The sequence below is a fragment of the Nannobrachium achirus genome (assembly GCF_963921795.1).
Source record: "Nannobrachium achirus genome assembly, chromosome: 15".
In the NCBI taxonomy this organism is placed as follows: Eukaryota; Metazoa; Chordata; class Actinopteri; order Myctophiformes; family Myctophidae; genus Nannobrachium; species Nannobrachium achirus.
The window spans coordinates 41,457,449-41,601,627 of record NC_137822.1 but is presented as its reverse complement, the minus strand read 5'-3'; the positions used below and the strand labels follow the sequence as shown (position 1 = coordinate 41,601,627).

The 144,179-nt window shown below is 43.0% G+C and overlaps 4 protein-coding genes and 1 long non-coding RNA gene across 5 annotated transcripts; 3 read left to right on the top strand and 2 right to left on the bottom strand.

Moving 5' to 3' along the window:
• Window positions 1–39,128: 39,128 nt before the first annotated feature.
• On the top strand, window positions 39,129–50,739 carry LOC308298787 (torsin-4A-like; the record flags this gene model as incomplete). Its single annotated transcript, XM_080742462.1, has 5 exons — window positions 39,129–39,259; window positions 43,178–43,400; window positions 44,550–44,803; window positions 48,972–49,319; window positions 50,233–50,739. Exons 1-5 carry the CDS (start codon window positions 39,200–39,202, stop codon window positions 50,737–50,739), a joined length of 1,392 nt encoding a protein of 463 aa, XP_080598588.1. The 5' UTR covers window positions 39,129–39,199.
• Window positions 50,740–59,891: 9,152 nt separating this feature from the next.
• Window positions 59,892–61,574, top strand: LOC308299351 (DNA topoisomerase 1-like; the record flags this gene model as incomplete). The annotated part of the gene is made up of 1 exon (XM_080743125.1): window positions 59,892–61,574. The coding sequence occupies exon 1, from the start codon at window positions 59,994–59,996 to the stop codon at window positions 61,572–61,574; it is 1,581 nt and encodes a 526-aa protein (XP_080599251.1). The 5' UTR covers window positions 59,892–59,993.
• A 2,855-nt stretch (window positions 61,575–64,429) lies between these two features.
• LOC308299860 (pantothenate kinase 3-like) lies at window positions 64,430–65,809 on the top strand (the record flags this gene model as incomplete). Its single annotated transcript, XM_080743643.1, has 1 exon — window positions 64,430–65,809. One exon carries the CDS (start codon window positions 64,430–64,432, stop codon window positions 65,807–65,809), a length of 1,380 nt encoding a protein of 459 aa, XP_080599769.1.
• Window positions 65,810–70,305: 4,496 nt separating this feature from the next.
• Window positions 70,306–94,974, bottom strand: LOC308299200 (non-selective voltage-gated ion channel VDAC2). The gene is made up of 9 exons (XM_080742925.1): window positions 94,901–94,974; window positions 92,751–92,821; window positions 91,823–91,872; window positions 81,420–81,572; window positions 80,090–80,142; window positions 77,129–77,350; window positions 75,397–75,547; window positions 74,229–74,286; window positions 70,306–72,948 (listed from the first exon to the last, which is right to left on the bottom strand). Exons 2-9 carry the CDS (start codon window positions 92,815–92,817, stop codon window positions 72,857–72,859), a joined length of 846 nt encoding a protein of 281 aa, XP_080599051.1. The 5' UTR covers window positions 92,818–92,821; window positions 94,901–94,974; the 3' UTR covers window positions 70,306–72,856.
• A 3,515-nt stretch (window positions 94,975–98,489) lies between these two features.
• LOC308299303 lies at window positions 98,490–99,733 on the bottom strand. The gene is made up of 3 exons (XR_013962758.1): window positions 99,633–99,733; window positions 99,260–99,355; window positions 98,490–98,610 (listed from the first exon to the last, which is right to left on the bottom strand). It is a non-coding gene; the product is annotated as an uncharacterized lncRNA (long non-coding RNA).
• Between the last annotated feature and the right edge of the window lie 44,446 nt (window positions 99,734–144,179).

The window sequence follows — 144,179 nt, the reverse complement described above, 5'->3', positions numbered from 1 at the left end:
AAGTCACAGCTTAAATGCAGCAGCCTTTGCCTACAATGGGGAGCTGTACGTAATTGGTATCGGCGAAGGTCACCTGTGGAGGTTCAACCATGAGACCCTTTGGTGGACGAAGGTTGAGTGCAAGGGGAAAGGACCTATGATGTCTAGTATGTGCTGTTGCATGGTGGGAGATCGCATCATCCTCTTTGAGGGACATCGGAATTATCACTCACCCAATGACCTGCACATCCTTGACTTGAGTCCTAGTCTGAAGACGTTATGCAAGCTAGCAGTTATTCAGTACGGTCTGGAGCAGTCAGAACTCCCACACAACATCAGGTGGGAATTGAGCCTATTGACACCAGACAACGCAAAGGTTATTGTTATAAATGACTCAAAATGAGTGAACCGGAAAGATTCAATGATTGAACGACCTGATGTGAGGTAGGACCCATGTGTCCCAACCCAAAGGACTACACACAAGGTACATACTGTTTATAGCAAGTTAGACTGGAGTGTGCATCCAAATGATCTTTTCAGGAGTTTCAGGAGTTATTTCATTTGTATTTAAGTTTATTTTTATTTAACTTTTTTGAGTTATAAGTTGGGATGAGTGCTGGTGTTTTTAACTAGCTAGCCAAAGACAGGACCAACTGCTTCCGACCACCTAACCCTAACCCTGTTCACTGTAGTGATGGCCCATGCACTGAGATTCACAATCAAATGCATTGAGGAGACACTGGGGTTCACTCTGGTCCCGGGGAAGCACAAGCGTAATTTGATAGGGTTTTTGGGTTTTAAAAACCCAAGGCCCCCCCCCTAGTGGCGAAAATAAATGTTGTTTTTAATAGGCCTAAATAAAAATATACGCACAATGCGCCCATATCTACATAGATTCATACTAGGATATTATATGTATTTTGTAATTTCCAATATATTAGGGGTAATCATTGTAGTTTGTGCTTAAATCGCGCAAAGACAACAGACCCGGGCCCCTTTAATCAGGGTGATAGATATGATTTTAAGCATGATGGTATTTTGTTTAATATTAATATGCACTCTCCTAAAATCTGTGTAAGTTCCACCGATAATTTGTTCGAGCAGATAACTCCATTCTAAATTGGCTGCTCCTGATACACTAGGGGTTTCACCAGCTGTGAATAAAGGTGTTAATGTCTGTCTGAGCTCTGTTGATTGTAAGTCAATGGCCCTTTTGCTTACTGTCAAGTCAAATGAATGTCCTGTTCCTTGGTGTCAAATCTCTCACTTTGGTCTTCCTGATCTGAAGAGCTGTCTGTCTAGGCCCCTGTGATGTGTGTATTCGACATTGTATGTAAAGCCATGTATTCTTGTAGTTAAGAAACAGTTACCTGCCTGTCGCACCGTGGAAGGGGTCAGTGCGCTGCTCACGGACTCTCCGTGCTGTGACTCTCTGTACTGACTTTCGCTATGATGGACGCTGTTCTTGGATTAATCTGTTACTGCTTTTTAAAATAAACGTTTTGACATCTACACATCACCGTTCTGGAACCATATTCTTTTAGTTATATTTAGTTATATTTAGAGATTCAGAGTGAATTTCTTACTTAACAAATGGTGCATTGGCCGGGAAACGAATATATCGGATAGAGCTGTCTAGAGTGACACTGCCGATTGACGTTTTCCAGCGAACCGGAGAAAAAGAATATGGACAATTGAGAGGTGATGTAATGGTTGTTTTTGCTGCTATAGTTTGGAGGAGAACGAGGACTTCCAAGCATGGCTCCTAATTGCCAAAGACTGTTGCAGAGAATCGCTGTACTTGAAGCCGAAATATTCCAGTTAAAACTATACAAAGGACTGGATCAGAAAAGTTTGAGAGGACGTTTAACAGGACGTACAACTCGCCCTGTTATCACTGATTGTGACTTGCCGGCCTTTTCAAAGAACCAGGCTACGAAGACGGAAGCCCAGCATAATGCTTCCAAGAATGACATGGGCCGCCGCTTGCCCACCGAGGAGCGTCAGCGCCGCCGAGAACACAGACTGTGTTTTTATTGTGGTGCGTTTACGCACACTGTGCACGTCTGCCCCAAACTTCAATCAAAACTGACTTTCCGTCACCGACGTCAAGGGCGACTTTCCCGTCAATCACCAGAGATAGCTGTGATCAGCTGTGTTTCAACGCTACCAAGAGATCCTGCCCCAGCGGTTCCACGTCCCGCCGAGGAGAACGCATCCACCGACAGAGAGGCTGTCATCATGGACGCAATCACAGCGGTGGAAGCAGATGCTGTCATCATCAGCATTGAGAACGCGCACGCTGAGGAGGACTCCGCAAAGCAAGTCAAGGCAACGGTGATACATCCCGCGAAGGAGGCGATTGTAGCAGCAGCACCCATCACCATGACCGAGCCAACAAGGAGAGAGGATCTAGCTAAATCTGTTCCAGAAACGACCATCGCCGCCGCTGCTATCACCACCAATGCCAATCATTCCAAAACGGACAAAGTCATAGAAATGGAAAGTGATACTCCTTCCATTTCTCCTATTATCTATTTTCCCTTCCATATTCTATATTCTCTTCTAATCCTGCGCACATTAGGCCCAGACCCAATGCTACGAAAAGCTGCAAGCAAATTGACATTTCTAAATACATTATGCACACATCCACAAAAAGACGAGCTCCACAACCACCAAACTTTTCCAGAACTCAGATTGCGTGTTGATTATGCCTGCAAATTAAAATAACAAAATACAACATACTTAAAAAATGAGGGAACTGATAGATATGATTTTAAGCATGATGGTATTTTGTTTAATATTAATATGCACTCTCCTAAAATCTGTGTAAGTTCCACCGATAATTTGTTCGAAATTGGCTGCTCCTGATACACTATAGGGGTTTCACCAGCTGTGAATAAAGGTGTTAATGTCTGTCTGAGCTCTGTTGATTGTAAGTCAATGGCCCTTTTGCTTACTGTCAAGTCAAATGAATGTCCTGTTCCTTTGTTGTCAAATCTCTCACTTTGGTCTTCCTGATCTGAAGAGCTGTCTGTCTAGGCCCCTGTGATGTGTGTATTCGACATTGTATGTAAAGCCATGTATTCTTGTAGTTAAGAAACAGTTACCTGCCTGTCGCACCGTGGAAGGGGTCAGTGCGCTGCTCACGGACTCTCCGTGCTGTGACTCTCTGTACTGACTTTCGCTATAGAGCATCGCAGTTGAAGCCCCACCCCGTCCTCACTCTGGTGTCGGAAGCGTTTTCTCCATTCATTTCTTGCATAGACATTTCATAAAGTATTTATTTAAACGTTTTTAAGCCTTGGACAAAGCCACCTCGGCTGGAGAGGAATCATGACAATATTCACATTTTTTTGAATGCAAAGATTAATTCGAAAGCTGAAAAAAGGGCAGGGTACAAGACTGTGTACATGATTATTTTTAAAATTGCGGAAACTACACTCCCAGAATGCCTTGCGAATGCCAGTCTTGTTTCCTGAAATACAGCCCTTAAATCACACTCAGTTTAGTTATCCAGGCCAGCATATGGCCTGAAATGTAGTGATTGTCATCTCTGTGGACTCTCTTATCGTCATCTTTAACACAGTGCATCATATTTGTAAAAGAACGTATTCGCTCACGGAGTTTGTTGACGTGCAATAATCTGCCGGGCAGACAGGGGGCAGTAAGCTACTTCCGCGGTAACCGCAAGATATGTGAAAGAAGAAGAAGCTAGACCAATCACAGACGTCGTTTTTACGTTTAGCAGTATGGGAAATGCAGTTCTTCTCCGTGCGAGCTTGATTAAAACGTGTTTTTACTAAAACGAGTGATTGCATACATACTCAGGGGTTCTACAGGAGCATATAGAACCATTTTACAACCACCAGCCTAGCGGTAAGTGTACATTGAATTGCTACGACTTTGTGGCTGATAATGAAACACCCTATGGTAAATATGAATGGCCAGCTTGCTTCCGACACCTCACTGCGATGCTCTATGATGGACGCTGTTCTTGGATTAATCTGTTACTGCTTTTTAAAATAAACGCTTGGACATCTACACATCACCGTTCTGGAACCATATTCTTTTAGTTATATTTAGTTATATTTAGAGATTCAGAGTGAATTTCTTACTTAACACAGGGCCCCCTTGATCCGAAAACCCATGGGGAATAAGATCTAATTTCGCCACTGCAGGGAAGTCAAGGCGAGTAGCCTGCACCCCACCGTGATTACTTACAAAAAATGGATCTGCCACATCATGGTGTTCACTGGGGCACGCGTTTGAATACTTTTATTCGTATTTGTTGTGTTTTATTTTTATTTTTGTTTTTTATAGTTTTTTGTTTCGTGAGCTTGATAGTGTAACTATCAAGCTCATCGATATTTACAACTGTTCACAACTCCTTGCAGCTTTGATCAACTTTGTGGATTGGCCAAGCTTTGCGTGACATTTGTGGCACTGAAGCAATATAAGCGATAAACGCACACATTAGGACACCAGTGTTGTTCAGAACCAGATATATATAGATCCAAACTGGTTTTTACAGTGTGAGAAATGTTCTGCTGGATGGTACATGTGAATGGAGGACCTAAAGATTCCTGTTCTGCTGCTGCAGTGCAGCACGAAGTATACGTCTTTGAACGGTTTAGTCTTGACAACATGCGTTTGACTGCCTACGTTTTCAACATAGAGTGTTTGCGCTGGAGGAAGTTGACCTCTGTGACAACTGGAACAATTGACAGACATGGTCGATGGGGTAACTACAGGAGCTATGAGGGCCACACAGCTGTGCCGATAGAACACGTTGCATACATCTGGGGAGGTTGGCGTCCTCACAGCAATGTGCTTCATGCATTTGACGTGGACACCCACAGCTGGTCCAAACCCAGGGTGTCCGGGACGGTTCCAGAGGGGAGGCAGTACCACTCGGCCTGTGTCTTGAGGAAGGTCATGTATATTCATGGAGGATATCTCATGCGGCTTCCTGGACTCACTAATGACACCTATATGCTGGACACCAACACAATGGTCTGGTCTTTAATTAACACCAGAGGCACCACACCGCCTGCTTCAGCGCAGCACTCTGCCACCATCATCGGGACAAAGATGTTTGTATTTGGGGGTGGAGGGGGCGGCAACCACTACAACGTCAGAGTGTTTGACACAGAGACCAACTTCTGGCTGGACACACCTTCTGCAGAGCTTTGTCCGGGAAGTCGCAGGTTTCATTCAGCAGACTTTGCCTACAATGGAGAGCTGTACGCTATTGGCATCAACAAAAGTGACCTGTGGAAGTTCAACCCTGAGACCTTTTCCTGGAGGAAGGTTGAAGCCAAGGGAGAAGGTTCTCTGACACCTAGTTCTTTGTGCTGTTGCATGGTGGGAGATCGCATCATCCTCTTTGAGACAAATCGGGGTGATGACTCATCCAAATACCTGCACATCCTTGACTTGAGTCCTAGTCTGAAGACGTTATGTAAGCTAGCAGTTATTCAGTACGGTCTGGAGCACTCCCCAGAACTCCCACATGACATCAGGTGGGAACTGAGCCTATTGACTACCAAAAGCAACGGAACACTCCCTGGAATGCTTTTTTGAGGTCACAAAACGAGATTCAGTCTACATGGACTGCTAGCTGCAAAGTGTGTATCAAACTGAATTTAACGACACCAGAAGATGAAAAGTTGTTATGTTATTGTTATGAATGAGTGAACTGGAAAGATTCAATGATTGAACGACCTGATGTGAGGTAGGACCCATGTGTCTAATATGGGCACGTGTTTTGAATACCTTTATTTGTATTTGCTGTGTTTTTCTTTTCTTTTTTTTTTCTGGGCTTTTCTGCCCTAAGACAGGAAACAAACAAGGAAGAAAGTATGGTCTCTGTAAATCGAACCCTGTCAAAAGACGATCAAAGCCTGTGTGGTGCGTGGCGGCCGACGCGCCTCAACCCGCTCGGCCAGCGTCGCTCCCGGGCTCCCTATGTCTGAAGGCTGTGGTAGGTGGCGTGGTGAGGCCAGCCCTGGAGGCCGTGTGGATCAGGAGCGTGTGCAGAGCTCATGTCCTGAGCGTCCTGAGTGGTGCTCCCTGAGTCTCGGTGCACGTGGATGCTTCTTCCGAACAACTGCGTCCCGTCCAGCAGCGCCACAGCGTATGGCGCTGATGCCTCGTCTCTGTAGACCACAAAGCCGAAGGCTCTCCGCTGCTTCCCCTCACTGGCGTCTCTGGGGATCGTGGTTTTGACGAGAGGTCCCGCCTGCAAGAACAGCTCAAACAGAAGCTCCTCCGTCACTCTCGGGTCGAGGTTTCCAACGAAGAGAGTGCGATTGGCCTTGTCTTCGGTCCCCATTTTGTGCCGATTCGTATGGTTCCACTCTTCGCGGAGAGAACAGGTGGACATACAGTGCTCCTCTTGTCGAGGGTGAAAGAAAGTGGATTATTGGTCTGGGACCCGCCGCGGTGGTGAAGTCCAGTCACAGCTGAACCTGATTTGTCTGACCCTGTGTGGCAGTAGAGGAATCTGCAGTACAAGTCTGGATGATCCTGGTTGGTAGCCTACTGATAGACAGGGCACTGTTTTAAACCCTGTGAGATACGCAGATGCAGAACTCAGGTTGGACACTGAGCTGTGGAGGTCTCAGTACCATAGAGAGAGTAGCTGGAATGTGGCTTCCTGATAGATGTAGACTGCTTTCATACTGTGTGTACTGGGTGATGTCACAATGAGTCATCCGTAACCAAATATGGAGTTGTGCTGTCAGCAGCGGTGGTAACCATAACAACCAGGACTCACTCAAACATAGTGAGTAACCATGACGACCCACTGTAAACAAACCTGATTGACGCAGAAGACTTGATATGAGCGTATGAGTGACGATATCCATATATGGACATATGAGTTGCCATGCAGTGTCCTTATATGGGCATTTCAGTGACTTTTCAACTGTAAACACGCGAGGGGCTTTGTCAGAGTACCCTTTGTACCTGTCTGTCTGTCTGTGTCCCTTATGTGCCCATATATGGAGATCTCTGTATCTGTCTGTCTGCCTGTGTCCTGACCCTTTTATGCACACAATATGGGTGCACAAATAGCTGATCTACACGCCCACAGCGCGTTGCAGCACGACAGGTTGAGATCTTGTAGATCTGCTCCCCTCCAAGTCCACGTGATACCTTTGCTCCGCCCCCCAGCCTGCAGTGGTGGAAACAGTACTCAAATTATTTACTTAAAGGGGCACTCCACCACTTTTCAACCTATATGTTCATATAATTGGTCCTCACTCAAAAATAGCTATTTTCTTTTTTTATTTCTTTTTTCAGAGGAGGGCTGTGGGCAGGTCAGAAACCCATCGTCTTGTGACATCATCGATTGCCAATCCAGCTTATAGACACTGCAGGCTTTCTATTCCTGAAAAGTTGCAATTTTAAAGTGGAAGCCATTGTTCTCACGATAATAAAAATCGAAATATTTTTTTCAAAAATATTGATTACCTTTTTATTTTTTTGGAAAATGATGATGTCACAAGACGATGGATTCTGAACTTCACACAGCTCTCCTAGGAGACTTGGACTGAGTAGAAAAAAATTGTGATATTTTATCATGAACATTAGTGAGGACCTATTATATGAAGACAGGTTGAAAAGTGGTGAACTACTCCTTCAAGTAAAAGTATCAATACTGCAATGTAGAAATACTCTGTTAGGGTGCCCTCACACCAAAATACCTATGAGAGTGGAATCCGCGTTCCGCCAATGCATTTCAATGAGAGTGAAGCGGATTCATGCCAGCAGAGGATTTATGCAAAAAACGCTCCCTTCTCATTGAAATGCATTGGCGGAACACGGATTCCACTCTCATAGGTATTTTGGTGTGAGGGCACCCTACAAGTAAAATTCTGGAATTCAAAATGTATTGGTTTCAAAATGTACTTAAAGTACAAAAGTATAAAGTACTCATGATGCAGAATGTCCCATTTCACAAGTTTTAGAATGTATAAAAATATTTGAAAATAGCCGATCTACAAGCTTGTAGATGGAAATACTCAAGTAAAGTACAAATATCTCAAAATTGTTCTTAAGTACAGTACTTAAGTAAATGTACTTAGTTACTTTACACCACTGCCCCTCTGTTCCATTCATTCCACGCTCACAGCAGTTACCATCGTATAGTGTCGACAGTTCTGTTATTGGACCGTCTCTTCGAGCTATGGGATCGAAACCATGACTACTACACTGTCTGGGAGATGGTTAATACAAGTAAAACGCCTAAGGGTGAAAAGCGACCGCACCATGTCTTGGCCATCTGGCCAAAGGGATTTGGTTCCCCTGGCATCACAGGGATCTCCATATATGGCAAAAAAGGGGATTTGGTTCCCCTGACATCACTGATCACAGTGATGATGTATTGGCATTCACAGATATGGGCTATATATATAATATTGATGACATCAGGGATCTTCATATGGGCATAAAAGGGATTTGGTTCCCCTGGCATCACAGGGATCTCCATATCTCCATATATGGGCATATAAGGGATTTGGTTCCCCTGGCATCACAGGGATCTCCATATATGGCAATAAAAAGGATTTGGTTTCCATGACATCACAGTGATGTCAGAGAGTGATGTCAGAGCATGAGAGTCAATCAACAAAAAAGACAAGCGTTACCCATATGGAGAGATGTGATGTTCTGATAGTAAACTGCGACCTATACGGTTGCAATAAATGGTTATGTCCGAGTCATAGTCCTGCCTATATATGGGCATATCGGGTATTTTATGGTCATGTCTGAGTCAGAGTGATGTGGCCGTGGTCGGCCAACCACGGGGCAAACGTCTTTCTTGTTGGTTAATCGAATAAAACATGGGAGAGCATTTATCATGTGTGGACATTCCCTTAGTTTTACATAAATGGTACACATATTACAGACACATGGGTAGATCAGGTACAACATACTGTAGAGTGGCACCAGAGGGCATGCGTTCCCAACTGGTGTCGACCATGTTATATAAAATGTTGAGCATGACAGACCCTCTAGTAGATGGCTCGCCTACAGAGTTATGCTGGAAAATGTATTCAGACATTCTGAATTCACCACATATAAAACACTTGAGTTTCGGACATCACACCGCCAATCTGACTAATATGGAGATCTCTGTATCTGTCAGTCCTTGTTTCTTTTATGCCCATAACTGGAGAACTCTGTGTCTGTGAGTCCAGGTCTCATTTATGCCCATATATGGAGATCCCTGATGTCATAAGAACATGCCCAGGCCATATATAGACATGCCCCCTTTTGAGCCCATATATGGAGACGACTTATTTGTTTGTGCCTGATGCCATGATGACACATTGAGGTTAAGACAACACACTCCATATCTGTGCATAGCTGCATTGGGAACTCCTAATATGGTTATGGCTGAGTCGTGGTGACATGAGAGTGACATCAGAGGCCTGTACCTCCCGTAAGCTAATTTTAATCTTTAGTGTGCAAATCAGCCCCGGGGCCAGGAGACAAGAGGCTTCATTAATTTCTGCCGCCAATGTTTAATTTGTCATTTTAGATGTATTAAAAAGTCCTTAAATTGACAGTTTAGAAATGTGCAGATACCTCTACACTTAAACTGTATGTTGGGTTGTTTACTGTTGAGTGAAAAAAAAAAAAACTATCTTTCACATTAAGTTAATTAATCATCTGGGGACCCCCCTGGGGGTCCAGACCCACAGGTTGAGAACCACTGCTGACTAAGAAACAAAAAAAGAGGTCGCCCTCCAGGGCGTTTGGCGGTGCCTCCCTCCCCCCTGTACCTGCCAACATTTTCTGCTATATTTCTGTCACCACGAGAAAGATACGAAGGGAGAGAAAGAGAGAAGGGGGGGGGGGGGGGGGGTGAGGGTGGGACGGTGGCTGACATACAGCAAAGAGCCTGGGGTCGGGTTCGAACCCGGCCCCCCACCCGCATGCCCCAGGGAGGCGTGACTGTAACTCTATAAGCTTGTTTCCATGGCCGGACATGCTTTTACTTGTTTTTGCACCGTTACTTGAAACTGGTTTCATTCTTCCTGTGAAGTGTAGTGGAATTCTATGAGCTGAAAGACCCCCAACCCACTCTGTCAGGCAGGGACGTGCTGGCCATTGGGAAAAGCGGGACAACTCCCGAACGGCCGGTTCATTCCCGGCCGGGCCAGGTCGGCCATTAGGGGGGAAAAAATGAATTAATGTCGGGCTTCGTTCCATTTTGGGGGCTGGGGCGGCCAACAAAGTAAATCGTCACTGTCGGGCAGAAACCTCGCATCTCCAAGTTTCAAATTTGTAATTTTTTTCGCAAAGCAAAGCCCTGCTTCATCATACAAGGCACAAAAGTAGTGAAAACAGCACAAAAGTAGTGAAAACAGCACATCTACAAGCACACAACGCCTCGCGGTGCGGGGCGTTGTGTGCTTGTAGATCGGCTGTTTTCACTAGTTTAAATCATTTTTAAAATGATAAATACAAAACAAACTGTTTTGGACATACAAGGTTTCCACCCGACAACAACGAAATATAACTCATGTTATAGGCCCACTGGCTCATCAATTGTCATGATCTGAAATGGCAAACCTTTGAGTAGCAGCAGCGCTATAGAGAGAGATCTCTCTCTATAGCGCGCAATGAGGGCCTCTACAACTCTTTTTCCCGGGCTGAATCAGGGGCCCAGCACGTCCCTGCTTTCAGGCTTGCAAAGTAAAGCTCTCCCACCAAGCACGCTCAGGACCTGGACCAATCAGTGACGTCTCGATTGGGGCCAGATCTAGTCAAAGCATGACTAGTCAGATCTGACCTAGAATATCGCCTGACTTCAACCAGCATAAATCCTGCCCATGAAAACGCACGCCCTGGATTAATCAGAGAGGGTCCGATCGAGGCCAGATAAATATCATAACTTGTCAGATGTGTCCCAGAATATAACCGTATTTCAGGAGACGATCACTTGGGTTAAGATATACTTTATTGACCAGAATGAAGCAGAAAGCAAGCATCACACAGCATGGCATATTGAGCACCCTACTATAGAGACAGCATAGAATCTAAGCCTATATCTAAGCGCATAGTATTGGCAGCCTACCTTAGCTCTACTATAAGACAGCATAGAATCTATAGCCTAAGTTAGCATGGTTTGGCATGGGGTTCTGCCTCGGGCCATGGCTCGCTGAACCCACGATCCTCATGTTACCATGAGCATCGAGGGCATAATCTAATTACAGCGAGCCCTGGCCCGATACCCCCCGAGGGGGATCTAAGGCAGAACCTGAAGGTGGCGCTGGGGTGGTGGCGGGGCAGTGCTATGCAACAAGACTGAGTCCCACCATCTGACTTCCCTAAGAACTATGGGTAAGGGGGGGGGCAGGACCTAGTGACCCACCCCCCTCCGCGCGCGCGCTCCCTTGGGACCGCCCCCTGAACTCGCTTTGATCCTTACGAATCGTCGCACTATTTCAGGAGACGATCACTTGGGTTAAGATATACTTTATTGACCAGAATGAAGCAGAAAGCAAGCATCACACAGCATGGCATATTGAGCACCCTACTATAGAGACAGCATAGAATCTAAGCCTATATCTAAGCGCATAGTATTGGCAGCCTACCTTAGCTCTACTATAAGACAGCATAGAATCTATAGCCTAAGTTAGCATGGTTTGGCATGGGGTTCTGCCTCGGGCCATGGCTCGCTGAACCCACGATCCTCATGTTACCATGAGCATCGAGGGCATAATCTAATTACAGCGAGCCCTGGCCCGATACCCCCCAAAACTACAAACCCCCAAAGCACGCCAAAATCTCAGAATCCCATGCCAGTGCTAGCCAACTGCGAGGAAGGCAGCTCTGCTGTGACTCTAGCGATTAAGTTATCATTACTGCGGGGCAAACTATGAACTGCCTTTCCTGCTAACGCAAAAATAATAATTAAGCATATTAGCATCTGGCAGAGCGAATATTACTAAGGCAAAATACTAAGCAATGATATTGGCAGCTTGCCAAAAACGCTATAAGTACTGCTAAAGCAATTTAATAATTAAGAATGTTAGCAGCTGGCAGACCGAACCAACGGTGAGGAAGGTGGTACTGCTGACTATAACGATATACTGCAATCTGACTGAAGCCATACTAAAACACCCTAGAGAAAAGCGGGAGCAGCAACATGGACGTATATATATATAGACAGCAGAACCAGAAGCAGCGATGAAACCTTTAATTCATATAACTACAGCGCCATACAGCTTCACATCCTACCTAACTAACACCCCAGCAACCACCTAGCTTTTGCATGATAGAAATATTGGAGCGTGCAGCGATGCAATTAACCTAGAACGAGCAAACCTATCAGCAACACAGTGGCCTAATATAGTGCGGCAGCACTGACATATCTAACTTGCAGCAATACTGAAACTATCTAACTTGCAGTACTGCTAAACGGCCCAAGTGAATAACGGGAGCAGCATCACTGAAAACTATATAACTGACAGCAGAACCAGAAGCAGTGGTGAGCACCGTTTATTCAGAATAATAATCTTATGCCAGTGCTAGCCAACGGCGAAGGAGGCAGCTTGGCTGTACTCTAAGCAAATACCTTTTAACCTTACTGCGGAGCGGGGGGCAACTAAACTATGTACCGCCTAACCTAATGCTTCAGAGCGCTATGGAATACTAAAGGCAACAGCGAATGGATGTGCGATTACTGCTGAGCCGGAGATTGAAATATTAAAGCGTAAAATTTATCGTGGCCCGCAACCTATCAGGGGCGCGAGCCCCGAGTAACGCAACAGAAGCAGCAAAGAAAACATGCAACCTATCAGGGGCGCGTGCCCCGAGTAACGCAACAGAAGCAGCAAAGAAAACATGCAACCTATCAGGGGCGCGTGCCCCGAGTAACGCAGCAGAAGCAGCAAAGTGAAACCCTATGGAACAACCCTGCTAATAGTGCCTGCAGCACTATTAGCATCAGCAGCAGAAGCGTTAACTGAAGCGCGTCCAACTCCAGCTTGGAACCATCACGCTTTGGTCAGTCCTGTGTTATGTGTGCTTGATAGCTGGGCGTGCAGGATCTTGAGTTAGCTGAGGGCACCAGAAGTGCTGGTGGTGTGGCTGCACCGATCCGGAGAGAATGCAGAGTGAAGAGGGGCGGGCCACCAATCTAGCAGCTCTCTCCGGGGTCGTGTGACGAGGACGTCGGGCAGACAGCCCGGTGTTCAGCATGGACATGAAAGGACAGAAGGGAGAGTTAGTTCTGCGACTGACACTGGTGTACCTTCCCTGGTTTAACTGCGAGCTGCAATCTTCAGAGGCCATGTGCTAGTCACATCTTAAGCCTGGCCTTGGTGACCGCATGTGCTTGCTGCAGAAATACAATCTTAGCTTTAGCTGACCATAGCAATGAAACCACGCCTAGGGTCGCTGATTTTTTAGGATCACCGAGAAATTTTTTGCAGCCCACAGAGCGCTCTGCTGCCGAGTCTGCTGCTGCACATATAAGAATCTCCACGAGATACCCGTCTTGACCTTTAAAGGCAAGCTATGCAAGCCTAGAGAGCGGCTAAAGCCCAACATTCAGTACAAGTAAGTCGCTGCTATGTAACTATGGTTGCCTATTATTAGCAGCTTAGAGAGCGGCTGAACGCTCACAGAATCGAACAAGCAAATGCGTTGCTATTTACCTGCTAGAGTGTGGCTCCTCAGTGCATCTGGGAAAGCTGCAGCTGGCGAGAGGAATGGAGTTCCCACCGCTGGTGCTGAAACTGCAGCTTCCCATGTTCCCTTGCGACCTGGCGGTGGCGACGACGGTCACAGCCTGACAGCGCCCCCGGAAGATGGGCCGGCACCCCAGGCTTCCAGCACGACGCAGCGCTGGTTCATGCTCATGGTAGCAGCGGTAATAGCATCAACTGATGCTGTAGCGGGTGGGCGGGCAGCCGGACGGGAGGGCGGGCGGGCAGGAGGGCAGGCAGTGCAGGCGGGCGGGCAGGCGGGAGGGCGGGTGGGCAGGCTGGCAGCCCATGGCAGCGGCAGAAGCAGCGGAAGCTGTAGTAGCGACGCCCTTTCCAGTGCCAACCGACTCCTGACTGGTCTCATGGAACTATACAGTAGTGGACGAAACTATAAGAATAAACATGTTAGCAGAAAACACTCAGCCGCTGCAGCGCGACGCTGCAACGATGGCATGCTGTAGCAGCCGCTATGCAGCGGCTCCAACAAGAAGCCGAAAGGACAGACGTTTTCAGCAGCAACATGTAGCAGCCGTGGCCCGAAGCTACAAAGAAAAACGCGATTTAGTGGAACATGTAGCAGCTTTAGCACAAAGCCGCAATGCTAACCTGATGCCGTGGCAGGGGCATGCTGCAGCTCCGGCCTGGAGCTGAAATGACAAATCTGTTAGCAGAAACCTCAGCAGCTGCAGCGCCATGCTGCTATGGCGACCTGCTGCTGTAGCCGCTATGCAGCAGCTCCAGCACGAGCTGAAAGTATAGAAATCATGTTAGCAGTTAGACATGTAGCAGCCGCAGCAAGAAGCTATAAAGTAAAACACGATTAGTGGAACATGTAGCCGCTTTAGCATAAAGCTGCCATGATAACCTGATGCTGTAGTAGCGGGCCTGCCGCGGCTCCGGCATGGATCTGTAGTGATAAAGTAATGTTAGCAACAGACATGTAGCACTTTAGCCTGAAGCTGAAAAGAAAGCATGGCGTTAGCAGCCTTTATCCTGGAGCTGCAATGGTGAACGTGATAGCAACAGTCCTGTAGCCGCTTTAACATGGTTTGTAACGATAAACAACTCGTCATTTTTCACTAGCAGTAGCCCTAGCTGTAATTATTAGCTTGAGTGCCGCAGCTACGGAAACGCCACGGGGACATGTTATGTTAGCGTTTTCACCAAGCGTAGCATCGGCAGCCCTCATCAGCTGCTATGCCAGCAGGCAGCCGCAGCTTGGGCAAAGCTAGCATTGACCGAGACCAGGCAAATCCTCATGAACAGCAAACAAAGCCTGTATGCTAAGCTTGAACAGTGGGCACAAGCGAAGCATAGACATTGATAATACATGCGCATCCCTGCCCTATTGAACTGCGCGTGCACATAAAATAATATAATAACGAAAAAGAATCGTAACGGACCAGGTGACAAGGAGGTTGAATGCTAGAGAGCCACATTACCCATGCGCTCAGTATGCGCAGAACGTGCGCCACCCTTCGCTTCGTGACGCTACCCTCTGCTAGCCTGTATGCTAGGTAGCTGCTGACCACGGACACACGCAACCCCCATGGAATATGCAGCTTGAAGAGTCATTACGGAACATTAGCAAACCTCTTTAGCTACATGAGTTCTGAGTTGCTAGCTCAGAAGCTAGGTGAACGCTGCCGTTTACAGACACCTGCAACCTACAAACATACACATAACCCGAGGCGAGGCAGAAGCAATATAGGCCCCATACTAACTAGATTAAGCATGCTGCGAGCGAAGCTTGAATCGAAAGTAATTCGACTCTTGCTACTAGCACGACGCCGAGGCTTGGCATGATAGAGAACTACATTTCCCACACGCAGCGCTTAGTAATCGCTGCCGAACGTCATGCCGTAAATCACCGCTTGACGTGACTCGGCTAGCTCAGAGCTAGGTGAACGCTGCCGTTTACAGCCACCTGCAACCTACAAACTGAATCCTCCTAGCGTGATTCATTACTTGCTACGGGACCATGTTTTCACGCGGGCCGCCGCTCTACCGAAATAGCCGGCTAGCAATAGCCACCAGCTAGCTCCAAGCTGACTGTACATTAAACCTGTTGTTCCGCGCTAGCCGATACGGCCCGCGCCGTTGCAAAGTACTGACATTGTTATCGACAAACCCAACAACTGAGATTACTTTAACTCATGGTAGCCCAGTAAAGGCCCACCAGGGCACGAAATAAGTTAGCATTTAGCCCATAGCCACAGCCAACTTCTATGATACTGAGTTTACCTTTAGCAACTTTAGCAAGCCTGTAGCACCTTTGAAATAGCTTTAGCAACAAACAACTGAAAGTACAGAAATCAGCTAGGCACCAGCAACGATAGCAAGAAATCTGAACCTTGAAACAGCAGTTTAGAATTCAGCGATTACCAGAATAACAATCTCAAACTTCCCATACAACCTGGCCAAGAACACAGCTTCTTAGTTTGGCAGCTAAGAACATGAATTGAGCGATAGTAAAATAGCAGAAACAGCCAGAAATACTCAGCCAAGTTAGGCACCCTCTCCAAGCGGTGGGCAACAGCACAGCTACCTGCAAGCCACAAGTGTGGCACTTGTGTGTGTACTGCAGCGTGGTAGCAGCAGCAGTGCTATGCAACAAGACTGAGTCCCACCATCTGACTTCCCTAAGAACTATGGGTAAGGGGGGGGGGCAGGACCTAGTGACCCACCCCCCTCCGCGCGCGCGCTCCCTTGGGACCGCCCCCTGAACTCGCTTTGATCCTTACGAATCGTCGCACTATATGCTCATTATTAGAAGTAACATTACAAACGATAACAATAATCCTATAGTCCATATGACGTCCTGGTAATGACGTCAAGATCATCCCCATATGGGCTGTGATCTGGCCTAGTTCTGAACGTCACCGGAGTCACCGGAGGACGTTATCATAACGTCATCATGACGTTGCAGGGCTGCTTAATCATACAAGACTGTCGCACGAGACTAGTGAAAATAGCAGATCTACAAGCACACAGCACTGCGAGGCGTTGTGTGTTTGTAGATCAGCTATTTTCACTCGTTTAAATCCTTTTTCAAAAGATGAATACGAAACAAACGGTTTTAGACATACAAGGTTTCCACCCGACAACGACGCTATACTGTACATTACATTGTCTGAATGAAGCCTAACAAAACTAGGTTTTGCTGTACGTGCAAACATGTACACAAGATGAAAGAGTAGCGCACAACAACCTTGAGTCTGGATCACAAAAGTTGTCTGCAGGGTTTGAAAAGGGTATAACAACAACACAGCTGAAACCTACAGTATACCGGTATGTACACATCCTGTGTGCCATGAAGAGTTCAACTGAGTTAACTAACTACTACAAGAATACCAGTAGTCCAGGCGTTTCGGGCAGGAATAGGGTTTTTCTTGCAAAATAAATGCTTGCATTGGATTCAGAATCCCGGAAAACACCTAGTTTGACCGCTCACATGCTACTTAAAGCATATTTCTTAATCTGCGATGGCCCTATAGCCAAAAATGTTCCATATGGCATGTTCTAACTGTGTGCCAAATGTCATGCTTCTATCATAAAGTGCACGATTTTTGCCTGAAACGCTCTGACTTCAGATGAGTCGCCGGAAAGAAACTCGCCTAGGCTGATGGTTTATGCCTTTACCTCAGTAAAACAGTGCCAAAACCTAACCCTATTCCTAATCTTAAAGGAGCTATAGTAAACTTTTTCTTGAAAAAAACGGATGCTAAAATAAAAATAATGTTTCAAAAATGTGTTAAATAAGCTTCATATATGTTTCCATTCAAAAATGACCACAAAAAGCGTGAAATAATGATAAAATAATCATTTTGGCCATTGTACGACTTTACATCCCTTATCAATCCATAGAAGAGGAATGTAAACAAAGTCAGTCTGACATGGCCAAAATGATTATTTTATCATTATTTTACGCTTTTTGTGGTCATTTTTGAACAGAAACACATATATGAAGCTTAATCTTTTTTCTAAAATATTTTCGAAACATTTTTATTTTAGCGTCCGTTCAAGAAAAGGTTGACTCTAGCTCCTCTAACCTCAGAAAGATCTGCGTAATCCTAAAGTTATTTCTAACCTTATTCTCCGCAAAACAAATACAAGAATAAAAACCCTACGACAGTAGTAATGTAGTACACAAGAATGTGATTCAACAGGATCAGTAAAGAAATCTATATGCAGCCACATATATCGGCTGTCACAACAGATATCTGTTCAGCCACTTTGTATAGAGGAAGTAGATATATTTTTTTAAATCTTCAGGCAAATATAACACATAACATGCACATATTTGCCATGCCATGCCACAGTTTTCTCCGTACTGTAAGTTCAAATACCCGCGTACCCATACATCCATAGAATATTCAAACATATCATTGTTGTCAGGTTTTTGTGTTTCTTTTTTTTTTTTTTTTTTTAATGTAGTATTATCAAGTACAGGGACGTGCAGAGAGAGTTAGAGAGGCAGGGGCTGATATTCTCTGAAAGGGCACTTTTGGCAAAACAAATGTGAAAATAGCAGATCTACAAGCTCACAACGCGTCGCAGCTATTTCCAGGGTGCAACTCCGCACTCTTTAGCTATACTGAAGATGTGGTGGCGTACGACATGGATTTATGCACAGAGGACAAATTCTTTCAACACTAAATGCAACGTTCAAGTTCAGGAGAGTTTGGGAATGTTGCCCTAGGTATGACATGGAAAGGAAAGGAGGAAAAGGAGGAAAGGACCAACTGGTCCGGGCGCATACCACATAGGCTTAGTGTAGCCTGCAGCGGGTTAGGGTTAGGGGTCCAACCACCAGATTTTCTGTGTGTCACTCCCCATCTCTCTCCCCATTTCCTGTCAGTCTACGGCAGGGTTCCCCAATTAGTTTTCCCCAAGGGCCGAATTATGTCTAGGATACCAAGCTGAGGGCCACAACATTGCAGGGGGCGACAGTGGCGTTCCTGGCCGCTACTCCAGCGACAGTTCAGATATCGTCGTTGACGGGTGAAAATCTTGTATGTCCAAAACCGTTCATTTTGCATTTGTCATTTTAAAAATGATTTAAACTAGTGAAAACAGCCGATCTCTGCTTGTAGATCTGCTGTTTTCACTACTTTTGTGCGATGGCCTTATGATTGGCAAAAGAACATACAAATTTGGAGATAAAAGCTTTCCACCCGACAAAGACGCTTATACTAGTCTAGTGTTGTTGCTGCTCTTATACCACCATTATTACTGGGGTTGGTGTGGGCCAGACAGTAGTCCCCCGCGGGCCGCCTATTGGGGAACCCTACGGTCCTGTCAAATAAAAAGGCAAAAAAAAAAAAAACATTTAGTAAATGCTGCATTCATAGTCTGGAGAGGGCAGTTGTTCTTTATAGACGGTTAAAAGGGCAGGGGCTCAAGCTCCCTTTGATGTCTATGTGTGCTCTTACTTGCCAAGTAGTACTTGATCATAGTGCAGCGTCACACCAAAGTATGAAAAGTAGCAGATCTACAAGTTCGAAACACGCTTTGAGCTTGTATATCTGCTACTTTTGCCATTTTTGAATTTGAACAGTTTTGTAACAGCACGTTACAACTATACCTTAACTTTAGTTAGTTAAAAAGTGTCTGTTATAAGTTATGCACAATAAACATTTATAACAAGTGTAAAAGCATTATAAGTGCATTATAAATGTGGTTATAACGCATTATAGACCCGACCTTAATATAAAGTCTTACATTTAATTAGTTTTTTTATGAAGTTTCTGGCAGCAGATATACAGTAGTGGGCTGTGTGTATGTTTCCGTTTACAAATGTGTACTGAGACTATTAACAATCCATGACACACACAAACTCACTGGAATCAATGAATTGTAAACGTAAACATTCATTCCTATTCAGGGCTATACCAAATGCATGCTTTAGTTTTAAAATATGCCTCATTTCAACTTTGAAATGGCCACCGTATTATTTATATGTGGTGTAAACCAAAAAAAGAAATAAAAGACTTCTCGAGAAAAGTTTTATTTTTAAAGAATAAAAATGCCTCATTTCAACTTTGAAATGGCCACTATTACAAAGCAAGTGTGGCGTTAAAAAAAAGAGATTTCATAATTTTGACCCAGAAGAGGTATGATGATGTGTATACGGTGCATGCAGCAGGCCATGGTGTCTCTCTTTATATGTAGTCTATGCAAATGTGGGGTATGGGGATGGGGATAAGGAACCTTGTCCCTTTAAGTAGGAACCCATTATAACATATCTATATATATATATATATTGTATGTCAAATCAAAAATGTTCCTACTCTGTTTTAAAGAGCACCCCAAGAAAAGTTGTATTTCAAAAAAAAAAAAAAAAGAAGAGAGAAAAAAGAGGAAGGAGGAGGAGCCTAGCAGATGAGTGGGGAGGTGAAGATAGAGTGATAGGAGGAAGAAGACAAGTTCTTCCTGACTGACTGAGTTCACAGTTAAACCCTCACATAGTCTTGTAGCTCATACTGTAGCCTGTGTACAGTACAATATAGTGCTTCCTCCTCCCCCTTCCTTCCTTCACTACAGAACCATGAAGGAGCTGACAGTCTGAGAACAGAGACAGAGAGCGCAGTCTGACAACAACCTGATCTCCATTGAAGGTAAGCAGAACGCAGAGAGCTACTACTATACATGCATGCTTCTTGTCCCATTGTTGACTTACAAAACCACTTGTGTGACTTCCCTCTCCCATGCTTTGCATAGACACACACACACACACACACACACACACACACACACACACACACACACACACACACACACACACACACACACACACACACACACACACACACACACACACACACACACACACACACACACACACACACACACACACACACACACACACACACACACACACACACACAGGCAGAGGTATGTGCAGCTGGCTGCTGGGCTCTCGAGCAATGTTGCCATGTCCTGCTTATTGCAAGCGACTTACTTTGTGGGCTTGATTTTTCGGTAAAGTCACAGCATGGTTGCAGGGTTGTTTTCTGTGTGCGTGCGTGCGTGCGTGCGTGCGTGCGTGCGTGCGTGCGTGCGTGCGTGCGTGCGTGCGCGTGCGTGCGTGCGTGGGTGCGTGTGTTTGTGGATACTGGTCAGGTGGGCACCAAGGACATCTGGGCACCTTGACACCTTGGCTATTTAGTCCAAAATGTTTAAAATAAAGTATACATGATCATTACGCTTAAACATTCTGTAATTATGGTCCAATAATATATATACTGTAAAGGCTTAAAGGGCTGCATGTGGCCTAAAATTGACGCTTACTTTGGTCTTGTTTTGCATAAATGGTAAATGGTGCATTTGTATAGCGCCTTTATCCAAGGCGCTTTACAGAGATTGTGCATTACATTCACCCATTCACACACACATTCATACACCGATGGTGGAGGAAACCATGCAAGGCACCAACCTGCTCATCAGGAGCAACTAGGGGGTTCAGAGTCTTGCTCAAGGACTCTTCGACACTAACTCTCCGGGAGCCCGGATTCGAACTGGTAACCCTTCGGGAACCCTCCGTGTTCTAATGACGGTTTCTCTACCCCTGAGCCAATGCCGCCGCCCCTGGCATAGACCGGGTTGCTCGTTACCCTCACTAAACCTGGCAACTCTGAACTGGAGCCAGGTTCACTTCACTTTGCTGTCTTCTTTCATTCCTTGTGAAGAGAAGAAATACTTTTTTAATGGAGCACTATAATGCAATGGACAATTCACTCACTTTGTGTGTGTGTGTGTGTGTGTGCGAATGTGTGTCTGTGTGTGTGTTTACCATGAGTAAATGCACATGTGGGGCAAACTGAATGAATGTAAAGTAAGCTGGGGTCCTGAAAGCCTTACTAGAATGTGGTGTGAGGTTTTGAAAATGTTTGGAATGTGTGTCTGTCTGTCTGTCTGTCTCTCTCTCTCTCTCTCTCTCTCTCTCTCTCTCTCTGTCAGCCAAACTGCTGTGTGAAAAGGAGTGACCAGCAGGCATACTGTATAGCCTACAGTAGTTGGGACTGGGAGATAGATCGCTATCAACATTGCTCGAAGGGGCCTTTTTGTTTTGTTGAACTTTTTCTCTTTTTGTTATGCGGGAAACAGGCAACACGGACAGTTAGCCTCTAGAGATTACAACACTGATTCTCAGCAGCATAGTTACGACATGGTCGTTTTGGTCCAGAAAAAGGGTGGGAAAAGTACTCGCATTTTGTAAAGGTTTCTTATACCACCATGTAGAAACACTCCGTTACAAGTATACAAGTCCAGGAGGTATTACAAAATCTACTTGAGTTAAAAGTACAGAAGTATTGGCATCAAAATGTACTTAAAAGTACCAAAAGTAAAATGTACTCATTGTGCAGAAGGTTTCAAATATATAAAATGTACCAAAATCTTTTGAAAATAGCAGACCTACAAGCTTATAGATCGGCTATTTGCAAATTACGTTTTACGTTGACACATGGATCTTTTAGTTGTTGTAGTGTCTATTGTTCCTCGTATAGCTGCCCTCAAAAGGTAAACTAACAATGTATTCATGAGGTGCTCTGTCACAACAAAGGGTTACAAGGTGCTGTGTGATGAAAGGTTGGTCTTGTCAGCAGCAGTGTGGCTTAGTAGGGAACTAATTACTAACCTCTTTGAAAATGACAACAAGCCCAAAATATATGCTGTTGAAAGGACCGCATCTTGCTGGGAATACAAGACCGCTCACCGCAAAACCAATCTCAACCAGGTAGTGCTTGACCTCAGTGAAAATATGCCTAAGCCTAAAACTTAACCTCAGTAAAACTATGTCTAAACCTACAGTAATAACCTTATTCCTAAACTTGACCTCAGTAAAACTATGCCCTAAACCTAATAACCTCATTCCTATAGGCCTAACCTCAGTAAGACTATGCCCTAAACCTAAACCTAATAACCTCATTCCTATAGGCCTAACCTCAGTAAAACTATGCCCTAAACCTAACCTCATTCCTAAAGTTAACCTCAGTAAGACTATTCCTAAACCTTACCTTTATTCCTAAGGAAAAGGCAAGAAGCGCACCACCTACGTAGATGCACTGCGACGCGACAGCCTAGCCAACAACACTGTAGAGCTCAAGACCCTGATGTTAGATAGGAGAGTGTGGAGGGTTTAGAGCTCAAGACCCTGATGTTAGATATGAGAGTGTGGAGGGAAGCGATCCAAGAGTCGGTGTTGGCTGCTAGACCACACTCTCACATCGCATCACATTCCTAAACTCACTGATTCACTGATGTCACTTGGATTCCATAGAAGTCAGCGTGTCTTCTGGGGAAGCCAATCTACAAGCTAATCTACAAGCTAAATCTACAATCTAAAATCCAATCCACAAGCTCACAATGCAACGCATTGTCTGCGACACATTGAGACGCATCAATGCTGTTATTTTAAGATTACGAAGATCATTTCAAGTGTTCAAACTGGCAACATGTTCAGAAGCATCTTCCATAAAACCCTAAGGTCTGGGATATTTCTTATGAAAGTGTAGCATGGTTAATGCACACAGTGCATGTCATCTAGTGTTTTAGTTTGGCACATTACTCATTATCTTGAAGTTGTCCACACATTAGTTCTTACCTGCCCGTGGGCATAGGGGGACAGGTATTCCTACCTGCCCGTGTGCATCGGGCAGGGGTTTCTCAAAGTGGGTGACGGGGCACCCTGGGGTGCCGTGACGGCAGTCCAGGGGTGCCGCGAGATCATTTGATAATATTTGGAATTTATTTGGACACTTGAAAAGAAAATTTAGTATCATTTTAAACTTGAAGTACAAAGTTATTTTCAGTCAGTTTTTTTTCAACGATTTCCTCGCAACATAATCGCTAAAATATCGTCACTGTCGGGCAGAAAACTTGTATCTCCAAGTTTCAAATGTGTACGTCTTTTGCCCTGCTTCATCATACAAGACCGTCGCACAAAACTAGTGAAAACAGCCGATCTACAAGTACACAACGCCAATAATATGCTATAAATATAAGGTGCTGGGAGTGAAAGTTATAATGTATGATTAAAAAAATATTTATGGGGTGCCCTGAGACAAAAAAGTTTGGGAACCCCTGGCATAGGGGGACAGGTATCGTATAGGTGGGACTCTGTCTAGTTTTGTTCTGAAAACACATACTTGAACCGAATAAATGTGATTATTGTTCAAATAATTGTAGCCCGCTCATTCCCACCAACCCAGAAGGACTGAAGAACGCTACGCATTTGATACAAAATAAGGATTACAAAAGCAAAGTTAAAGCATATGAACATGATCGGCACTTGGCAGTATGTAGAATAGCATATTGCGTTGACGGTTTAGGAAACAGCAGCACTAGTGTGGAGCGCTCCTTTCATTAAAAAATAAATAAATACTATTACTGCATCAAAAGTAATCAACAAACGATAGGCTATAAAAACTGGTCAAACATTGGACAAATTGTCAGATAATATAAGAAAGAGGCAACAAGTTGTACTGCTGTTGTGAGGTGTTGTGAGCGGCTATTTTCACAATATGTATATCTGTGTCAAACTAAATCTAATGCCTCAACTCCTACAATTCAAAGTGCTTGTTAGGGTGGGGGGTCCCCAGTTCAAATATTATTTGGGGAGGAAGGGTCCCCACTTCAAATATGATTATTTGGGGTGTCTCCAGACTCCAGTTCAAATATGATTATTCAGGGGGGGGGGGGGGGGGGGGGGGGGTTGCTGCCTGAAAAGGCTGTGAACTCCTTGCTCTACACCAAAATCCTTTTAGCCAAAAAAAATCACACCCGTGTGAACTGAACGGTGGTTCTGGTGGTTCTCTCCCCCCCCCCCCCCCCGTGTGTGTGTGTGTGTGTGTGTGTGTGTGTGTGTGTGTGTGTGGCCTGGACAACAGCGCCCCTCCCTTAACATGTGTGGTCAGAAAAGGTACTACACAGGCTTGAGGCTACATACAGACCCACCCACCCACATACAAACAAACTAACTAACAAACAAACATACCTACACACACGGCCACGCTATGGAGACGGTGTGACCACCGCTCAAAAACAAACAGACGATCTACAAACACACTTATTGGTTGCTGAATGCTTGCCCCATGCAGAATAGAGTTCATGTGGTCGATAGTATCCTTGATCATCTTATCATCAAAGCAGCAGCAACGGGCAGTCAGAAAGTGATGAGTCATACTTGCGATGATGACACTGTGAATCACGACTGCCTGACCTTTCAATAAGCCCCACCCATCATGACACCACAAACACCACAAATGTAAATAACGCCTGCAGAGTCGCATAGCAGTATCATTATTCATTAAACGTATTTTCTGGAAGAACAGGACCCTTATGATAGCGTTATTGACTAATAGAAATGCACCTTTTAGCCTGGCGGTCCGGACACCTAGGGCTCATTGTAGCCTGACAGCGCGGGTTCGAGTCCCGATCCTGACGACCTGTACTGCGTGTCTCTCCCCGTCTCTCTGTCCCTCTTTCTTGTCGGTCTTCACTGAAAACTATCATTGAAGGCAGAAAAAAAAGAAGGAAATCTTTATGAAATATAAAAATATAATAATATAAATATAATCATCCACAGGTTGATGTCCCTGATGGGGGTCCATCCTATGTTCCCCAGGTTCTATGTTCCCCTCTCTATGTTCCCCACCTAACATCATTAGTTTTAGTGAGGTTAGGGTTAGGGTTAAGGGCAGGGACGTGCTGGGCCCCTGATTCAGCCCGGGAAAAAGAGTTGGAGAGGCCCTCATTTTTTTTTTATATGTTTCGTTGTTGTCAGGTGGAAACCTTATATGTCCAAAACCGTTTGTTTTGTATTTATCATTTTAAAAATGATTTAAATTAGTGAAAACAGACGATCTACAAGCACACAAGTTGTGTGCTTGTAGATCTGCTGTTTTCACTACTTTTGTGCAACAGCCTTGTATGATGAAGCAGGGCTTTGCTTTGCGAAAAAATGTATACATTTGAAACTTGGAGATACGAGGTTTCTGCCCGACAGTGACGATTTACTTTGATGGCCACAAAGCCCCCAAAATGGAACGAAGGCCGACATTTTATTTTGTATTTTTTTCCTAATGGCCGGCCTGGACCGGCCGGGAATGAACCGGCCGTTCGGGAGTTGTCCCGCTTTTCCCAATGGCCAGCACGTCCCTGGTTAAGGGTAGGTTTAGGTGGTAAGAAAGTGGGGAACATAGAACCTGGGGAACATAGGTATGGTCCCACTTGATGGACCCCTTACAGGTCCATTTGGTTTCATTTTATGCTCTCGAGAGTATATTATTGTTAAACATCTGCATTACTTGATTTACCAGAAGTCTACACAATTACAGAATGTAGAAGAATTGTTATTTTGATCAACGTCTGTCTGTTTTATCTCCTATGGCATGGGTCTTCAACGGGGGGTCCGGGACCCCTAGGGGGTCCTCAGAGTTACTACAGGGGGTCCTCCAAATCTAATCTAATCTAATCTTCTAATCCTTTTTATATTAACCTAAACCCTAGTGTCCATATTCTGAGAACTATAGCAGGCTGCGAGGCGTTGTGAGCTTGTAGATCGGCTATTTTCGGCAAAGAGGTTTGGTGTAGAGGGGGAAAAAGAGCAGACTAAGTACAGAGTGGAAGGTCAAGTTTATTAAATATTGACGGCTCATGTAGTTAAATATCTGAAAACACAAATTGACATGAATCCAAAATACACTAACGATTGTGCTGTCAACTATATGGAATTTATGAACAGGTTCTGGGGGTCCCTGCTTCATCTCTCTCTTATCTAAGGGGTCCTTGGCCTGAAAACATTGAAGACCCCTGTCCTATGGTACCAGATCAACACAGCATGGAATTGTGGACAAACTCTTATCCAACGACAATAAAATATGCTAGGTTTTGGGTCTGAGAGGCTAAATCTCATTGAATGGTGTTCACGTGGCTCAAATGCAGAATAAATAATGGACAGGGTTGAAATCCACTGAACTAGACAGTTCATGTTCTGGATGTTAAAAAAGTAAAAAAAGGTAACAGTAAAAGCAGGGCAGATCCTTTTGTTACAACCATGTTATAGTAGTGTGATGCAGTAGCCTGATACAGTTGTAAGACCTGTTGTGTTTGTAATGTGTGTTATACTGTAGGTATAACTGTGCCAAATGCATAGTTTTCTATGCTTTTCGTGCAGGGGTGTCAATTGGGTATGGCAGGGGTATGCAGCTGCCATGCCCTGGGTCCAGGGGGGAAAATAAAAGTTACCTTTAAATATAAATCCATGAATGTCTCTTTGTCTATCTGTATTATGTTGTTAAATTACAGTATAAACTAACTACAAAATGTAACAAAATGGTTACTTTAACAAGGTATTATGGCACATTTACTAACATGCCAAGTTTAGCTGCACTTGAACAACCATTCCAGGCTGCCATATCCAGCCCAAGAAACCGTAGAAACGGGGGGAAATAGAATGTACTTCTTAAGGTATGGCAACATGACTGGTGCGCGCGTGCAAGACACCAGTCATGTTGCCATACCTTAGCTTTTTCTGAACTGACGCCACTGATTTCGTGGGTTTGCAGGGTTTGAGTCCCTATTTGTTTTTTGTTTTTTTACTATGCTGTGCGTGTATTGTGCTCAAAATAATACAGCTGATCAAGTATATAGTCTGGTTGCCCATCACTAAGGACACGAAACACAATACTTTTCATCAGCTAATTCATAAATTGCATGAGACTCCTGAAATTATGTGGTTTATTGGATAATGACACTGCTTGTAGGAAATACCCAAAGCAACCTGGTGCTTCATTTCATGTGGTTTATGGCTGTGGATCACAGAGATTAAGTCTGGTGTTCACTTCAAACCAGATGTTTATGGCCGGAGGGGATGAGGTGTTATCCCTGCTTCAGTTCAGACTTCAGACTGAATGAAATACATGCACTTCCTTTTGGGAATGATATGATATGTTTGATGAATATCACAATTAGGCCTAGAATTATTGAATGCTTTAACCAGTGAAAAATAGCAGATATCCAAGCTCACAGCGCGGCACCGAGTGCCGCGCTGCAAGCTTGTAGATCTGCTATTTTTGAAAAAGTCGTGAAAATGTGTGCAAATCTTTGAATATATGTATTTTCAAAGCGAACGTTTGTAACTCAAATTTTGCTTCTGGGTGGTCCCTGGAACTAAATATTTTGAGATGGGGGTCCATGGGGGGCCAAATACATATCATTTTGGGGGTCCTTCACATGAAAAAGTTTGAGAACCACTGACATAGTAGTCTTTCAAGAACAGGCTAACTGAGCTCCAGTTAAGTGAAAAGGACCTTTTCTTTGACGATGGCTGACATAGAAACATAGGGTTTTTTTTAAAAAACCTTAGAAGGATTCAAAAGACACTTATAGAATCGGGTCAAAATTCAAATTTTCACGATTTTTCAAAAATAGCAGATCTACAAGCTCGCAGCGTGGCACTCGGTGCCGCGCTGTGAGGTTGTATTTCAGCTATTTTTCAATAGTTAAAGCATAAAATAATGATACACAATATAGTGTACCCGTTCTAAATGGGTTAACAAATTAATAACCCTGGCAATTTAAAATCTTTCTACACTTTTCTTGTAATAGACCGTTTGTCAGCCTTCTGATTGGTCCCTGAGACTCCCTGACTGGCCAACCAGAAAAAAACATTCACTTTTTGCTATCGGGGGTGGAGTTTGTGCAGTGGAGAATGTTAAATGTGGCTTTCAAAACTGTCCGCAGTGCGCGACACGGCGATCGCCCGGTACGGCCGCGATCTCGGCCGTGATCTCGCTCATCATAATGAATAAGCTTCAACAAACTAGTTCACATGGACCATATCAATGGTCTAAGAGTCACGATTGGGTACATATATTTTAAATGGGCAGAATTACGAAAAGCCAGCCTATTATGTGAGGTTAGGATTATAGTTCTGTCCTCTTCCTACCCAGGATGCAATGCGCGGTCTATTCTCTTTCTGATCCAGAGGATTAAACTAATTAAAACATTTATTTTCGGGGGGAAAACTACTGTTTTGCTATGTAATTACTGTACCTTTTTCTTCCCTTTTTATTAATATCACGTAGATGTGTTTTTTGTGGTACTTTATATAGCTGTAATGAGGCTATGAAGGGAAAAAAAATCCCATCCACTACCACTATAAAAGAATCTGCAAAGAGGATTCTGTCCCACTGGGATTAAACAAATTAAAACATATATTTTCGGGTAAACCCCCTGTTTTGCAATGTAACTACTGTACCTTTGTCTTCCCTTTTTATTAATATCACCTAGATGTTTTTCCTTTGGTACTTTATATAGCTGTAATGAGGCTATGAAGGGAAAAAAAATCCCATTCACTGCCACTATAAAAACAATCTGCCCAGGGTCAAATGTCCTATCATAGTAACAGGGCAGAATGGGGCGGGATTTGCAAAAGGGCTTATTGCAAAACAACATCTACACAAGCTGACAGGACATTGCAATGTCAAGCGCTCACTGAGATTGTCTTTTTTGCGCAATGTGTTGTATGTTGTTGTAACAATAAGGCCCACAATTCAAGTGGTGAGTAATCGACAGAGAAAAAAAAGTAATTTGTGGGTGTACTATCCCTTCAATGTGCATCACTGTTTTCTCACTCAACAGTAAACAAACCAACATACAGTTCAAGTTTATGTCACTTTGTGACGTCTTGTACACTGATCTACCATTTACACAAAAGAAAATCAACATAATTTAGCAACATTTGTTTTTTGTCAATAATTTGCCATTATCTCATATAATTGCGATTAGTCAGTTATGTAGGCTAATAATTGTGACTGACTGGCCTAATAATGAGCAGACATTGATTGGCAACAACAGGTTGAGTACTGAGTTGCGGCATTACATTTTCTATAACACGGTTATAGAAAATGAGTTGTGGCATTACATTTTCTATAACACGGTTCTATTGTGAAAATAGCCAATCTACATGCGTACAGCGACTTGCAGTGCGAGGCGTTGTGAGCATGTAGATCGGCTATTTTCTGCCTCTAATATTTTACAATTTGGCCAACATTTAATTTGTCATTTTAGAGGCATTAAAAAGTCCTTAAAATGTCACTTTAGAAATGTGCAGATACCCTCACTTTACACTTAAACCTAAATGGTAAATGGTGAATTTATATAGCGCTTTTATCCAAAGCACTTTACATAGATTGTGCATTACATTCACCCATTCACACACACATTCATACACCGGTGGCAGAGGAAACCATGCAAGGCACCAACCTGCTCACCGGGAGCAATTAGGGGTTCAGATTCTTGCTCAAGGACTCTTCGACATTAACTCAGGGGGAGCCTGGATTCGAACTGGGAACCCTTCGGGAACCCTTCGTGCTCTAATAACGGTTTCTCTACCCCTGAGCTATGCCGCCCCTACACTTAAACTTTATGTTGGTTTGTTTACTGTTGAGTGAGAAAACAATGTTGCACATTAAGTTAATCCTGTGGGGGGACCACCCAAAATCACTTGGGGACCCCCCCGGGGGGTCCACGCCCCACAGGTTGAGAACCACTGTACTGGAGGTACTGTATGGCTGGCTGACCTGGTGATGCACTGTGGGAGGAAGGGAGCGGCGCGGCCGTCTGTGGCCTGGGGAGGATTGGTGGTTGGTGGAGCTGGGGATGGTTTGGGCGTCGCCGAGGTGTGAAGCAGCCATTGACGGTAAATCAGCAGGGGGTGTCAGCAGAATGCCTTGGTTAACCTCTGGTGGTGTTGGTGCTTGTTGCACGTTGGCGTGCCAGCCTGGGTGCTGGACTGACTGGCACAGTAGCACGCCCAGGGGCGTCACAAGGGGTAGGAAAGTGGGACTGAGTTACTAGGGCCCAAGTTGTAACTTTAGCTATTAGATCTGCTATTTCTGCTAAGTCGTGAAAATGTGTGCAAATCTTTGAATATATGTATTTTTTAAGCAAACATTTGTAACTCAAACTTTGCTTCTGGGGTGTCCCTGTAACTAAATATTTTGAGATTGCGGTCCGTGGCTAAATACATATAATTTTGGGGGTCCTTCATATGAAAAAGTTTGAGCGTCACTGACATGGAAACATAGGTTTCTTGCACACATTTTCAAATTTTTTCAAAAATAGCAGATCTACAAGCTCGCAGCGCGGCACTCGGTGCCGCGCTGTGAGCTTGTATATCTGCTATTTTTCAATAGTTAACATTCATGGGGGGCCCACAGTGAATCCTTGTACCCAGGGCCCAGAATTTGGTGTGACGCCCATGAGCACGCCCATGCTTGATGGACGGGTTGGCATTTCCTTCCTCTATGATGGGGATGATGCCCGTCCTGCCATGTCTTTGTGCTTTTGTGGTTCTTGACCTGGGAGGGGGGGTGAGCGGGGGGGCACAAGGACAGGGGCGTCACAAGGTGGGGGAGAAAATGGGACTGAGTTACTAGGGCCCAAGTTGGAGGGGCCTTATTTATTTTATACTTTAGCTATTGAAAAATAGCAGATATACAGTACAAGCTCACAGCGGGCGCTGCAAGCTTGTAGATCTGCTATTTTTGAAAAGTCGTGAAAATGTGTGCAAATCTTTGAATATATATAAGCGACTATTTTGTAACTCAAATTTTGCTTCTGGGGGGTCCCTGGACGTAAATATTTTAAGATGGGGGTCCGTGGCCAAATATATATCATTTTGGGGGTCCTTCACATGAACAAGTTTGAGCACCACTGACATAGAAACATAGGTTTTTCAAAAAACTTTCAAAGACTATATTCAAAGACTTGCACAAATGTTCAAGATTTTTCAAAAATAGCAGATCTACAAGCTTCGAGCTTGTATATCTGCTATTTTTCAATAGGGGGGCCCGTAGTGAATTCTTGTACCCAGGGCCCAGAATTTGGTGCGACTCCCCTGCTCAAGGAAGCTGCATAAAGGTGACGTCACGAAGACGTGGCTAAATGTTACTGTTAAAAAAAAAGGATACTCTACTTTCTCCATAGAAAAATGGGGAAATGCAAAAACAGCAACCACAATTTCCCAGAATAGCAAGTGTTTTCCGATAATAGAATTGCAGAAGTCAATTTCCAAATGTGACTCATGATGTCAGGGCAACCACAGTTACTGTACTATACAGCTTTTATCTTTCTAGTTATTATTACAGGAGCTATAGTCAACTTTTTCTTGAAAAACGGACACTAATATAAAAAAAGGTCCTTTTCACTTAACTGGAGCTCAGTTAGTCTGTTTTTGAGAGACTGTCAGTGGTTCTCAAACCTTTTCATGTGAAGGACCCCCAAAATGATATTTATTTGGCCACGGACCCGCATCTCAAAATATTTAGTTCCAGGGACCACCCCCAGAAGCAAAATTTGAGTTACAAACGTTCGCTTTGAAAATACATATATTCAAAGATTTGCACACATTTTCACAATTTTTTCAAAAATAGCAGATCTACAAGCTTGCAGCGTGGCACACTGTGAGCTTGTATATCTGCTATTTTTCACTGGTTAAAGCATTCAATAATTCTAGGCCCTAAACGGGTTAATCTGCTGCAGCATTGAGTTGAGTTGCCTGCAGAGCATAGCATAACATGATGGCATCCTGCTGTTGCACAAGGGGAAAGGGTGTGTGTGTGTGTGTGTGTGTGTGTGTGTGTGTGTGTGTGTGTGTGTGTGTGTGTGTGTGTGTGTGTGTGTGTGTGTGTGAGAGAGAGAGAGAGTTTGTGGGGTGTGCACTGCTGATATGACAACTAGAAGAATATGTTTTTGAACCATGATATAAAATGATGGTGGGAGGGGAAAATGGGGGAAAGAGAGAGAGAGAGAGAGAGATTTCCACTTTTGCTTTGGCAATGGCCTAGAATTATTGACTGCATTAACTGTTGAAAAATAGCAGATCTACAAGCTCACAGCGCGGCACCGAGTGCCACGCTGCGAGCTTGTAGATCTGCTATTTTTGAAAAAGTTGTGAAAATGTGTGCAAATCTTTGAATATATGTATTTTTAGAGCGAACATTTGTAACTCAAGATTTTGCTTCTGGGTGGTCCTTGGAACTATAATATTTTGAGATATGAATATTTCTTTACAGGGGTCTTTCACATGAAAAGTTTGAGAACCACTGACACAGTAGTCTCTCAAGAATTCAATTCAATTTCAATTCAATTTTATTAAAGTGTCAAATCATAACAAGTTATCTCAAGACACTTTACAAAGGCTAAAGAGCCATGAGAGAGAGAGAGGAGAGAGGGAGAAACAAGGGAGAGACAAGGGAAAGACAACAAGGGGCACACGCACACACATACACAGGTCCCGCATGCGTATGTACAAGAACGAACGAACGAACGCACACACACACACACAGGCGCTGCATGCGCACGCGTGTGTAGGGGGAGGGGAAGGGGAGGGGAGGGGGAGGTAAGGGTAGGGGGGGTGGGGGGAGGAGAGAGAGAACCCGAGCAGAACCTGTACCTGTGAGGTACCCCCCCGAGAGAACTCGAGTGGATACCTCACAGGCCCGGGGCCCCCACCCTGAGCAAGCAATTTGCTACAATGGTAACGAAAAACCCCCTCTTAAGGAGGAGGAAACGTCAGGCAGATCCTGACTCTGGGGTGAACAGCCGTGCTGCCTCGACCGAGTCGGGGGGACAGTAAGGAACAAAGAGAGAACAAGAGATAGACACAGAGAGATCCAGGCAGGTCCACAGGTGTGCTTCATGGAGGCCTGGTCCGGGGTCGCACTCTTGGTCTGCAGCTGAGTAGTCGGGTTTTAGTAGCAATCCCAGCAGCTGAGTTGTCGAGTTTTAGGTATTTAGGTTGTCGAGTTTCCAGGAACTGGAACTGTCGAGTTTCCAGGAACTGGAACTGTGGAGTGGGAGACAGAAAAGAAACTCCGGGGATGATCCCCGGAGTTCGAATTAGTGGCAGGCCTTATAATGGCAGGCACAGTGCTAGTTACAATTGCAATGATGTGACACAAACCCACACAACCAAAAGGGGGAAGAGAGGGAGGAGGGTTCCCCCTCCCCTCTGACCCATTATTCAGCCCAACCCAGTGACTTTGTAGGCTGGGATTAGGAGTGACTGTACGCTGTCTCACAGAGCCACGGCCTTTTGTCAGCCCGGCCACTGGTCCCAACATGCACCCGGACAGCCTGAGGGAGGTAATTTAGTCAGCAACGAACGAACGAACAAACGAAGCAACGAGCGAAGCAACGAACGAACAAGCGAACGAAGCACCGAGCGAAGCAACGAATGAACGAACGAACGAAGCAACGAACGAACGAACGAAGCAACGAACGAACGAACGAACGAAGCAGCGAACGAACGAAGCAACGAGCAAGCGAAGCAACGAACGAACGAACGAACGAACGAAGCAACGAACGAACGAACGAAGCAACGGTCTGTACTTAAGGGGACGAAGGCTCCGGAGAGCCTGCGACGCCCCAGCCGCGGAGGAGCGAGTCCTCCGAATTGATCGACACAAAGCAACGAACGAACGAACGAAGCAGCGAACGAACAAGCGACGAACGAACGCACGAACGAACGAACGAACGAACGAACGAACCTAATTATAGGCTTTATCATAGAGAAACGTTTTTAATCTAGTCTTAAAAACACAAAGTGTGTCTGCCACACGGACAGAGACTGGGAGGAGGTTCCACAACTGAGGTGCCTGATACTTAAAAGCTCTGGCTCCTGTTCTGGCCTTAGGTATTTTTTTGGGAATGACAAGCATGTTTTCATATTGTGGACGCACCGGTCTAGCAGTACTGCGAGGCTCAATGAGCTCTTCGAGGTACTGCGGTGCCAGACCGTGATATGCTTTGTATGTGAGGAGGAGAATTTTAAATTCAATTCTGTATTTAACCGGGAGCCAGTGTAGAGATGCCAGGGAAGGAGTGATATGATCACTTCTTCTGGCTCCTGTCAATACACGAGCGGCAGCATTCTGGACTAGCTGTAGGCTGTTCAGAGACTTACTTGGGCAGCCTGATAGTACTGAGTTGCAGTAGTCCAGCCTAGAGGTAACAAATGCATGGACTAGTTTTTCTGCATCACTTTGAGACAGGATGCGCCTCACTTTAGCAATGTTACGCAGATGGAAGAAGGCAATCTTTGAGGTTTGCTTGATGTGAGAATGAAAAGACATATCTTGATCAAACATAACCCCCAGATTCTTCACAGCGGCCTTAGAGGCCACGGTAATGCCATCCAGAGCAAAGTTCCTATCTGCCAGTTTGTCCCTTAGGTGCTTAGGGCCCAGGACGATAACTTCTGTTTTGTCAGAGTTGAGGAGTAGGTAGTTACTGGTCATCCAACTCTTTATGTCTTTGAGACATGCTTGCAGATTAGCCAGTTGATCCGTTTCATCTGGCTTCATTGACAGATATAATTGAGTGTCATCTGCATAGCAATGGAAGTGTATAGAATGTTTTCTAATGATTTCACCCAGAGGAAGCATATATAGGGTGAATAGTATTGGTCCAAGCACAGAGCCTTGTGGGACTCCGTATCTGACCTTTTCACGTAATGAGGATGTATCATTAACGTTTACAAACTGAGATCTGTCCGACAGATAGGACTCGAACCATCCCAGTGCGGTACCCCTAATACCAACCAGGTGCTCTAGTCGTTGTAACAGAATATGGTGGTCGATAGTGTCAAAAGCGGCACTAAGATCCAGCAAAACTAACACGGAGAGGAGTCCGTTATCCAGCGCGATCAGGATATCATTTGTTACTTTCACAAGTGCTGTCTCAGTGCTATGGTGTGCTCTGAAACCTGACTGGAAAGTCTCAAATAAATTGTTGTGTTGTAAAAAGTCACACAACTGCTTGGCAACTGCCTTCTCAAGGACCTTAGAGAGGAACGGGAGATTCGATATAGGTCTATAGTTAGCTAAAAGACATGGATCGAGAGTAGGCTTTTTGAGAAGAGGTTTGATTACTGCTACCTTAAAGGACTGTGGCACATAGCCTGTCACAAGAGAGATATTTATCATATTGAGTAAGGAAGGACCGATCTGGGTCAGGACCTCCTTAAGTAATCTAGTGGGGACTGGATCGAGGAGACAGGTCGTTGACTTGGAGGAAGTGATAATCGAGGTGAATTCAGAGAGCTCGATTTGGGAGAGACTGTCCAAGTACACACTAGGCTGCAAAGCCACTCCCGAGGCCACATGTGGACCAGTAGGAGACAAAAGCAGTAGATCATCGATTTGATCTCTGATTTTCTTGATTTTATCATTAAAAAATCCCATGAAGTCATTACTACTGAGAGTTAGCGGAATACGCTGTTTCACAGAGTCACGGCCTTTTGTCAGCCCGGCTATGGTGTCAAAAAGGAACTTGGGATTGTTTTTATTTTCCTCTATTAGGGATGAATAGTAGGCAGTTCGGGCATTGCAAAGGGCCCTTCTATATAGCTTAAGGCTATTCTGCCATGCTATACAGGATTCGTCCCGTTTGGCTGAACGCCATATTTTTTCCAGTTTGCGCGAGGCTCGCTTAAGGCTTCTGGTTTCATTGTTATACCAGGGGGCTAACCTCTGTTGCTTTATTACCTTCTTTTTAAGAGGAGTAACAGAATCAAGTGTCGTAAGAAGCGAGCTTGTGACACTGTCAACAAGGTGATCAGTCTGAGAGGGACTATAAGTATACATATCTTCAACTTGGTTGGAGCATATTGGACTAATGGCTAATGGCAATTTTTCCTTGAATTTATTTATAGCTTTATCGGATAGACTTCTACCAAGGACATGTGTGTCCAATGGTGGGTAGTCCAATAGTGTGAACTCAAAAGTGATCAAATAGTGATCGGAGAGTTCCTTATCATGTGGGAAGACCATGAGATGTTCGATTTCAATGCCATACACCAAAACAAGGTCAAGGGTATGGTTGGCAATGTGTGTAGGTTTATCTACACACTGGGAGAAACCGATAGAGTCGATTAATGAACTGAATGCCTTACCAAGGCTATCAGTTTCTACATCAATGTGTACGTTCAGATCCCCATTTACAATAATCTTATTAGAGGCGAGGACCAGACTTGACAGGAATTCTGAGAATTCAGATAAAAATAGAGTGTAGGCGCCAGGTGGGCGGTACACTGTGACAAATAATAGTGGCTGTGATGATTTCCAGCTTGGATGTGAAAGATTAAGAACTAGGCTTTCAAATGACTTGTAAGTAGGTTTGGCTCCTGGACTAATAGCCAAACTGGAGCTGAAAATGGCTGCAACTCCACCTCCTGTCCGTCCTGTGTCACGAGGAATATGTGTATTAGTGTGACTTGGCGGGGTGGCTGTATTGAGACTGACATAATCGAGCTCACTCAGCCATGTCTCCGTAAGACAGCAAACATCAAGGTGATTGTCCGATATGATTTCATTTACTGTTACACCTTTTTTGCTTAAAGATCTAATGTTCAGGAGCCCACACTTAATATTTATATTTACTGGCATTACTGCGTTGGTTTTGATCTGTACTAGGTTTGTTTGCACAGATCTTTGTCCAGCTGGTATATTACGCCTAACTGGTCGAACAGTTATAATTGTTTTAATTTGGGTAGGTGGCTGCTCTGGTGGAAGCACAGAGAAGTGTGTAAGACTGCAACTCTGCTTTCTGGTCCCCAAAGAACAGACTAACTGAGCTACAGTTAAGTGAAAAGGACCTTTTCTTTGACGATGGCTGGCCAGATCGCTGACATAGAAACATACATTTTTAAAAAAACCTTAGAAGGATTCAAAAGACAGGTCAAAATTCAAATTTTCAAGATTTTTCAAAAATAGCAGATCTACAAGCTCGCAGCGTGGCACTCGGTGCTTGTATATCTGCTATTTTTCAATAGTTAAAGCAGTCAATAATCCTAGGCCTAAATGGGTTAACATATGTTTTCTCATGCCGATAAAGCCCTTTAAATAATCGAATGGTTGAATTGAATAAAGTGAGTGATTAAGTTGTTATGGCGATATTGGACTGATTGGTGGTTTATCATTCATGATTGTATGGGTGCTATTATATCATCATTCCTTTCTATCTGTAATCACTTAGAATGTGTTAGTTTCCTTTGTTAAAAGACCAGGAAAGCATCGTTGTCATTTTAGATCTGTTATCTAAAAAGCATGATTTTATACTTTGGCTATTAAAAAAATAGCAGTTATATGCAGTTATATGAACTCAAAAATATTTTAAACTCAAATCTTTGCATCTATGGGGGTCCCTGGAACAACATATTTGCAGATGGGGGTCCACGGCCAAATATATAATTTTGGGGGTCCTTGACATGAAAAAGTTTCAGCACCATCGATATAGAAACATGTTTTTTTCTCTTTTTTTCCTCCAGAAAACAGTTAGGATTTAGAAGTCATGGAATCGGCCTCAGGTCTCAATGGTTGTTTGTGGCCAGTGGGATCACAAACACCTTGCCCCGAAGGCCTGCATCATGCAGGACGTGCACACACAGACATCAAAGGGAGCTTGAGCCATGTACTGCCTTTTTACCCGTCTGTAAAAAGTGCCCTCTCCAGAACCATGAATGCAGTTTAACTTTTCACTATGGTGAAAGAAATGCAAATGCCCTCTTCCCATGCCACACCTGAAGGCAGCATTCAAGAGAATTGCCTTCTCCAAACTCTCCTGAACTTGAATGCCTTATTACGTTGAAAGAATTGCACTCTCCGTGTAGAAATCCATGCCGTTACGCCACATCTCCAGTATTCACTTGATTATGCTTAGTTTAGTGTGGTAAGTGCCAAAAATAGCCGACCTCCAAGCTCACAACGCGTGCAAGCGTGATGCGTTGTGAGCTTGGAGGTCGGCTATTTTCAATACTTTCACCAAATGGCCCTTTTAGAAATGTCAGCCCCTTTCTCTCTGACATTCTCTGCACGTCCCTGGCATCATACCGTTGACTGAGTCAACCCTTTGATCAAGCCGTATGTAAAAATCAAACCTCGGTTCGAAGTGAAGCAGTGCATTTTTATTCTATGTGTTCTAGAGCTGTGAAATCTGTGTTCTAGATCTATACATTTTGTGTTCTAGATATATACTTTCTATGTGTTTTAGTTCATTCATTGAATGAATGAATGATTTTGTCTGGAGGGCCAAATTGTCATGTGAAGCCTGACCAATCCTCAATATTGCATGCACGGGACATGACACGGACACGGGACTCCTTGGAAGCCTATGGGACAGACTGTACGGGACAGACAAAGCCACTCCTTGGAAGCGGCTTTCACCGCTTCAAAAAGGCCATTAATGTCACATCTACAGTATTGTTTGTCCGTCACAGCACCCCAATGGAAACAAGTAGTAGCTTTAGTGCTTTCTTGTTTTTAATCCCTTCCCCTTTTGTATTGACAGGGCTGCTGCTGCAACCCATTTTGGTGCCCGAAGCACAACTGGCTGTTGGGTGCCCCCCGACCCCCCACCCCCCGCGACAACGACTAACGAATATCAGTCAGTCAGAGCTGGGCAGGGATAAGTTAATTCAGATGAGGTGGAAAGAGGTTTTTGAATGTATCAGATCAGATCAGTCTATGGATCTCCACTGGGTGAGTGTCTCTGTGTCTTACCCTTACCCTAACCCTAACCTCCGTGGGGTGAGTCGCTAACCCTCCCGACGCTCCTTTGTCGAAATGATGGTCGTTCGAAAGGGCGAGATTTCCCCGTCTACCTAATAAACTCCTTGATGCGGAGCAGTTTTGCTTTTGAAAAAAATCGTTTGGTATATGCATCTTTTAGTCCAACTCGTAGCGACTGGCAACACTAGTTGCTACTCGAGCATTTTAATAGGGATTGGGGAAACAAACGGGGGGAACCAAATCAAAGCGACGCCGCTTTTATAGTGGTTTCCGCGTTGGGCGGAAACCAAACGGCCTGTTGTGAACGAAACACCAGGCTTTCCCCCAGAAAGCCTGGTAGGCGAGGTTAGTCTGTCTGTGAGTGAGTGCAGCCTGCGCTGCAGATCAAATGGATGAAACCATTGAGCAGTCTTTTTCTTCTTTTTGGTGTCCTTTGGCAGCGTGCCCGACGCACAGTGCGTTGTGCGCGTCATGTGTTGAGCAGTGGCACTGTGTATTGAAGTGTGTTACTTCAAAGCGTTAATAAAGTACTCAATCAATCAATGATGAATCAATCAATGTCATGGGACCCCTAGCTCAGGGGTTCCCAAACTCTTTTGGCTCGGGGCACCCCTATAAATATTCTTTTCATCTGAGGCACCCCTACATTATTATGTTCCTAATTTTCACTCCCAGCACTTTATATTTATAGCATGTTTTAGCGATTATGTTGCGAGGAAAGCGAGATAATAGCCATTTTGGTTAGAACTGACTGAAAATAACTTTGATACTAAATATGATACTAAATATATTTTTTTATGTCCCAAAAAATTTCAAATATTATCAAATTATCTCGCAGCACCCCTGGACTGCTGTCCCACCCACTTTGAAAACCCCTGCCCTAGCTGGGCCTGGCTTGAGAGAGAGAGAGAGAGGTATAAAAACACTGAGAAAAGATATAAGAGGGACTTCTGTTACACAGTGAGTGGAGCTCAGGGTGCAGGCACTCTGGGGCAGTGCTACCATGTCCACTTAGGGATGGTTTTCCTGTAAAGGTGCTTGCAAATATTGGTAGCTGCGGGTTGCTGTTTTTTCGGGGCTTGTTTCTAAAGTCTAGTTGTTGCTCACGTGGGCTTGTTTCTAAAGTCTAGTTGCTTATTTGGGCTTGTTACTAAAATGTTGTTTATTCTGGCTTGTTTCTAAAGTCAAGTTGCTTATTTGGGCTTTCTTCCAAAAGTGTTTTAATTATTATTCTAACCAGTGTTTCTCAAATATATTCATGTCATGGACCCACAAATTAATATGTATATTCATTCCTAACCCCCATCTGAAAATGTTTTGTGCCAGGGAGCCCTGTAACAGATTTGGGATATTATTTATTTATTTATGTGTTTTCTTTTGAAAGCTCACAACATGTCGCAACACTTATACATAGGCTATTTCCAATGGATACAGTATATAGGTTTTTTTTTTTTTTAGATTTGTTTTTGGGCTTTTTGCCTTTATTGGATAGGACAGTAGACTGACAGGAAATGGGGGAGACACAGGGAGTGACATGCGGCAAAGGTCGGCCGCATCGGGAATCGAAACGGCGACGCCGACAGGCATTGATGCCGAAATGGCAATGCCTATATGGTATGCGCCTGGTCCACTAGGCCACCAGGCGCCCCGATACAATATATAGGTTTAAGTTCCTTATACTTCTTTTGGGCTTGTTTTCCTAGACCTGCTGGTTGCTTGTTTCTCTCGAAAAATATCTGGCAACACTGCTCTAGGGCTTGCAGTTCTTGCCCTGATGACGACAGTGAGGTCAAAACATGTCGGTTTTATAAAATAAACTTTGTTTTAACTTTAAAGGACCAGGTCACCTCTGGGACAACCAGATCTTATTTTATTGTTGTGTGGGACACGATCAACACAATCCTGAATTATTTTTTGTGTTCAATTTTTTCTGTGTTTTTAGATATGTTAGTATTTCAGCATGCTACAACTGGTCATATGATGCATTTTGCATCATATGACCAGTTGTAGCATGCTGAAATCGGCTGAAATACTAAAATATCTAAAAACACAGATTGAACACAAAAAATAACTCAGGATTGTGTTGATGGTGTCCCACACAACAATAAAATAAGATCTGGTTGTCCCAGAGGTGACCTGGTCCTTTAAGCTCCTCTCCTCCTTATTGTGAGTGCTCGGATCCCCTCGTCCTTTTTTAACTGCTCTTGGGCTTTTGGGTCAGGACAGACAGGACATTCAGGAGAAAAACATGCTTGTTTTTGATGCTGGTGTTGGATTCCACCAGGGGTCATTGCCTGGCTTGTGGTGCACATTTTTGTCAAAATTCCATTTTTGCTATGAACATACAAAACGAGTGGACAATATTACAAAAACACAGCCTAGAGATAGACCTGAATGGCCATTACAGGTCTGTAACTCAGAGTGTACAAATGGAACCGAGGTTGCCATGCAATATGAAAATGGAAAAATTGCCATGGATAAGACCAAGTCTTTGCCATGCACAGACAGACACATTTGTCCTTGTACGCAGGGACGTGCAGAGAATGTTAGAGAGGCAGTGGGCTGGAATTTCTAAAAGGGCCTTTGGTGAAAATATAGAAAATAGCCCGACCTCCATGGCCGGCTGTTTTCGATGCTTGATTTCTACACATGTCTTGATTTCAACATAAGATGTTGCATTCAAGTTCAGGAGAGTTTGGACAAGGCAATTCTCTTGCATGCTGCCTTCAGATATGGCATGCATGGAAAGAGGGCGTTTGCATTTCTTTCCACCATAGTGAAAACCGCATTCATGGCCTGGAGAGGGCACTTTTTACAGACGGGTAAAAGGGCCCCCTTTGATAGATAGATACCTTTATTATCCCAAGGGGGGAAATCAGTCGCCCGGAGGCAGCAATTTAAGGATATTTACAAAGTTACAGAGAAGTACGAAAAGAAAAATGAAATTAACAGTGTACAGTATAGAGCAAGCTACACCAAAGAAAGGGAACGAAGAATATATACATAATGTGTCAAAAACAATCAACACTCGTCACTCACAAGTGTTACAGCCATATTTAAAAAAAAGCAAATAGCAATACTTAAAGGGATATTTCACTTTCAAAAAGGTTTTTGGTTATTTTATCTTCTAATCAGGCTTTTATGAACACCCTGAACAGATTTTAATTTGCTTGATTCAATAATTAGATATTTGATGTAAATGTTACCAGGCCCTCCAGGCCCAGGGCCTCTCCCCATACACACCCATTCCATTGTAACTTCAAAATCCATTTTAATCATGATAGATTCATTAAAAACACCCATTATTTTTTACGGTGACTCATACTACCCCCCTAATACGTGAGCAGGCCGTGTTTTGTCGTTAACGTTTTTCATTTATTTTTAATAATTCTTTGGGAAAATGGAAAAAATTAATTACAAGAAATAATTATTAAAAATAAAGGAAAAAAGTTATCAAAAAAACATGGCCTGCTCACATATTAGGAGGGTAGGAGGGTAGAAAAAAATAATGGGTATTTTTAATGAATCTATCATGGTTAAAATGGAGTTCGAAGTTACAATGGGTGTGTATGTGGCCCTTGTCCTGGAGGAGGAGGGCCTGGTAACATTTACATCAAATATCTAAATATTGAATCAATCAAATTAAACTCTGTTCAGGGTGTTCATAAAAGCCTGATTAGTTTTATTGAAAGTGAAATATCCCTTTAAGCACAACTATCAATACAGTGCCAAACAAAAGTGTCCATAATAGTCAATGCTAGAAGTTAGTGCTACTGTATGTACTGTATGAATGTGTGTGCATGTGCCTGCTTGAACGGACATATTGAGGACCCCTGGATTCCACAAATAAACCCAATTCCCCCTCTCCTCTCTCCTCTCTCTCTGCAGATGAGTGACCAGTACAGCAGTGACCGGCTGTCCCACACTGAGGGGGAGATGGAGGGAGAGGAGGAGGAGAACCCCAGCAACCACAGCAACGACGCCAACAACACCAACGCCCAGAGCATGTCGGCGGTCTCGGCCTCGTTGCGCGCCGTCATACGCATCCGCCAGAAGTACCAGGCTCTGAAGAAACGACGGCAGGAGCTGTCGGGGGCTGGAGGAGCCGGGGGTAGGCCTGTTACAATTACTACATAATAATCGTCTAATCACAATTGAGTACCTGAGACGAAAAACTGTCCATATTTAAATTTTTTGAATATAGATATTTTTTGATTTACCAGTCTGTAAACCACAAACTAGACGTTTTTAATCTGTTAAATTCTTTATGCACTTCCCCCTCATTTTGTTGAATTAGATTTTTTTACTTAACTCATATATATTAGGAATTATAAGACATAATACGTGTGGAAAAACAGTATATCTCCAACAGTTTGTGGAACAACAGTATAAGTCCATACAAGCAATATTCAGCAGACAAAGGGAGCAGATAACATTAAAACAGACAGTTGAACAAAATGAGGGGGTAGTGCATTAACACTTTAACGGATTAAACATGACTAGTTTGTGGTTTACAGTCTGGTAAATAAAAATTTAAAATTTAAAATTTAAAATGAATATATATATATATATATATATATTTAAAAAAAATGGACTTAGACTTATCGTTTCAGGTACTCAATTATTTTGTCATTATCGTCATAATTGTTTCCATGTTGAAAAATGTTTGTATATTTTCAGACATTTTCAAAAACAGTGGTGACGCGTTGTGAGCTTGTAGATCTGCTATTTCCACTATTTTTAAAAATGTTTGAAAATATATGAACATTTTTCAACATGTAAATGATTATGACGATTAAGTATAAATTTGGGGGGTAGTTCACCCCCAAAATGACTTTTTTTCTATTGATTACTCATGCCATGGAGACTTAAGTGTTTGACTACAATAAATGTACCCCCATTGTTAAAGGATGGAATCAATGGGGGTATATTTACTAAAATATTGTTCTTGTCTTAGGAATGCGACAAATACAAAAAATATTATTCCCTGGCCTGAGTAATCAATAGAAAAAAAGTGATTTTGGGGTGAACTACTCCTTTAAGTATAAAGTTGCCAAATATGTCAGTCATTTCTAGATCATGTATCATATCTGCCATGTGCAACTTCAAAGCCTAAAAGCCAAACAGAAGTGTAATTGTCAACGACAAAAACACAATTAAATACATTGTTAATCGCAATTATTTAAGTGACAATATTAATCTTCATTCGTCATGTAAAATGTCATAATTATCGTGACAGCCCTTGGCGTAGGAGGAGGAGTTCTCCCATTGGGTGCCCCGTCGCGCACCAGCCCCAAGATCTTCACCTTCGACTTCAGCCCGTCCGGGGCGGCAGGGTCCGCGGCCCCCTCCCTGAACCCCGCCGCCACCCAGCAGCAGCAGAGGAAGAAGAGGAAGAAGAGGAGGGGGGTGATGTTCCCCGTAGGAGGGGCCAGGTGCAGAGCCCCGCCCTCGCAGGAGCACAGCAGGGCCAAGTACTGCCTCTACCTGCTCAGTGTCATCGTCTTCCTGCAGGTACGACTTGACTGAATTCTTTACTGACATACTGGCATTATGAAAACACATGCATACCATAGTCCAGGGTTCCCCAATTAGTTTTCCCCACTGGCCGAATTATGTCTATGGTACCAAGCTGAGGGCCACAACATTGCAGGGGGCGACGGTGGCGTTCCCGCTACTCCAGCGACAGTTCAGATATCGTCGTTGTCGGGTGAAAATCTTGTATGTCCAAAAGCACAACGCCTCACACTGCGAGGCGTTGTGTGCTTGTAGATCTGCTGTTTTCACAACTTTTGTGCGACGAGCAGAGCACAGCAGAGCCAAGTACTGCCTCTACCTGCTCAGTGTCATCGTCTTCCTGCAGGTACGACTTGGTTGAATTCCACAAGCGTAATTTGTATAGGGTTGATGGGTTTAATAAACCCAAGGGCCCACCTACTGGTGACAGTATTATAAATTCATAGGCTATTATATTATTATTGCCGTTGTCGGGTGAAAACCTTGTATGTCCAAAACCGTTCATTTTGCATTTTTCATTTTAAAAATGATTTAAACTAGTGAAAACAGCCGATCTACACACAACGGGCGTTGTGTGCTTGTAGATCTTCTGTTTTCACTACTTTCGTGCGACGGCCTTGTCTGATGAAGCAGGGCTTTACTTTGCGAAAGAACATGCCAATTTGAAACTTGGAGATACAAGGTTTACACCCGACAACGACGATATGTATTTTGTCATCTCCAATATATTAGGGGTCTCTAATCTCCTAATCTATGGGCCCCCCTCACAGCAGTACAGGGCCCTTTTGATCTGAAAACCCATGCAGAATAAGATCTAATTTCGCCATGTTGAATTCTTTACTGACATATTAGCATTATGAAAACACGTGCATACCATAGTCAAAAGAATGAACACAAGCGGGGCCGGCTCCAAGGGGGGCTATAGTGGGGGGCTTTGGTGAAGGACTAGCCCCCCTAAGCCCCCCCTCCCTACAAACACAATTGTGAAGACAAATATTTATGGAATAAATAAATGACATACTGTATGTATGAATTATGTGAAAGAAAACCGACTGACTTCTATGTAAACCATACTATATGGACAGTTTAGTTCTGCATGTCACTATGCAGGAAAGCGTCTTCAGCCTCACAAAAATCACCTATTCGATCACCTACAGTCCTCAGATTTGGAGCTGGCATCTGCCAATGGATCTGATCATTGGCAGATTTCCAATGTGGTCCTTTCAAAGATGGTTCGATATACAAGAGTAATATATGAGAGGCGAGGTGTTGTGAGCTTGTAGATCTGCTATTTTCAGCTAATGTTCCCCTCAGAAGCTTGTAGCTCTTCCCTACACCAGTTTGCGTAGCTCGCTTGAGGGACATGACACTGTCACGATGCAAGATGTAATTGTAAAGTAAATCATTGTGGTAATCAATTTGACTGTGTTTACATTGGGGGGTTAGCCTCTAATATTTGTTATATTTCTATCTATCTTTGAAACTAGAGGAATACGCACATCTCTTAAATAAGGTGCTGGGTGAAAAATAGCAAGATTGAAGAGAAACCTGCACACTCTGCTCCAAATGACTGAATTTAAAAAAATCAAAAATTCAGTCATTTGGAGCAGAGTGTGCAGGTTTCTCTTCAATCTATCTATCTTTGAAAAAAATAGAGATATTGTAATTTTAATGCAATTAGGTGCATAATCTTATTAGCTACACAGTAAGTAGCCTATATTTCTATCCATCTTTGAAGAAAACAGAGATAGATATTGTAATTTTAAATAATGCATCACAGACATGGCATGGGGTGGTTCTCAAACGTTTTATTTGCAGACCACCTTACGGGTCCACTTGGTTCATACCTTTCACTCTGTAAAAGTTACATTCTTATTCATAATGTTCCAATGCTCAGTGCCAAAAAAACAAATGTAATTTGTTAAATCACAATGATTTCCTTTACAATTAAATCTTGCATCGTGACATGTTTTTGTATGGTGACAGACGGGGAAGCGAGGGAGCCACGCCAACTGGTGTATAGGGAAGAGCGGTACGCCCCTCAGAATAGGGATGCTAGGGTTTCAAGTGATTCATGTAAAAAGAAACAAAATCTCACAAAGATTTGGCAGAGGCCAGACCCCCTGTTTTAAGACCCCTGGTTTAGGCTCAGGGACATGCTGGGCCCCTGATTCAGCCCAGGAAAAAGAGTTGGAGAGGCCCTCATTGCGCGCTATAGAGAGAGATCTCTCTCTATAGCGCTGCTGCTACTTTGCCATTTCAGATCATGACAAGTGACAAGCCAGTGGGCCAATTACATTACATGAGTTATATTTCGTCGTTGTCGGGTGGAAACCTTGTATGTCCAATACCGTTTGTTTTGTATTTATCATTTAAAAAATGATTTAAACTAGTGAAAACAGCCGATCTACAAGCACACCGTTGTGTGCTTGTAGATCGGCTGTTTTCACTACTTTTGTGCAAACAGTTTAATTTTTACTTTTGTGCAAATAGTTAAAATTTTTCCTAATGGCCGGCCTGGACCGGCCGGGAATGAAGCGGCCGTTCGGGAGTTGTCCCGCTTTTCCCAACGGCCAGCACGTCCCTGTTTAGGCTGATGATAGGTTCTTGGTTTATATGATCCTAGATAATTACATTTGGTTTAGCCATGATCCATAGATTCCTATGTTTCTATTCATTTGATGGATTACCTTCTCGTGTTTACCTTGCTTACAGTAAACTCGCTCTGGATTAAGACTGTCTGATAATAAAATGCCTAAATTGTAAATCCGAACATGTCAACGATGGAATTAAGCCTGTGAAGATAGCTGATCTATGAGCTCAAACATGGGCTTTATTCTGCACTCAGCCGAGTATAAACCAGGCTTTAGTCTCTTCAAGTCAGACTTTCTCTTCCATGATCTTTTAATGCTACCAGAGAGCCTGTGATTTGCTCTGTGCATGACCATACTGTAGTACTGGGCTACCAGAAGGTGGCAGCATATACCTGTTTGCTGCTCTGGTTCATTTAACAGTCAGGGTTCCCACAGTCATGAAATTCCTGGAAATATTTAGAAATTAGAAAAATATTTTTCCAGTACTGGAAAACATACAAGATTTCAAGGGTCCTGGAAGGTCCTGGAAAAAATAGCTATGCATTGTCTTTGGTTATTGATTTTGTTAATACCTCTGAAATGACAAATTAAACATGGGCGAAATTGTCAAATATTAGAGGCAGAAATTGTGAAAATGTAGATCTGCTATTTTCACAATAGAACCGTTTTATACAAAATTCCTCAACTCCTAGTGCTTGTCATGGTGTTGGGGTCCCCAGTTAAAACATGATTATTTCGGGGGTCACGGCCTGAAAAGGTTGAGAACCACTGGCATACACTACCTGTCTTTAGGCATTGCGCATAGGAGTAAGCGACCTGTTATTGAGCTGAATTATTGTTGTATAGTCCTGGAAATTGGATTAAATATTCTGGAAAAGTTTTGGAAAAGTTTTGGAAATTAATTGGTAAAAATGTGTGTGAACCCTGTTTAACAGTAGTTCTCAACCAGTGGTCCTTGAGGGGGTTCCAGGTTCAAGGAGTAGTTCACCCCCAAAATGACTTAGTTTCTATTGATTACTCACGCCATGGAGACTTGAGTTCAATAATATCTTTTTGTATTTGTCGCATTCCTAAGACAAAAATTATAGTACATTTCCCCCCATTCCGGATGGGGACCCAAATGCATTCGGGTCCCCGAGTCTGAAATTACGAATGCAACAAAAACCTAAAAATATTATTGAACTCAAGTCCCCATGGCCTGAGTAATCAATAGAAAATAAGTAATTTGGTGCAATGCATTATTGTTAATTGTGGCACGTTTACTAACATGCTAAGTTTAGCTGCACTTGAAAAACCATTCCAGTCTGCCATACCCAGCCCAAGAAACCTGTGTAAAAAACGGACAAAAGTATTTTTTTTTTAAACATTTTTTTAGACATTGTGAAAATGTGTCTCGCGCTGCGAGGCGTTGTGAGCATGTAGATCAGCTATTTTCACAATAGAACCATGTTATCCAAAATGTAATGCCTATTTTCCATGAGGACTCCCATCTTTGCCATACCCTAGCTTTTGCTGAACTGACGCCACTGCCCCTGCCCCTCTAACATTCTCTGCACCTCCCTGTCCTCCAGGTGTACAACGCCATCGAGAACCTGGACGACCACGTGCTGCGCTACGACCTGGACGGCCTGGAGAAGACCGTGCGCAGGGAGGTGTTCGGCCAGCAGGGGGCGACGGAGGCGCTGCTGGGCCACCTGCGCGACTACCTGTCCACCTACGTGCACAACCGGCCCCTGGTGCTGTCCGTGCACGGCCCCAGCGGCGTGGGCAAGAGCCACCTGGGACGCCTGCTGGCCGCGCACTTCCGCTCCGTGGTGGGAGAGCCGCTGGTGCTGCAGTACTACGTGCTGCACCACTGCCCCCTGGAGGACGACGCCCCGGGCTGCGCGCGCGCCCTCTCCGCCATCATCTCCGAGACGGTGCGTTACGGGAAAAATAAATTATGTTCCACAAGGACAAAGGAGTTTTATTTTAAAAACTCAAGTCGAAAATCTCCCTTCTCAAAAATTCCTTCACCCATAAGTTCCCTTGATCAAGTATCCATTGTTGTCATATCGATAATGATTATGACGATGAAGTATTGGTCCCGTCCTCGTCGCCATCAATCAAATCAAACCATCGGTTCGAATTAGAGCAGTGAATTTGAGCAGCTATACCCTGTGTGTGTGTGTGTGTGTGTGTGTCCATAGGCTGCACAACAGTGACCTTCTCAATCTGTTCCTGTTTTTATACACACAGTACAGACATGCTAACAGACTAGAAGTAAGCATGGGGGAGTCATCTCAGATGTTAGATTGACAGCTGTAGTTGAGTAGAATTATACTGTGGCATGGAATATCGTCATAGGGCCATGGCCACTTGGCCTTTGGTGTTGTCCATTTTTGAGGGCACAAAGGCCAAATGCCAGGCGCAGGAAGGCCATCAAATAAAATGAGATTTTAGTCCATTGAAAGAATTTGTTGAATTTAAGGGTTAGGGATGATAACCTAATAGATAAATGATTGTATTTACAATGTAATCCATGCTCAGCCCTGCACCAATCAAAGTCACTGGATTGGTTTAAAGATGGGGCCTCACGGGAGTTAAGATTTTAGAATCTCAACAAAAGACACTGGTGTCTACATAACAGGAAAGAGACACCGGTGTCTACTGTCTACATATTAGGCTATTTAAGCTTTCTATGGCTACGGCAGATGACAGATGGCTTTCAAGCAGTTTTAAGGGGCACACTTGACCCTTCTCAGGGGCACACCAAAGGTCCCCAGGCACAGTGGTTGAGAAACACTGACATAATACATACATTTTCTGATCTATACATTTCCGCCACCACAGGTGACGCGCGCCGAGGACGAGGAGAAGATCCCGCTGTTCGTGTTCGACGAGGCCGAGCACATGCACGCCGAGATCCTGGACGCGCTGCGCGAGCTGGTGGTGTCGCGCCGCTCGCCCAACGAGTACCTGAACGCCGTCTACCTGTTCCTGAGCAACCTGGGCGCCGCCGACATCACCCGGCACCTGCTGCGCAACTCCTCGTCCAGCGGCGGCTCCGCGGCGGGCCGCCACGCCGCCCTGGTCCAGGAGCTGGCGCCCGCACTGCGGCGGAGCCTGGCCGAGGTGCACCCGCTGTGGGCAGAGGCGGAGCTGGTGCCCCTCAGCCTGCTGGAGAAGAGCCACGTGATGGAGTGCTTCCTGGACGAGATGACGCGCGAGGGATTCTACCCCGACCGGACCAACATAGAGCGCCTGGCCGCCGAGATAGAGTACTACCCGCCGGTGGGAGGCCGCCAGTACTCGCAGAGGGGCTGCAAGGCGGTGGTGGCCAAGGTCAATCTGTTGTGAGGCAATAAACGCACGCCACGCAACCCCCGACACACTGGAGGAGGGTTGTTGCCTGGCTCCAGCCAATAGACCCGCCCACTCTCTGAGTGGACTGCTTCTCTTGGTCTGGAGTTGGCATATGACGCGCCTCTTTCTGTCGGTGTCTTGACGCACCAACCAATGAAATCAATGCAAGACGGAGGAGGGGTGGGTCTAACTTTTGAAAATCAACAGAAACAGTGGAGGGAGGGGTGGCTCACCAGAGTTCTTAATTGCTTCCTTTGAACTTCGAAAGGGTTGTGAATTGCAGTCACTGATTGAGCCATACAAGTGTCAATAGCTCGTTAGTGATTCTCTCTAATCAATGAAACATCAGAGACAATGCCCTGTTTGATGCATGTCATAGAGGGGAGGGGGAGGGGAGAATGGTGTGTGTACACAAGTCAAACACAACCCCTCCCACCAGATCTCTTGTGATTGGGAATTTCAAATTTTAAATCCCCTCCCCTTTGAAATCTCAACACAATGGGACAATGTGCAGAGTCTGAAATCAGGTTAGGAGGGTTGGGATCCCGGGAACCGGAGGCAACGGATCAGACATTGGGGAACCTGCTATACAATTACAATTCTCAAACTTTTTACATTTCAAGGACCAACCATAACTCTGAGAGCGTACAAATGGAACCAAATGGACACGTAATTTGGTTCCATTTGTACATTCTCAGAGTTACAGACCTGTAAGGGTCCATTTGGTTCTATTTGTACATTTTCAGAGTTACAGACCTGTAAGGGTCCATTTGGTTCCATTTGTACATTCTCAGAGTTAAGGGGAGCACACACTGAACGCGGACGGCTGCGCAGCGTCACGTCGCGGTATCGACGCACGTGAAGTGCCGCGCGGTAACCCCAACTGGATGCGGCGCGCTGCCACACAGCACATCCATTTCCCCCGGTGGGGAGAACCATGGGAGAACATGTTCACCGCGCGGCAACGCTGGAAAAATAGAACAGCGGCGTATCGGTGCGGCAGGCGAGGCGGCAGACCCGCGGCTGCACGCGTCTGACGGCGCCGGTGTGGGTTAGTTCATTGAAAATATGGGGCCGTATGTTTTGACGCGCCGCCTCCGCGTCCAGTGTGTGTTCCCCTTTACAGACCTGTAAGGGTCCATTTGGTTCTATTTGTACATTCTCAGAGTTACAGACCTGTTAGGGTCCAATGGGACCCCCTATAGGAATCGCTAAAGGAAACCGTTAAGGAATCGGACAGTTACAAGGGAATCGTCAAGGAAACGGAATCGTTAAAATCCTAGAAGGTTCCAGACTGTTTGGACGTTCCAAGATTCTTGATCGATTGATTGATATATTTATTTATCATAAAAATACATAAAAAACATGTTGCACGACGCAAAACTTTTGACAGTCTGTGAGAAACATGTTTCCGAAAAACAGCAACAGAAGGAATATTCTACACACAGAGAGACACTCCTGGGGACCTTGGGTTCTGTTGTCATTCCTTAAGACTTTACGAGTTCACTCAAACACCTAGCCATCTCGATTCTCCGCCGAACATTCTACAAAAATAGCCGATCTACGATGTATGGCTATAGCGGACCTAGTTGGGTTTAAGTGGTTATGGCATTGATCAATGCCATTGTTATCCACTGAAGAGTGAAGTAAATATGTTATTGGACATTCTGCTATGGCATCAACATATTCCTTTTTTTTCCTTTTTTTTTTATTTTTTTTTTACAAATGTAACAATATTCAATATAAATAAAGTAATGTAATTCTGTACACAAATTGGACCATTGTTTTAATCGATACAGGTATCGGTAGGTGACTAAAACTATCGGTACAGACATTAGAGTGTGTTTGTTTCTCAAAGAAAGTAAACACTGTATTCTGTGGTAGAGATACAGAACTTGATTAGCCGAAAATGTGAGTGTGGCTTACAACAGTACAGCTTCTGCGCCTCTATTATAGCATAGGAGAAATGTTAATGTTTCATAAACAGAAGGTCCCTCATTCAAATCTACCTCCCCCCCAAGTTATTACCTGGCTTTAATCTTTCTCTGAAGAATGTGCAAGAGAGCCCTAAGGGCGAGAAGCTGAGACCACATGAGACTGACACAATATGTCCATATATGGGCATTGACAGATATGGGCTTAATATTGATGACATCAGGGATCTCCCATATATGGGCATTAAAGGGACAAGGACGGCCATATATGGAGCGTGACATGAGGTGTGACCGTGTGACTGACATAAAGCGGAGGTTTTCATACCAACTGCTCCCTACGGTCGCAACAAAACATACATGTAACCACTTCAGCCCTATAAACATTTGGGCCATTTAAAAATAGGACATCTACAAGCTTTGTGAACTAGAATACTGACCATGATATTGACACCATGTTTTTCAGCCTGTGAAACTTTACAATGGCAGAGCCCCAGGGATGGCTTTCTGACCCCTCCAACTTGTTCAGACTGGTCTAAATCATACATGGGAAACTGGCGGCCCGGCGGGGGCCACATGCGGCCCCCACCTTCACTTAATGCGGCCCACAGGTTAATATTGGAATACGGATATATTATTGATTTCAGCTGTTACAATTCCAAACATGCAAACATGACTTATTTTAATTACTTACAGTCTATATTAGTAGCTTAACTAGTATTAAAATTGTATTGTCTTTTTTTTATGTCCAATGTATTTGTGTTTAGGTTCATAAAGTTCACATAAGTTCACATAACTAAATGCATTTGAAATTGAATTAAAACATTCTGTTTCAGGATCCCAATTCCAAAAGTAGCATAAATAGCTCATCTAACTTTTGTGTGACAAATGAAGATACTGTAATAGGTTTCTGCCCGACAGTATATACAATGTGGCCCTCTGGCGTGAATGTAGAAATATAGTGGCCATCTCCATCATCAAAGTTGACCACCCCTGGTCTAAATAGTAGCCCAGTGCCGTTCAGAAGGGTCCACAGAGCCTAGGATACTGACACCAGAATACTGACCAGCATACTGGCATAGCATCACAAATAATCATTATATTAGACTTGTCCATTATGGGTTATGCAGCCAGGTATGTAATATCACAAAACCAAACTTGTACCTGCCTGTAATCTTTGACTGAAGAGCACGCAACACATTAACACAAGTACGAACCATAGAGTGGTACAGTGGTAAAACACAGATCTTTAAGACCAGAGACTACAGAAGCAGATGGTTCAATTCCATATTGCAAGATCGTCAACCCCACTCTGTGTCTAACAGCAAAATAATTAGTTGCCACACATACAGTACAGTACCTAAATGCTTCTGTGGTGCATGCGGGAGATAATAAGACAGTGCTTGCTTTGTACACCGAAGGTTCTTGGTTCAAGATAGAGTACTATTTGCAAGTTTGTAGCTGCCTTTAATCATTTACTGTATGATACACGGCATAGCTGGGATAGCACAGGGGTAGAGAAACCGCGTGGACACTCTTAACCCAGTGGTTCTCAAACATTTTTTTTTTGTTGCTCAGGGCACCCCTGTAACTTTGTGAGCTTGTAGATTTGCCATTTTTGGTAAAAGAGGCTTGTACAGTGGGCTGGAAAAGAATGCACCAAATACAGTGCAACTCCAGTCTGTTTTACCAAGTATAAGTGGTTAAACTGAACTTACTGAAGTGATGAATTCCAAATATTCTCAAAGTATTCTGGACACCCCTGGCCTGGACACTTTGAGAAACCCTACTCTAACCACAAGACCAATGGTATAAACATGACTCTAGAGCAGTGCTTCTCAACCTTTTCAGGCCACGACCCCCAAAATAATCATATTTGAACTGGGGACCCCCCACCCTGCACAAGCACTTGGAATTGTAGGCGTTGGCATTACATTTAGTTTGACTTGATCTATTCCATTGTGAAAATAGTTCCAAAATAATTTGGGGACCCCTCTGGGGGGCCTGACCCACATGTTGAGAACCACTGCTCTAGAGCAGGGGTCTTCAACGTTATTTCAGGCCAAGGACCCCCAAGCTGAGAGAGATGGAGGGACCCCCCAACTGTTGAAGATTAAACTTTTACATAGATTTCATATAGCTTCATTGACTTGTTTGACAGCATTCATCAGTGTATGTACTGTATGCATGACATGTTAATGTATATTTTCATACATTCAACCACATAAACAACCAATGCTTAGTAAACTTGACCTTTCACTCCGTACTTGGTCGGCTCTTTTCCCCCTCTACACCAAACCTCTCTGCCAGAAACAGCTGATCCACAAAGCTGTGTGAGCTTGTTAGATTTGCTATTTTTGTCTAAAGTTATCTTCAGAATAGGAATGATATAGGGTTCAAGTGGTTAATGTAAAAAAGAAAATACCTTCAATGATCTTTGTATCACACAAAGATCTGGTGGCCCCCCCGTAGTCACCCTGAGGACCCCGTAGAGCTAGCCGCAAATTGCAACACTAGATTTTATTTTAATCGGATGAATCTAGGGTTGCAATACCTCCCATAGGCAGCCAATGGATCGAAACAGTTTTTTTGCTATCTGATTTTAATAAACAACTTCAAATTCACCTATACTGGGGCTCTATGGAAAGCTCGGAGTGTCCTCTTTCTGTCTGCAAAGAATTTCTTTCATAAAAATCCACCGTAGACATGTTATTAGCTACTTTCTGTCAAGAAATCCGAGCAGACATGGTTTATTTTCTAAGTGTTGAACTTCGGAAGCGCTCGTCTTCTATAACGCAGCGCCCCGCTGCCTCCTGCATTATGTGTCATTTAGAACCAGCTGGTACACAGGACCGCTGAGTGACTTCCCACGAGCGCTTCCAAACTCCAGCACTTAGAAAAAATAATCACCTGAAGCCAATTTCGTGATAGAAAGTAGCTCATAACATGTCTATGGTGGATTTTCTGAAACAAGCACTTTGCAGATAGAAAGAGGATACTCCAAGCTTTCCATACAGCTGCAATATTGGTGAGTTTGACGTCGTTTAATACAATCAGATAGCTAAAAACTGTTTTGATGCATTGGCTGCCTATGGGAGGTATTGCAACCCTAGATTCATCCGATTATAAAAAGATCTAGTGTTGCAATTTGCGGCTACCGTAGAGCAGTGGTGTCCAAACTTTGTTCAAAGGGGGCCACATTAGAAAATACACCCAAGGGCCGACTAGATCTCCTGACAAAATGTACTTTCGGTTCGGGCCGTAACAAAGCACATACATATGCACCTAGGTGTGGGCGATATGGAAAAATACAATATCACAATATTTTTTTAAGCTGTATCACGATACGCGATCTTATCACGATAATTTTTTCATGTTGATTTGTATGGATATTTGTCAAGTTACTTAACGGTACAACCACCTATAAGGTAACAAAAACTAAAAGAAAAAGATCCTTTTGGGAGGTCTAAATTGACCCTTACAAGTATGTAACTCTTGACAGCATACAAATGAAACCAAATGGACCCTTACGGGACCATTTGGTTTCATTTGTATGCTGTCAAGAGTTAAGGGGAGACCTTGACATTGTAAAGTTTGAGAACCACTGATTTAGACCAAAATGCAGGTTTAAATGAATTCTGCAATGAATCTCTGTATTAACAATTCAACAGGATTTCTCCTGTCAGGAAGGCTCACTCATTGTATCACAATATATACGATATCTCTGAAAAGGCATATTGTGGAGAAATTGTATCGTCTCAACGATATTTATCACCATATCGCCCACCCCCATATGCACCGCAATTACGATATTTTATTTAACTAGCATCATCAATATGTTATGTTGATGGTCTTCACCTTATTTCACATCACCAAATGTAACCAGACGTACAAGGTGAAAAATACAATTAAATAGACAACAGGGAACTGTTGTCAATCCTGACAAATTATACTCTGAGAAAGTGTTCTTGTTTAATGGTGCCGGCGGGCCATTTATAATACACAATAAAATACACTACTCCTCTGGGCCTGGCCGCATTTGGCCCCTGGGCTGCACTTTGGACACCCCTGCCGTAAAGGTCTCTGTTGAAGACCCCTGTCTAGAGCAGGGGTCTTCACAGTGGCGTCATTTCAGCAAAAGCTAAGGTATGGCAAAGGTCACATCATGACAGCATTACTATCAAAGGCCACCACACACTCAGGCTATAAAGTAGTATACCAAACAAAGGCTACATTGTAACATGTCAGTGTGCAATGGCTTGTGACAACATAAGCCTTTCCAAATGCCTACACCTATAAACAGAAATGATGTAGCCCTAGTACGCAACACAATGTGCTAATCAACTGTCATTTCCTTTAATGAGCAATTATGTTCTCAGAGTGGCTATGGTTAGACAGCAGAACAGAGAAATGTCCTGCAATGTATTGATAATCAATCAATTTGACTGATTCTATTCATCAGCCCACTATGAAACAACACAACTCAACAGTATCACCTGAACAGAGCAGTTACAGACAGACCAGTTTAACTCCAAATGCAGCAAATACAAACTGTGAAGAGAACAAGCCAGCAGTAACTCCTTAAAAGTGCTGTCTTACCTTAAGATGTGTGAACTTAATGACAACATAACAGGCATGGTGATTAGTCCATCAGTGTATTATTTTACTGCAGGCACAGGTAAACAACTGCCACCACTTACGAACATGCACTGCTGTTGCTAATCAGCAATAATTGAGTCAATTGAGTCTTCTGCTGACACAGTTTACAGTTTAGGCATTTAGCAGACGCTTTTAGTCCAAAGCGACTTACAATAAGCAGATAATACATCACTATAATAAGCAAGATAATGTGTCAGAACATCAACAACAATATAACAAATGCATAGGATATATCAATCTGGAACAAATATAGGTACAAGAATGCAATGCAACATTAAGAAAAATCTCCATGAATTCAGGGGTGTGTAATATAAAGAAAATACATAATTTCTCAGCCCTATGTTCCCTCAGCCATGCGGGTGAATGCTAACCTGGTGAATGTTAACGATTTTGCCTTGAACCTAACCCAAACCCTGACCCTAACTTCAGTAAAAACTATGCCTAAATCTGACCCCAAAACCTAACATGGGGCTGAGGGAACATAATAGGGTCTGATATTTCATATTCTTAATTGGCTAACATTGGGTTCCAAAGTTTGCAGGATTGGTCCATTTTGAACAAAATGCCTCAAATCACGAACACAATTTTTATAAAATTGTGCATGCACATACAGTATATAGCCTGAGGAAGAACAAAATGCCTCAAATCATGAACGCAGCCTGCGACTTCTGCATGCCCATTCCCACTAGGTTAAAGGAGTAGTTCACCACTTTTCAACCTAGCTTCATATAATAGGTCCTCACTAATGTTCATGATAAAATAGCACAATTTTTTTCTATTCAGTCTGGGTCTCATAGGAGAGCTGTCAAATCCTTCCTACCGGTGACATCATCGTTTGACAAAAAAAATAATAATAATATTTTTGAAAAAAAAAAACTTTTTCAGGAATAGAAAGCCTGCAGTTTCTATTAGCTTGCATTTCCCATTGATGATGTCACCGGTAGGAAGGATTTGACCCACCCACAGCTCTCCTATGAGACCCAAACTGAGTAGATTTTTTTTTGGGATATTTTATCATGAACATTAGTGAGGACCTATTATATGAAGATAGGTTGAAAAGTGGTGGAGTGCCCCTTTAAGGAACACATGCCATTGGCCTGTTATAGCGCCAACAGCAGGTTGACTTTTGTAAAACTGTTTTTTGAACTTTTTATGGAACAAAATGCCTCAATTCATGAATGCAGTGAAAGGGCCAAGAAGACATGGCACCCTTTTCACATTTACTTATTATATTATAGCGCCACTAGGAGGCCACAATACAAAGATCTAAGACATGTCATCAATTGGGGAATAAAATCAAATCAGTGTGAACTGAGCGGTGCTCATTTTGTAGCCTACTTCACATTTTGATATCCTGCGACATCATGTCACGTGTAGTGATAACCCACGGAAAACCCTTGGAAAGCTTAGGTCAATCTTACGATCATCCAACGAGAAGACCCTTGTAAAAACACACGGGGAAAACACAAAGCCACCTAAACGAGCGGTAAGCACCGCTCAGAAACTGTTTAAGAACTAATCTAAATAGCAGATTTACAAGCTCACAATGCATCACGCAGCATGTCTCCTGATGTCATGGCACTGACGTCACGGCACTGACGTCATGGTACTGACGTCACACTACTGACGGGCTCACATCTTCCTCGCTTGTCGGCATTCAGTGCATGCCCTACTGCTATTGAACTCATTTGTGACTCTGACATCAATTGACGCAGGTCCTTGAAGTCCTTAAAGGCAAAGATTGTCATCCTCTCTCTTCATTCTGCGTGCATCCTTCGTCTTTGACTTCTTAAGATTCTTTTGGTCTCATAACTTTTGTGGCCTTGTCCGTTTTGATCAGATAGAGCATAGGAAATGAGTGGGCATCCTTCTTCCCAGGCCCAGATCGACTGTGGCTCCTCTGTGAATGACTTGTACAAGTACAAAGAGAAGAAACACAAGAAGCACCGGGAGCACAGGAAAGAAAAGGAACGGGAGAGGTCCGGCAACCACAAGGACTCGTCCGGCAGAAAGCATAGGGACAGGGAGAGGGACAGGACAAAGCGCAAGCACAGCAGTGTGGACGAGGACAGACACAAGGACAAGCTCAAGCATAAAGAGAGGAAGAGGGACGACAAGGCAAAGCTCTTGGACGTCAAGAACAAGAAGGAGAAAGGTGATGTCTTTGCTAGTCCTCCGCGTGTGAAGTATCAACCCGATAATGACCCTTTCCACCTGGCCATGCCTAAACACGTGCATTCTCTGAAAAGAGACGGGAACGGCGACAATAGTTCTGATTTCAAGCCCAAGAAAATAAAGACTGGAGATGAAAATAGGGCCAGGAAAAGGATGCAAGACGACTGTGACAATGCCATGCCTAAACATGAGCATTCTCTCAAAAGAGAAGGGAACGGTGACAGTAGCTCCGATTTCAAGCCCAAGAAAATAAAGACTGGAGATGAAAATAGGGCCAGGAAAAGGATGCAAGACGACTGTGACAATGCCATGCCTAAACACGAGCATTCTCTCAAAAGAGAAGGGAACGGTGACAGTAGCTCTGATTTCCCCTACAAGTGGTGGAATGAGACACACAGGTACACAGATGGCACCAAGTGGACTGATCTGGAACACAAAGGACCCGTGTTCACACCAGAATATGAACCTCTTCCCGACAATGTCATGTTTTACTATGATGGGGAGCACATGAAGCTCAGCCCGGCAGCTGAGGAAGTGGCCACCTTCTACGCAAAAATGCTGGACCACGAGTACGTCACAAAGGACATCTTCAGGGAAAACTTCTTCAGAGACTGGCAGAAGGAAATGACGGCGGAGGAAAGGGCTAAGATCAAAGACCTGACAAAGTGTGACTTCAACGGAATGAGCAACTACTTCAAGGCTCAATCGGAGGCCAGGAGGGCAATGTCGAGGGAAGAGAAACAGAAGATCAAGGATGAAAACGAGCGCCTCCTGCAGGAGTATGGCTTCTGTACCATGGACGACCAGAAGGAGCGCGTCGCTAACTTCCGCACTGAGCCGCCTGGTCTTTTCCGGGGCAGGGGAGCTCACCCCAAGATGGGCATGCTGAAGCATAGGATAAAACCCGAGGACTGCATCATCAACTGCAGCAAAGGCAAGTGCCCCAAGCCTCCCCCGGGCAGACACTGGAAGGAGGTTCGCTACGAAAACAAAGTGACCTGGCTCGTGTCCTGGGCAGACAACATCAAAGGCTCCATGAAGTACATCATGCTGAACCCCAGCTCCAGGGTCAAGGGGGAGAAGGACGTGCAGAAATTCGAGACGGCCCGCCAGCTGAAGAAGTGCGTGGACCGCATCAGGGCCCAGTACCGCGACGACTGGAAGTCCAAGGAGATGAGGGTCCGGCAGAGGGCCGTGGCGCTCTACTTCATCGACAGGCTCGCCCTGAGAGCTGGCAACGAGAAGGAGGAAGGGGAGACGGCGGACACAGTGGGCTGCTGCTCCCTCCGCGTGGAGCACATCCGCCTATACCCAGAGAAGGACGGCCAGGAGTACGTGGTGGAGTTCGACTTCCTCGGCAAGGACTGCATCCGCTACAACAACACGGTGCCCGTGGAGAGGAGGGTGTTCAGGAGCCTCCAGCACTTCATGGAGAACAAGCAGCCCGGGGACGACCTGTTCGACCGCCTCAACACCGGCATCCTGAACAAGCACCTCCAGGAGCTGATGGAAGGCCTGACGGCCAAGGTGTTCCGCACCTACAACGCCTCCATCACCCTGCAGCAGCAGCTCAAGGAGCTCACCAAAGCCCACGACAGCGTCCCCGCCAAGCTCCTGTCCTACAACAGGGCCAACAGGGCCGTCGCCATCCTCTGCAACCACCAGAGGGCGCTGCCCAAGACCTTCGAGGCGTCCATGCAGAACCTGCTGAGCAAGATCGACGCCAAGAAGGAGCAGCTCTCGGTCGCCAAGAGGGAGGCGAAGAAGGCCAAGGCCGAGCACAAAGAGCGGCGGAGCGAGAAGTCCAGGAAGACCCTGGAGAGCAGGAGGAAGGCGATCCTGAGGTTCGAGGAGCAGCTGGTGAAGCTGGAGATGCTGGCCACCGACCGTGAGGAGAACAAGCAGGTCGCCCTGGGCACGTCCAAGCTCAACTACCTGGACCCGCGGATCTCCGTGGCCTGGTGCAAGAGCTTCGACGTTCCCATCGAGAGGATCTACAACAAGTCCCAGCGGGACAAGTTTGCCTGTTTCATTGACATGGCGGACGAAGACTTTGAATTCTAAAGAGTCCCCTTTTTTAGAACTTTTAAACCGACATGCCTATTTGATTGTGTCAGATCTGCTGCTGTTGCTGCTTTGGCGAAGGCTTTCACCCCAGAATACAAACGCTGGGGGTTGAAGTGCAAGGATTTAACAGTTAATCAACTAACTAAAGAACACCGCTTACTTCACACTGTCTGGGTGTGATTTTTTTTTAATGACCGTGGCTAGTGATTGAAGGGCTGGAGCCAGCCTATAAGCTCTGCCCAAATCTGGAGAACCTGAGCCCCCAGAAAAGTTCCAAGTTAAAGATTTCACAGAAGTAGGCCTATATGGGATTCTACATTAGCCCTGGATTGGCCCAATTCTACGTTCCAAAAGTTCCAAGTTAAATATTTCACAGAAGTAGGCCTATATGGGATTCTACGTAAGCCCTGGATTGGACAGACACACGTGACTCATTGACTTCCATTATAAAAAGTGATAAAGGGTATAGATCATATACGTATGTGATGATAATGTGAATAATTTATTTACCTTTTTTTGAGCGGTGCTCCTGGAAGGAGCTAAGCTCCAACATCTGGCTTTGTCCGGGCTCTTCTTCTTTCATGTATCATCGTCCTTGATGATTGGTTGGTGACATTTCTAGTAATTTAGGGGAGGGCCATGAGGTGGCTGTGAAACGTGGCCTACTGTACATCTGGCCTAAGCTCTCGCCACAAAACACTGAAAATGTGTTGTACGCCTACAGGGTCACATTGGCCAAGCTTCACGGGACGCTTAATGAAATCAACTCATATAGGCCTACCGGTATACTGTATAGCACCTTTCACTTCACACTAGTGTGATTTATTTTTTGAAGCGGTGAAAGCCGCTTCCAATGAGTGGCCTTGTGTACTCAGTCCAGAATAAACAGGTTTTTTCAAAAACAAAATGTGTGTCCCATGTCCATATATGGTCATTTCAGTCCAGAATGAACAGGTTTTATCTGTCCCGTACGTCCAGAATATCAGTCCAGAATAAATAGGTTTTTTCAAAAACAAAAATGTGTCCCATGTCCATATATGGTCATTTCAGTCCAGAATGAACAGGTGGTTTTATCTGTTCCGTACGTCCAGAATATGTGTGTAGTGTCCGTCCCGGTCTGATGATTGGGTACTTTGAGGATTGGTCAAGCTTCAAATGACAATTCGGCCCTCCAGATAAAATCATTCATTCATTCAGAATATAAAGAATGTATAGATCACAGAGTTCATAACTCTAGAACACATAGAATAACAGTTCACCGCTTCACTTCGAACCGAGGTTTGATTTTTTAAGCAACTTTTAAGCTGCTATCCCTATTTTGGTCAGCTGTTTCCTGTTTTTTGTTGCCAGACCCATGAAATGGGTAGGCCTACATAAGCAAATGTCGGTCTGTCCCTTTTCTATATAAAGGGTATATATGATGATGACATGATGATGACATGCCTACAAAAGGTATGATGTCATAAATGATGATGACAGACAGGGGGTCTGGCACAACCAGGTTGACCTGGTCTAGTTTATTATAAAAGTACTGTATATTAGAATGTTTTACATCAGTCCATTACAAAATCAATATGACATCATCCGTCCTGCCCGAATTTGGAGTTCCACATGGAGTTTCAGACTTAGCCTGGTTTAATCAGACAATATCCCTTGTGTTCACATGGGTGGATTGAGTTTAGGCTAGTCCAGTCATCCCATCATCCCATAGCCTGGAGTGACAGTGGATCTGAGACCACGGGAGTGTTTTCTGCTGGTGTTTCAGTCCGAGTTTATCAAAGGGTGCGTTCGGAAATGCGCACCGGGTGTGTACTCAGTGTAGTGAGTGCCTAATCCTAACCCTAACCTCTGTAAAACTATGCCTAAACTCAACCCTAACCCTAACCTTAACCTCAGTAAAACTATGCCTAACCCTAACCCTAACCACACCCGGTGCGCATTTCCGAACGCACCCTTTGATACACTCGGACTGAAACACCAGCAGAAAACACTCTCCCCTGAGACCACACACGAGTTCCCACAAGACGGGTCCGTCAACAGGATGTGACCACAGTTTCAGAACAAATATAGAGTGGGGTGGAGGGGAGGGCTCATATTGGCAGAACCATTAATACATGCCTGTTGGGAACTCATTCCACCTCTATTTATGCAATTCCCTCTTCAACTTTCAGGCCAAGGACCCCCTAGTTGAGAGAGAGATGAAGCAGGGACCCCCCCCACTAAATAGGCAACCACTCTTGCAATTTTCGAAAATGGCACCTTTCTAGTAAATTACAGATGTGTGTGATAAATTATAACAATGAAACACAAATTTGAATTGACCAGTCGCTATGCCCCTCCTAAACCCGTCCTTGTCCAATGCCAAGTTAGCAACAGGTTACTAAGGCAGGTGACTTGGCAAGCTACAATCGGCTCACCGGGAGAAGCCTGGGCGGCGGCACCTTCCTGGGCCTATGCAGCCTGCTGACGGGTCATTTGACAATGTAATTATTATGGGGGGTCCCCAGTTCAAATATGATTATTATCAGGGGTCCCTTTAATGGCCTTATACAAGCCTAGAGTGATGCACTGACCTTAGGGGATGATCTTGACATCATCACTATAGGAGTAGGACATTGTATGGACGTATTTTTAGTGACTTAAAGCAGCCTAATTTATGGGCACTTTTGGTAATTGCTGACCTTAAACAAGACAGGGTTCTTAATAAGGGTTGTCATACCGTGACGTCGGAATACTCTAGCCAATCAGGGAGTAGACCCGATGCACCAAATTGGGAGAATCTGATAGATATAAATGGACGTGTCAGCGGGGCACCGGCCCCATTATTAGGGTTCTTCAACAACGGGCTTTCAATGGTGTTCGGTGACGTCCAGCGTGACAACGAAGCCACTGATGGGGACGAAATGCCCGCGAAGCAGCCGCGCACCAAGAAGGACATGTTCAATCATTTTGTGAACGACCCCGCCGCACACAATGACACCGACGCGCGCAATGACACCGACACGGCCACCGGAAGCTCCGCATCGCCGATGATGACATCGCCACACCGGGTCGAATCGGCCAGAAAGAGTCGCCCGCCGTTCCCGTGGTTCGGCATGGACATCGGCGGCTCGCTGGTGAAGCTGGTCTACTTTGAGCCGAAGGACATCACGGCGGAGGAGGAGCGCGAGGAGGAGCAGGAGGAGGTGGAGAGCCTGCGGAGCATCCGCCGCTACCTGACGTCCAACACGGCCTATGGCAGCACGGGCATCCGGGACGTGCACCTGGAGCTCCGCGACCTGAGCGTGTGCGGCCGCACGGGGAGCCTGCACTTCATCCGCTTCCCCACGCACGACCTCCCGGCCTTCCTCCAGATGGGGCGCGACAAGCGCTTCTCGCCCGGCCTGCACACGGCGCTGTGCGCCACCGGCGGCGGCGCGTACAAGTTCGAGGCCGACTTCCGCCGGATGGTGGACCTGCGGCTCCGCAAGCTGGACGAGCTGGAGTGCCTGGTCCGTGGCGTGCTCTACATCGACTCGGTGACGTCCGGCCACCCGCCCTCCGAGTCGGAGTGCTTCTACTTCGACACGCCCGCGGACAAGGAGCGCTGCGTGGAGAGGCCCTTCTCGCTGGAGAACCCTTACCCTCTGCTGCTGGTCAACATCGGCTCCGGGGTCAGCATCATGGCTGTAAGGTCGGAGACCGACTACAAGCGGCTCACCGGGAGCAGCCTGGGCGGCGGCACCTTCCTGGGCCTGTGCAGCCTGCTGACGGGCTGCTCCAGCTTCGAGGAGGCCCTGGACATGGCGGCGCGGGGCGAGAGCGACCCCGTGGACAAGCTGGTGCGCGACATCTACGGCGGCGACTACGAGCACTTCGGGCTGCCCGGCTGGATCGTGGCGTCCAGCTTCGGCAACATGACGCTCAAGGACAAGCGCGAGGCGGTGTCCAAGGAGGACCTGGCGCGCGCCACGCTGGTCACGGTCACCAACAACATCGGCTCCATCTCCCAGATGTGCGCGCTCAACGAGAAGATGGAGAGGGTGGTGTTCGTGGGCAACTTCCTCCGGGGGAACGCGCTCTCCATGAAGATCCTGGCCTACTCCATGGACTACTGGTCGCAGGGGAAGCTCAAGGCCCTCTTCCTGAGGCACGAGGGCTACTTCGGAGCGGTGGGAGCTCTGCTGGAGCTGTTCAGCTCTTCCTCCTCCTCCACGGAGAACAGGAACGAAGACGTGAAGAGCGACACTTGATCTCATCTCTCCCCCCCAGACTAAGGAGCAGGCCCGGCGGCAGGACTCAATGGCGTAGAGGGCCGTCCGTGAGCTTAAGGTTGCAACCATTTTGCAAATGTGTGTTTCAAGCAAGTCGCCTTTGTTTTAGAGTATTTGCAACTCGGTAAAACCGGTTTTCACTGATGTGCAGGGAAGAGGCAAGGTGGTCTGAGTGAGGGGGCCCGGCCCCCATTTGCACCCTCGTGCCACCATAATAATCGAGCGTTGGTAACCAAATGGATCCTTATAGATCTTTAACTCGAGACTGTAAAATGAAACCAAATGGACATCATTTTACGCTCTCAAAGAGTTACATTATTACTTAATTTACCAGAAGTCAATTAGAGAATGTTGAATTGTTATTTTTGATTGACTTTTTGCCTGTCATCTTTACTCGGTACTGTACCAACATCAATACAGCATGGAATTGTGGACAAAACCTTATCCAACGACAACAAAATATTCAAAGTCTTGGATCTGAGAGGCTAAATACTCATCAAACGGTGGTCTGTGGCTCAAATGCTCAATAAGAAATATGAAAAAGGGTGCAGTTCTTCCAACTGCAGCATCTGTTGCTTTTTTTCCCCCCTTCTGGTGCCCAAGACGAGCACAATCTCAATCTTCCTTAGAGCAAGTCACAGAAATCACCTCTCACACTGTCAACACAAGAGAGTGTGGATGTGGGGGAAGCGACCGTTCTATTCGTGTGGTTGACCAAGACTACTGTTCTAGGTCAGAAGTGAACTTGTTTTCTATTAACCTTTTTCTGTCACCTAAAGTAAATCTGTTTTCATTGAACTTTTCAGTGGACCTTTACTGTTACATCAAAACGAAGCTGAAACAACAGAGACTTACATTATATGTCCATGTATGGGCATTCCCAGATATGGGCTTAATATTGATGACATCAGGGATCTCCATACATGGGCATAAAAGGGACAAGGATGGAATTAATTTTCAAGTGTGGCTGTTGTGACGCAAGTCACATTGCAAACACTGCTGCGTTTTTCGGTCCGAATATCGGAGTGAAGTCAACCTCACGTTATGTCAATCACGTTTGCACACTGCCGCCCGTTTCGTATTTATTTTCGGAAAAAATCAACCAGGGTTGATTTTTTCCAATTTTCGCAGCTGTTGCACTGAGTCCCTTGCTCTCTCTCCCTTTCCTCTCTCTCTCCCTGGCCTACGGCTTTCGGATTTCCAAAACGCAACGAAAACACGCAGTGCAGTGTGCAACCACCTTACGTCCTTGTCTATTTTGCCCTTATCAGTCTGTGTCCTGATTCTGTGCCATGTACGTGTCAGTCTCAAAAACCTTCTTTTTAGTTAAAGTCAATGGAGAAAATGAATTCACAAATACATTTAAATAAATTAATCTCTTAGCAAAATGCACCCGTGTCACAATGAAGCGGGTCGATTTGACCTATTGCCCTAGTGCATGCCACCAAAACTGTGGGAGGAGTAGCGTGGCAAAATATAGTTTATCTACAGTAGAAAGATGGATGGAAGGAAATAAAGTACTCTAGTCTGGGCAACCAGACTGATTCATTCTGTCGTACCATTTATATTAGATATTGTGATGTCACATGAAGCATGACCAACCCTGTCTGATTGGACATACATATTGTCCAATCAGAAAAGGGACAAGAATCATCCATTGAACTCAATGGACTTTTGGGGTTACAGAAAAGTTTACTGAAAACAGATTTACTCGAGGTGAAATTGTGTGCGAATGCTATCAAACACCACACACGTGCACATCTCCTTGTATGGGCCGTTCTGTCTGTGACGTCAGTTATCCCCATACATGGAGATACGTGCTCATACAAAAACAGTGTTCATACACACAAGGCCAGACATAGGCACGGTTGGCACCGCTCAAAAATGGACAAAAACAATAGTCTGGTTGCCTATATAACCAATAGTAACCACTAGGCCTGGAATGTCATCATTTTAGGGGCAAGGCCACTTGGCCTTTGGTGTTGTCCATTTTTTGAGGGCACAAAAGGCCAAATGCCAGGGCAGGAAGGCCATCAAATAAAACAGGATTTTAGTTTAGTCCATTGAAAGAATTTGTTGAATTTAAGGGTTAGGGATGATAACCTAATCTGCATTCTGCAGTGAAATAGATTAATATTATATTTACAATCTGATCCATGATCAGTCCTGCACCAATCAAAGTCACTGGATTGGTTTAAAGAAGATGGGGACTAGGGGGAGTTAAGATTTCAGAATCTCAAAAAACTAAAACAAAACACTGGTGTCTACATGACAAGAAATAGACACCGGTGTCTACTGTACATATTGGCAAGACAGAGACAGAGGAGAAAGTGGTTCAGTCAGCTGGGGCATTAAGGCCACTGTGGCCTCAGGTCATGCCATTGGTTTGAGGGGCATTAAGGCCACTGTGGCCTCAGGTCATGCCATTGGTTTGAGGGGCATTAAGGCCACTGTGGCCTCAGGTCATGCCATTGGTTTGAGGGGCACAAGGCCATGAAATTCCTGCCCTGGTAACCACACTACTTAACTAGATGCACTCTGTCAAGGTGCCAACTTGTGCCTTGTATCAGGTTGCACTTGTAGGGCAGGCAGGGTTATAGAAATTCTGTGTAAAACACTTTGGCCACGTGACGTCTAATGTTCATCTGATGATGGATATTAGATTTGTTTACAGTGAATCCAATGTTAAAAAATCCCACTCAACTTTGTACCAAAAACAAATCTAATCAAATTATATTAAAGGGATATTTCACTTTCAAAAAAAACTTTTGGTAATTTTATCATCTAATCAGGCTTTTATGAATACCCTGAACAGTTTTTAATTAGCTTGATTGAATATTTAGATATTTGATGTAAATGTTACCAGGCCCTCCAGGCCCAGGGCCTCTCCCTCTCTAATATGAGTCACCAGAAAAAATAATGGGTGTTTTTATGAAGTTTGAAGTTACAATGGGTTTGTATGTGGAGAGAAGCCCTTCCACTGCTCCCTGTTGAAAGTGGAATATCCCTTTAACTGCCTTCAACCTGGCATCCATGATAGCATTTTTGCGCTTTGTCCGGACGCTTTGTACCGGACAAAGACGGATGTTGGAGCTTAGCTTCTTCCAGGAGCACTGCTCCAAAATAATCTGTGCATTGGAACTATACAAACTACAGGACGCCAGGTCAACAAATTACATTTTCAACTGCAAGGTCGTCAAGGATTTATCGTCCCCATACCACAGTGAACACTGAATGTGATTGGCTGTTCTGTTCCTCATTCTATGCTGTAGTTTAGTGGTTCACAAAGTGGGGTCCGGGGAGCCCCAGGGATCCTTGAGGGGAAGGGAACCCCAGCAAAATGCCTTAATGCAGCATCACTGCATTGTTTTCAACCCATTTATCCATATTTTATACTTTGGCTAATAACACATAGCAGAAATACAAGCTTGTACATCTGCTCTTTTTGAAAAATCTTGTATGTATTTCAAGATTTGTGTTTTGAATTTTCAATTTCTTAATGACTCTTCTGGGGGGTTTTCAGATGGGGGTCCGCGACCATATACACTGCTCAAAAAAATAAAGGGAACACCCAAAAAACCCAACATAGACCTGCCAGTCCATGTGTTCTCTGGCAAATGTCAATCGGGCTGCACGGTGTTGGGCTGTGAGCACAGGCCCCACTTGTGGACGTCGGGCCCTCATACCACCATCATGGAGTCTGTTTCTCACAGTTTGAGCAGAAACATTCACATTAGTGGCCTGCTGAAGGTCGTTTTGTAGGGCTCTGGCAGTGCTCCTCCTGTTCCTCCTTGCACAAAGGACCAGATAGCGGTCCTGCGGCTGGGTTGTTGTCCTCCTACGGCCCCCTCCACGTCTCCTGGTGTACTGGCCTGTCTCATGGTATCGCCTCCATGCTCTGGACACTGTGCTGGGAGACACAGCAAACCTTCTTGCCACAGTGCACATTGATGTGCCATCCTGGATGAGCAGCACTACCCGAGCAACTTCTGTGGGTTGCAGATACCACCTCATGCTACCTCTAGTGGTCAGGGCACTGGCAAAATCCAAAACTAACCAAAAATCTGCCAGAAAGGATGAGGACAGGCAAATGGTCTGTGGCCACCACCTGCAAAACCATTCCTTTTTTAGGGGTTGTCTTGCAAATTGCCTCATTTTCACCTGTTGTCTTTTCCATTTGCACAACAGCAGATGAAACTGATTCATAATCAGTGTTGCTTCCCAACTGGCCAGGTTGATATCCCAAAAGTGTGATTGACTTGGAGTTACATTGCAATGATTATGCGTTCCCTTTATTTTTTTGAGCAGTGTATATAGGCCTATCAATTTAGGGGTTGTTGGCATGAGAAACTTTGATAACTACTGCTTTAGTTGAATCCATTCCATCACAATAGCATATGAGAAAGAAATGTCAAGACATAGTTTTTATTTATTATTATTATTACTATAATTCCCTTCACTGAAACATGGGCCACTTGGTCTAATGACAAGAGTCATACATAATGACAGACATGAACCGATGGGGAGAAAAACAAAACAAATGCAATTTGAAAAAATCGCTAATTATCAAAACAAAAAGGGGTACAATAAGAGTACAGCACAACCCCTCATTTTAACATCATTACCAAATGCTGAGAAAGGATCATTCAGATGAACACATGCACGTTAATGTTGGAGCAGGCCCAGGTTGCATGTGTGAAACTTTTTATGTGACAATTTATAACCAATCCCCAAGATGCCACGAAAATGGCTCAAAAATATTCTCAAATTAGAGTCAAATTACATCTTGTCTCTTCATTTTGCGACTGCCATTATGAAGAAAAAAAAAAAGACAGATGCGGGATAAACAACATTGCATAAATGCCACCCAACTAATCTAACAGAAGATTCCACTATATCGGTTTTCACTATGACGGGATAGCCACGAAGAAGTTATTAAAAAGGAGAAACTATTTAGCACTATGTTTGGATTTCTTTTCAATTATCTGTAAGAACTACATTATGAATGACAAGAACATGGGTCTAAATCTCAACTCCCCACAAATGCCCGTAGTGCCGAAACAGCGGCCACACCTTCATTTTGACATCATGACAAAACCAGCAACAACTCAAATAGTATATATAAAATAAAAAATAAAAATAAAAATACTGGATTATTAAATGTATGACCTACACATGAACACGATGCAAACAAAAAATGTGTTTCATGCACAAAAACAATACAAAGCAACACAAAGACGAAAATCAGGTCAAAAATCACTTTAAACAAGCGTTTCTTTTCTGCTAACCAGGATCCAAGGAAAAGTGGAGGAAAAAAAGGACAAAATACAGAACCTTGAAAAGGAACGGTACATTTCAAACCAGTGTGACTACTTGAAAAGAAATAAACGAACAAAAAACATCCTGGAATAAATAACGTCCCTCCCCGGACCCAGAGGACATGAATAATGCATAAAAAGTTACAGTGAAAAGTCAAAAGGAATGAATAACGAAGCGCACAATCTCCCCTTGTATTGATGCTGCAAAATTGCTGCCAAAATACTCATGAAATAATTGCATATCGGGACCAACTGTTAAGTATAGGTTTAGAGAAGAGGACAGAAGTGCCAGATCCTTCTTTTTTATCCGTTGTTGCGCGTTGAAAGTAGCAGCTCTACAAGCTTAAGAGAGCTGGTCACATACAGACATACGTACAGTTTGTGGCAAAGGCTTTGCTTCAAAATGCAACATCTGAAAGATGGCAAGGATTCATGCAGGTGGGGAAGCTACAGTATTAGATCAGTGGTCCAGGGACTCCTCAGCAGTTCCTTTGAGGGGGAGGTTCCAAATGGACCCTAAAGGCCTCTCCATACTTCGACCGAAACCGCCGTTTTCGGTCAAAAGGTTCTTTTCTACCATAACATTATATCCCTCTGGACTTCTGAAAAGCATTGGACCGAACGAGAGTTCAGAAATGTGCACGTCGGAAAACACAACTCACCGAACATTTCGGTCGAAGTATGGAGAGGCCTTTACTGGTGTGTAACTCTGAGCGTGTGTACACATGGGACCAAAAACGTAGTTTGAGAATCACTGAACATTAAAACTTGTTTTCTTTTTAAGAAGCCATCTCAGTTGACGACATAACATCATCACACAGACACATGATACTAACACAAACTATTCACATAGCGTGAAAATATCAACATGACTAAATCAAACAAACTGTTGATTCTCATCTCGTGTACGGAAAAAAGATGGTTATTTCTTTTTTTAATTCTCGACCGGCTTGTAGATCTGCCATTTTCGCTGCGCGACACCGCAGTGCAATCCAAGTACAAGTGGGGGGGCAAAAAGAAGCAGCTACTGTACTTAATGATGGTAGGTGGTTGTTGGGCTGGTAGTGGACATTAAGACCTGAAATGCAAATCTGTGTCACTTCAGATTTGAACCACTTTAACCATTATTTTATGCTTTATCTATTGAAAAATAGCAGATCTACAAGATCGCAGCGCAGCAGCGAGTGCCGCGGTTTCAGGTCTCTGTGGACGATGCCGTTGTTGTGCAGATACTCCACCAAACAAAGCATCCGGTAAAAATAGAGTTTAGCTATTGGCTCCTCCAACGATGTAGTCCACCCGACTCTGTGAAAATATACTGCTCAAAGAAATGAAGGGAACAAAATGTTCCCTTCATTTATTTTAATTTATTGGAATATAGTATAATTTAGTACTGCTCAAAGAATTCCCTTCATTTCTTTGAGCAGTGTTAATTCTCCACCCTCCATCAGTTGCAGTACAATGTAATATGACTCCTCGATATCTGCCATTTTTTATAGTTAAAGCATGACATAATAGTTAAAGTGGCTCAAATCAAGAGTGACAGGGATGCAGGTCTAAATGGGTTAAAGATGGTACTGTAGGTGGTCGTTGGGCTAGTAGCAGTAGCAGTAGTAGTAGTGTGATTGTGTGGCTGTGGGTGGGAGTGTTGTGTAGGGTAGGGGGTGTGGGTGGGTGGGTGGGTGCTGCTCTGGTTCTAAAGCCCTCCTCATCCCTCCAACTCGAAGCCCATGCCCACTTTGTGTCCACCGGCGTTGAAGTTCTTCCCGTCGATGAGGGCTGAGAGGGTGACCTTGACACCTATGGAGAATAACATGAAGCGGAGCAACGTTTGAAGAAATGTGGATGAACATAAAGGTAATGCATGCTAAGCCCTTTCTTTATATACAATCAAAGTTTTTTGAAAATTGTTCACATTAAAAAAAAAAAAATACAGTTAAAACCTACAGTATAATAACTAATTACAAACTGTGTGCAGTGAATGCCGTGTGATATTACACAACATTTCCGCTAGGTGAAACAGACATCATTTGCAGTATATGGAAATACTGTATCATTTATATGAATTCAAGTGTAACTCACTGCATTATTACAGTCATTGTTGAAACTATTCCTCTGTTATTGTTGGTCCCTCTTTAAATACTTTTATTTATATTTTTATTTATATTTCTTCTTTGTTTTAAGGCTCGTTTTGTGTCAGTTTTCTGTCTTTTTGAACACTGTTATGCAAGTATTATGAAGATAAAACTGTCCAGTATGTGAACTTGGTGGCCATAAAGGTATCCGTTACTCAACGAGTTCCATCCTGAACAGCCTGTATTGAGCTTCATTCACCAGAATGCATGAAAAGTGACTCAGTTAACATGGGGAACTAGGGTTTTTTGTGGTCAGCCAATCATCAAGGACGATGATACACGAAAGAAGAAGCCAATTTACATTTCAGGCCAAAATTCCAAGTGCGGTCAGTGGGTGCGGCAAACCAGAGCCTTTGAAAGAAGGGAGAGTTACCAAACTCTTTGACCTCATGGCCGCGATGTGATCCCGGGGTTCGTGTATCGAGTGTTGCTTCATTAACAGCCATTATGATTGGAATGTTTGGAACTATAGAGTTACGGTAACATTCTACGAACTAAAGATAAAATGCATTAATTTTTTAGATGCATCTCTACTCCTTATTGTTAGATCATCCAAATCGTCTGTAAACTATAATAGGTTGGCAATGAATTACTGACTAAATCACAAGCTGGTACCTATAACACAATGCGACACATGGAGAGCTCGTAGACCTGCTGTTTTCAACAGATCTTTATACATTTTATACATTTGGAAACTTGTGAAATGGGACGTTCTGGATAATGATTATTGATAGTTTTCTACTTTTGGTACTTTATGCACATTTTGACACCAATACATTTATACTTTTACTCAAGTACATTTGAAATTCCAGACTTTTACTTAACAGTATTTCTACATTGCCGTATTGATACTTTTACTTAAAGTAAAACAACAATAATAATACTTTTTCCACCACTGCTCTGCAGGGGTGTGAACTGTATGTGTGTGTGATGAGTGACACCCACCTGCCCTCAGTCTCTGGGTGTATCCTATTCCAACCAGACTGGCATTGTTCACTTTGGCCTGAAAGCAGAGAAAAACACAAACAACAGAGAAACAAACATGAACACAACGGACAGAAAAAACATCTGGTTGTAAAACATCATCAGCATCTGAAAATTCTCTAAAGCAGGAATCTTTTCAGTTCGAGAGCGGTTCCATGTGTACCCTCTCAACAGTTTAATTCACACTAATAAAAGGTTACAGGGTAAATTGGAGTCCCAGAGATTTTTTCACATTTTTAAAAACCTAAATGCAAGGGTTCTCAAAGTAAGTGGGGTTCTTTTCTCTTGGATAAGAAACATTTTATCCAAGATGATGCGTTCCTAGTTAGGGTCAGTAGAAAAAAAGCTTGTTTTGATCAAAAACACAATCAGAAGTAAATGGATTTTTGTAAAAGCAATGAGCCGGACAGAGAGAAACATTTTGGGACAACGTAATTTCTGGTTCTATCCGTTTCCTAGATGGGGGGCCGCGGCCAAATACATATCAGTTAGTGCTGCACAATATATCGTTATCGTATCGTTATCGAGGTATAACCATCCGCAATATCAGTATTGCAAAAGACAATGATGCGTGATATATATCGGCCATATCACCCATATTGTTTTGCCTTTTGCTAAACTTGTGATAGTGATATTGACTTGTTATGCAGTTTTTTGAACAATGCTTAATTTTCACTGTTGCAACACTTAAAATATTGAATATGAAATTTGTAGGGTAATATCGTATATCAAATCCATATTGGAATATTTGGCATTAATACAGAGATGCAGCAGCCGTTCGCAACTGGTAAACAAACCTAGCCCAGCCCAGACCTACCCCCCCTGCCCCTTCTCTGTATATACTTACTGTTTGTATTGACTTTCTGTATTTTGTTCTTTCTTTATTATTTTTTTACTGACTATATCTACAGCATAGTACTGTGTTCTATTCGTCTGTCATTCAATGTTATATGAGATACTTTAATGGTTTCCTGTGGAAATAAGCTTAGCCTTTTCTAGGATCTCCTTTTAGTAGACCTTGTACCAGTGAACTGTACGTCATGAAACTGTACCTCTTCCTATGCAAACTTCTAATAAAGTCTTCAATCAATCAATAAAAAAGTTAAGTGTTGAGGACCGGTGAACTCACAGACACAGAGGAGTCCTGATCCAGCTGGTATTTGCCTGCGATGCCGAAGCGGGTGTTGTTGCTGCCGGCCGTCCAGGCCAGGGTGACCGCCGTCTCCAGCTGGTCGTTGACCTTCTGGTAGATGGAGCCGCCGAACTCTGTGCCGTCGTTCCTGGAACACATTTACAATGGAGGCGTTTAGCAGACGCTCTGAATCCAGAGCGATTTAAGGCAAGCAAAGTACGAAGGTTGAGATTTGAGAAACCCCTGCTGTAGGTCAGGGGTGTCCAAACTTGTTTTCAAAAGGGGGGCACATTAGAAAATATTAAAGCTATACTGTGTAAGTTGCTAAACTAGTGGTCAGTAGCGGTATTGCTTTTTTTGGACGGTTTTCGCCCAGAGTCGGCGCGGACCACCGCCGCAGACCACCGGGGCGCCGCAAACCACCGCGACCGATACAAATTCGTGGAGGGGTAGAACGCATGGTAGAACGTAATTTTCAGGCCAGGATTTGGGGATTAAGAGGTTAAGAATCCTTCACCATGGTAAACACTGTAGCTGAGCGAGGCTACTTCCTGAAGACCATGGCAGATAAGCTGTGATTGGCCGGTAGTGTATCATGTGTGTATGATCCGCGATGTGATTGGCCAATGTATACAGATGATGCAGATGACGCTATTTTTCCGTGAAAACCGGACCCCGGCCAGGATCATAGAAAACATATAAAGAGAAGGCTTTAGAAGCTGAAAATAACGGAGTGGGTGTTCTAAAACTTTAGCGATTTAACAGTTAGGACAATTTTAAGATTTGTTTTATAAAAAAGGTTACATGGTATAACTTTAAAACACCCAAGGGCCGACTACATCTCCTGACATACAGGAATCTACCTTCAGACCATAACAAAGTTACATATACTGTACACGTATGCATCACATTTAAACCATTTTATTTAACTATCTACCTCAATATTTAATATCAATGGTCTTTTGTCAGGTGTGTGCTCTGAACCACACACAAATAACAGCCTTTCTTTGATCTCTTCAGAATAAGACAACAGGGAACAAGGAATCCTAAAAATTATACTCCAGGAAAATATTGATGGTGCTGGCGGGCCATGTATAATACAATGTAGGAATGAAGAAGGCCGTATAAAACTTGCCCGCAGGCCTTACTTGTTTAACCCATTTAGGCCTAGAATTATTGAATGCCTTAACCAGTGAAAAATAGCAGATATACAAGCTCACAGCGCGGCACCGAGTGCCGCGCTGCGAGCTTGTAGATCTGCTATTTTTGAAAAAGTCGTGAAAATGTGTGCAAATCTTTGAATATATGTGTTTTCAAAGCGAATGTTTGTAACTCAAATTTTGCTTCTGGGTGGTCCCTGGAACTAAATATTTTGAGATGGGGGTCCGTGGCCAAATACATATCATTTTGGGGGTCCTTCACATGAAAAGGTTTGAGCACCACTGACATAGTAGTCTCTCAAGAACAGACTAACTGAGCTCCATTTAAGTGAAAAGGATCTTTTCTTTGACGATGGCTGGCCACATTGCTGACATAGAAACATTGTTTCTATGTCAGCAAAAAACCTTAGAAGGATTCAAAAGACACTTATAGAATCGGGTCAAAATTCAAATGTTCACGATTTTTCAAAAATAGCAGATCTACAAGCTGAGCTTGTATATCTGCTATTTTTCAATAGTTAAAGCATAAAATAATGTGTACCCGTTCTGAATGAGTTTAGAGTACTCACACGTTGGCGTGCAGCTGGAAGTCGTCTGCCCGGTATCCCAGGGAGAAGTTGTTCTGGGCCAGCTTGGACTTGGCCGTGTCGAAGGCCATCTGGTAGCCCGCCAGCCAGCCCTCCAGGCCCAGCACGGCAGCCGCCTGCACGATGGGACCCTCGAAGTCGATGTCACAGCCCATGTTGACGTAGTCGCGCTTGTAGCCCGTCTTCAGCTTGCCACTCTTCTTACTGACGGGAGGAGACCAGTGGGCAGTGGAAAATAAAACCGATTCATACATTAATGACATGGACGATTATGAAATTGATTCACTAATGTCAAAGTTAAATTACATTTAGTTTTGTATGTTGGTACAGAATTCATTATTATTTTGGGGTTTATTTGTAGTTTTATCATATAAAAAATCAAACGTCGGTTCGAAGTGAAGCGGTGGACAGATAAAACCTCTATTCTGAATGTATTTGTGGCTTACTACATTTTTTAAACCCTGAAGGCCAAATTATCATGTGAAGCTTGACCAATCCTCAAAGTATCCATTCATCTAACCGGGAGGGACATCGACATTTTGCTTTTTGAAAAAGCCTATTCATTCTGGACTGATATTTTACACGTACGGGACAGGAAAAACCTGTTGGAGTGACCTGCTGGAGTGACCATATATGGACATAAGGTAACATACTTTGTGTTTTTGAAAAACCCTGTTCATTCTAGACTGAGTTCACCATATATGGTAATTAAACGGACATTCTGTGGGACAGGAAAAACCTGTTCATTCTGGCCTGGAGTGACCATATATGGACATAAGGTAACATACTTTGTGTTTTTGAAAAACCCTGTTCATTCTGGACTGAGATCACCATATATGGTAATTAAACGGACATTCTGTTTTTGAAAAAGCCTGTTCATTCTGGACTGAAATGACCATATATGGGCATGATACACACAAAGCCATTCATTGGAAGCGGTTTTCACCGCTTCAAAAATTGCCCAGAATGCATGAAAAGTGACTCAGTTAAAATTGGGAACTAAGGTTTTTTGTGGACAGCCAATATAACTTTCAAGCCAAAATTCCAAGTGCGGTCAGAGGGTGCGGCGAACCAGAGCCTTTGAAAGAACGGGAAACGAAACTCTTTGACCTTCATGGCCGCGATGTGATCGAGTCAATGATTATGAATCAATTCACTAATGTAAACATTATAATTTAAAAAAAAAATGTATGTTGTTACAGATTCTTTTTTTTTTGTGTTTATTTATAGTTTTATCATCTGACTATTAGTTTTATCGAATGTCTGATCGTCTGTCATGCTGACATCACTGATATTAAACAATGTCGCCACCATGGTAACATAATGCCCAACTGACATCACTGACTGACATCACTACAGTGCCCAAATTTGGAGATGACATCACAGACTGGCCTGGACACAGAACACCATATACATGTACAGTATGGGCATAAAAGAGAGCCAGCCAGACAGACTGATACAACAGGTATTGCACAACTGGACATGGATGGTAACTATTCTGCTCAACGGGCACCGGTCTGGGTTCTCCAACATTACTTCTGAGACTCCTAAATTCAATCCCTCATCGCACACCCCCGGGCACAGGACTAGTATTACTAAATGCCCAGACCAGCCATATGTTTTGGTTGGTCAGCAGAAGAAGCCTTTATATATTATGTATATTCCCCAATTAGTTTTCCCCAAGGGCCGAATTATGTCTAGGGTACCAAGCTGAGGGCCACAACATTGCAGGGGGCGACGGGGGCGTTCCCACTACTCCAGCGACAGTTTTCGTCATTGTCGGGTGAAAATCTTGTATTTTATCATTTAAACTAGTGAAAACAGCCAATCTACAAGCACTTGTAGATCTGCTGTTTTCACTACTTTTGTGCGACGGCCTTGTATGATTTGCGAAAGAACGTACAAATTTGGAGATACGAGATTTCCACCCGACAACGACGATATACTAGTGTTGTGCTGCTCTTATACCACCATTATTACTGGGGTTGGTGTGGGCCAGACAGTAGCCCCCCGCGGGCCGCAAATGGCCCGCGGGCCGCCTATTGGGGAACCCTGCTTTATGTTGTCGATGCTGGCCAATATTTATACTCCATTTGTTTTTATTATCAATAAAAGATAACGGAAGTTTCTGTTGTTTTCATCATGGATCATTAGAAAGCACTCTGTTTATTTAGTCACAGTGAGTGGGGGATTTATTATCAAATCATGGCCCACTGAATCTGAATTGTCCGTTACCTAGGGATTTCTGCCCCCTTGTGGTTATTATTCATGGATTAAATGCTAAATAAAATCTCTGTCGACTGAAAATGTTGTGGTTATTATTCATGGTTTTAAATTCTAAATAAGAATTTAACACAAAAGACATGGTGGCCCCCCTGTAGTAACTCTGAGGACCCCCTAGGGGTCCCTGACTCCTTGCTGAAGACCACTGCTATAGAGTGTTCAGTAACGGGCGTCTCCGTGTCTCTTGAGTAAACAGAATGCATTTTCAGGTCGGGATACGAATTTTATCTAATCAGGATATAAGAATTAGACAAACAACAAGTGAAAGTGGAACTGATGACACAAATAAATGAGCAGACAAAATTGGAACTGGAACACTATAAAAAAGCTGATAAATGGGTACTTTCTCCTGCTTGGCTGAAATGTTGCCATCCTGAAAATGTATTCCATGTTTAATTAAGAGCTGGAGAGACAGGGAGACTCGGGTTACTGAACAAACACTCTATAGCTATGATTACTATCACAATATATAGCTTTAACAAAAAAGGTGTTTGTTTTAACCAAGGAATATCACTTATCTTTACAATGAAATTGATTCAAGGAAAATAGTAAATCTAGAACTGAACATAGCAGTGGTGTTGAATCAGTGAAAAGGAGATGGAAGAAACTTAAATCTGTTTGTCACAAATCTCTTTACATTATGAATGACTTCAGACTCACCCTGTGTTTGGTACAAATGAGGTATCCACAGCAACCTTCAGTCCTTTAGTAAGCTGTGGAGGAAGAAAGAGTCAACAATACATTAGCTATAAATGAATCCTTCAACTTCTCGTTTATACCCCAATTTCTTTTTTTTATGTATAAAATTTGTAGCAATTGTAGAAATATAAGCCATATTATTGTCGTTTATACCCCAAATGATTTTTTTTTTATGTATAAAATTTGTAGCAATTGTAGAAATATTATTGTCAAGTGTTCAATCATGTTCTAATCCCGTATTATTATAGTTTACATTAGTCGTTACGTTACTGTTTTCCATAAATATATGTTGAGCGGTGCCCGTATGAGCACGAAACTAACTAACTAACTAACTAAAAATACAAAGGATTTTTTTTTCAACTTCGACTTTCTCTGGTGGGAGTCGACTTGTGTAATGAAGTCGACTCAGTCGACTTCATTACACAAGTCAACTCCCACCAGAGAAAGTTTTTAAATCATTTTGGCCCAAATAGCCAATTTTACATCGAGGTGCCCACTCTTGTTTAGTGCCAATCTTCCTGTTGGCCTAATGCCAATCTGACCCTCTACAAAAATATGTTTTAACCATAAAAACAACAATCTCTCTTGTGAGGACCTGGTGAAAATTGTACGATATACAGATCCATCAAAAGAAAACAGAATATTGTGAAAAAAAAAAGCGTTTTGCCATAGCAATATGGGTGTGTGCGTAGCCATATTACATCATCAATTATCTGTAGCCACCATCTGTAGCCACTTTTCCCCAGCGTTTTGCCATAGCAATGTGTTTTCCTCAGCGTTTTGCCATAGCAATGTGTGTGTGTGTAGCCATATTACATCACCAATTACATCCTAGACTTATATCCTAGTCTTTTTCCTCAGCGTTTTGCCATAGCAATGTGTTTTCCTCAGCGTTTTGCCATAGCCATTCTATGTTTTTATTTCTCTGCTTTATTGTAATCATTTTTATTTCTTTTTATTCTGTATGTTTTATTTAATTTTACTTTTTCTCTGTTAAGCACTTGTGCTTCATTTTCTGCTCTGTAAAGCGCTTTGAGCTGCATTTCATGTCATGAACGGTGCTATACAAATAACGTTTTATTATTATTATTATAGCAATGTGTGTGTGTGTGTGTGTGTGTGTGTGTGTGTGTGTGTGTGTGTGTGTGTGTGTGTGTGTGTGTGTGTGTGTGTGTGTGTAGCCCGTATTACATCACCAATTGAAGACGTTATGCAAGCACGACCACCGCTCACTTCACATTAGGTGTGATTTTTATCTTTCCCGGTAATACAACTCAGTACACACACATACCTGGTCCTCCACAGTGACCTCTGCAGCCAGTGTGTTGTCGGTGTTCCACTTGTGGTTGAAGGTGAGCCCCAGCTCGCTCATCTTGTACTTGGTCTCTATGCTCCCTGCTGCCTTCCCCGTGTCCGTGTTACTGGAGCCCGACGTGTTGAACTCCTGACAGAGGGGGGCGCCAGGGAGGCACATGAGGGACACAACACATTAGTGTTATCAACTATTATTATAGACCAGTGGTTCTCAAAGTGGATTACAGGGACTCTGTGGGTTCCTTTAGGGGGGGCTAAATGGACACATACAAGTCTGTAACTCCAACAGTGCACAAATGGAACCAAATGGACCCTAACGGGTCCATTTGGTTCCATTTGTACACTGTCAGAGTTAAGGGGAGACTCAAAATCGTTCTCAAAATGTTTCAGCTGGAGACCCAAAAAGGGGAATTTGAAGTCTTCCACAGGAACCCAAAACTAGTGAAAACAGCATATCTACAAGCTAACATGTCGCAAACGTGTCGCTTGTAGATCTGCTATTCTCGCTAGGCTTCTTACTCATGAAAAGGTTTCTTTTTTTCCCAATGTATGAAGTTCTTTGGAAAAATGTTTTTAAATCTCTTTTAGCTGGATATTGACTTGAAGCCCATAAAAGTGTGTCCGCGACCCACAAATGGGTCCCAACCCAGTGTTTGGTTAACGGTGATGTAGACTTGTCTGATATGTTTGACATTTAAGATATCATAATTCAATAAAAAAAATGTTAACCACAATTATCTTATAATAAAAGGAATAAACAATAGCCCAAACTGGGCACGTTGTCGTGAGCTTGTAGATCAGATACATTTTGCCATTGGTTGTGCTAGGAAATACAGGGGCTTAATTTGTTACGAAAATAGACACCCTTGTTTTTACAAATCAAATTCCTGCATATGTATATACAGTGTTTGTTTAGTTATTAAGTTATAGCTACATACTAGTAGAGTGAGTGTTACACAGCATTAGAAGGAGTGGCTGTGGGGAAAAGGCATTCAATAGCAGGATGTTACGAAGATTATTAATAATGAGCAAACGTGTGACCAAACTGAATGATTCTAGAATGAACATGAGGTGAAAAGTGGGGGAAAAAATTACATTAAGCTGACAAAAGATGCATGCAACATTGTACATAAAGGGACAACAAGACCACTGTGAACATAAAATGGCACACGTAAAGGATACGATTTTTTTAGCCAACTGCTGCTGCAATTTAACAAATAGTGTTAAATAATAAGTGTTTTACGGCCTTCATTCAGTAGACCAGTGGTTCACAGCCTTTTCAGCCAACCCTTCAAAATAATCATATTTGAACTTCTTGGACCCCCAAAATAATCATATTTGAACTTCTTGGACCCCCAAAATAATCATATTTGAACTTCTTGGACCCCCAAAATAATCATATTTGAACTTCTTGGACCCCCAAAATAATCATATTTGTAGTAGATCAACTATTTTCGCCATTTGTTTGGGGGGCGAAAAGAGCAAGAAATGTTTGAAAATGTTCGCCTACAATGACATTCCCAAAATTGGGATGTCAAGTTTAAAGTGGTTAATAAATGAATGGTACAATATGCATGAAATAACTGAATATGAGGTTAAACGCCAACACTAGGCTGTGGCCATTTCCATCCTCTGATGCCCCAAATGACACCTGTGTAAATGATAGGAAGTTTGTAGAGGGAATACGTTTAGCTGAAGTAGTTGTGATAGTACTAGTGTTGACAGGTAGGCACTAGGTGTTAACTTACACTGCCACTCTGTTGCACACTTTACGGCTCACACACTTTACGGCACACACTGTGGGTCTATACGCATGCGCAGGACGCGCTGGGGATCAGATGTGAATATGGAGGGAAACTGTATTGTTATGTAGAGTCTGTGCACTGAATAAAAACTGTTAAAACGGATTATACGTCGTGTTAATTGGATCCAAACCAACATTGGTAGCAGAGGATGGTTTGAAGATGGCTGCAAACTACAAAGTACCACCGAGGTTTGACGAAGCCCGTTCATACGAGAGTTGGAAAAATGAAGTCAACATATGGAAGCGAGTCACCGAACTCGACAAGAAAAAGCAGGCGCTTGCTGTGGCGTTGGGACTGGAAGGAAGAGCAAGGGAAATTGCTATGGAGATATCTGCAGAAGATCTGAACAAGGACAACGGTATGGACACTTTAATAGCGAAGCTGGACGGTGTGTTTCAGCTGGAGGAAAAGGACCGGGCGTACGAAGCGTATTCCGAGTTTGATCGTTTGACAAAAGACAGTTCAGTTTCCATGGCAGACTACATAATTGACTTTGAACAGCGATACAACCGGATAAAAAAGTATGACATGACGCTCCCGGATGCTGTATTAGCTTTTAAGCTACTAGATACAGCCTGTCTCGATGAGAAAAACAGACAGCTTGCATTAACGGCATGCCCAGATCTAAAGTTTTCATCGATGAAGTCAGCACTCAAGCGCATCTTTGGAGGAAGGACGGCAGGCTCGTCAAGCGGAATACAACTGAATCAGGACGCAGCTTTCTTCACAGAACAACGACAAGGAAAAGGAAAACGGAACACGACGTTTCAAAATGCTCAACAAAAGACGCCGTTGCCGGGCACCAATCCATTGGACAGGTTCGGTAGGCGTTCAAGATGTGCGGTGTGTCAAAGCACTTTCCATTGGGCTAAAGACTGCCCCCACAAGAAGAACGAACAAGTAAGATTAACTGAAGACGAAAATGTGGATGAAGTAAACATCACGTTGTTAACAAATGACCCGATTTCTGACTGTGAAATTTTCATGACTGAATCCCTGGGATCAGCCATCATAGACACTGCCTGCACTCGTACAGTATGTGGGGAGAAATGGCTTGACAGTTATGTTAATGGTCTCAGTCAAGAACAGGAAAATAAGCTAAAGAAGACAGAAAATCCCAGTTGCAGACCATTTCGTTTTGGTGATGGGAATTTAGTATATTCCACCAGAAAAGTGAAACTGCCTGCTAAAATAGGACAAACAAAATGTCAAATAGAGACAGAAGTGGTCCAAGTTGACATTCCACTGCTGCTGAGCAAAGCATCACTGAAGAGAGCAGGAACTGTTTTAGACATGGAAAATGACAGAGCAGTGATGTTTAAGCAACAGATACCCCTTGAGTTCACCAGCTCAGGACACTACTGTGTGGACATCAGGGACAAGGACAACACAAGGAGACAAATTAAAGATGACATGATACTTGCAGCGACAGCTGAAGATGAAGCCCTGACAGTGACAGAGAACATGTCCCCAGGTGAAAAGCGCAAAGTCCTTCTCAAGCTTCACAAGCAGTTTGGTCACGCATCAGCAGAAAGGCTGCAGAGGCTAATTCAAAGCTCTGGTAACAAAGACAAGGACTGCCTCAATATTTTGCAACAAATAGTACATGACTGCGAGATACAGCAAAACGAAGCCTAAGCCAGCTGTAGGACTGCCTCTAGCTTCAGAGTACAATGAAACAGTGGCAGTGGACCTGCATGAGTTGGAACCAGGGGTATGGTACCTACATGTGATAGACCAATTTACACGCTTCAGTGCGGGAAGCATTGTGAAGACAAAGAAGGCCTCGGAGATAGTCAACTCCCTCATCCACACATGGATAAGTGTTCACGGACCCCCGCGGATTTTGTACAGCGACAATGGCGGCGAGTTCAATAATGAAGAGTTCAGAGACATGGCAGAAAACTTCAACATCGAGACGAGGACAACAGCAGGATATAGTCCCTGGTCTAATGGACTTCTTGAGAGGCACAATGCGTCTCTCACCGACATCCTCCTCAAGGTGAGAAAGGAAAACGGATGTGACTGGCACACTGCCCTGGACTGGGCCCTTATGGCTAAGAACTGTATGCATAGTGTTCATGGTTATAGTCCACATCAACTGGTATTTGGTCAAAACCCTAACCTACCTAGTGTATTAGTTGATAAGCTACCTGCACTGGAGGGCACTACAGTGAGTGCAAGGGTAGGGCAACACATATCAGCGTTGCATGCCTCTAGGAAGGCTTTCACTGAATCCGAGTGTTCAGAGAGGATTAGGAGAGCACTACGTAAGCAGCTCAGACCTACAGATGAAAAATATGAGACGGGAGACAAAGTCTATTACAAAAGGGCTGACAGTGCAGAGTGGAAGGGACCAGGAGTAGTAATTGGTCAAGATGGAGCTGTTGTATTTGTAAGACATGGAGGTATCCTTGTTAGAGTCCATCACTTAAGACTTAATAAGGTACACACACATGTTCAGGATAATGTACAAGTTGAGGTACACAGTGAGAAAGATGTACAAAACCGAGCAGCAGACACTGGGCAGGATGAAAGTGCAGGTGTTGTGAACAGAGCCACAGGTAGCTCACATAGTGAACAAAACACAGACACTGAAAATGAACAGGAGAGTGACAGAGAGTCTAATACAGGAGAAGGGGCACGTTCACTAGTGACTCAAAATGATGTGACACAAAATGATGACATGGAGCACACTGTTTGTGATGATGATAACTCTGTTCTTTCTGCAAGTGTAAAGTTGAAAACAGGACAGACTGTAACCTTTATGAAAAGAGATGAAGATGTTTCATGTAGAGCTAAAGTTCTAGGCAGAGCAGGCAAAGCCACAGGACAGTACAAAAACTGGTATAACCTGCAACATATCGAAACTGATGGAAGTCATGGTCAAAAGGAGGCAGTTGATCTGTCACGTGTTAATAATATCAGTATTGAATCAGAAGTCAGGGATGCTGATGTACTTATAACAAATGATGTATCATTTGATGCAGCTAAACAGGAAGAGATAAAAAACTGGAACAATAATGATGTTTTTGAAGAAGTTGTAGATGCAGGCCAAAAGAGTGTTTCCACCCGATGGGTTTGTAGTCTAAAAGACACTGACAAGGGTATTGTGCCCAAAGCTAGACTTGTAGCCAGGGGTTTTGAAGAGCATAATATTCAACAGCTACAGAAAGATTCACCAACCTGTGCCTCTGAATCGCTAAGGTTATTGCTAACTGTGATTTGTCAAAATCAGTGGCAAGTCCATTCTATGGACATTAAATCTGCTTTTTTGCAGGGTATGGAGTTGTCAAGGGACATTTATATTCGTCCACCCCCAGAAGCAGACAGTAAAGGGATTCTATGGAAACTAAAGAAATGTGTTTATGGTCTAGCTGATGCATCACTTTATTGGTACAACAGGGTGAAAGAAATCATGCTGGGTACAGGTGGTAAAGTGTCCCAAGTGGATCCCGCAGTGTTTTATTGGTTAGATGAACACTGCAAAGTTAAAGGTGTACTTGCATGTCATGTAGATGATTTTCTGTGGGCAGGCACAAAACACTTTGTAAATGATGTGATTCCTCGACTGAAGTCTGCGTTCCATGTGGGACGTGAGGAACATGAGAATTTCTGCTATGTGGGAATGGATATTGTAACTGTTAATGGTGTAATAGAGATGCATCAGCACTGCTATATTGAAAACATGCAACCCATCCACATGCAACCAGCACGTGGTATACAAAGAGATTCACCTCTTACCGAGACAGAAAAAGAGCAGCTTAGGTCAAAAATAGGACAATTACTTTGGGTTGCAAGACAGACCAGGCCTGATGTTATGTTTGATGTTTGTATTTTGGCATCCATTCTGAAAAATGCTACTGTGCAGTCCATCCATGATGCTAATAAGGTGATTCGTAAACTCAAAGCTGATAAGGTTACTCTGAAATTTCAACATTTGGGTAATAACGATGCTTTGAACTTGACTGTTTTCAGTGATGCTTCGCTGGGAAACTTGCCAGATGGAGGTACACAAGGGGGGACATTGATCACTCTCATGGGTGACAACGGGATGTTTTCTCCTCTATGTTGGCAATCAAGGAGGATCAGACGTGTGGTGCGAAGCACCCTTGCAGGAGAGACTCTTGCCATGTCGGATGGAATAGACAATTCAATCTTCCTTGCCACCCTCTTTTCTGAGCTCACTACTGGAACTGTTGATCTTAATGCTCCTCCGTTGGTCTGTGTGACTGACAATCACTCGCTGTACGATGCCCTTAAGTCTACAAAACAGGTCACAGAGAAAAGACTTCGGCTAGACATTAGTGGCATCAAGGAGCTCGTTCAGAGCAAGAAAATCAAAACTGTGGTCTGGTCAGAGACAAAGGCCCAACTCGCTGACTGTCTAACCAAAAAGGGAGCATCACCTTTAGTGCTATTGAAAGCACTCAGCGAAGGACTTTGGAATCCTACCTAAATGTTATGACTTAAAAAATAAAATAAAAAAAAAGTGGGTAATGATTGTATTTGACTGACATTTGTATTTTGTTATTTTGGTTGAAATGTTTTGAATTGTTCTCCTCTGTAATGCACCTTTTCAATGCACCTGTTTCATGGATGCCTGAATGTTTTTTTTATTTTTCTTTTAAAGAAAGAAGAGTGAGATTGTTAACTTACACTGCCACTCTGTTGCACACTTTACGGCTCACACACTTTACGGCACACACTGTGGGTCTATACGCATGCGCAGGACGCGCTGGGGATCAGATGTGAATATGGAGGGAAACTGTATTGTTATGTAGAGTCTGTGCACTGAATAAAAACTGTTAAAACGGATTATACGTCGTGTTAATTGGATCCAAACCAACACTAGGCAGCCTGTTCCGTCTATACCTCAACTTCAATACCACAGTATTCTCTGTCTGAGACAGGTACAGCATTTGACTGCTTATCATGTCATTATCTACTGCAAATACACAGAGCAGGCACATTGAAGAGCACAGCCATGTCTCTAGCTCTGGGTTCCATTGAATTTCTCAAGAAGTTAAACTGTACAAACAAAAGAAATATGTGCCATTCCCTGACCCAGAACGGTTTCCATTCAAGAGTTTTGTAATATTTCATACAACGAAAGTTTTCTTAAGAAAACACAGGGTTTGGGGTCTAATGTCAGGGCATCTGGATTGTAGGCTGGGATAGAATTATGAATAAGAATCACCTGTTCCAATTGTACAATTCCAAATTGTTCCAATCCAACGAATTATTTAAAATAAAATAAAAACAACAACGTATAAACCGCTGGGGGGCCCCAGTCAAGTATATAGAGGTTAAAAAGATTTGAATGTGGTAAACAAAAATGACAAAATAAAATGTATCATGCATGACGCATACATAACAATCAGTAACAAAGTAACAAAGACAAAAAACTGAAAAGAAAAACAGAACTAGAAACATCCATTAACCCATTTCGGCCTAGAATTATTGACTGCTTTAACCAGTGAAAAATAGCAGATATACAAGCTCACAGTGAGCTTGTAGATCTAGTTTTTTTTGGAAAAAGTCGTGAAAATGCGTGCAAATCTTTGAATGTGTATTTTTAAAGCAAACGTTTGTAACTCAAATTTTGCTTCTGGGTGGTCCCAGGGGGTCCTTCACATGAAAAGGTTTGAGAACCACTGACACAGTAGTCTCTCAAGAACAGACTAACTGAGCTCCAGTTAAGTGAAAAGGACCTTTTCTTTGACGATGGCTGGCCAGATTGCTGACATAGAAACATAGGTTTTAAAAAAAATCTTGGAAGGATTCAAAAGACACTTATAGAATCGGGTCAAAATTCTAATTTTCACGATTTAAAAAAAATAGCAGATCTACAAGCTTGCAGCCGCGCTGTGAGCTTGTATATCTGCTATTTTTCAATAGTTAAAGCATAAAATAATGATAGACAAATTGTGTACCCGTTCTGAATGGGTTAATGAATAAGATGGGCGTGGTGGTGTCGATCATCACGTGAATAAACGAATGAAGGAAGGAATTAATACAACATAACGGGAAATCCACAGAAAAACATAAACTGCGTTCACGTTCCACATAAGCAACACATGAACGGCGTATGGTTGGCGTCGGGTACCAGGGCTTACCATCTATACATGACAGTGACAGAGGTCCAGGGCAAGAAGAAGAGTCAGCGACATGGGAGACATAGAGCTGGGGTTAGCAGGAGCAGGTATAGGCAGAGAGAGACACACATGACAGGCCCTGTCCGGGCCTGCCGTGTTTCTCTATGATACACGGGACAATAGGCTCTATGCACAGACAGCCATTCATTATTGGAAAGAAATTGGGCCTCTTCCTTGCGTCCTTCACAAATATTACCAATGATCCTAATGAAGGTCAATTCTGGTCAAACAAGAGTCTGTGCCGTGTCATTGTTTTTTGATGGCACATTTCTCCGACGTTGCGTCCCCCCCATTACTAACCCTATCTCTAATCTCTAACCGCACGTGTAGGCATGTACAGTGTTGCCACTTGCCAAATGTACAATAATTTGTCCCTCTGTATGATCAATCATTCAATTACACTAAATACGCATTTATGGGGGGTGAAATTACTTATTTTCATGTGTGATGTCTCTGTTTTGGCTTTGTACAATAGTTTTCTTTCAAATACGCCAACTTTAAGCCTCCGGTACGATAATTCAACATTTCCCATCTGGCAACACTGGCCACGTGGTCGGAGTAATGAGGTGTCAGACCTTATGGGCAATCCCTCAAGAGTCAGGGTGCTGATGTATTGTGCTGATGTTGGCTCACTGGAAACACTCTGCTACGCCAGTGGGTCTCAAAGGTTCGGGTTCTTTCTCCCGCCTATGGGATGAACCAGAGGTGAGCTTTTCCACCGAGAACCGAGTTGGTTCCGAACCGTAAAAGTTGGTGCGTGGCCGGTTCGCAAGAACTAACCAAGGTTCCAAGAAAGTTGCCATCCCATAGGCGGGAGAAACTAACCCGAACCGGTTCTTTGCTGGTGGAAAAGGCCCCACAGTGAGGTCCAGGCACCCTCATGGTTCCTTAAGGGGGGTTCCAAATGGCCCCCATTACGGGTGTGTAACTCTTGAGAGTCCATTTTTGGTTCCATTTGTACTAAGGCGAGGCAATATATCGAAAGAATATCAACATCGAGGTTATCAATGTGAGGTATACATATCGACGAGGGCGGCTTGTCAAATTAATTAACAGACACACTATGTATGTATGCACGTAGCTCATGCAAAAAAGCAGTCCATTTGTAACCGGGTGTGGTAATTTCAATAAAACCACTGTTGTAAAATGGAAATAAGGCATTTAATTTCTGTGCAGTGTGCATGCATGGCTATTCTATTCATTATCTGGGTTAGGCAGGCAGTGGATCTAAAGCAGAAAAACATTAAAAACTATATAATGCAATTGTTTTGACTAATATCGTGAGTAATATCGATATCGAGGTATTCAACAATATCGAAGGTTTTCCTGATATCGCCCAGCCTTAATTTGTACACTCTCAAGAGTCATGGGGACCTTGAAATTAAAAAGTTTAAGAATCACAGAGCTACACTGAATGGAACGGAGCCTCCATTGGTAACACCTGTGAAGGAATTAAGGAAGAGGCCCAGTATCTTTCCAATAAGGCTGCTACACAGAGCCTATTCAAGCTGAGTAGAACAGCATTACCACCGGCAGTAAAGACTTTATGGTCAACCTGTCAAACCTATGGACCGGGGTGTTTAGCTGCTTCATGGAGCAGGTTCCCAAACAGCTTTCAGCAGAGACCCAAAAGATGGATTTTGGTGTCTCCGCCGGGACCCAAGCGTACGAAACGTATTTCTTTATTTCTGATTAAATTAAAAAAATATTTTGAAATATATATATTTTTTAATACTCGTAGAAATGGTTGCATGAACAAAAAAGAATGGGTCCCGACCCACTGTTTGGGAAACACTGCTGTAGAGAAGGGCATTTTGCAGAATAGTCTGTCGGGAAGAAACCTCATTATGTCCAAAACGGTTACTTTTACAGGATTCATATGAAGAATATAGCAAATAACGCTTTTGAGCTTGTAGATCTTCTATTTTGGATACATTTTTTGTGTGCATGTTCAAGTACTGTAGGAGCATTCATTTACAAAAAAGAAATTAGGTTTCTGCCCGACAGACTAAATGTAGAGACAAGAAAGCACAAGATACACATGTGTAGATGGACAGCAGGATACAGTCAGTGAACAATGAATGGCATTTTTAAAGTCATTCTAAGACTAAGTACTCCTTTACAATGGTTCATTCATTCGTATATTGGGAGGTGAAGCGGCGAACAATCGACACCAGCGTGCCCACATTCACACCCTGATGCTGGCAAGCCAGCACCGACCGACTTGTTGGAGGCATTGTGGGGTTCAGTGTCTTGCTCAAGGACACTTCTTCGACTTCCATGTGGACAGGAGGAGCCGGGGTTTGAACCGCCGACCAAGGATCATTGGACGACCTGCTCTAGCTCCTGAGCCACAGCCTTCCCCAACTGATACGGTCAGTGAACAGGTGGATAAAATAACAGAAAGGTTTCCTCACCACTCCATTTTGTGATTTTGTCTTCAGGTCCAGCTTCACAACACCAAACCCTGATGAAAGAACATTAAGTTGTCACAACATAATTTTATAATTCAGTACTTCTCAAACTTTTTCACGTCAAGGACCCCCAAATCCTTGGCACACCCTTGAAGAAGGTGTGCCAAAGATCATGTGCCTTCCAATACATTTCTCGAGCTTGTAGATCAGCTGTTTTTGAACACTTCAAATGTTAAGACATGTGCAGTTGGGAGCACGCCCACATCTATATTATTTCTAGTAATGTGCAAATTAAGCATGAAACTATTTCTGTTTCAATTATTTCCAGGCAATTAATTGACGTATTAAACTGAATTGGAACAGAGGTGCTACTGTATAAACCGCTCCAGTTATAGATTTTTCCTGCTACTGCTACAGAACTTGAAAAGCAGATAATATGATTGCTTGGAAGTACCGATAGGAGGCAAGAGCCTAAATTGAATTGAAAGTAAATAAATCTATTAAAAGGACTAGAACGATTGACCACTGTACATGAGACAGCCAAGTGCTTTCCTTAGACACTCCAATGCAAATAGCAAATTCAATTGTGGAGCAACATGGATGCAATATCAGGTAATTTATTGCCACAAATAAAATATGCGTTTCAACACTGCTTCAACCGTCATTAATCAAAAATGCTGAGTGCCAATGTGTACAATTCAGGGACTAATAACAGAAAACCAGTCTCCATGAAGGCTCGTTTAAATGGCAAATCTCAATATTCCGAGGTCCTGTTGTTTCGAGGTGCCAGTAGTCCGGTTAGAGTTTAGGCTTAGCATTTACCAGGTTAGCATTCACCAGCGTCGGCAGGTTATCCTCAGACTACTGGGACCTGGAAACAACGGACCTCGGAATAGCGCGGGGCAACACGCCCCGTTTAAATAGTACCCACCATAGCCTTTGTTGAATATGTCCTTGGCAGACTTGCCCAGGTCAGCGTATGAAGGAGGGACAGCCATTATTCTAAGAGAAGACATAAAGAAAGAGACAAAGTCAGAATGTTTCATAGCAGAAGTCATTAAACAGCCACATCTCCTCTCTTCTTCTCTTCAGAAGTGACTCACAAAATCAATAGATAATCATGTCAAAACAAAATGCCAATTCAGCTGGCATTTCAACCACTTCTGGCCCAGTCAAAATTATGACATGGGAATGACGATTCATTTTCAATAAACACATTGTTATTAACGATTTCATTGTGTTTCTGTTGATTTTTTTGACTTTTTTGGGTTTCCAGGCTTTGTAAACAAAAGCCGGGCAGATATGACAAATAACTTGCATAATTTAATAACTTTACACTTAAATCTTTTTTATAAAACAAGTATATTGGAAACCGCCGATCTACAAGCTCAAAACGTGCCACGGTGCTTGTAGATCGGCCATTTCCACTATTTTTGAAAATGTTTGAAAGAAAACAAAATTCAATTTTCAACATCTAAACGATTATGGCAATTCTGCGAAAAATAATTGATTATATAATAATTATGAGAAACGTTTTAACCACTTAAACCCCTTTATGTTGCTGAGTAGAGTCTCTCAAGGCTTTATACAAGTGTCTTTTATGTTCTCGGTCAACACTGAATATCTTCCCCTAAACTGCCGATCTACAAGCTCTGTGAAGCTTGTGGATCTGCTATTTTCCTGTTTCCCCTGAAAACCGGTGCTGGCTGGGGTTCAAGTGGTCAAAAGGGGAAGGAGGATCAAGATGCCACACTTCAGTTACTGGTTTACCAACACAACCCAGACAGAAAGGCACAAATGCTGCTTTGAAGATAAGAGGTTTAAACTAAAGATTATTATCTGGGTATGTGCCAAGTCCCAGTCTTCAATAACGCAACTTGCCCCTGAATGCCCAGCAAGGCGGCAACCTCCTGCATTATGTGCAACTTAGAAACAGGTGGTACGCAGGACACCCATGGGTGCTTGCAGACTCCAATATCTAAAAAAATCACCTGAATTGACAGAAAGTAACTGAAAGCTGCAATGTTGGTGAGTTCAATGTTGTTTAATACAACACTTTTCTGTTTGGATGCATGGGCTGTCAATGGTTGGTGTTGCAATAAATAAAGGGTTCCTGTGTAAAAAAAAAAAAAAAAAAAAGCCTTCTAGGATCTCCTTTTAGTTGACCTTGTACCAGTGAACTAACTGTACCTTTTCCTTTGCAACCTTCAAATATAGTCGTCAATCAATCAACAAATAGGCCTACTGCTTTTAAGATACCGGTAGTTCTTTTATCTGGGTCTGTCCCAAGTCCCATAACTGAATGTAACTGACTTCACCATCACCCCTGCACAACGGTTTACTCCAATACATTAAATCTGATCTGAGAGCTAGTCATGCATCCCAATACATCTCCCCAGCCTTGGGAAGAAAAATAATACTTAGTAGGCTATATAATACGCATGCATACACCTAAAATGATTGACCACTACTCCTAGACCTATGCATAGGGACAAGGGACAAAGGACAACAGACAGACAGATGGTGGTCATAAGGGGAAACGTAGTGGCTTCAATGGGGGCGTATAGTTCAATTTGTCAGCTGCAGCGGGTCTTGCCGAAAAAATAGCAGACCTACAAGCTCACAAGGCGTCGCGCCGAGCTTGTAGATCTGCTATTTCTTTTATTTTTTGCCCAGAAAGGCTACCAAATATATCTTAGATAGCTCTGGGCTCGAGTAATGTTGCACAAGCCATGATTATGAACCTGCACTGCATGACTGACTGACTGAACCTAAAATTCCAGATAATTCCCAACTGAACACGACATGAACGTCCCTGAAACAACAGTGAAACGGTTAATATCAGGGATATTAAACCCTATAATAGCATTATAAACAAAGGACATTAAAACATCATTATTACATAACTTCTCATTTAGCTATGGATGCTAGTATTAGTAGCGTGACATCCTTTCCTCTTTAGCTGATTGGAGGCTAACCACCACCAGCTTGGACTGGTGGAGAGCAAAGCATGCTAGAGTTAATATTACGAGCTAAACAAGCAGTATTAATACAAAATATTATGCTTTTTTAGGTTCATACCAATGCAAAGGTTGTTTTTGGCGAGGAGGAGACGATGGTGCACGCAGCCTTGGAGAGAGAGAGATAGAGAGACACTGTGACAGAGAGAGAGAGGGGGTGATGCTGCTATACTGTTAGCATGTGCTGCTATACTGGTGGTGATGGGAGATGGTAGAGAGACACTGACACACAGAGAGGAGAGAGAGAGGGAGTTAGCACACTGATGGGAGAAGCTAGTGGTAGGGCACAATGAAGGAGACGCACGGAGCATGCGCAGTGAGGGGTGACGAAGGAGTGGGCATTAAATAAGAGTGGGCACTAAATAAGAGTGGGCACTAAATAATAGTGGGCACTAAATAAGAGTGGGCACTAAGGAAGGAGTGGGCACTAAATAAGAGTGGGCACTAAATAATAGTGGGCACTAAATAAGAGTGGGCACTAAGGAAGGAGTGGGCACTAAATTAGAGTGGGCATTAAGGAAGGAGTGGGCACTAAACAAGAGTGGGCATTACATAAGAAGTGGGTACTAAGTAAGAGTGGGCACTATAAATACGAGTGGGCACTAATGAATGAGTGGGCAGTCTGGGCACTAAATAAGAGTGGGCACTAAAGAAGAAGTTGAACAAAGATTTAGCTATCAAAGTCATGTGACCAAAAAGTAATTGAATTTCTTAGATCTCAGAAGTTAATGACATTTATTATTATTGTTTCCCCCCTCCAAAATATAGGGCGTGCATTGTGCAAGCATGGGCAAATAACATTATGGTGTAACTTGGTCCTTCCATGTGCTTTTGTCTATTAAGAGATATTGCATTTAAAAAGAGAATGGGCACAATTATAAGAGTAGGCATGAAAGAAGAGAGTGGGCACTAAAGAGTGGGCACTAAATATGATGAGGTACAACTTTCATCAACCTTTCTGACGCTGAATTCTTATCTCTGGTAGGCCTACTCTGACCTAGCCTGATTTCAGACTCTGCGCTGAGATGCAGTTCACTCAGAGAGTGGGCGGGTCTATTGGCTGGAGCCAGGCTAACTCTGACCTGTACCAGTCTCATCATGGTTTGATGGTGAATTGTGCCATCTCATGGCAACATGAAGCAACTGCAGTACCATACAACGAGTTCTCATTATCCACTTTGGATTGACTGTATATTATTTACAGACATTCATACTGGGGATAGATTGGTTTATATTTGGGCCTATAGCCTCTGTGAAACAGGGCGAGTGCACTTTGACTACCTACTTATATTCATAGCCACCCTATTTATACCAACATTAATACAGTCTGCTACTGTGTGAGAGTAGCAGAGAGTTTTTCTTTAAAAGAAAATAATAATAATAATAAATGAAATGAACAACTGACGATCTACAAAGGACAACTTAGTTTTTTTTACAACAAGGGTTAATATTTTAGCATGTGTATTAACTTATATCAATAACAACTACGTTTAATGTAGATATATACGTATATATGTTTTATTCAAATTGATTCATTTCTTATAATGTACATATAATACTAATGATATTGATACTACTACTAGTGCTAATAATAATAACTTACAATATAATCAAAGTAAAATAAAGAATAGATCATGGATTATAGTAACAATGTAAAATAAATTCCAACATGAAGAGGACAATATATGTAACTGCTTTACAAACACAACACAATTGTATACAAAAATATGTATTCATTAGGAATAAAATACAAAAAGATACAGTCTCTAAATGAGTAACATTTGATCTGAAAGCAGCTTGTAGAATACCAATCGTATTCATAATCATAGATTAAAAATCATAGATCAAACCAATGGCAGTCGCAGTAAGTTACTGCAGTCTGCCTTGGTTTTGAGTTGGGTTTTGTCTAAACTGCAATTTTTAACTCTGATAAAACTGAACAGAAACTTTGTCCCAAGATAAAACAGTCAACAATTATTTAACTATTTTTCACCAAAAATACAGTTACTGCACTCTGGCTTTGTAAAGGGAAGTATACTTGTCATACAAAAACTAAATGCATATTATTATGTCCTCAAAGAAATACAATATTTACAAACAAAAAAACACTTATGTCATGTCATGGAGGCGTACACTATATTCAAAGCACCAGCATACAGTAGCTAATGTGCATCTTATAAAATCATCTAAAGTCTTGTTGGTATGAATTTCTTTTTTTTTAACAATCACAGGTGCTTTTCAATGGAACAGATTGTATATACAGTGGCAATAAAATTAACTACAGTTTTCAGAACATAAAAAAAAACATGTCTAAAACAGCTTGGTTGTTGGATAAGTTCACTTTGTGTGAACCTGCCAGCCTGTAAAGTGTTAAACCAAATTAAATAAATACAGACATAGCAAAACTGTTACTGAATAGAAGGTCATGCTTTAGTTATTTGCCATTATGCTGTTTTGTTCAAAACTGGACTTTTGATGTCATTTAAGGGAAATGAGAATAAACATAAAAATACAAAATAAAAACAACTAAATAAAACAATAAGGCCCATAATAATAATATTAGCACTAAGACTGATAGTCTCATCCAGAGGCGGTACAGGGGGTTTCTAGGTTGGGCGTCATCTTGGAGCTCAGCTGTGATGTCAGGGTTGGTGTCCACGTCATCATACACCTGCTGTGGATCCTCTACCTCATAGATCACTGCATCTGTGTACACACACACACACACACACACACACACACACACACACACACACACACACACACACACACACACACACACACACACACACACACACACACACACACACACACACACACACACACACACTTTTATTATTGTTGTTATTAATTTTGTGATTTGGCTACTGTAGGCTACTATAATTTCTTTGTATTGACTATACTTGTACTGTTCTTCATTTTTGTCTGATAAAATATTCAATCAATCAATACTTTCATAAAAACAACAGTAACAGTGGCTCCAACTTTCCTGCATGTTGAGTGTTGGTGTGGAGAGGTTGTGGGCTGTGGACCACGGTCACTTCCTCCTCATGGATGACATCATCAGACAAGGAGGAAGTACTTCCTGCAGGGTTCACAGTGACCTCTGACCTCCATCCTGCTTTCAACATGACAAGAACATACAGTAGAACTAGAACTCTAAACAACATAACAAGAACATACAGTAGAACTAGAACTCTAAACAACATGACAAGAACATACAGTAGAACTAGAACTCTAAACAACATGACAAGAACATACAGTAGAACTAGAACTCTAAACAACATGACAAGAACATACAGTAGAACTAGAACTCTAAACAACATGACAAGAACATACAGTAGAACTAGAACTCTAAACAACATGACAAGAACATACAGTAGAACTAGAACTCTAAACAACATGACAAGAACATACAGTAGAACTAGGACTCTAAACAACAAGACAAGAACATAGCTGCACCAGAATTCTAAACAAAAACAACTATCCTAGCCTGCCAATTCAAATAACACAATACACACTGATGAGCTTACTAAAAGCCCAGTTATACAGCTGACTTATACAGTTAAGTACATTGGTGTTATACTGTGCAGTGTTATGCCCTTTAATGCATGCGTATCACTGTCTGATGAGAACGTAAATATCACTCACCAAGTTGATGCAAGACTTTCATTTCATTTGCAGTGATGCCAATCTCCTCATATTCATGGCCTGGGACAACCGGGCTCTCCGGCTCTGCAGGCGTGCTCTCTAATGATTCAGCTATGACCGCTGCATACGTACAGAATGGTATTTACTAGTTAACATGATGTTTAGACTGATGCTAGCTTCATTGTAAAATGTAAATGTTTAATTTATATTGTGCTTTTTATCCTACAATGACTGTGCATTACATTCACCCATTCACTCACACATTCATACACCGATGGCAGAGGAAACCATGCAACATATAACCAGCAGATCAGGAGCAATTTAAATAGGGGTTCAGAGTCTTGATAACTCTGGGGTCGACACTAACTCTGGGGGAGCCCGGGATTGAGTTCGATCCCAGGCTCCTGGCTCTATCAGCCGCTCTACCAGCCACTCTACCCCTGAGCTACTGCTGCCGCTCCATTGTTTACCACGTATCCTAGAGTTTAAAATGAACAGAAAGTTATTTAGATATCATGTTGTTTAGACAGATAGTTTCTATTACCAGTAAGACTCCCTAATCGGGAGATAAGCGACCGTCAGGTCGCATACACAAACTTTAGAAGTCAATGGTAGGCAATCAGGAGGGAATATGGGAAATGGGACAGATCCATGTTGATGACATGACGTTTTACCATGTCGTTGTTGACTAGAGTTGATGCTGCTTACTCTGATCTCACTCTTAAGCAGCTATGGATAAGAGGTTTCATTTCATTTAAATATCACTCACCAAGTTGATCCAAGACTTTCATTTCATTTGCAGTGATGCCAATCTCCTCATATTCAACACCTTCATCCCCTTCATCTTTTTGTGATGATTGTCTTACTAGATGACAACACAATTAGAAAACGACTGGTGAAAAAATATATATTACTGTTTTACATGCAGCATTAGGGTAATAATAATAATAATAATTATTATTATATAGGATAACAATGTTTTCACAACATGTCACACACGCAGACACACATTCACACGCACATGCACACCATTGACAAAACAGATTATAGGAGGCTAATGACAGTGACACAGTTCATATAAAAGAGAATAACTATACTATGACAACCACTTAAATAGATTACATGAATTTAACATTACTCACGGTTAACAGTGGCATGTGTTTTTCTCACACACAGGCTGAGGAGAATCAGCAGCAGCACAATCACAAGGACTGTGACAATCCTGGTGACCTCTTTAGGAACAAAATCTGAAATTGACTGTGTAGTTCATTTACATTTTGTTGGATGAATAAATCAAACTTTTTTAAATCTAAAAGAATATAAAAGATTGTAAAAAAGAAAAGTACAAGAAAAACTCTAGCTCAAGTCTCTCTCAAAGAATGTGGCTGGAGTAGAATGACAGAAAAAGTGGCGGAATAAATAAAGACGAATACATATATATTGGGTAGTTAGTGTTCACTAGTGTTCACTCATCAGTGTCTAGGACAGGTAAAAACAAATTAAAGGAAAGGAATGACAGTATGAGTTGTTACTGCTGATGAAAGTAGTTGTGCCTTCACAATAGATTAGTGAACTGCTTATGAAAGTATACTGTATGTACCTGGAGGAGGAGGGGGAAGGGAATCACAATAGATCTCAGCTGGTTTGACATTCTTACAAGACTTCTGGTGGGCACAGCGTCTGATGTCCCAATGATCTTTTGTGCAAACCAGAGTCATTTTCAGGTCCTTTCACACAAAATAATGTACAGAAGAGACCGGGGTGACCAGATGTCTTATGTCGTCAATGTGACTTAAAAGATAAAGCAAACAAAACAGTTGTTTACCTCCTCTGTGGAGGTCACATCTGTCTTAATGTTCTCCTTGACTTCACCACAACCAAGCTCCTTGCACAGCTGGTTCTTAATGTCCTTTGTTACATTTAGAGGACACACGTGCTTCCACTCATCTTGGTAATGGACACTAAGTGTGCCTCCACACCGCTCTGTGGTTCTGAACCTGATGTCATCTGTAATACACAAAATGACTAGAATCAATGCTCTGTGGATGAACAGAAAGTAGTGGTATGGTGCACCCTCTATCTTACATTGCACTACTTTGTGCAAAAGGAGAAAAGCCTACAGTAGCTATGTACTACAGTATATAACAAACTCAAAACAGCTGGAAGAATCACCCAGACAGAACCTAGACAGAACCTTTATTCAGATGAAAGGTGTCTCTTATCACAGGTAAATAAAATCATGGACCTGAACAGTAGACAGACACCAGTCCTCCAGCACACTGACCCAGGACCATCTCACACTGCCCAAGACTGGACTCAGAGCCCAGGCAACGGACGTGGTAAACATCTGACCAAGTTCTTCCATGTTGTTTAAAGAACACAGCACGGCCACAGTCCTTCTCTTGGCAAACTATGTGTGAATGTTGGTCATCCCAGTGGTCACTGCACACCATGATGTCATTGATCTGCACCTCACCAGAGCAGTACCCTGATAGTCTAACCCCAGGGTTATCTGGGAAAACAGAATCAACAACAAATTAACAAAACTAATAAAAACCCCAATCCCACAACCACACAGATGTGATAGCTTTGAAAAAGAAAATATGGTATGTAGTCTATCAATCAAACCATTTACTTGAAATATGAGGTGTAGAATCCATTGTGACTGATGAGGCCAATATATCCCTCATCCAATAATGATCAATACAAAAATAAATGTATTTTTCCCCACTTAAACATAAAGTCTTGATATTAAATCACATTCTGAACAAATTACAATCTTGTGTGTTAATAAAACTCTTATTGTGAAAAAATGGGCTGGTAAAATCCTGTTTGTCAATTAATTTGATTACAATTAGTAATTCAATTTAAATTAAACTTTTAGTTTGTTTGATTGTTTGTTGTTGTTTTAGTTTTGGATTACACTGTTTGGTAATAATATTTGTTAGCATTTGAGATGTAGTAGTAATAATTGTTGATACTCTAGCATTGAAGATGTACAGTATTAATAATAATAATCATTACCCTGGCATTGGAGGTGGACCCCTTGGCTCATGGAGGTTGTATTTTGGAGGTGGTCCCCTTGGTTCCAGGAGGTTGTATTTTGGAGGTGGACCCCTTGGTTCTCAGAGGTTGTATTTTCGAGGAGGACCCCTTGGTTCCAGGAGGTTGTATTTTCACTCTCACAGTCCCAGATGGTCTTTGGGTTCTTCACATGGCAACAGTTGAAGCTCTTCTCCCACAGATCAGAGGAACTATTTAATGCTGTATGGCTTTTATAACCACCACGGTTCAGATGACGGCACAGTTTGTCTCCCTCTTTTTCTGTCCAGCCATGGCTAGAAACCATTCTGGATCCATTCTGGCTGTGAACAAACACATGTCCCTCAAAGTAGAGCCAACTTTGTTTCGGACCTTGTAATCTGATCTTCTGCCAGTCTAAGATGAGAAGTAACAGAGACAGAGAATAGTAGATGAAAACCAACACAAATTAATGATTGTCTCAGTTCAAATGATTGTAATAAAATCACATCATCCTACACTCCACATTCACAAATGGGCTGTTACTGTTATGTTGTGCACAATATCTGTACAACACCTATTAGTTTAACCCTTAAGTTCTGTTCGGGTCATTTTGACCCGTTTTACATATTCATTTGAAAAAAAAAGGTAGAAGTTTAAATTTTTTCCACCTGAAACTCACTGGCCTTAAAGATTCTTCTGAGATGAACGTGTAAAAAAAATATTTTTGCACTACACCCATGCTACACCCCCCTCATATTTTTTGAACCTTAAGTGCTGTTCGGGTCATTTTGACCCGGAAGCACATAATTATGCACAGAAATACACAGTATTGTGCCAAAACACAGACACACAGCCCCCCCCCCCCTTCTAACACACCCCTTCCGAAGCCCCCCTGTCTGATTTTCATTTTTTCCTATAAGCATGAGCAATATTACCCAGTATTAAAAAAAGTATTTTTTTTTACATGAATTCCAGCTAAATCAGTAAAATCGCCTAGCTCGTTCAGTGTTTAATGTGATATAGCAAAGCAGAAATGCAAACATTTACCATATATATCATATGAATTGTTTGGTATTGAGTCAAAGTCAATGTATCATGATGATCTGTTAAGTTAAAATTTATATTAGTGTTGTTTTTTTTAAACCAAATATCCCTCCGGGTCAAAATGACCCGAACAGAACAAAGGTGTAGTGAATCTGAACAGAACTTAAGGGTTAAGTCTGTTATTGTAATGTGCACAGTATCTGTACAACACCTATTAGTTTAAGTCAGTTGGAATCAGATGAAAGCATTTAAAACCTACCAGAACACTGGAGGCCACCCAGAGTGCATTGTCCTTTGTCCTGTAAAGTAACGTTACAGTCTGCCAGCTTGTTGCTGTTTGCAGGACAACTCAGTCCTGACACCACTTCAGGTGGACTTTGTGGTAAAGGTCCAAAGAATTCAACAGGCTCTCCGGTCTCTCCACATCGCAGCTCTCTGCAGATGGTATTTTGGACATCGGTGTCATTCAGGGTTTCTTTACAGACAGGGTGTCGTTGACCTCGATAGAGTATCTTCACATTTCCAGAACAATGATCTCTGGAATCCTTGAAATCGGCCTTGTCACTGGCTGCATGGAAATGGTATTTTTTATGCATGTAAAGAAATAACATAATGTCACAGGTAAAACTATAATTACATTAGTATGCAGTAAATACAGCTGAAATTATATTACTATAGAGTCCAGGGACATAAATTCAACACTGGCATCTTGGCCCAGGCCGGCCCAACACAACTGGCCCGAACCGAACATAGAAGTTCTACAAGCCCACAACACGTTGAGGCAGCAACGCGATGAAGTCGTTTTTTTGGGGGGGCCCACTGGCCCACTAATGGTCGGCCCATCTGGCATATGTCCACCCCTGATAGAGTCTATGTCATTTCAGTGGTACTTGTGACATTAATATACTGATTTTCACAAAATCCAATTATGAAGATAAGGACTATAAATTGACAAAAAATACACAGTGTACACTAGAGTATAACCCATTAAAATGAAGACAGTTTGCTGCTGCCTTATACTGAGTTGGTTATTATTATTACATATTTTCAGCAACTTATTTTGTAATTCAATGTCTTACTGTTTGATGTTTTGTGAAAAGCATTCTGAATAGCCCCGTTGTTGAAATGCAATACAAATGATCTTGCCTTGTCGATATCAATCTATAATCAAATGAGTACTCTAATCTTTGTGTAGGTTTACCCTGGCAAACAACGAAGGCCAGCTTGTCACAGTTGGTCTGTGGTTCTGGTTTCACGATGATGCTCTCAGTCAGGTTGGTGGTGTGATTGGTCGGGTACATTGCCAGGATGGTCACATCCCCCTTGATGTTCTGCTCAATACCGGTGAAGGCAGCTCCACAGCCCAGGTCTTTACACAGCATTTCAGAATTAGCTTCAGTCCAGGTGTGTGCACACACACCCCCACAGCCTGCATGGGTGCACACCTGCACTGTCCCCCAACACTGCTCTGACAGCGCTGCAGTAATAGTACCTGTTGAAATACACGTTAAAATCAAACAGAAAATAGTGAGGACATCTTACCAAACTATGTTCTGTAGAATACTCATTGTGGGGAAGAAATTAAGGCACCATGATAAATAGAAAATCAAACTAATCACACACAACAGCAACGTTACAGCAACGTTACAAGGGTAAAACATTACCTGAACATTCCACCAAAGCGAGGCTCTGATTGGATGATGATGTGTTGTCCTTTGGACAGTGGAAGAGTGATGTCTCTGTGGAGGAGCAGTTGTACGTCTCACTCCAAACATCATTCTCCATTCCAGGATCTCCAGAAGGAACGTGAGGGAACAGGGTGACATTAGTGGCGTTCCCACAATGCATTTGTAGACACACCACATCAGCAGTGTGGTTCCACGTCTCATTGGTCCCTGAGAGCCAGTAGTCCTTCCCAGCATGCTCTACTGCCACCTGGCCAGAGCAGTGTGTTCCATTCCTCATGAACACCACCTTGGGGTCTGAAAAGAGGAGGAATTATTAGGGGAACAAATGTGTGCTTTACTACAGTCTTGACTCACATACCCTTCTCTGGGGGCCGCCATTCAGTAGACACTAAATTAATGATGACTAAAGCTTACAAACAAAACATCCACCAAACTCCTGCAATAATATACAATACTACAATGAAGAATCATCATTATCTTACTTTCACAGGTGACATGAGCCTTGGAAGTGCATGGGACAGAGTCATTGTACTTGGCCTTGCAGTGCCACAGTGACGTCTCAGAGCCATTACAGTTGACATTGTCCAGTAGTCCATGATGTTCAGTGCTGGTGGGGCTGGAGGTACTGGTTATACTGGTGGTGGTGGGGGGGCTGGTGGTGCTGGTGGTACCAGTGGTGCTGGTGTAAATCACCTGCCAGAAAACAAGGTATTATGAATTAAATGTTAGGTGGCCACTGGCTCTCCAGGTGACCTTGATATTGAGGCATTATTTTGACATTGTGTAGTGGTATCTAATCTCCTACTGTAGTATTTGAGGAATTGAATAAACTAATGAAGTGCATTTTTTACAGGCACCCAGCAATCTATCATTTTCAGATGGAAAAGTGGGCATGGCTTATCTGCCAAGGAGAGGTTTTGGTGCAAAACAAATGCTTGCAAAGATTCAGAATCATGATATTTTGACAAACACCTTTAGTAGTTTAACCCTTCATAAGCTACTTCAGGCATAATTAAAGGTTGCAGGTATCCCACATTTCAGCAGCTGTCAAATGGAAGTTGAAGTTCCACATTTTGAAATGTGTTACTAAACAGCTTTAAAAACACATTTCATATTGGCCCTGTTTATTTGCTGAGTACTGGTGTGGAGGAGGACCTTTTGTGCAAAATGTAGCCTATATGTATTGGAAATGCCAGTACACTGTAAAATGATTAATGTGAATTTAAAGTGTAGAAATCAACCTGTAAGTTCTTTGTGTGTGTTTGCCACAGATACGTTATTACTTTGATATTAACCATACAGAAAGAGAGCTCACAGATAAGTTATTAATTACTAACCATAAAGAATGAGAGCTCACCTTGCCACAGCCCAACTCTCTGCAAACCACTTCTCCATCATTTATGTCCCAGTCTGAACCACACACAGGCTGCAGACCCATAGAACTATTGATGTAAACTGAACCAGAACAGTTACTGGGACTGTGGTTGTCCAGCAGAGTTATGTTGATCTTTTCTGTTGAAACATGGGGGGGAGCATTTAATTTAGGAGTTGATCAATCCAGTTGCTGTGCTGAAACTATGATGTATGTATTCATGTTACCTGAGCAGTTCAGTGTCGGTGGAACCGATTGGCTCCTGTCACAGGTAAAGTTGTGTGTGACACTGACTCCACATCTCAGTTGTTTGCACATCATATCAGCTGTTATGTTGGTGTTTTCATTGCAGGTAATATTCCACATGTCACCCTCCTCCACCACCAAGGTTCCAGAACAGACGTTGTCCCCGTCTTGAAGGCGTAACATGGGGTGATCTGTTAATATAGATATTTATGTGAAAATGTACCACAGCTTTGGCATTGAATATTAGAACATTCATTGAACAGTGCACAAATTCATTTTATTTTGTGTATTGTGTGTGTGTTGTCAACACTGTATAGGCCTATGTGTGTGTATTTGTGTACATCTGAATAAACATTTAATTTATGCAACTGTATGCAACTTGCTCTGATGAAGACTGTATGCCTAAAAGCATCAGAATAAAGAAGATGGTTGACTGAATTCAGTCTTGCAAACAGAGTGTCACTTCTTTCCACACATGCATGCATGTCATGTCTGTATCTGTGGTTTGCAACCGACAGCTGTTGGAGATGAGAGCGCAGATGGAAACCACAGTGAGGTAAACAAACATACCTGAACATGTGACGAAAGCAGGTTTAGAGCAACTATGGGTCTGAGGGTCTTTAGGGTCACACTGCCACAGATGGTCTTCATTTCTGGTGCCGGTACAATTAATAATCTTCTTGCCTTTGGAGGTGAATCCCTCTGGTGATGTCATTTTGGTCGGGTCAGGAACATCTTTTGCGATGCCACATTTGAGGTTGTTGCACACAAGGTCAGCCTGTTCCTTTCCTTTATGTCAGAGGAAACCAGCATATTTTAATTGGAATTGTATGAGAAATACTATCACTGCTGCTGCTTTTACTATACTACTAATTATAATAAAAATAATATCATCCCAGACTGGAAGAATTTAAGAAAGTGGGAAAGGGAATAATTTCATGCTGTTCAATCAAGGTAGTGTAACTCTTACCCCAGTTGTCAGAACAAACATAGTGTTGTGAATTTTCCTCATTTGAGGTTATGTTGAACTGGACAGCTCCGGCACATTTAAAACCATCTAAACTTATTTCAACCTTATCTACAAGAAAGAAAGAAACAAACAAACAAACAAACAAAGAGTCAATCCATTTTGGAAATTAGAGTTATGTGACGTCACTTGCTGAGTGACATAACTTAACATTCCAGCTTCATTCCAAGAAAATAAGTTATCAATGTTGTTCCAAGCTCAAGAATGTTAATGAACTGGAATGGAAATATGTAATAGTTCGGGGCAGAGGTTCTGCTCTGGTATCTGCACTGCAAACGGCCTAAAGGAGATTAGCTGTTCACAGACAGACGCCGGACACACACACGCACGCAGGGGTGTCACACCAAATTCTGGGCCCTGGGTACAAGGATTCACTGTGGGCCCCCCTATGAATGTTCTTATTTCAGCCTGGCGGAGACAACAAAGTGATGATGTTGATACCGAGGTGTGTTCTTACCCGAACATGTGATCCATTTAACTGAGTCCTGAGTGGATTCATTGACCCCCCAGTCACTGAAGTTCTGGTTGGAGACATTGACCCCCCAGTCACTGAAGTTCTGGTTGGAGACATTGACCCCCCAGCCACTGAAGTTCTGGCAGTTCCACAGCTGATCCTCTGTCCCGTTACAGTTCACACCATTGATCCAGACCTTATAAGGAATATTAGTTATATTGTGTTTCATTACATGCGTGTAGTTACAGTTCCCATTATTGATCCTCACCTTGTCAGGTATATTAGTTATATTGTGTTTCATTATGAATGAAGATCCATTCCCAGCCTGTCCACAGCCAACGCTCCTACACACCACATCTTCATTGTTCTGGCTCCAGTTGTCATGACCAACGAGGCCCCATTCATAGTCATGATAGATTTCAATGTAACCCTGGCATGGGTTGGTGCCACCTTTAAGGATCAGCCTGCTCATATCTGCATGGTTACACTTCATGGTAAATGTACAGGATACTCACATAGTAGTCTACTAGGTGGGGTCCGGGGACCCCCAGAGGGCCTTTGAGATCACTTTGGCAACCCTCCTGAAAATGTATTTTCTGTTACTAAAGAGCTGGAGAGATGTTTATCTGTATAGTCAATATGAGTGTTGTTGCCCTGCATTACACAATTACTGACAAACAGTTTTGTGACATTCCTCCCTGTTTAACTGTGAAAATAAAAAATAAAATAAAAAACACCTGCAATATCAAATCAACCCCACATTTTAATAGCATGTTTATGGGCATATACAGACTGCTCTGCCAAAGGTGCTTCATCATCTGACCATAGGGGGCGCCAAAATGTGAAAAGTTGAATCATGTTAAATTATAGTGATTCTGGCAATGATTGATCTCACCTGTCACTTCCATCCAGCTCTGTGGTGACTCTCCACGGCCCGAGATGAGACACTTGTAGAATCCTTCATCAGACTTGTTAGCTTTGTGGATGGTCATCTGTCCTGTAGACTCAGCCCTGAGGAGGAATCCATCTTTATAGAAATCAGCTGGGAGGTTGGAGGATGTTTGTCTCCATGATGCCAGGTCTATGTACAAGCAGTGGAGTGTGACATCACTTCCCTGCATCACAGGAAGTACAGGACTCTGCAGGATCACATCTCCATCTAAAATGTACAACAGTATACGAGGAAATATTTAAATATTGTTTTGACCCTGAGGTCAGAGGTCATAATTTAATGTCATGCCTGTATGTGCTTTAATCTGTGTAGGAATGGATACGTCTCTGTGTGTGAATGAAGGGATGCAGGGTGCCTGGCTGATGGAGGAGAAATATTAAACCACTAGAACTTGTATAGTGTTTATTATATACATACGTCTTAAAAGTCCTTAATACTGTATATTCAAAGATTTGTGCAAAGGAAACTAAATCTTGTGAATAATCATGTAATTAACTAATTATCACATGTTATATATCAGCAGTGCAAGGTTTTATAACCTGGAATCCTGGGTAATAATTGATAGTATGTTAATAATGTCTGTCTACTCAACACATGTACAGTATATATACAGTAATTATATTGATTGTACCAGAGATGGTAATGTTGATGGTCTGGCTGAGTTGTCCTGACTGGGACTGACACCAATAAACACCACTGTCCCAATGATACGGCCAGATGTAACAGTACGACCCTCCTACACAGAATCATAATGAAAAGAAAGAAAATTTCACTTTAAATCAATCAATTAGTCAGTCAGTCAGTCAGTCAGTCAGTCATTCAGTCAGTCAGTCAGTCAGAATGTCTGTCCATACTTTTGCTTCCCCATCCATTGCCGCAGGTTCCTTCCACCCCCTCACTGGTCAGTCTTCTCACAGACCATCCCAGCATACGCTTCCCTTCCTCCTCACAGCTCAGTGTGATGGACTCATATTCAAAGAACTGAAGTCTTTCAGGACTGACTCTCACTGACACTGTATGGAGAGAGAGAGAGAGAGAGAGAGAGAGAGAGAGAGAGAGAGAGAGAGAGAGAGAGAGAGAGAGAGAGAGAGAGATAGATAGATACATTCCATCTGTTGACATGTGTTGTGATCACATGTGAGTACTGTAGTTCTCTGTCACTGTAAATAACAACATGATCATTAGATGACAGAACAACAGCAACACATCTGACTCAGGCTGGAATGTCATCAGAATCAGAATCAACGTTATTGTTACATCACACTTGCTGCTGTAAAACATGGTTGCAACAAGATCCATCGTTTTTTGTTATTTCCACAAAAAGAGAAAGGTAAGAAGAAGAGTTGGCAGAGAGAAAGAGATCAATAAAAAATAAAACCATTTATCTACATATTTACACGTATCTATTCCTACAGTATATGTGTCCTATAAGTACCTGGTCCTCACTTGGCCTTTGATGTTGTGATTATTGAGGGCACAAGGGTCAAATGCAAGAGCAAGTTTAGTTTTAACTTTCCCTATTTCATTCTTTCACATGTTGTATAAAAAATCAGCTAAAGTGTTCCCTGATTAATGTAAATACTAGACACTATCTAGTAGACTGGTCACCTATGCTCTGTCATGAGGGCCGGGGAAGGAATATCAGTGCATGTTCATACAACACAGTGGTGGAACAGCAGTGGATGGACAGACAGGCAGACAGACAGACAGACAGACAGACAGACAGACAGACAGACAGACAGACAGACAGACAGACAGACAGACAGACAGATGGACAGACAGACAGACAGACACAGATATTTGGGGTTTTCTGTCTGACTGAATTGCCACTTGGCACTGCACACCTCCAAGTCACATGACCACACAGACCCACGCACGCACACACACACACACACACACACACACACACACACACACACACACACACACACACACACACACACACACACACCACTGCCAGTGAGTTCAGATAATAGGAAACAGCCAGCTAAGTGCATAGGCTACAGGGCAGAACATTGCTACATACGTTGTAGCAATACAATATACATATGTTGGCATACTTGACAAACACAGCAAAAAACAATCATGGTTAAAGGAAACAACTCCTCCTCCAAATTGAGCATCTTCCTATAATAGCTGATACAGAGCAGTACCTTATTGCTAACTGTTTGGCCCTCCTTTTGGAGAGGCTGGCCATTTGAAGGTCCCTCACGACCAACCTGTACAAGTGGCCTACCAAAGATAAAAACACTAAAGTTTACATCTGTAGCCTAGTGTCGCAGACACGCACACATATAGATCGTATCTATACCCACCCATCAGACGCTATGCATTGTGGGATGTGTGGTCTGAGAGATGACAGAAGCCTTGCAAGGCCGTTTTCACAGAACTACAGTTTCCACAACATGATTCTATAAGCAGTGTTTTTTATAAAACTGGTGGCTCAAACTGCACAGCCAATATTTACTATGATAGCTATGATTCCTGAAGTCAGAAATAAAAGACGAAAAACATTTAAAAAATACCTAATGATCCACAGATGATGCATACATTATCATTTCAAAATTCAACAACAGGTCATGTACTGTACACACAGTACATGACAGTTGAAATGGAACATTTTCAAAGATCTTTTCAAATAAATTAATGTTGAAAGTAAAAGGTGTGACTTGCCTTCTGATCTCCCAGGGCTGCAGGCTGCTATGCAGAGCAGCAGCATCAGGAAGGAGCTCATTGTAGCTCCTGACTAGACTGACACTGACACACACTGATCACTGAGCTTTATAATGACTAGACTGACACTGACACACACTGATCACTGAGCTTTATAATGACTAGACTGACACTGACACACACTGATCACTGAGCTTTATAACATACACTGCTGGAGGGAGGGACGCCTCAATCAACCTCATGGAAATAACCTGAACATACGTCAGGGTCACCACACGTTTTTTTTGCAGAGAGCATAATCTGCATAGTGGAAAGAGAGCTTCCCTCAAACTGTTGACGAGGTGTGTGGTCAAATATCACCGTATGCATCTCATGTCATGTCATGTCATGTCATGTCATGTCATGTCATGATGACATGTCATGTCATGTCATGTCATGTCATGTCATGTCATGCCATGCCATATGCAATGCCATATCACATGCCATGAAATACCATGACATGACATGCCATGCCAGTTATCATAACTCCTCATAACTAGTGTGATGGGCACACATGTGGATGGCAGGTCTTAGGGAGGATACGGTTGATTATGAATATTATTTATAGAAATATTTTTTGTTGCCAACGTTTAATAACATCCTTGAAGCTGAGCATAAGGGAGTGATGTACAGTACAGTCTAGGGCAGGGGTCGGCAACCTTTCTGATCTGAAGTGGCAAGTTTATTAATTTTCTTGATAGTCAGTTTGCCATGAACATTAAGTTTAATTATGACACCAAATCATCATTACATAATTCCAACTGGTTCTGATTGTCCATGGACTATACATTTATTTACTTTATCTTTTTCTTCTTTGGGTTTTCTTTCCCACATCAGGATGTAGGCCTAATGATCATTAGACATTAAACTTCATCATTAGATTAACAATAATCCTCCCTTCTCCCACACTCCCTGCCCAGTCAGAGTTAGGAGTTTGAATGAATGTAGATTTATGTGCAGGATTTCTATATAGATGTGAGGGGACTTCATTTAACTGACTAAACATTTTTGAATATTTAATTTTAGAAGAAAAAAACTCCTTCTCACACCTATGCCAGTGTGCCAGTGATCACCCTCCCCTGTGCCAATGTTGGCACCGTGCCTAAGGTTGCTCTACCCTACAGTCTATAGAATCACTATCACCATGATTAATGTGTTTTCAGTGGTAACAACCAGTAAGACTCCCTAATCGGGAGATAAGCGACCGTTGGTCGCTTATCTCCATAAATAGAGCAAAAATTTGTTTTTCCAAAATCTTCCTGATCCATGTTGTTGACATGAGTGTAGACATACTGTGTAGTGATTTTCGTGATTTTAGGGCAAAATCTGAATTGGCCTCATGGTGGCGCTAGAGGGCCATGTGAGAAATGAGGGGTGGGGTCTCCTCGCCGCCAAGGCGGACGAATAGGTACCGGCCCCGGCTCTCCCGGTCGCTCCTAGCCCGAGTTACGGCATTTTATGTGAGCTGCAGTGGCAGGGGGTCCTCCACTGGGGGCGCCACCACTTTTGCATCCGTTCTGGAGCACCAGGAGTGGGTGGTCCCCGGGAATGCCCCGTGAGCAGCCCCGTTGGGGTGGTCATTTGGTCATTTTTGCACATTTGGTAATTTTTTACACCTGGGGGTCCCCCAGGGACCTGGGGGTCCCCGAAACTCCGGGGGTCCTTGGAGGTTGTAGTTTGGCAGGCAAGGAGTGTGTGTGCAAAATCTGGCATGGATCGGGGCAACGGTTGCAGAGATATGAGCAGGGCAAAAGTGTGACGTGTGACGTGTGACAGAGGGAGTGACGGAGTGACGGAGGGACAGCCGGTGGAGGTTTGGATAGTGTGCAAGTAACTGCGACCTACGGTCGCAATAACCCTAACTACACTCAAATTCACAGCTTGGTGCTATAGACTTGCATGAAATACTGTAAATTAAGCAGTCATGGGAGAGTAGCTCAGTCTATTTTAATGAATACTGTAAATTAACCAGCATCATGGGCCTCAGTCTATTTTTGGAGTGTTTCTTTTCCTGTGAAGATAGCTGTGCCTTGGTGCAGGTGTGTGTGGTCTGTGGTTACAGACAGTAGCTTACACCAGTGCTTCTCAAACTCCTTCAATCCAGGGACCCCTAAATGAATGTGCATCTGAAAATATGTTCGTGCCAGGGCAGGGACCCCCATACCAGATTTGTGGTGTTAAAAAAGTCAAAAATTAAAGATAAATACAAATATGTTTTGGAAAATAGTACATTTTGCTGGGGAAACACACTCAAGGACCCCTGGGGGTCCCCGGACACCACTTTGACAACCCCTGCATTAGACCACAGACCACCATAACTGTGAGAGTGTAAAAATAGAACCAACAGGTCCATTTGGTTCCATTTGTACACTTTCAGAGTTACGGTTCCTAACCATCAAATTCCAAGGGGGCGGTAGTGGTTCAGGGGTAGAGTGGCCTGTACAGCGGCCGATGGGAACCGCAAGGTTCCCAGTTTGATCCCGGGATTCCCCAGAGTTAGTGTCGAAGTGTCCTTGAGCAAGACTCTGGTTGGTGCTTTGCATGGTTTCCTCCACCATCTGTGTACGTTTGTGTGAATGGGTGAATGTAATGCAGCACAATCTATGTAAAGGGCTTTGTAATAAAGTGCTATATAAATGCACCATTTACATTTAGCTGGGGACCCCCTGAAACGCCCTCAAGGACCCCTGGGGGTCCCTGGACCCCACTTTGAGACCACAGACCATAATAACACTGAGAGTGTACAAATAGTACCAGTGGGTCCATTTGGTTCTATTTGTACACTCTCAGAGTTACAGCCCTATAAGGGTCCATTTGGTTCCATTCCATCAAATCATTTTGTATGGCGACCCCCTGGAACCCCCTCAAGGACCCCTGGGGGTCCCCGGACCCCACTTTTATTTCCAGATTCTTTCCAGCGCTTACCGCCGTTGACGTCAGTGCGGTGGAGAGCTAGTTGCCTTATAGGTTATTTTGAAAAAAAAAAAAAAAAGTTTACCTGAAAACTCATAAACCACAGGGTGTTTTGACAGTCATATCTGCTGAGTTACACGTTTTTTCTTTCGTTCGTTTTTCCTTTTTTTTCAAAGCAGAACACGGTTTTGAGAAGGATTTATCTTGTGATCTTCACACACACCGTGAGAAGTGTGTTGGTCTACTCTTAACAACCGTCATCCATCCATCTCCGTCATGGTGTTTGGCTGCAGGGTGGTTTTATTTAGACCACAGTGCTTACATGTCATTTAAAATGTGTTTTAGGCCATATGGTGCTTTGCTGGGGCGTTCGATAACCCAAAGGGGATTCTGACCCACTCGTACAGTCCCCAGGGGGTCGTGAACGCTGTCATGTACCTTGATCCTTCAGCAATAAAGCCTTGGTGATAGGCTTTGCCCTGATCGAGTATCGAAAACCACCCGTACCCTCCCAGTGAGTCAGTGAGGTCTTGGATCCGGGGAAGGGGATGACGGTCGGGCACTGTCTTGTTGTTTAGGAGACGGTAGTCGATACACAGGCGCAAAGATCCATCCTTCTTTCTCACACATATGACAGGGGCTGCATAGGGGGACTGGGACTTGACAATCCATCCTTTCACCCTGCATACAGATGCGTCCCAAAAAGGCTTGGGAGCAGTCCTTTATCAACACCAGGATGGAAAGCTGAGAGTGATTGCCTACGGGTCACGCACACTGACACCAGCGGAACAGAACTACCACCTGCACAGCGGTAAGCTTGAGTTCCTGGCATTAAAATGGGCAGTATGTGATAAATTCAGAGACTATTTGTTCTATGCCCCTCATTTCACTGTCTTCACGGACAATAATCCGCTCACATATGTCCTAAGTACTGCCAAGCTCAACGCAGTCGGCCACCGGTGGGTGGGACAGCTTGCTGATTTCCGTTTCGACATCAGATATCGGCCAGGCAAGAGCAACATCGATGCCGACACCCTATCTCGTTGCCCCCTTGACATTGAAAACCTCATGACAGCGTGCTCTGAGGAGCTATCAGACGAGGCTGTGTGTACTGTATGGGAAGGAGCCCGCAGAGCCGAACAGGGAGACGTTGCCTGGGTAGCAGCCCTCAGCTTAACATCCCAAACCCAGCCCCACGTGGAACCACTGCAAGCGATCAGCCATGATGAACTGGTGAAAGAACAGAGAGCAGACCCTGCAATTGGAAAGGTCATGGAGTTAAAGGAGAACAACACCCCACCGACAGAGTGCAACAAAGGGAACTGTGACACAGACACCATGAGACTCTTGAGGGAGTGGGGCAAGTTGCACATAGAAGATGGCCTACTCTACCGGAAAACCATAGGTCGAAGACAGCTGGTCCTGCCTGCCACCTACAGACCACTGGCTCTCACCTACCTGCATAACAACATGGGCCATGTCGGTGTTGAAAAAGTCCTGACTCTAGCAAGAGAGCGCTTCTACTGGCCTTTCATGAAGAGCGAAATCGAAGAATACATCACCAGAAAGTGCCCTTGTCTGAAACAGAAAAAGCCAACTGTGCCTGAAAGAGCGCCCATGGGCAGTATTACATCAAACTATCCCCTTGAGCTGGTGTGTATCGACTTCCTGCACCTGGAAACCTCCCGCGGTGGATGTGAGTACATTCTCGTTGTATTAGATCACTTCACCAGGTTTGCGCAGGCCTACCCCACCCGTAACAAAGCTGGCAAGACGGCCGCCGACAAGCTGTTTAATGACTTTATCCCCAGATTTGGCTATATGTCTAAACTCCACCATGACCTTGGGCGGGAGTTTGAAAACGAGCTGTTCAAGTCCCTGAAACAGTTCGCCGGAGTTGGCCACTCCAGGACCACTCCCTATCACCCCCAGGGTAACCCTGTGGAGAGGCTGAACCGCTCACTTTTGCAGATCCTCAGGACCCTGGGAGAGAAAGAAAAAGCTAACTGGAAAGATCACCTGCCCCAGGTGGTCCATGCATATAATTGCACAAAGCACGAGGCCACAGGCTTTTCCCCTTATTACTTGATGTATGGCCATCATCCCCGTCTCCCTGTCGACCTCCTCTTTGGCCTCATGGCAGAGGGAGAAGCTGAGACCCACAGAGGATATGCTGAAAAGTGGAAAGGAAAGATGATCGAGGCATATCGAATAGCCAGCGAGAACAGTCAGCAGTCCAGCTCTAAGGGAAAGAAGTACTATGACAAGAGGTGCAGAGGTGTGACTCTTCAGCCTGGAGACAGAGTCCTTGTGCGAAACCTCAGTGAGAGAGGTGGTCCTGGTAAACTAAGGTCCTACTGGGAGCAGACCATCTACACTGTGAAAGAGCAGGTTGGAGACAATCCTGTCTACAAAGTGGCCCCTGAGACAGGAAACCGCCCTACTCGCACTCTGCATAGAAACCTGCTGCTACAAGTGAATGACCTGCCATTTGAGCCACCCCAGGAACCAGCCACCAACACACGTGAGTCACACAAGAGAACTAAGAGACACAAAGAACCCCCAAAACCTACAGAACAGACACAGAGCCCAGATGCAAGTGACTCTGAGGAAGAGGAAGGTGTGTACCGTTACTGGCTGCGGGTGCCCAGAGGTATCTGCAGTTGTAACCTATCAGATGATGACTTCCCAGATCAAAACGTAACCCACGAGCAACAAAGAAATCATGAGCAGAGTGAGACTCACCAGGAAGAGCGTGTCCATGTCGAACCTGAACAAGCTGAACCTGAACAAGAGAGAGAAAGCGTCACAGAAGAGGAACAGGAAGTACAGAGTGAGACTGAACAGGATGTGGATCAGCCTCAGCACCACGGTGACCAAGAGATACCTGAAGCAGTCGGCGAGGAGGAAGACATCGCAGAGCCTCAGCCTGAAGGTCAACTACCTCCCAGACACTCCACCAGGGTGAGACGGCCTAACTATGTGTTTACTTACCCTTCTCTTGGCCAACCAGCTTACCAGCCCCGTCCCACCGTGAATGCAGTTGGAGTCCATCCGATGCAGTGGACCCAGATGTGCTACCCCCAGCCCTATCCCCTTCCCTTTCAGCCCCCAATGGCCGCATCCATCACTCAATACCCATACCCATTCCCACTCACCACATATCCCATTCACTGTTTCTGAACTGAACTGAGACACAGCAAAGACTGTACACACACTTGCGAGCACGAACAGTACTAAAGTGCCACGAACTATACAGCACACTAAGGACATTCGAATGCTTTATTGTGTTCTTTTTCTTATACTATGTACAAGTGAAACTTGAACTTTGGGGTTTTCTATTATTAAGGTCAAGTGTCAGGAGCCACTTTTGTTTGTCGGGGAGTGTGTGATACCCTCACAAATGTGAAGTAACCTTTTATTCTGTAAGAAAATGGTTATGCACTTTATCATTTAAAAGTCCAGTATGTTTATTATTTTTATTACTCTAATGGTTACAAGCCAAATAATATCGGTAGTAATTCAATACAGTGCACTTGAGATGGAGAGCCGGAACCTTTGTCTGCAGCAGGTGTTTCCCTTAGTTCCTCCTATAAGGTGTAGGTGCGTTCCCCTCCCCCCTTCAGATCAGCTTTGGGAAACACAAGAGATGGTTCAGTGTCCTCATTCCTGTGTACATTTCCTCTGTTTTTCAGGTTAGTACAACGTGAAAACAACACCAACTTAACTCATAAGATGTAGTGTTTATGTGAAGAGACTGTGCTGAGTTTTTATGAAGGTTTTGTGTGTTTAATATCGAGTTTAAAAGTCGGGAAAAAGTCCGCGAAATGAACGCTTGCAGGGTTGCATAATGGCTGCGGCCACGTTGAGAAGCCTTTGAAGTTGCCGCCTGCTTTGTTGTGTACTGCACAAGTTAACATGCTTGTTTCGTTTTATCCACGACATTTCCACTGTTGGTTGCCTGAACACTTGACAGAGATATGACTGGTGAAGGGTTGTGTAATCTTTAGATGCAGTTATATTCGTTTTATTTCACCACTTGGTGCTAAGGTGGTGAACACACAGTATATTTGCATTTGATATTCTCTATTTTACTATTTAGTATTTTGGTACTTCAACTATCTTTATTGATTAATGGCCTCATGTCAGAAGTGCATTTATAGAGGTTATAGTGTTTGAGTGTATTTGAATATGCTAATCTCCTTTTCAATTATTATTCCCTGTGTGATGATGTCAAATGGTTTTGAACAGACAATAGTCAACTACTGAAAATAGCTTTGAGCTAATAATGTGGCTTTATGCTGCATTGTGATTCTGAGCCTTTATTTGATAGCAGATGCAACACTGTTGAATCTAATGCACTAAGTAATGGTAGCTACTGTATATGGGACCAGTACAAATACTGAAGATGCACTTGGATGTATTTCAATGTGATATGATGACTAAGAGGTTTAATGGGAATATTGAAGCCAAAGGGTTATTGTATGTGGAAACAGTGTTATTGAGAAAGTGGACATACTGTATATGCAAATGTATTTTGAAGGGACAGCAGAACATACACACATCAGACATTCCATATTCACCTCCATACTCACCTGTAAGACACACACCCCAGTACACATAGTCACACATACAGTACACATAGTCACACATACATCATACCTACCCACCTGGTACACGCGCACACACACACACACACACACACACACACATACATACTTACCGACCTGTGAAAGAAAGAACAGTACACACACACACACACATTTCATACTTACATGTAGTTTGAACCTGAGAAAGGACTTTGTGAAAAAGAGACATTGTTGCAGTATGGGGAAATGATTTATTGAATGGATTTATTGTGATTTATTATTATTGATGTTGAATTGTGAATAAATGTCAGATCAGCTTTGGGAAACACAAGAGATGGTTCAGTGTCCTCATTCCTGTGTACATTTCCTCTGTTTTTCAGAGACCGCTACAAGAGAGGCATTGAACCCAACATATTCAATACTGTAACTGTGGTACCCGGCCCAGCTTGGGACCCGTTACACTTTCATAACATGTCATTCACAATGTGCAGGTTGGGGACACAGCAATGAAGTAACACGTATCTCTGTCCCTTAGTTATGACACCCTAGGCTGATTCTGTAGTGTTTTCTACTTCAGGTTGAATCTAATCCACTTCATTTATATTATATCCACCTCTTTCCACGGGAGTTTACTGGAGTTTTTTTTGCACCACACTTCCGGTTTAACAGCAGACATACAAGCTCACACGTTGTGAGCTTGTAAATCACACTCGGCTGCGGCGCCGGAAGCTCGGTGCAACATCTGCGCAATTCACTATGGGGCATTGGAAAGCCGTGGATACAGGGGTGTCACACCAGATTCTGAGCCCTGCAGGGGTTCGGTTAGGTGAGTCTATGTAAAGCCTATGTAAAGTTATTTTAAATAAAACTTAAAGGAAAATACATTAATTGAAACTAAAATAAAAACTACAAATTAACAAATGTAACTAAATAATGAGAAATATAATTACATTAACAATGTTGTGTGTTGAATACAGTATTTCAACTAGCACCGAGCGGCAGGCTGCGTCGTGCACGTGACGTCATGAATTTAGAGGGCCACCACTTCAGATCATATCACACCACTGAGGCCCTGCAGGGTACAAGGATTCACTGTGGGCCCCCAATGAATGTTCCTCACACTACTGTTTGTTGACATTCTAACCACGATGCAATAAAATGATTGATGTTTGGAGGGTTCCCCTCATTCTCACTCATCATGCTATGAACTGTGGGTAATTCCCTTATAAGTCTGCATGGATGCTGACTTAGATAAAGGGTGGATGAAGAGCTCTGCCTGAGCCCTCACTGACTTCCCCATTTCCATCAATATGTCTGTAGACAGACACATGTGTCTGTAGCCAAGACATGGCCTTGTCTGTGGCATATTTGAGATTTTATGTTTTACACACCATTTTTAAATGGTGTCATTTTGATCATCAGAACCAATTACTGAATGTCAAGTCTCCAGGTTTGGAACCATGGACCAATAACAATGGAACCAAATGGACCAATAAGGGTCCATTTGGTCCAGCATGGTGATGATCCCTGTCCATTTCCTGCAGGGAGGGACATAACAGCCCTCAAGCCCTCACAGACTTCACATGAAGGTGAGCCTAGAAGTCAGTGAGTCTATCAGTCTATCATGCTCACACATTGATCCTTATTGGCTCTGGACTCACCTATGAAAATCTAACACACTGACTATGAATGTGTTTGGTGCAGCTGTGGTGAGTACTAGTCTGCCATGTTTTAATCTGCTGTAGTTTTTTATTAACCCTTAAGTTCTGTTCAGATTCACTACACCTTCGTTCTGTTCGGGTCATTTTGACCCGGGGGGTATTTGGTTTAAAAAAAACAACACTAATATACATTTTAACTTAACAAATCATCATGATACATTGACTTTGACTCAATACCAAACAATTCATATGATATATATGGTAAATGTTTGCATTCTTGCTTTGCTATATCACATTAAACACTGAAAGAGCTAGGCGTTTTTAATGATTTAGCTGAAATTCATGTAAAAAAACGACTTTATTTAATACTGGGCAATATTGCTCATGCTTATAGGACAAAATGAAAATCAGACAATATTTTTATGAACAACATGCCCATTAATTGAATACTTGTGGTTCAACAGGACATCATTCTCACATAGAACTGAACGCACATGTGCACACATGAACGTCACATATGAATATATACACTTGAACGTATACACTAGGACAGAGGTTTTCAAACACTTTGGTCTCAGGGCACCCCTGTAAACAACATTTTCATCCACAGCACCCCTGAAATACAGTGTTACTTTACAGCACCTTATGTTTATGTAAAATAATGTAAAATTTCCCCTAAGATACAGTACAGTCACAAGGAAAACTTCAGATAAGTGAGGGGTGAGGGGTGAGGAGGAGAGGGGGTGAGGAGGGGAGGGGTGAGGAGGAGAGGGGGTGAGGAGGGGAGGGGTGAGGAGGAGAGGGGGTGAAGGGTGTGGGGGGTGAGGGCGATAGGAGGGGGAGGGGGGGAAGGAGGTGACTGTGTCTGTGTTAGTATACGTGCTTTCTTTTATTTCTGTGCATTTGGGGTGGCGGGGGGGGGGTGTGGGAGGGAGGTGGGGGGGGGGTTGGGTTGGGGGGTTTGGAGGGGAGGGGGTAAGGGCGAGGTGAGGGGGGTTGGAGGGGTGGAAGGGGTTAGGGGGTGATTGTGTATCTGTGTTTGTACATGATTCCTTGCATTTCTGTGCATCAGGGGTTAAGTGTGGGGAGGGGGGGGGGCTGCGGAAAGGGGGGGGAGGGTTCGGAATGGGGCTTCGGAAGGGGGGTGTTAGAAGTGGGGGTGACAAGTGGGGGTGACTGTGTGTCTCTGTTTTGGCATAATACTGTGTATTTCTGTGCATCTGTGCTTCCGGGTCAAAATGACCCGAACAGCACTTAAGGTTCAAAAAATATGAGGGGGGTGTAGCATGGGTGTAGTGCCAAAATATTTTTTTTACATGTTCATCTCAGAAGAATCTTTAAGGCCAGTGAGTTTCAGGTGGAAACAATTTAAACTTCTACCTTTTTTTTCAAATGAAAATGTATAACAGGTCAAAATGACCCGAACAGCACTTAAGGGTTAACCTGAACTGGAAAACAAACTACAAAACCAGCCTGGAGTTTCATGCCTCATTTTACACTTTACTATAGAGACTGTATGTGATGTCTGACAATAATACACTTTACTATAGAGACTGTATGTGATGTCTGACAATACACTTTACTATAGAGACTGTATGTGATGTCTGAGTATAATAAACATGGGATCATCTTGATAAGTTTCTTATAACTGTTTTAACTGCTTATAACCGTGAAGAACAAAAGAATCTTAATGCTCTAACATTCTGTGCTGTGATCTACAAGCTCTGATATCTTTTGGCTAATGTTCCCACCAGAATATGGAAGCTGGGTGTAAGTGGTTAACAAAATGTGCACTTTAAAGGTCGGGTGACATGGCCAAAACAGCTAATTCTTAGTTAATTAGTTTTAATTAGTTAGTTTAATTCTTTGTGTGTCATCCGGCCTTTAACAGTTTTAAGCATAGTTTTGATTATGGTGATAATATTGTTAATCATGGTTATTTTGACAACAATAATGGTGACATTAAAGTTTCATATTTGTACAGTTACCTGCCTGTGTTGCATGAAGAGTTGTTTTCCCTCAGCCTGATGCCCCCTGCAGTTCTGCTATAGGTACTACGCATTAATGTTGTTCCTTATTGAAATTCACTTTTAGACATTTTCAAATGTGATGCTTTGTATGGTCCTGTTAACGTGAATCTCTCAGTCATATGTTTTAAAATATTAATCATTATCAGTCGTCATGAAGGGATTATTAAGGCTTGGCCATTTAAAAACTGATGGTGATTATTTATTAGAAGAGCCATTTCTCTCTACTGTATACTGGATCTTAACATGGACTCAGAATCAGATCTTCTACAAACTGTCAACACATCTCTTCTGGCTGCTTTCCTCAGGCCCTGAACGAAAAAAATAATAATGTAAACACATCACTAATGAACAATTATAAGCCTGTATTATCAACCTCCTGTTTTTAAGTTTTTCAAAATATATCAAATAATTTGAATGTAGGAGATCAACAAGCTCTCAACACCTCACACCACACGACTCATTAAGAGCTTGTAGATCACCTATTTACAAATAGGCAATTAAGATATGAAGTCATTATGTTTTGTAATAATAATAATAATAATAATAATAATAATCAACATCTACAAAGTAACTAGAAACTAAACTTCCAATAAATGTAGTGGTGTAAAGGTTTAACATGTATTTTCAATACGTATTTGACTATTGAACATTCGAAATACTCCAGTAAAGTAAAAAAAGAAGAAAGAAAAATCACAACTGTACTTAAGTACAGTACTTGAGTAAATGTACTTTACTCAAGTTACTTTCTATTACACTGCTCCCATGTGTAACAACCAAGGGTTGCCAGGTAGACTCTGTCTGCCAGAGAAATATTCTTATACTTCTTCCTCATCTGGAGTTTAAATATTCTTATACTTCTTCCTCATCTGGAGTTTAAATATTCTTATACTTCTTCCTCATCTGGAGTTTAAATATTCTTATACTTCTTCCTCATCTGGAGTTTAAATATTCTTATACTTCTTCCTCATCTGGAGTTTAAACCATTGGTGAATACCGTACAAAGGATTTATATGTGAAATATAGGCCAACCCTTATTGAGAAATAAACCAAACACACATAAGTTCAAGTTCAGATAGGCCTATTTAGTGAATGACACTTGTCAACCAGCCCAAAAGTCACATCATCATCACAAGTTCAAGTTCATCATAACCCAGTTCTTCAAATGCAAAAACAATAAACCAACCAAGGGATCACGTTTCAAAATAAAAAAGGAAAACAAAATATAACTCAAGTCAAATCATAAATCAGGTCACCCCAGTAAACAGTTACATTAGTAACTAATGTTTCAAGACAAACACAATTCAATTCATCACGGCATTGGCCATGTAGGGGAGAGTGGGGTAAACTGAGACACTTTTTACATTTCCTCCCCTCTAGGCGAACTAAAAGATATATCAGTAAAAATGTACACATTTCCCAGTAATTTGGGATGTTTCCTAGCAAAGGAAGTTATCAGAATGTATTCAAGATAAAAGGCAGTGAAAATGTGATTGTTTTAAAACAAAGTGGTCTTCCAGCACCGTGGTAAACTGAGACAGACCAGAGAAATCAAGGGGGTAAAGTGATCCACTTTTTTAACTTGGACTACTGGGACCTCAAAACAACGGGACCTCGCAATAGCTTTACGTGTCCGTTCAGGCTGTTTTGAGCACTCAGGTACGCGAGCAGGCCCTCAAGTTCTGTTCACGATCTCCCACATGCTCTGAATGCATACTCTACACTCTTTGGTAACGACCCCTATGACTTTTCTACGTCCGGATTCGCCTCCAGTAGGCGCGGGTTTCAGGCAGAACACCCTCCACCCTATTTGGTCGTAGGGTTTGCTGAGGCTGCCCTTTTGACCTCTAACCTGCGGACTTGTTTCATGCCTGTGATCAGCATTCCGTCCTGAGCCTTGGACCGTAGTCTGTGGACTACACTGATCTAGGAGATAGAGTTGGTTAAGACCGTAGTCCGTGGACCATAGGCGCCGAGTCTGTGGGGTATGAAGGGCTGCAGCACCCCGCGAGATCAAGCCGAAATTAACACGTACAGCTTTATTTGAGGAGAAAACACCAGTCCCCCACATTCCTGTGGGGGGGCTGGTGTGGGGGCTGTGGGAGACATTGAAAATAACCGTTTGGGAGGCGGAGCGCTCCCATAGCCTATTATGCATGTTGCCTATAGTTCTTTTGTTTTAACTGGACAGACAGGTACATTCCTGTGGGGGAGCTGGTGTGGGGACTGTGGGATAGATTGGTCATTTTCAGGGCTGCGGAGACTGAAAACCTATCTGTGTTCCACAATGGGACAAGCAAGACTAAACCTTACTCTGCTTACTCTTACTCTGCTGACGTTACACGGAGGAGGCACTGAAACTTGACATGAATGTCATAGCCAACCGCTTCATATTCCGTACATCTGTAAGGAGTAGCACCTTGCTCACTAAGAATAAGAAATAAATAACCTTTTTTGGTTTTGTTTTGCTGCAAGCACTTTGTTCACTATATACCTGTATAGGCCTAATAGGCTGTTGCAATAGCGTGGTCATGGTTTTAATTAAAAAAAAATCCTCATCATTTAGTACTATATTTATTCATTCATTCAACCTTTATTTAATTTCTCGAAAAGATCAATTGAGGGAGATCCTCATTTACAATGATGCCGAGAATTACAAACAGAATTAATACAGAAATAAAGCAGTGTTGACAACAATCAGTGAAAACAATTACACAATCAGTGAAAACAATTACATACTTGTAATCCACGGTTATTAAGTAAACTCCTGAAATGACCAACAGATGCTAGGGTACTCATCTTAAAATCTTGTTGCAAGAGATTCCAAGAATCAGGTGCACTAACGCTAAAGGCAGTCTTTCCCAGTTCCGAATTAGCAAAGGGGACTTTAAGGACCAGCCAATCGCTGGAGCGAGTTTGAATGTAACTAGGTTTCTCACATAGCATGGAAGAGATGTATGGTGGCAGTTTTCCAACCAGGCCTTTATAAATGAAGAGATGCCAATGATAATTGCGCCTCTCCGACAAAGAACCCCAGCCCACCATACCATACAGGTCGCAATGATGAGTGTTGAAATTTGCACCAGTAATAAACCTCAAAGCTGAATGGTAAATTGAGTCCAGAGGCTTGAGTATGGAGGCACCTGCATGACGATATATTATGTCACCATAATCCAACACGGATAAAAATGTAGCTTCGATGATCCTCTTTCTGCAAAACATGGGGAAACTAGTTTTATTTCTATAGAGGCAGCCAATCTTTTGGCGGAGTTTTAAAACAAGATTATCTATATGGTATTTAAAGTTGAGTTTGTCGTCTAGCCATATGCCAAGGTACTTGTATTCCGAAACCTTTTCTATACTTGAACCATTGGTGGTGGTGATACGGAGGTTGGAGAGGTCTATGTTTGGGGCGTTTGAGAAGATCATGAGTTTAGTTTTCTTGTCATTAAGTGTTAATTTAAGGCTATTAAAGGAATGTTGTATCGTGTTAAAGGATCGTTGGAGTTTCTCTATGGCCAGTGTGGCGGAGTCAGCGGTACAGTAAAGGATTGTGTCATCGGCATAAAGATGGATTTGACAGTCACATATTGAGGAAACTATTTCATTGATATAAATGGTGAATAGGACAGGGCCAAGAATGGATCCTTGTGGTACACCGGCTTTAACCGGAAGGAAACCAGACTGCCCATCTCCCATCTTCACACATTGGCGCCATCCATGCAAATAGTTTCTGAACCAGCTGCAGGCATCTCCATCAAAACCTGAGATGAATAGTCTTTCTAAAAGTAAAGAGTGATCTACGGTGTCAAATGCTTTGGCAAGGTCAATAAAAATGGCTGCTGCATGTTTGCTTTTGCCTACTGCTGTGATTAGGTGGTCAAGAACTAAAGTGACAGCTGAGGTGGTGCTATGATTAGCTCTAAAACCAGATTGATGAGGACTTAAAATAGACTGTTGTGTAAGGAATGGTTTTAACTGATTATTAACTAGGGATTCCAGAATCTTTGAGAGACAGGGCAGTTTTGAGATTGGCCAATAATTGTTGGGATCAGTACTGTCACCACCTTTATGTAGTGGGACTACCTGCGCCGTTTTCCAGACACTGGGCACTAATCCTGATAAAATAGATGCATTAAAAATAGAAGCAATGTGCTCCACAATAAAAGGCGCAGAAATTCTTAAAAAGAAGGGGTCTAAATTATCCTCACCAACAGAGGATCTGGTGTCTATGGCCTGTAGAGCCTACATAACAGCACTAGTTGGGATAGGCTGGATGCTGCATGATGCACAAATACAAGGGCGAGACGGCACAGGGCAGACAACATGAGAGAGGGAGCAATCGAAGGAGCGGGAGAGAAATGTTTCTTCCAGAATTAAAATGGACAAAACAAAAACGAACGGCCCATCTTTTGTGAGATCGTCAATAAGTGTCTTCTCTAATCAATACAATGTCATGGCATTAGCTAGTTACTTTGATACTATGGTGCTTATAACTGTTGAAACATGGTGAACTTTCACTGTACTATTGACAAACTGTAAATAAAATATCCATTTGAGGGGGGAAAAAAAATCCCTTTTTTGCGAGGGGGGGGGGGGGGTATGGCTTCAGCACCCCGCGGCATGGACAAAACCCGGCGCCTATGCCGTGGACTAAAGTCTACACTGATCTAGTAGATAGCGTTGGTTAAGACCGTAGTCCGTGGACTACACTGATCTAGTAGATAGAGTTGGTTAAGCATGATGGGATAACCGAACAGTCAAGTTCTACCCGCCACTGCAAGCCTGTCTTAGGGGCCCACAGTCAGGGGATTCGTGCTTGTTCACCCTCTGAGTCAAACTAATCAATGAGGGCCACTGGTAGACGCCAAGCACACCGGACCAGGGTGTTCCCACACTGGGTCATGAGTTCACCGTGGCATAGTTTCAGAGCACTGGGCAGAAATCACATTGCGTCAACACCCGTCGAGGACCATCGCGATGCTCTCTTTAACATTCGGATTCCCCTGGACCGCACCAGTTCTGGGTCAGCTGCTAGGCCCAGCCGAGGCAGCACGCCAGGGCCACCACCGTGCCCCAAGGGATGCGATAGGGGCCACGCTGGCCCGCAGCGCCCGCCCTCCCCGACTGATAACCTTCCCTGGGTGGGCTGAGCCCCCCGAGAGGGACGGCTCGCGCACCACTGCGGATGCTGCCGCCCACCCAGCTCAGAGCACCGGTGAGAAGGAGGTGCCGGAGCGTCCGCTCCTCCAGCCGCGGCGTGAGCCCAGGCCCGTTTCTCTCCCCAGCCCGACCGACCCAGCCCTTAGAGGCAAACCTTATCCAGAAGTTACGGATCTGACTTGCCGACTTCCCCTTACCCGCCTTGTTCTTGTTCACCTTGGAGACCTGCTGCGGAAATGGGTACGGCCTGGTGTGAGATTTACACCTTCTAGCCCGGATTTTCAAGGGCCGGGCGAGGTTGGAACGCCTACTAGGCTCAGGCTAACCAGGGCGTGGGCCCCTCTCTTGACTTATCTATAATGTTTATAACATAAAAAAACATATATAATCTATCTATAAATGCGAGAAGTCTCTGTCTGTCTGTCTGTGTGTCTGTGTGTCTGTAATCCGCGTATCTCGAGAACCGTTCGTCCCACCGGCTTCAGATTCGGCACGCGCGTTCCCCGCCGCGGCACGGAGTGCAGTGCCGGGTCTCGACCCGACCCGACGCGCGGTTTTCCCGAACCGGCGCGAAACGTTCGGAATCTCCTTATGCGGAAATCGGCGCAAAATCGGCGTAAGCGCTGACTCATTGTGACATCACTGCAGTGCCGGGCGCAAGCGCTGAGTCATTGTGACATCACTGCAGGCAGATACAGGGGCCTAGCCTCGACCCGACAGATATCTCCGTATATAGGCATAAAAGGGACACAGACAGATATATGGGCATAAAAGGGACACAGACTGAGATCTCCATATATGGGCATATGGGCAGATACAGAGATCTCCATATATGGACAATACAGGGGCCTTGCCTCGACCCGACAGATATCTCCGTATATGGGCATAAAAGGGACACAGACAGATATCTCCATATCTCCGTATATAGGCATAAAAGGGACACAGACAGATATATGGGCATAAAAGGGACACAGACTGAGATCTCCATATATGGGCATATGGGCAGATACAGAGATCTCCATATATGGGCAATACAGGGGCCTTGCCTCGACCCGACAGATATCTCCGTATATGGGCATAAAAGGGACACAGACAGATATCTCCATATATGGACATAAATGGACAGAGGCAAACAGATGGTCAAAGATCTCCATATATGGGCATAAAATGGACGCAGACAGACAGATACAGATATCTCCATATATGGGCATAAATGGACACAGGCAAACAGATGTTCAAAACGGGTCCTATGACAACAGGTATAATGAGGTTTGCATTAAAGGGGGAACCGGCACTGTGTCTGCAACACAGTTGGAGGCACAGACAGATACTCCATATAAGGGGCATAAAATGGACGCAGATAGACAGATATCTCCATATATGGGCATAAAATGGACCCAGAACTATAACTGCAGTGATCTCCACATATGGACATAAAATGGACGCCGACAGACAGACAGACAGATACAGATATCTCCATATATGGGCATAAATGGACACAGGCAGACAGATGGTCAAAACGGATCCTATGAAAACAGGTATAATGGGGTTTGCATTAAAGGGCGGGGCATTCATAGCCTGGCTCCAGCCAATAGACCCGCCCACTCTCTGAGTGAACTGCATCTCTTGGTCTGGATATGTCATTTGACGAGTCTCTTGATTCGGTTCAAAGCCGTATCTTGGCGAACCGACCAATGAATTCAAAGCAAGACGGAAAAAAATCTACAGAAACAGTGGAGGGAGGGGTGGCTGTGTGGCTCACCAGAGTTCTTAATTGCTCCCTTTGAACTTCAAAAGGACTCCGAACTGCAGGCATTGATTGAGCCATACAAGTGTCGAGTAGCTCGTTAGTGATTCTCTCTAATCAGTGAAACATCAAAGACACTGACCTGTTGGGTGCATGTCATTGAGGGGAGGGGGAGGAGGGATTGTTTTGTGTGCAAAAGTCAAACACAACCCTCCCACCAGATCGCTTGTGATTGGGAATTTCAAATTTTAAATCCCCTCCCCTTTGAAATCTCAACACAATGGCTCAGGCTCAGACTCTTAAGCTCCAGCGCAGAGTCTGAAATCAGGCTAGGGCATTCATTCCCTATTTACATTGTTCCGAGTTGGCCAGGTCGCCGACTAGACGCTGGCTTCTAGTGTAATAAAATAGGTTTATATATAATGTAATATTAGATTAAAATAGATTTGAGAAAAAATTTGCGCCTCATGTTGGGGTAATTTGAGACAGTGTCTCGCTTTACCCCGAAGCAATCGTCTCACTTTACCCCACAGAAGGCACGTGCACACATAGACATCAACGGGGGCTTAAGCCCCTGCCCTTTTCCGTAAAAAGTGCCCTTTCTTCAGACCATGAATGCAGTTTTTACTATGGCGAACAAAATTGATTATGTTTAGCTCCATGTGGTATCAAGCACCGAAAATAGCCAACCTCCAAGCTCACAACGCATCACAGCCATAGAATGTAAAAAAAAACATGGACGGTGCAAAGCCATTGCTTTCTATGCTGCGAAAATGACGCTTTTTTGTCCCTTGTATGGGTGTCGCTATCATTGTTTTAATGGTACCCAAGGAATCATAAGGAATGCTATTGGCTGCCAACGGTCACGTGGAACCACAGGGATACATGGGAGAATGTGCTGTTGAGCCTCCTGAAATAAAGCACACAAAGAAGAACACAGCCGGCTGGTATCAGTTTAGTTGTCCACGCCCCCCGCAACTTTATCATACATTTTTACATAAGTGGGACCACATTGCACAAAACGCATATCATGGTGATTGCAAGGCAGTTTTTTACTAGCGACAGGAACCATAAAGACGATGACGATGTTTATTAAGGTTAGAAAATCAAAGGGGAAAATGACTGGGGTCCAATGGAGAAATGGGGGGGGGGGGGGGGGGGGAATGCTCCGGGAATGTTCCGGGAATGCTTCATGAATAATCCAGGCAACGACACGCCTGATCGTAGCGCGACGCGTTGTGAGCTTGGAGGTCTGCTACTTTCGATATTTTCACCAAAAGGCCCTTTTCTAAATTTCAGCCTATGCCTCTCTAACATTCTCGGCACGTCCCTGCCCCACAGCCACATTTGGGGGAAAAGGACATCTCTTAATCTTCAGCTAGCATCTATGGATTTATAAGTTGGTAGTTCATCAACATGTAGGATATAAAATGTTCTCCCTAGATTTGCTTTGACACAACAGCTGATTATGTTGACAGCAAGAAAATGTACTTTTACATGCAAAAAACATATTTTTGTAAATAAATAAAAAAGATTTCCACAGCACTATCAGGTCCTATCCTTCATGGTTGGCAAGGGGTAACTACAAGGGGCATGACATTATAATGGTCACATGACCACAAATGTGTTCCATTGCCTAGATACAGGGGGTGGCTCAGTTTACCCGGTGTCTCCCTACTCTCCCCTACAACACAGTTCAGTCCGGTCCTGGAACGCACACTCGCAGCACGCAAGTCTCAACGCACGAAACTCAACGTTAATGTCACTCCACTTCACCGAGGAACTCTGCAGATTTTCCCAAAAGAACAATCAAACAAAATAAAGTTAACCCTCCCCGCCATGTGAGCTCAGCGGCGTTCAAGTTCACACATCACACTCACTCACATCCAACAATGTTGTTCCTTTAACGACAGATCTCCCAGCGCCTAGTCGTGCTGTCGTTTAAATGTCCGTCTTGGGGTGCAATATGGCTCCTCTTCCTTCCGTGGGCTTTAACGTCCACTACGGGCGGCCTACGAACACCTTTTCACGGTCTAAACTAAAGCGAACAGCATCCACGCTTTCGCTGTGTCACAGAATTCCCACGCTCACTCTAGCTCACACTAGGCGCAATCAATCACAACCAGGGCATTAACGCGCTGTTTGGAAACGCACATGAGTTCAGAGTTTTCTCGTTGGTTTTCACCACCGTCCAGAACTCATGTGCGTTTCCAAATAACGCGGCATTTACAGATAACGTGACAACGGTGACTGCGGGGTGGTAAACGGACGGCCCGGGTACCATTTCGGGCCGTCACGATTTGATATGTTTTACAGTGGCACGGCACCCCAATCTACACTTTCTGTGCTACTGTGGTAGGCCCTATAGTACAGTGGTTCTCAACCTGTGGGTCGGCATCCCTAAGGGAGTCCCCATGATTGTGGGGGGTCCCCAGAGGACAGTGAGGTGACATTTTAATCTTTTTAATAGAAAGAAGAAAAGGAAAAAAAGAACACAGTTACCTTTACTGTATCTATGAAGATAGATTCCACCTGGAGAACACTGACACTTAACTTTATTTAATTGGTCAATTTATCAGATCTACAAGTGATCCTTTGTGGTTTACATTCTTGCATTCATTTAGGAGGATTTGTTAATCTACTCCATTGTGGACAATATGCATCTTTATTTACATCCATGCTGCATGTTGTGTTAATGTGTCAGTCAAAGCAATACAGCCCATTGTTGAGTTAATTGAACTCTCATGCAACCAGGAGTGGAGACTAAAGAAGTGTGGGCACCAAACAGGAGTGGGCACTGAGTGGGCACTAAATAGGAGTACAACATAAGAGTGGGCATTAAAGAGTGGGCACTAAATATGATGAGGTACAACTTCATCAACCTTTCTGATGCTGCATGAAGGACCATCCTTATCTCTGGTACTCTGACCTGTACCAGTCATCATGATGATGTGGTGGCTTTGATGGTCAATTCTGCCATCTCTTGTCAAAATGAAGCAACTGCAGTCACAGTTACAATGAGTTCTCACTTTTTTTTGGATTGACTGTATATTATTTACCACATTTATAGTGGGGATATAGATTGTTTATTTGAATCTACTGCCTGCTACCGTGTGAGAGTAGCAGACAGTTTTTCTTACAATAAAATACATAAAATTGACAACTGCCAATCTACAAGTTTAAAGGACAACTTAGTTTTTTTTATCAACAAGGTTTCATATTTTAGCATAATATTAACTTATATCAATAACAACTACGATTAATGTAGATATATATCTGTTTTTATTCAAACAGATTCATTTCTTAATGTAAATATGATATTACTACTGCTAATAATACTAACTTGCAAGATATTCAAAGTATAATAAAGAATACATCATGGATTATAGCTGTAAAATAAGTTCCAACATGAAGAAGAAAATAGATGTAACTGTGATACAAACACAACACAATTTTATACAAAAATATGTTTTCATCAGGAATTTGAAAAAAAGACTGCTTTACTAAATGAGTAACACTTGATCAGAAAAATCATAGATCTAAAACCAATGGCAGTTGGCAGTAAGTTACTGCAGTCTGCCTTAGTTTTGAGTTGGGTTTTGTCTAAACTGCAATTTAACTCTAAAACAGTCATCATTAACTACATTTTTCACCAAAAATGCAGGGAAGAATACTTGTCATACAAAAACTTGCCATGCATATTATTATACAATAATACAATATTTACAAACAAAAACACACTCATTACATGTCATGGAGGCATACACTATCTTCTAAGCGCCAGCATACAGTAGCTAATGTGTCTTATAAAATCGTCTAAAGGTTTGTTGGTAAGGATTTTTTTTTATTTTTTTATTGTTTTAACAAAGATAGGTGCTTCTCAATGGAAAAGGTTGTATATAGTAGCAATGAAATTAACTACAGATTATTCAGAACGTTAAAATAAAAGCACATGTTTAAAACAGCTTGCTTGTTGGATAAGGTCACTTTGTGTGAACCTGCTAGTCTTGAAAGTGTTAAACCAAATTGGTACTGAATAGTCATGCTTATTTGCCATTATATTGTTTTGTTTCAAACATTGTTTGTTTCAACATTATTATCTAAAGCAAATTGTGGTAGAGAAGTTAACTGAGTCAAAATGTGCTGAAAACAACAACAAAAGAATAAGGCCAATAATTATAATCCCACTAAGACTGTTAAGGCTCAATCATACTGGGGTAAAGTGAGTGAGTAGCTCCTCACTTTTTTTAGGTGATGGGGTGATGGGGAGATGAGGTGATGGGGGGAAAGTAAAAGCAGGAGATGTGTCTGGGTTTGCGGTGAAGCGCTCTCTTCACCGCTGATAATGACGTAATGTTGTAGTTTTCTGACTTTAGGAAAACTACACCGCGGTGAACTGCTCTTCACCTTCTCTGGAGTATAAATGAGCCTTTAAGTCTCATCCTAAGGTGGTCCAGGTTGGGCGTCATCTTGGAGCTCAGCTGTGATGTCAGGGTTGGTGTCCACGTCATCATACACCTGCTGTGGATCCTCTACCTCATAGATCACTGCATCTGTACACACTACACACACACACACACACACACACACACACACACACACACACACACACACACACACACACACACACACACACACACACACACACACACACACACACACACACACACACACACACACACACACACACACTTATTATTATAATTAATCATTGCATGTTTTCATAAAGATGTGACGGGTGGGACATTAGGACCTGGGAGCCTAGAGCAGGCAGGGACTAGAGCGGAGCCTTCCATATAGGAGAGGTCTCGTGAGAGCAGCTGTACTAGCGTTTGTTCTCGTGCGTCGAGGCTGTCTGACTGTGAGGAGCGCGGTGCGCTAGTGTTCAGCACCTTGTGTGTATTCTCCCAACTTAAACGGTATGTTACCAAAGGCATTGACACTTTAGATGTGGTATCTTCTGTAGGTTTTATGAGTCACATTACAAGTACTTACTTATGTTACTGCACTTCTAGACTCCTGGTGTTGCTGTGCTGGGACTTGGGCTGTGATTTATGTGGGAGCCAGAAATCACCAATGTACATGCACATGCATTAGAGTCTTGAGGTAGGCTTAATTACACTTTATCAAACAAGGTTCATGTGTATACTGTATGAAGGTTATGGTGTCCACCAGTATGGTGGTTTATTTCATTTAAACTGCAGAACGTTTTTGGACTGTTTATATTAATATTATTTTCTGTACCATACTAGATGAGTGTCCTGGTCAGCTTGGTTCCTGGTCAGCTCGGTTCCTACCTGTTGGGCGCCCCAGTCCTTAGGGCCTAGGAGGTATGAAGTTGAGCTTGCCAGTATAATGTGTATATGTAATGGGATGTATATGCTGTTTATGGAAACTAATGAGTGCATTTGTTTATTGCAGGCTGTACTGGTGACACGGCTGTGTTCAGCAGGCAGCCATTGTTCTTTTCCTCCTCTTAGTTTTAGTTTTATAGTTGATGTTCAAGTGCCTCCATGATTTGTAATACAGCTTTTTATAAGAGTATCGAATTATTACACTACCTTTTTGATGACTGTATGCTACCCTTCCCTATTTTTATTAGTGTGCAGTGTTTTAAGTGTTCAATTATATCTTTGGGGTGTGCGCTTTAAGTCGCAGTGATTTATCTTTGTTTGCAGTGATTTATTCTTATTGTACAGTGTTATTAAAACCCCAGTCTAATGATGGTAGTGCGACATGTTTGATAACCTTTGCTCACTGATGCTGTTTAAATAAAGTTGTAAAGATATGATTCACAAAAGCCTCTGTCAGTCTTCTTAGCCCTGTGTGGGGAGAATTAGTTGGTCATAACGATAACAGAGTAAATGCATAAGTTAGGCGGGTCTCCCACCCTGTAATTGGGAGTGGCGTTGTCACTTTAATATATTCCACAATACTATCAGTGTCCATCTGGTCACAAAGATAACAGTAACAGCACATAAGCCAAACTCTGCACATACTTTGGGTGCTCATACTGTATCTTCGACTGGGTATGGACTAGTCACTAGTTAGTACTCATTGTGTGCTTTCATTGATTGATTGATTAAAGACATTTATTAGCAGTTTGCAATAGAAAAAAGTACAGTTTCATAACAGCATAAATCCCTGGTACAAGGTCAACTAAAAGGAGATCCTAGTAAGCTTTACAGCATCACTTTATGTATCTCATATAACACTGAAAGACAGACGGAACATTTGAAAGACAGACGGAGTAAACATAAAGATAAAAGTAACAGTGGCTCCAACTTTCCTGCATGTTGAGTGTTGGTGTGGAGAGGTTGTGGGCTGTGGACCACGGTCACTTCCTCCTCATGGATGACATCATCAGACAAGGAGGAAGTACTTCCTGCAGGGTTCACAGTGACCTCTGCCCTCTCTGACCTCCATCCTGCTTTCAACATGACAAGAACATACAGTAGAACTAGAACTCTAAATAACATGACAAGAACATACAGTAGAACTAGAACTCTAAACAACATGACAAGAACATACAGTAGAACTAGAACTCTAAACAACATGACAAGAACATACAGTAGAACTAGAACTCTAAACAACATGGCAAGAACATACAGTAGAACTAGAACTCTAAACAACATGACAAGAACATACAGTAGAACTAGAACTCTAAACAACATGACAACATACAGTAGAACTAGAACTCTAAACAACATGACAAGAACATACAGTAGAACTAGAACTCTAAACAACATGACAAGAACATACAGTAGAACTAGAACTCTAAACAACATGACAAGAACATACAGTAGAACTAGAACTCTAAACAACATGACAAGAACATACAGTAGAACTAGAACTCTAAACAACATGACAAGAACATACAGTAGAACTAGAACTCTAAACAACATGACAAGAACATACAGTAGAACTAGAACTCTAAACAACATGACAAGAACATACAGTAGCACAACTAGAACTCTAAACATGACAAGAACATAGAAGAACAAGAACTAAAAAAAAAGAAAAAAAAAGAAAAGAAAAATCTATCCTAGCCTGTCAATTCAAAATATAGACTATATTGTTCTCTCGGACAGACTGTTGATGAGCTTACAAAAAGCTGTATAAAACCAATGTACTGTTTAATACAGTGTTACTGTATTATACAGTACATTGGTGTTATACAGTGTTACTGTAGTTTACAGTAGAGTGGTTATACGGTGCAGTGTTATGCCCATAGTGAGACTGGGTTAGATAATGCATACATGAGTATCACTGTCTGATGAGAATGTAAAAATCACTCACCAAGTTGATGCAAGACTTTCATTTCATTTGCAGTGATGCCAGTCTCCTCATATTCATGGCCTGGGACAACCGGGCTCTCCGGCTCAGCAGGGGTGATTTCTAATGATTCAGCTATGACCGCTGCATACGTACAGAATGGTATTCACTAGTTAACATGATGATAGCTTCATTGATGTTAGCTTCATTATAAATGGTAAATCGTTCATAGTAGTTTAAAATTAACAGAATGTTACTTAGATATCATGATGTTTAGATGTTAGGTTCATTGTTTACCTGGAATCCTAGTTTCTTTGAGGCACTACATTGATCTCTCTGCACTTTTTATGTAACTACTGTCGTTTTAGTTTTTTTATTTTACTTTATCCCACAATTTTGTAACACCGTTTTTCACCCAGTGTCAAATATCTAATGTAATCCTGGGTGCTACACTCCCTCTGCCAAACTGAGGAGAGCAACGGACTGAACTCATGCTCCCTTCTATGCATGAGGAGTCCAATCCGCTTCTTTTCACCTGACAGGAGGGAGTTTCCCCAGTTGGATGTAGCGTGTGGAACCAATTCCTTTCCCCTGGCTGACCAGGGGGAGGCAGGCAGTATAGAGACCAGGACGGAGAGAACATGCAAACTGCAAAACCCCACCTAAGGTATGGGCACTGGTGACACGGAGGAGAGAACACGCCCCCAGCACCCACAACGTCCCCAGCAGGAGTCGAACCCATGCAGGACCTTCTAGCTGTGAGGTGACAGCGCTACCGACTGCACCACCATTCCCTAGTCTTCCCTGTCATTGTTTACTATAGTGTTGATGATGCTCACTGATATCTCACTCTTAAGCAGCTCTGGATAAGAGGTTTCATTTCATTTAAATATCACTCACCAAGTTGATCCAAGACTTTCATTTCATTTGCAGTGATGCCAATCTCCTCATATTCAACACCTTCATCCCCTTCGTCTTTTTGTGAAGATTGTCTTACTAGATGACAACACAGTTAGAAAACTACTGGTGAGAAATATTATATTTACTGTTTTACATGCAGCATTACTGTAATAATAATGTATTATTATAATAATCATCATCATTTTTATTATTTAGGCTAAAAATGTCTTCACAACGCGTGCGCGCACACGCACACACACACGCACACACACACACACACACGGTTGACATAACAGATTATTCACATGATGTTCAAGCCTCCTATTGACACAGTTCAAGAGTTCATATACAAAGGGAATATCCTATAACAACCACTTAAATAGATTACATAAATATAACGTTACTCACTATCAACAGAGGCAAGTCTTCTTCTCACACACAGGCTGCTGAGAATCAGCAGCAGCACAATCTCAAGGACTATGACAATCCTGACAATCCCAAGGACCTTCGTATTAAGGCTATAACCTGAAATCACTTTGTGTAGTTAATTAAACAATGTATTGATTGAATAAAACAAATAAGTCAGCATCACTATCATCATCATGGCAGCATCCTCATCATCATCATCCTTTTGTCTTACCATTAGAATTTCCCCATTCAAGTCAATGTGGAAATGTAATTCACTAATATATTAATGGCCATATATGGAGATCTTTGTGTCAGTCATTGTCGCCTTTTATGCCCATATATGGAGATCGCTAAAGTCATCAATATTAAGCTTATATCTTGGAATGCCCATTGCCCATATATGGACATACTGTGTCAGTCTCATGTGGTCTATGATGCCAGACATCTATGATGTCAGTCATCTCCATATTTTGGAAAAGTTTTAATTTTTAAACTCAATGGAGAAAATGTATTCACAAATACATTTATATAAATTAAAATGCAAGGAATCGATTCCCGATGAAGCTGTCCAATGGGGGATGGAAGATGGATGGATGGAATTGGAATAAAGTCCTACAAGCATTATAGTCTGGTTCCCCTGCAGGGGCCACACTAATTAGTAATTAATTCACCCATCAGTGTCTAGGACAGGTAAAATCCCAACAAATTAATTGAAAGGAAATAATTTAGTATAACAGTATGAGTTGTTATTGCTGATGAAAGTAATTGTGGTAACTTCACAATAGATTAGTGAACTGCTTATGAAGGTATACTGTATGTACCTGGAGGATAACAATAGATCTCAGCTGGTTGGACATTCTTACAAGACTTCCGGTGGACACAGTCTCTGATGTTCAAATCATCTTTTGTGCAAACCAGAGTGATTTCCAGGTCCTGAAGTCAAAATCAAAACCTACTTTAGTGTTTGATCGTTTTTTCCACCTTGTTATCAGTCAGGAATGTCAAACAAAAACATCTTTCACACAAAATAATGTACGGAAGATGTACGAGGTGTCTTATGACGTCAATGTGACTTAAAAGACAAATCAAACAAAACAGTTGTTTACCTCCTCTGTGGAGTTCACATCTGTCTTAATGTTCTCCATGACTTCACCACAACCAAGCTGGTAGCACAGCAGGTTCTTAATGTCCTTTGTTACATTTAGAGGACACACATGCTCCCACTCATATTGGTATCGGACACTAAGTGTGCCTCCGCACTTCTCTGTGGTTCTGAACCTGATGCCACCTATAACAAGTGAAATGAAAAACTCTTTTCAAGCTTTATTTCCTGTCATGTGGAAACACTGCTGCATCCAAACTTTTGAACATGTTTCAAATGAAAATAAAAAAACTGATGTGGTCTCAATTCCAAGACATTGTCTAGTTAGTATGTCTGGAAACTTGGAAATAAGATCATGGGTTCAATTGATATAAAATCCAAAGAATATCCTACAGACCCTAATCCTACTTTATAGGTCTTCGTCCACTTCAATGTCCAAAATGCCTGTTTTACAAAACATGGATTTCTTCTCTTTTTTCATTACAAAATAATATATGAGTAAAGAATACTGAAGTAAAAGATTGTGTCAAAAAATCACCTGATATAGGATACAGTAGCTACTACAGTATATAACATACAATATGCTAAAATGACAGAGCCTTCTCCTGCAGACATTCTTTACTAAAACAAATCAGAAGGGTGTCTCACATGTAAATAAAAGCATTGACCTGAACAGTAGACAGACACCAGTCCTCCAGCACACTGACCCAGGACCGTCTCACACTGCCCAAGACTGGACTCAGAGCCCAGGCAACGGACGTGGTAAACATCTGACCCAGTTCTTCCATGTTGTTTAAAGGGCAGAGCACGGCCACAGCGCTGCTGTTGGCAAACTATGTTTGAATGTTGGTCATCCCAGTGGTCACTGCACACCTCAATGCCACCAATCTGCAACTCACCAGAGCAGCCTCTCCCATATAGGCTAACCAATGGGGGGTAATCTGGGAAAACAGAAACAACAAATGAACAAAAACTAATAAAACTCAATCCCACAACCACACAGATGTATGTGGTCATGAAGAGATGTCAATCAAACCATTTACTTGAAATATTAGGTGTAGAATCCATTGTGACTGATGAGGCCAAGATATCCCTCATCCAATAATGATCAATACAAAAATAACTTGTCTTTTGTCTAAACCTTGATATTAAAGCACATTTTGAACGCATTACAATCTTGTATGTTAATAAAACTCTTATTGTGTAGAAATGGGCTGGTCAAATCCTGGGTGCCAATTAATTTGATTAAAATTAATAATTCAATTTAAATAACAATGTGTTGTTGGTTTAGTTTTAGATTACACTGTTTGGTAATACTATTTATTATTGGAGATATAGTAGTAATACTTGTTACTCTGGCATTGGCATCCAAACATTTGAATGGATGAAGACAGTAGGCCTATTAGTAGCATATACAGTAAGTAGGAATTACTCTTAAGGAACAATGGAAAACATTACAGGAAAACTAGGAAGATAATTCAACCACTACGTGGAGAGAGAGAGAGAGAGAGAGAGAGAGAGAGAGAGAGAGAGAGAGAGAGAGAGAGAGAGAGAGAGAGAGAGAGAGAGAGAGAGAGAATGAGAATAGAAAATATCGGTAAACAATACTTAAGTAAAATATTGTGTGAACTCTAAATAACCTGATATAGCCTACAGTAGCTACTACAGTATATTTTAGCAATGCTAAAATGTAGATTCAAAACAGCTGAAAGAAACACCAGAACCTTTCTTCAGAGGAAGAGTGTCTCTTACGGTATCACAGGTAAATAAAATAATTCACCTGAACAGTAGACAGACACCAGTCCTCCAGCACACTGACCCAGGACCGTCTCACACTGCCCAAGACTGGACTCAGAGCCCAGGCAACGGACGTGGTAAACATCTGACCCAGTTCTTCCATGTTGTTTAAAGGACAGAGCATGGCCACAGTCCTTCTCTTGGCAAACTATGTGTGAATGTTGGTCATCCCAGTGGTCACTGCACACCCTGATGTCATTGATCTGCACCTCACCAGAGCAGAACCCTGATAGTCTAAGCCAGGGGTTATCTGGGAAAACAGAAACAACAACAAATGAACAAAAAACTATAACAAAATATATATAAATATATATATATATATATATATATATATATATATATATATATATATATATATATATATATACTATAATTTTGCGAATGTCTGAGTGAGTGAGTGAGTGAGTGAGTGAGTGTCTGTCTGTCACAGCGTTTCTCCTCAGTGGCTGGAGCAATTGATCTGAAATCGCATCACCATCAGCATATGAACACACCTGACATAACTGTGAAGCCCGTTTGTCACTTTCACAAATCGTATGCTGTATATTAGCATTTTTATGGTGTATCTATATCTATTTAGCCTACAGTACCTTTTGTGACCACACATGTTAAGGGAGGGGCGCTGTTGTTCAGGCCATGCACAATCACACACACACACACACACACACACACACACACACACACACACACACACACACACACACACACACACACACACACACGCACACACACACACACACGGGGGGTGGGGTGGGGGGGGGGGGGGTGTGTGTGTGTGTGTGCAGGCGGGCGGGCGGGCGGGGGGGGGGGTGGGGGGGGGGGTTCTGGCCCTGTTACAGATGTTGTCCAAAAATCATGCAGATCGGTACACAGTATCTCTGTAGCCGTTAAATGGAACGGGTATTTCTTACATTGATGCTCCTACATATTAGCATGCAAGCACCAGTTAAAGTTACTTTCCATCCCTCATATACTGTGTGCACAGTGCACATCCCATAACCCACACACTGCACATCATTTCGGAGCTCATATCTTTGAACGGGTAAGGGCTAGTATATATATATCCCACAACCACACAGATGTGATAGTCCTGGAAAAGACAATATGTTATGTAGTCATGTAGAGATGTCAATCAAAACATTCACTTGAAATATTAAGTGTAGAATCCATTGTGACTGATGATGCCAAGATATCTAATAACGATCAATACAAAAATAACTTTTTCCCCCACTTAAAACATAAATCAGTCTTGATATTAAATCACATTTTGAACACATTACAATCTTGTGTGTTAATAAAAATGTTTTTGATTAAAATTAAAATTAACTAGAAGCTCGGCCGCGGCCGAGTGTCTAGTCGGCACCCTGGCCAACTCGGGAACAATGTAAATAGGGAATGAATGCCCAGCCCTTTAATGCAAACCCTGACCATCTGTTTGCATGTGTCCATTTATGCCCATATATGGAGATATCTGTCTGTCTACGTCCATTTTATGCCCATATATGGAGATCTCTGTAGGACCCGTTTTGACCATCTGTTTGCCTATGTCCATTTATGCCCATATATGGAGTGTGTCCATTTATGCCCATATATGGAGTTATCTGTCTCTAAGCATCCATTTTATGCCCTTATATGGAGATCTCGTATTGACCATCTGTTTGCTTGTCTCCATTTATGCTCATATGGAGATATCTGTATCTGTCTGTCTGCATCCATTTATGCCCATATATGGAGATCTCTGTATCTGTTTGTCTGTGTTCCTTTATTCCCATTATGGAGATCTCTGTATCTGTCTGTGCCTCCGACTGTGTTGCAGACATAGTGCCGGTTCCCCCTTTAATGCAAACCCCATTATACCTGTTGTCATATATGGAGTGGACACAGGCCATATGTTTGCCTGTGTCCATTTAAGCCTGTATATGAACATCAGAACACGTCATACTGATGACATTCAATATGTAACCATGGCATTTTTTGTTGACTCATGTGGCGTACGTGATGTCAGAGCCTTTTATGAAGTGATGTCACAATGGATCAGTGATTGTGCCGATTTCCTCCGGAACAGCCTGATGTCAACAGTCAGCTCCGCATAAGGAGATTTGCGGCGGTTTCGGAAAACCGCGGGTCGGGTCGGGTCGAGGCCCGGCACTGCACTCCGCGCCGCGGCGGGGAACGCGCGTGCCGAATCTGAAGCCGGTGGGACGAACGGTTCTCGAGATACGCGGGGCACATACTCACAGAGATTTGTCGCATTTATAGATAGATAATTCAATTTAAATAACATAATTTATTGCGACCGTCAGGGAGCAGTTTACTATGAAAACCTCCACCGGCCGTCCGTCCGTCCGTCCGTCCGTCGGTCACACGTCACACGTCACACGTCACACCTTTGCCCTGCTCATATCTCCGCATCAGTATGACATCACACCACATGTGTACACAAACCTTTGTGTACGTTGCTGTGGCAACAGTCTGTTGTTGCTGGTCTGTTAGTGTACGTTAGCAACCACCTTAGCAACCATGGTTTTACCCTAGCAACCAACTGTTTACCCTAGCAACCAACTGTTTACCATAGCAACCATGTTTTTTTACCCTAGCAACCAACTGTTTACCATAGCAACCAGATACGCAGAGCAGGGATCTCCATATATGGGCATAAACAGGTGACATCACACTGAGAGCAGGGATTTCTCCATAATATATGGGCATAAAAGGGATTCTGTTAGGGATCTCCATATATGGGCATAAAAGGGATTCTGTTAGGGATCTCCATATATGGGCATAAAAGGGATTCTGTTAGGGATCTCCATATATGGGCATAAAATGGATTATGTTAGGGATCTCCATATATGGGCATAAAAGGGATTCTGTTAGGGATCTCCATATATGGGCATAAAAGGGATTCTGTTAGGGATCTCCATATATGGGCATAAAAGGGATTCTGTTAGCTGTTAGTGATCTCCATATATGGGCATAAAAGGGATGCTGTTAGGGATCTCCATATATGGGCATAAAAGGGATTCTGTTAGGGATCTCCATATATGGGCATGAAAGGGATTCTGTTAGGGATCTCCATATATGGACATACAAGGGATTGTATCCCAGATGATGCCCTGTTAGGAGATCCACACTAACAGAATCCATATATGGTCCTACCGACAGCTGCTATAAGCCAACCCTGGCGATAAGGTCTGAGTCGAAGAAATGCTTCTTTCCTGGCAAGAATTGCCCCTTTATACTGTAGGGCTCGTTTGTGTATTGTATGACATCACGCCACATCATCGGCTGAGGACTGTGTGATGTCATCATATCTCCATATATGGAGACATAAGTTGCTCATGCCCAAATATGGGCTGGTGAGGTCAGACTTAGTGTGATGCGTAGGTTATCTCCAATATATGGAGATTCAACTTCAATGAGTAACCATGGCAAACTGTCAACTGCCCGTATGTCTTGATAATTGGTAAAACAAACTTTTGGCCTATTTGTGGAGATAATCTCCCGATTAGGGAGTCTTACTGGTTATTAATTTTGTTTTGGATTACACTGTTTGGTAATACTATTTAATACAATAGGAAATATAGTAGT

What these genes read in the sequence shown, in the direction of transcription:
- LOC308299200 (XM_080742925.1), bottom strand. Translation starts at nt 92,817, where the DNA reads ATGGCTGTCCCTCCTTCATACGCTGACCTGGGCAAGTCTGCCAAGGAC. An exon ending in TTCCAGCTGCACGCCAACGT is followed by an intron (nt 75,548 to 77,128) that starts GTGAGTACTCTA and finishes AATGTGTTCCAG; the next exon opens with GAACGACGGCACAGAGTTCG. An exon ending in ATCAGGACTCCTCTGTGTCT is followed by an intron (nt 74,287 to 75,396) that starts GTGAGTTCACCG and finishes CTCTGCTTTCAG; the next exon opens with GCCAAAGTGAACAATGCCAG.